Genomic DNA, 120,000 nt, shown 5'->3' with positions numbered 1-120,000 from the left:
TAACCGTGTGTGTGTGTGTGTGTGTGTGTGTGTGTGTGTGTGTGTGTGTGTAACCGTGTGTGTGTGTGTGTGTGTGTGTGTGTGTGTGTGTGTGTGTGTGTGTGTGTGTGTGTTTGTGTGTAATAATAATAATAATAATAATAATAATAATAATAATAATAATAATAATAATAATAATAATAATAATAATAATAATAATAATAATAATAATAATCGGTTTAAGAGATTGCAGCTGTTAAGCTGAAAATATACACGTTATAAATACAATATTGAAATATAGCAGAAAAAAAAAGGAAAAGTACAATATGAAAGGGGTATAGGGGGTCTGTGGTTTACATTGTGGGAAAGTTGTGATGAAATAGTTGAGGGCGGGAGAAGTGGAGGTGAGGCGAGGCGGAATGCAGTGCGTTTGTGCTGGAGGAGGCGGTGTGGTCTTCCGGGTGGCGGGTCAGGTGTAAAACCCCAGGTCAGAAAGGGTCAGGTCGCAGTGATGGCAAGAGTGCAAGTAGAGGCGGTGTCGACCTTCACTCAGCTTATGGGCTCAGCGTTGACCTGCCAAGAGGCTGACCGAGCGGCAAAAGGCGTGGGAACGTCTATCGCCTCTGCACCAGGTCTGCACTGCCTATGTTGAGCGGAGTGCTGATTGCTCTACTCATAACTCCACCTGAGTGACGGGCCTCAACACTGCACTGCACCTGAACCGATCACACTGGCCATTTCAACTCTTCAGTGTCTTCACGTCACCACAAACGCACTGCACTCACTGTCTTTCAACATGACAAAGCTTCATGTCACAAAAGTTTCTTACGGTGTTGGGGTTTTGTTGAAATGGGAGAGGGGGAAGTAGGGGAAAAGGGAGGACAACAGGCTGGCCCCGGGCTACTCGTTTCAGAGCGCCGTGACCCACGTGTGTGTGTGTGTGTGTGTGTGTGTGTGTGTGTGTGTGTGTGTGTGTGTGTGTGTGTGTGTGTGTGTGTGTGTGTGTGTGTAATTCACCTCTTGGTCTGCTGCGGTTCTCTCTCGAGACAGCCAGCCGTTCCCCTACGGAAGAGCAGAGAGCTCTTTGGGTAGGGGGTAGGGCTGAGACCACTCACACACAACACACCGCGAACACGAGGTCACAACTCCTTGCCTGACGTCGCGTACCTACTCACTGCTAGGTGAACAGGTGTGTGTGTGTGTGTGTGTGTGTGTGTGTGTGTGTGTGTGTGTGTGTGTGTGTGTGTGTGTGTGTGTGTGTGTGTGTGTGTGTGTGTGTGTGTGTGTGTGTGTGTGTGTGTGTGTGTGTGTGTCCATAATTTCCTTCCTTCCTTCCTTCTCACACTCCTTCCTTCCATATCCCCATTCCCTTCCCCCTTTATCTCATTATCCTCTCCTCCTTCCTCTTTATTCTTCATTCATACCTGGAGCATTTCTTCTTTTTTTTTTCTTTCTTTTCATACCTTTATCCTTACCCTGACTTCATGCTTGCTTAATCTTCTCTCTCTTTGTCCTTATCCTCCTTTCCTCCTCCTCCTACTTATCCATCTCTCTCATACTCTATCCTTTCTTTTCCTTCCACTCTAAAGTCATTCTTGTTTCTTACTACAGTCACACTTTAAGATATTTAATAAAGAGCGACACGTAACCTAATATGTGGCGTTAGCTTGGCGTTTATTACGAGCCTGACACACACACACACACACACACACACACACACACACACACACACACACACACACACACACACACACCACCAAACAAACTGTGAGATGTAAAACACACAAACAATAATCACAGGGAGACTCGGGTAAAAGTAAAAGATTACATATTCATATCTAGGAGACAAACCTGATGGAGGTTTAAACTGTAAATTACATCTTGTACACTTCCCCGTCCTCTTCCTCTTCCCCTTCTCTTCCAGCTTCCCTCCTTCTCCTCTTGCAACCTTCTATCAATTTTATTTCCCTTTTCCCCCTCCTCATCTTCTCCTCTGCCCCACAAAGTCGTCACCAAATTTAAAAACACCCAAGTTTTTAATAAGCTGAACTACCACCTAAAACAAATTCTCAACACTCCCCAAGATACCACTACTTCGTTACATTCTACCCCACCCCACCATACAACACACCACTGCGCCAAGGAAATGATGATGCATAGTCCAATTGTTTTACAGACAAATTGTAGCATTGGGTAAAAATATTCTGTGGACCAGCACTCAAAGGCGCACTACCCAAAATAAAGGAGTGTTGCATAAAATCAAAACGTTTTCCGAAGAACAACAACAAGTTTTTCGAAAATTATCTTCTAAATTTATTCAAACTTTCCGGTTTTTTAAAATTAAGGAAAACGTTTTGAGGAGCCGAAAAAAAAATTCGCACTTAGGAGTAACAGGAGGAGGGAACAAGTCAACGAACAATTTCATTTTCTCTTCGTCTCGTCTCAACAAAGCGAGTCATAAATTGTAAAACTTGTTAAGAAAAGAAAAAAGCTGAAAAAGTGCAAGAAATTAAGTTCCCACGAAGCCATATGTTATGAATATTACAACATGGTAATATTAAGTCAAGAGAAAACGAGAATGATTTAATCAAATAAAGATCTTGACGCGCAATGAGTCTGTATACGAGGAAAACTTGGCCCCGGGGTCAGCCTATCATCACGAGAGTATTGTCGTGTGTTAAAGAAAAGGAATAAAATGATGATTTGTATGTTTTTAAAGTACAGCGAAAACCCCCCCCCCGGCACGAACACACACACACGGTTTCCTAAAATTTCAACAACTGTGAAATCACCGAGATTTACGTAGATTTACATAGAAAATCAGACCACACAGACCCCATGGTCCAGACTAGGTGGTCTGTCCTTAAACCTGAGTAATTTAACATTAATCAGATGGCTCCAAAACGTTGCATTTCTACTCTAGTTGATATTAAGTTGAAGGAAGTGACGGTCGAGCTTTCTTTTGAAGGAGTCAATCGTGTTACACTGGACCACTGACGGTGGGAGCTTATTCCATTCTCGCACTACAACGTTGGTGAAGAAAAATTTGGTGCAGTCTGAATTTACTTGTCTACATCTGAGTTCTACGCCATTGTTCCTCGTGCGCAAAGTGTCATCGATCATAAACAATGTTGATCTGTCTACATTCGTGAAACCATTAAGTATTTTAAAACATTCGATCAGTTTTCCTCGGAGGCGACGTTTCTCAAGAGAGAACATGTTAAGGGTGAAAAGCCTTTCTTCGTAGGATTTCTTGCGCAAGGAAGGGATCATTTTCGTTGCCCGACGCTGAACGCCTTCTAATTTAGCAATATCCTTTGCATGGTGGGGAGACCAAAACTGTACCGCATATTCCAAGTGGGGTCTGACTAAACTATTGTAGAGCAGGAGTATTACATATTTATTCTTGAATAAAAAGTTTCTTTCAATGAAGCCCAACATTCTGTTCGCTTTATTTGCTGCATCGATGCATTGCTGTGAGAATTTGAGGTTTGACGCGATTTTGACCCCCAAGTCCTTGACGCATTGAACGCTTTTGAGTTTAACGCCGCGCATTTCGTAATCGAATTTCTTATTCCTCGTTCCAACTTGAAGGACCTGGCACTTGTCTACGTTAAAGGGCATCTCCCATCTATCACACCAAGCTGAAATTTTGTGCAAATCCTCTTGGAGGCTTTGCCTGTCTTCGTCAGTGACAACCGAGTTACCGATCTTTGTGTCGTCTGCAAATTTACTAATGCGATTATTGAGTCCAACATCAACGTCGTTGATGTAAATAATGAAGAGCACTGGGCCAAGAACCGACCCCTGAGGGACGCCACTAGTGACCGGCGCCCACTCTGAGTTAAATTCGTCAATCACTACTCTTTCTTGTCTGTTGCTCAACCAATTCGCGATCCATTGGTTTACTTGACCGTCAATACCTATTTGTTTTAATATGTAAAGTAATTTATGATGTGGGACTTTATCAAACGCTTTCTGGAAATCAAGAAAGACTACGTCCAGTGATTTGGTTACGTCATAAACAGTGAAGAGGTCGTTATAAAAGGTTAATAGGTTTGATAGGCAGGATCTTTTGTTTCGGAAGCCATGTTGTGAGTCCCCAATTAATGAGTGGCTTTCAAGGTAACTCACAATTTTGTCTCTAATTATGCCCTCAAGTAGCTTACCTACAACCGAAGTTAGACTAATGGGCCTGTAATTACCTGGTACTTTTTTGTCTCCTTTCTTAAAAATCGGTGTCACGTTAGCCTTTTTCCAATCCGAAGGGACGATGCCTTGTCGCAAGGACATATTGAATACGGTTGTGAGGGAGGAGAGTATTTCGCTCTTTGTTTCTTTCAGCAGAGTTGGATATACTCTGTCAGGTCCAGGACTTTTATTTGTTTTAAGTGATTTGAGGGCTATAAGGACTTCATCGGGTTTTATTTCAAAGTTAGACAATGCATGCTCAGTATTTACATTAGTACTGGTGTTGGTGGTAGTGGTTGGAGGACTGTTAGTATTAAACACCGAGAAAAAGTAATTGTTAAATAGGTTTGCAACGTGTTGACTGTCAATCACTAGTGCACCGTCGCTGTTTGTTTAGGGTCCAATTCCACTTCTGATCGCCTTTCTGTTTGTTATGTAACTGAAGAAGGATTTCGGATTATTTTTACAGTTGTCTGCAATATTTTCTTCATATCTACGCTTTGCCTGACGCACTAATCTGTTTACTCGTCGCCTGGCATCATTATAGAGTCTAATGTTTTCGGGCGTGCTTTGTTCTTTCTTTAACCTGTAAAACAATTTTCTCTCCTTGACTGAGTTTTTAATTTCGCTATTAAACCAAGGTGGGCTTTTATTAGTGTTAATTCGTTTTTCGAACAAGGGGACAAATGTGTCCTGCTGAGTGAGTAAGTGATTTTTAAAGCTTAGCCAGGCGTCCTCTACATTGCCGTCATCTGATAATTGCATATCTATCAGTTTTCGTCGGATTTCTACGAAGTTGGGTCTTTTGAAATTGGGCACCTTTACTTTATTTTCAGTCACCCATGTTTGAGCTCTAATGTCAACGCACACTAGTTTATGATCGCAGGAACCGAGGTGTTCTCCTACCGTGACATTACTGACTAGGTTATCTTGGGTCGTTATAACAAGGTCAAGTATGTTATTTTGTCGAGTTGGTTCAGAAACCATTTGGCTTAGATAATTTTCTTCTAAAAATTCGATCATTCTATGTAACTCACCTTCTGTACCCGACAGTGTCGCCCAGTCGATATGGGGGAGGTTAAAGTCGCCTAATATCAGTGAGTCGCTGTTATTAAGTGACTGCCTTAAGACGCTGTACATTTCAAGATCGGCATCGAGTGATTGCCCCGGAGGCCTGTAAGTGACAGATATATTTTAATTGACTTTTGCAGTGTTTACTCGCACGCACAAATGTTCAACGTTACTGTTTCTTGGTGTTTTGTCAGTGGGTTGCAAATAGCTTTTGACAAAAAGGGCGACACCACCACCTCTACGGTTTACACGATCCTTGTTAAAGAGTCTGTAGCCATCTATGTTGTATTCGGAACTTAAATCAGTATTTGTGGTGTCGATAAATGTTTCGGTTCTAGCAATTACGTCAAAGTTTTCTGTCAGAGCAAGACATTGCAGTTCATCAAACTTGTTTCTTAGGCTACGCGCATTGAAACTAAGGACTCTTAGGTTATCTTGAGGCTTGGTAATAGAGGTGGTGGTCCTGGCGGGTTCAATGTTGCGAGTTTGTTGCGGTGTATGGTGTCTATTTACACGGGCGGGATGGAAGGACGTGGGTGAGAGTCGTTTTTTGTTCGGGCGTTCCGTACGGCGTCTCTTCCGAGAGAGAGAGAGAGAGAGAGAGAGAGAGAGAAATAAGAACAATTATGCATTAAGGAAAACCCAATTATGTTGCCTACCTCACGCTGCACTCTCTCTCTCTCTCTCTCTTTCTCTCTCTCTCTCTCTCTCTCTCTCTCTCTCTCTCTCTCTCTCTCTCTCTCTCTCTCTCTCTCTCACGCTCTCTCTCTCTCTCTCTCTCTCTCTCTCTCTTCCTCCTTTTCCTCCTCCTACTCCTCCTCCTTCTGCCTTTCCCCTCCCTTGCTGACCAGAAATACCCTCAAGGGACCACTTATGTAAAGCCAAGTATGTCCGTTCACTCTCCGTTGGCCTGTTTATCCTCCAGGCAATAGTTCGCTTTCCATTAACGTTATTAAGGGAAACACAAAGGTCAAAGATTCACCCCGAACACCTGAAACTTAAATATTAAGAGACATTTCACATCGGTCAGGTTTCAATGTTATTTTTATGTTTCCCTCAGACAGGGTAGGCGGTGGCTGATGGTTAGCGTGCAGGCCCCGCATTCACCGTGCCATGGACGACGTCGGTTCGAATCCGCCCGCTACCACCTGGGATTTTTCAGTCACCGCCGAGTGAAGACCACCCATCAACCCGGACCTAAGAGGAAACTGTCCAAGTGAATCAAGAATGAGTTTCGGGGGGCAGCATGAGCCAAGCATAAATGGCACCACTTTAAAAATTGCCTGCGCCATGACGGGCTTGGGCCGACCAACAGGCCCCTGAAGAAAGCCTACTAGCGCTACAGGCGAAGACGTAAAAAAAAAAAAGTGATGACTATTACCTTTTGAAGCTTCTGTTCTGTTTGTTTCAGGCTGTATTTATTCAAGTTATTTGATCGAACCCTTTTTCTTGATAGCGAGAGAGAGAGTCTCTCTCTCTCTCTCTCTCTCTCTCTCTCTCTCTCTCTCTCTCTCTCTCTCTCTCTCTCTCTCTCTCTCTCTCTCTCTCTCTCTCTCTCTCTCTCTCTCTCTTACGGTTAATTATCTCTGGAGACAAGAAAAAATGTTAAAGAAATAGAAGAGGAAATGTAAAGTTATAGTGGACAGGAGAGGAAAGGAAAAAACAGAGAAAAGAAGATAAACGATGATAAGAGGAGAAAGGATAAAGAGAGGAGAAAAAAGGAGGGCGGACGGGAAAGAGAGGAGAGCAAAGGTACAGTAAAAAAAATATAAAACCTAAGATAGAAAAGATAAATTGGAAGATAGCGACATAAGAAGATTTGAGAGATAAGAGGATATGAGAGGTATTTTCCAAAAAAGGATGATAAGTGTTAAGGCAGATGAATTAAGAGATGAATGAAGAGGAGGAGGAGGAGGAGGAGGAGGGAGGAGGAGAAGGAGGAGGAGGAGGAGAAGGAGAAGGAGGAGGAGGAGGAGGAGGAGGAAACATGGAAACATCGAAATGCAGGCAACAGAAAGCCTATTGGCTCATTACGAGGTCGCTCGCTTGGGTGATTTAATCTGCTCGACCGCCACTTGGGGCTTGATGAGCAGATGAAAGCACCTCGACATTGAGGAGCAGATGAAAAGCACCTCGATATTGAGGAGCAAATGAAAGCAACTCGTTATTCAATTTACTCCCGACGCAGCGAAATGACGGTCGATTCTATATTTGAAGGAGTTGATGGTATTCGCATTTACTACTTCTGAGGGAAGATTGTTCCAGTGGCGGTGACTCGGTTTGAAAAGAAACTCCTTCCAATGTCTGTGTTACATCGACTCGACTGAATGGGTAAACCGTTATTTCTAGTTCTTGAGTTGGTTTGCAGTTCAAAGTATTCGGAGTAATCGACGTTATTGAACTTTTTCAGATACTTGAAGACTTGAATCATATCCCCTCGTAAGCGTCTTTCCTCCAATGTAAAGAGATTGAGTCGCTTGAGTCATTCCTCGTACGGTTGAGCCCTTAAGGTTGGAATCATCTTTGTGGCGCGTCGTTGAATCCTTTCCAATAAAGCAATATCCTTTCTGTAATTAGGAGACCAGAACAGTACTGCATACTCGAGGTGCGGTCTTACCATGGAATTATACAAGGATAGCATCACGTCTGGTGTTTTACACTCGAAGCTCCTCGCTATGATCCCGAGCATAGTGTTGGCTTTATTGTATGCTTTTTTACAGTGATTCGCGTGTTTCAGGTCACTGCTGATAGTGACTCCAAGATCCTTTTCCTCCTGCATCGCCTGCAGAGGTCTCCCATTCATGATGTATGTGTGGTTACTGTTTTGGGACCCAATGTGCATGACTTTGCATTTGTCAACAAGACATTTGCCAATTTTCCGACCATTCGATAATGTGATTGAGGTCTTTCTGAATGATTTCGCAGTCGGTCTTTGTGAGGGCCTTTCTACCCACCTTGGTGTCATCAGCAAATTTCGATATTGTGGATTTCAGTCCTGATTCTAGGTCATTGATATATATGATAAAGAGGATGGGTCCCAGCACTGACCCTTGAGGCACTCCACTAGTGACTGGAAGCCAATCGGAAGGCTGTCCGTTGAGTAGTACTCGTTGTTTTCTGTCGGTGAGCCAATCTCTTATCCACGCGATCAGATTGGCTCCAATGCCCGCCGAGTGCAGTATCTTAAGGAGTCGCTCGTGCGGTACCTTGTCGAAGGCTTTCTGAAAGTCCAGGTATATAACATCACTGGGGATGTGGGCATCCCAGTTCTTATATATACCTTGGAAGAAGTCTAATAAATTCGTTAGGCAGGAGCGCTTGTTTCTGAAGCCACGCTGGGTGTCGGAGATTATATTTTTGTCTTCTAGAAACTTAACAAGCTTATCTCTAATAATCTTTTCGAGTATTTTTCCTGCCACTGATGTCAAACTTATGGGCCTGTAGTTTAATGCAACGCTTTTGTCTCCCTTTTTGAAAATCGGTGTTACATTCGCCATCTTCCAGTCTTCCGGGACCTTGTTCAGTTGAACTGACAGGTTGAATATGTTAGTGAGTGGTTGAAGTGTTTGTTGTTTAAGCTCTTTTAATAACCGCGGGGACAAACTGTCGGGTCCCGTTGACTTGTTCGTGTCGAGTTTGTCCAAGTACTTGTTTACTTCTTGGTCGCATATTGAGTCAATTTCCAGGGGCGTGATCTCACTCGGCGAATCAGGGCCCTCGGGAATGGTTTCGATGTCCTCGACTGTGAATACGGATGCGAAGTTACTGTTGAGGATTCTGGCCATCTGTTTACTGTCCTGAGTTACAGATCCAGTCTCGTCTGTCAGGGGGCTAATATTAGATTTTACCTTCTTTTTCGATCTTATGTACGTGAAGAATTTCTTGGAGTTAGTTTTGATTTCGCGCGCTATTTGCTTTTCATAGTTGCATTTGCTACTCCGAATAAGGCTGCGACAAGCTCTGAGGCTGTTGTGGTAGTGTGTGCTGGCTTCGGCCGTAGCATTCTCTTTCATCAAATTATAATTCCTTTTTTTTAGGTTTACTGCCCTTTTTATTTCTCTGGTCATCCACGATGGATCTACGGCCCCATTTACTCGCCTGGATTTCGTAGGCACTGTAGCCTTCTCTACCAGCAACAGCTTATCTTTGAAGACGTTCCACGCGTTGTCGATTGTATTGTCGGTGATGTCAAGCTGGTCCCAGGTCGTAGGGGGAAGCAGCGCACGGGATAAATTGAAATTTCCTTTTTTGTAATCTGGTATCACTGACGGATTATCTACGAGTTTGTGACATATGTTGACATTAAAACGGATTAAGTGGTGATCGCACCCATTAAGTTTCTCACCAACTGTACAGTCGCGAATGAGGTCGGGGTCGCTTACTAATACCAGATCCAGCAGATTGTTTTCTCTTGTTGGTTGAGTTACAACTTGAGTGAGGAACGAATCCTCCACCATTTCTATAAGCCTGTTACCCTCTTGATCTCCAGTCATCAGTCCCCAGTCAATGTTCGGGCAATTAAAGTCCCCAATTATAATTGCTTCCTTGCTTTGTGTTAGAGAGTGAATCTCTTCGTAGAGGGCAGTGTCATCGGCTGCCTGTTGTTTTGGAGGCCTGTTTACTGTTGCAAGTGTTAGTTTCTTGTTATTTGTGGTTATTTCCACATAGACAGAATCGTATTTCTCTGCGTCCTGCTTGTCTATTTTTTTTATGGCAGGGAGTGTACTTTTAACGTAGCAAACTACTACTCCTCCTTTCTTGTGCTTTCGACTTTTGTGGAAGCTTTCGTACCCAGGGAATGACAGTTTGGATTCTAGATGTGTAGAGTTGGCCCTAGTCTCTGTGATGGCTACCACATCAGGTTTCTCTGTTGCAATATACGCCCTAATTTCGTCCTTTTTGGGTATTAAACTACGTGCATTTGTGTACATGATAGAAATGTGACCCCTGTTTTTGCCGTGACGAGTTGTACCAGTTCACTTGTCGGAGGCGTCGTTAGTTACACAGTTTCTTGTGAGTCGCACCGACGCTACGGGTTGATTGATCAAGGGCTGCCTTTGCCCCGTCCTCGCCCGCCGATTTTTGAAAGGCTTTTCGAAAAGCTTTTCACTGCCTCGTCCAGAAACTTCCCGAAACGTGCCGAACCAACCTCATTCAGGTGTAGTCCATCGTTCCAAAACAAGTCTGGGCGCTCAAGGAAGTGGTGCCAGGCATTTGTACGCCACGCCTTCGTCGTCACAAATTTCCTTCAGACTGGTATTGATGTTGCTCGCTTTGCTGTTGAAGCCGGCGTAAGCGCTGATTCTGGGTAGGATTCCAGAGACAATGACGTGAGGGGACTTGGTCTTGTAACGCCGAATGACTTGACGGTATTTTGATAGTAGGGCCTGAGTTTGAGTAGACTGAACGTCAATTGTCCCCGCGTGAATCAGATAAACTGTGTCTTCCTTCGCGAGTTCCGTGACAGCATCGACAGCTGAAGTAATGTCGTCCAATTTGGCTCCCGGAATACAATAACGCCTCCGCGTCTCTGTATTCCTGCCGCAGAATTCCGTTAATTGACCTCTAACCAACGAGTCCCCTACAAGTCTAACAGATGTTTTCAGCTTGTCTGCGCCCTGAAACTGTGTCTGATCCACGCAGACCACAGCAGGAAGAATGGTCTTGTGGCGCGGAAGGGGTTGACTGGGGGGGAGTAGAGGAGGAGGATGTTGAGGATGTGGAGGAGGGGGGAGAAGAAATGTATGAGGAGGGGGCAGAGGCGGAGGAGGAGGAAGGGGCTGAAGAAAAAAGTGAGGAAGAGGATGGGGAGGAGGAGGAGTAGGTCGTGGTGGTGATGGTGGGATGGGTGGGGGAGGGGACGGGGGTGATGGCGGTGCTGGTGGTGGCAGTGCCGGTGGAGGAGGACCCCGTGAAGTTTTGTCGGGAGCAGAATAAGGTGGAGGGTGAAGAAGGGCCAGTGATGATGGGGTGGAGGAGGGAAGGGAGGAGGCGGGGGAGGGATGAGAAATGGAGGGGGCTGAGGAGGACGTATGGGATTGGGTCAGAATTTCGGAGTACGAGGAAGAAGAAGAAGAAGAAGAAGAAGAAGGAGGAGTAGGAAGCGTGGGGATTGACGTCACAATTTCCCATAATAACGCATTGGAGCGTTGTAGATCCTCGTTGGTTGTGTTAAGTGCCTGAATACGTAAGTCTAAGACACAGTACCTACACATCGAGTCGCTAGTTTGGTAGTGAATCGCAGCATATTTCTTTGAACAATTACAGCAATTGAAATAGTTGGACGACATGATTACTTTTTTTATTTACAGTTGCAAGACGATATAACGGTAAACTTTACAGTTCAGATGAAATTTGTATCCGCGTGGGCTATGGTGAACACCTGGAGGGAGGTGGCTTTAAATCGGTCGAGTCACGCGGGAGAGTTCGAGGTGTGCCGTCTGTGAGGGCCCACACGTGTTTTCCCTCTGGGATTAAAATTCTCTGGGGGATTAAACTTTTCCTCCTTTTCGAAACACGTGTGCTAGTATACGGGTCAAGCTTAGTACTTCAACGTTAGTGACAGATTTTCTACGTTAATAAGATACAAGAAGCTCACTGTCTTTCACTGGGTGCTGTGTTAGGTCGTGTAGTTGTAATCCTACTGAGGAAAGACAGGAAACATACAAAGTCGATATGTAACTTATACGCTCGTGGTTGCAGCAAGGAAGTTCTCTCACTGTAAGGTAATCCTCGCAACACTTCAAACACTAGTTGGACGCGTCGCAGCACTGAGTTAGACGTTAATTAATTAGGTTGAGTGGTGCTAAATAGGACAAGTAAACAAGCACAGTTAGTCGTTCGATTTCTGAAAGGGCGTACGGGCCTATTTAAGTAACGGTTAATTAAAAACGTGTATGAACGGATTTCAAAAGTTCTGACGTTAAAATGTAACACACGGAGTCGATTCACACACAAAATAATAAGTGTCGGTTCACCAGACGAGGTGAAAAGCAAGGTTAAGGTTTGATGCCGGCCAGCAGCAAGGTCAACGTCCGTCCCTTTGAGAAGGTCAGGCGAGACTGGGAGGTCAGGCGAGACTGGAAAAGGAGAAGGAGGACTAAGAAGAGGAGGAGGGAGGAAGAGCAGAGGGAGGAGGAGGAGGAGGAGGAGGGAGGAAGAGCAGAGGAGGAGGAGGAGGAGGAGGAGGAGGAGGAGGAGGAGGAGGAGGAGGAGGAGACGGAGGACTAGGAAGAGGAGACGGGAGGAAGAGCAGAGGGAGGAGGAGGAGGAGGAGAGACAAATGCTAAATTCAGGTTTCATTAATCCAAGAATTACCGCGACGAGCAGGCTAAACTTTCCCACTCATCCATCTCCGTGATGGCTTGGCGCGTGACTCACTCCTCCTCCTCCTCATCATCATCATCATCATCATCACAATCATCATCATCATCATCCTTACCCTTATCCTCATCCTCCACCTCCTCATCCTCTTCCTCCTCCTCCTCCTTAAAGTATCGATCCTCATTTTTTCTTCACCGATATTTTTCACTCTCCTTTCCACCATTTGCAATGATCTTTACCTTTTCTTATTAAATATTGCTGTTCACATCTCGTCCTCTTCTCTTTTTCTACCAAGCGAAGCAATGCAATAAATATATCGACTGGAGTTATTTATCGAATAGTCTTTCGTCACTGGAAACCTTCTTGTGTACGTAGTTAATACAATAAGATTAACTTTTTAAGAATCGCATAAACTTGACTTTGTTGCATTAGGAATAAACTGACTTCCCTGCACGAACGTATTAAAGTGATCTAATCGAATCCGCAGGTCAGTGAAGTGGCCAATGAGTTTATTAACAGCAAAGCACTCAGTACCGTAATGAATCGACAAGCTTTATGTTGCCTGCTTCTCCATGTTTACATGTTTCCTCAGCTCCACCACCTCGTGTTTGGCGTACTTTCCTCGATTTCCCATTCCTCCACAGGCGTCGACTAAACATTTTCTCCTCCATCTCCTTTATTTTTACATCCAATTCACCATCATTAATCCCCCTCTTACTTGTCCTATTTTTCTTATTTCTTTCCGTTTCTCATTCTTTATTAATTATCCTCTTCTTTCTTCAGCTCCTCTTACCCTTTTTTATCTTTGCCATTCTTTCTCACTTCTCTTCCTTCACCTCGGCCTTCCGCTAGACACTACGCAAAATGGCAATTGATTCTCGTCTCCTCCGTTCGTTCACTTCAGGGATTGAGGAGAGCGGCTGCTCCAGACTCTCCCTAGTGCAGTTACCCCATCAAAAGACGCTGTAAACAAACGGGTTTTTTCAGCGTCGCCTCCTCACCGCCATCTATTCAGAAAGTCTTGAGAACTAGATCCCCTGAGTAGCGACCTGGGAAAACTCGGAGGAATATAACGATGATCACAACCTTTCTCGAAGCGTTTTAAGAATAGTTCTGAGAGAGAGAGAGAGAGAGAGAGAGAGAGAGAGAGAGAGAGAGAGAGAGAGAGAGAGAGAGAGAGAGAGAGAGAGAGAGAGAGAGAGAGAGAGAGAGAGAGAGAGAGAGAGAGAGAGAGAGAGAGAGAGAGAGAGCATGATTTTTTCCCACTTGAAAAGTTCTGAAAGCTAAGAGTCAACGAAGGAAGGAAATGATGTAGACAAAACTGGTTGATGGTTGCTGTTTCCAACGCTCACGATCAAAGAATAACGATTAACATGTCTACGGACGGATTTAAAAGTCCCTCCAGTTTAGAGATAACACAAAAAAACACAAAGGAAGAACAAACAACAGAAGACCTGCTTGTCCTTACGAGGCTGTTTGTGACAAGCTACACTAACTAATCAAAGGTGGAAGATGAAGGACAGCAAAGCTGGCAGGAAAGGAAAAAGAACCATGCAGCATGGAAAAACTGCATGGAAATTATGTAGTAAAGAGGAAAGAACTACCATTACTGCTACCACTAACCGGGCGATAAAAGCGGACAAGGACACCAGTATACGAAAGAACTTAACGTTATTACGACAATGAGTAATATCTTAGTTGTTGGTTGGATTCAAAATACTTGTCTAATCTATTATTGAAGGCCGTAACTGTTGTACTATCAACGACATCACAGGGTACAGAGTTCCAAACATTAACAACTCGATTGAAGAAGAAGTGTTTAGCTTCGTGCGATGAGAATCTTCTACCACTTATCTTCAAATTGTGATTTCTTCTTGTTCTATTTGATCGATCAATTGTAAAGTAATCTTCCGCATTAATATCACTGAATCCTTTAAACATTTTAAACACTTCTATTAGATCGCCTCGCATTCTTCGTTTTGATAGGCTGAATAAATTTACTTCTTTAAGCCTTTGTTCATATGATAAATTTCTCAACCTAGGAATCATCTTTGTTACTCTTCGTTGAACCCGTTTCAACTTTTCTATGTCTTTCCGGAATAGGGAGACCAAAACTGTACACAGTACTCTAGATAGGGTCGAACCAACGAATTATACAGTTTTAATATTACTTTTTCCGATTTATTATTAAAGACTCGTCCGATGAAGCCAACCAATTTGTTTGCAGTTTTAACAACCTCTGAACAATGCTGACCGGGCTTTAAGTCGCTTGATATTGTGATTTCAAGGTCCTTTACTTACTGCAGAAAGTTGTTTGCCATTCATTACGTACCGAACGCGATTGTTATTTTTTCCGATGTGCAACACTTTACATTTGTCAACGCTAAATTTCATTTGCCATTGATTGGCCCAACGTGCAAGTCGATCTAGATCTGATTGTAAAGCTTCTTCGTCGAGTGTCGCAGTTACTTTACTAGCAATTTTTGTGTCATCAGCACATTTTGATACTTTGCAATCGATATCATTAACATAAATTAAGAAGAGCATGGGGTCAAGCACTGATCCTTGAGGTACGCCGCTTCTGATATCGAGCCAGTTAGATGTAACACCGTTTAGAACTACTCTCCGTTTCCGCTCAGAGAGCCAGTCCACAAGCCAATTGTGAATGTTACCCGAGATACCGTGCGCCAATAGTTTGCTGAGCAATCGTTGGTGGGGGACCTTATCAAATGCCTTTTGAAAATCCAGATATATGATATCTACTGATCTCCTTTCATCGAACACCTCAAAAATATTATGACAAAAATCAAGCAAGTTAGTTAAACACGAACGTTTACTACGGAAGCCATGTTGCGAATTATTTATTATATTATTTTCTTCGAAGAATTTCACCATACTGTCGCGAATGATAGTCTCCATTAACTTACAAACAATCGATGTCAGGCTAATTGGTCGATAGTTTCCTAGATGAGACTTGTCCCCCTTTTTGAAAATTGGTGTGACATTTGCTAGTTTCCAATCCGACGGAACTTTTCCAGCTATTAAAAATTTATTGAATACGATGGAGAGCGGTTTACAAATTTGATGTTTGATTTCTTTTAAGACCCTAGGGGTAATTTTGTCTGGACCAGGAGCTTTGCTTACTTTAATCTTTTCAATTGTGCGTAAAATGTCACTTTCTACGATGAGCACGCCACTTAACATCTTTTCGATCCTTCTGACCTCCGGCAGTTGAGGTGATAAACAATCTTCGTCGGTAAATACGGATGCGAAAAAGTTATTTAGGATTGTAGCCATTTCATTTTCATCGTTTGTGTGGTTACCATTATCATTAGCAAGCGGTCCGATACCACAAGTGAGTGACTTTTTATTATTTACATAGCTAAAAAATTCTTTAGGATTAGATTTACTCGTTTCCGCTATATATTCTTCAAGATTTTTCTTTCTTCGTTTTATTAATTTCTTGGTTTTGCGGCGAGTTCTGTTCAACTCAAGTTTATCAGCCTCACTCTGAGTTGATATGTATCTACTGTATACGCGTTTTTTAAGAGATAGGCTATTTTGAATTTCGTTATTCCACCTTTTGGGTTTTGTCTTAAAAGCTGAACATCTGTTTCGATAGGATACGCATATGCTTATGGCATTGTTCAATATTGTGGTGAAGGCCCCCCAAGATTTATCAATATCTGTTTCCGCCAAGATTTCAGTCCAGTCAGAATTATTTAGAATTGATCGGAGTCTTACGAAATTCGCTCTCTGATAATCAGGCACCTTTTCTTTACTACTATGCATTTCAGCGGCAGACAAACGGTGTTTTTTGCAGATATCTCCTAAACTAATCGTTGGATGAGTATGATATTTCAGCACACTACCTTGAACATCCGTTCGTAATTTTTGGTTAACATACCATATTGCTATATGTGTTATGTGAGGAGTTTACTGAGTGATATTACGCCTAATCCAGTCATCATATCAAAGGTGTTACACAGAATCGGACGAGTGTGGGGTACTCGTCTAACCCCTCCACCACCACCACCACCACCCTGAAGAACCCCCAGACCACTCCTTCTCTACCCCAGTATCACATGACCCTCTTCCCCCCCCCCCCTACTCACACCATCAGCCTTCCACCTGTGATTTTTTTTCCCTATTGTAATTACATACGTATAGGTATAATAGTTACATACGTCAGTATGTATACATATCATACATTAATAATATTATCTAATACAATTGCTGGTATATGTGGACATGAAAACCAGACTGGGTCAAACGACCGTTAAAGCAATAGCTAATTCCGCTGTTAATGGCCGTATAGCTTGATAATAAGCAACGTATCTAACCCGTATCTCCTCCCTCTATCCGAGGTCTGAGGTGCAACCCTCGACAAACCGAGGCTATGACAGGGCCACAGGCTATATATCATTCAGTACCGAGGCGCACCCATTAGCAGTAATGTTGTCACGTTGCCCCCGTGGATGCAGGACAGCGTATGTTCTTCGTCTTGCCACGTTGTACAAAAGGGAAAGGACCCTTGGTAGAACTTATATAAGTTTGAATAGGTGAGTAGATGATTTTGGCTATGTTTGTTACTTACATTATTGTATTTATATACATGTTTTATATAATAGTAGGACAGACTGTATTATGTAAGAATATCGTATTATAGAATCGGGTGAGAAGAAATGCATACCATAACAACATGGATCTTTATGCTTACAGGCCTTACGAGCGAGTTGCTTACACTGTGGGCATGAGTGTGTCAAGAGTGAGGGGCATTGTCAACGACACCACCACATCCTCTCCCACACCGCCACTACCATCTACACCGGCTGTTTTTGACAACTTTACTGTCGGTGCAATACGCCGCCATATCCACAAGAAGTTTTCTGAAAAACAACATTTTACACTCCGCGTCATATCGGCGGATCTGAAAACAGCTGGTATCACCCCGGAGGATACCTCTGAGACAACGGTTTGGTGGATCATCCACACCATGGGATTCCAGTACAGGCTGTCACAGCGAAAAATGTATGTGAGGAGGGAATCGCTGGACGTGGTGTGTCGTCGGATTGGCGCTCTCCGCTCTCTACAGCGCCACCGAGAGGAAGGGAGGAAGGTGGTGTATGTGGATGAGACGTGGTTTACCACCAGAATGGGTCACAATAGGGAGTGGGTAGATACCACACAGGCTCCAAGCAACACTGCCTACAGTCGTCAGGTACCACCCGGTGAAGGGGAGAGATTTGTGGTGGTCGCAGCTGGCACTGACGAAGGCTTTGTTGAAGGCTCGTACCTGTGCTACCCAGCCAAGAGCAACCAGGGCGATTATCATGGAGAAATGAACGGCGAACTGTTCCTGCGATGGTTAACAACGCAGCTCCTTCCATCTCTGCCAGAGCCATCGGTACTGGTGCTTGATAATGCACCATATCACAGCCAGCTGACGGAGGAGAGTCGATGCCCTACCACAGCCACCAGGAAGGCAGACCTCACCAAGTGGCTGGAGCACCGCAACTTTTCCATTCCACCTGCTGCCACTCGCCCTGAGCTGTTGCTCCTCTGCCAGAAAAAACGTCCACAGACTCAGTATAAGGTCGACAACACCATCCGTATGTGAGGCCACGAGGTCATACGGTTACCACCTGGCCACCCCGAGCTCAACGCCATAGAGCAAGTATGGGGAGTCATGAAGCGTTATGTGCGCTCCAAACTCCAGCGGTTTACCAGGACGGATCTACTGGCTAGACTGGAAGAAGCCAGACAGTTGGTGAACAAGGACATGTGGGCGGGAGCTGTGCAGCACTCTAGAAAATTTGAAACATCATACTGGAAGACTGATAACATACACGAAGGAGTCGAACCCATTATTATTCACATCGGCAGTGATGATGAGGATGATGAGGTTTTTTTGCATAGTGATTGTGAATAAATCATGTTCTGTCATAGTTGTGCATATTTTTATCTCTCTCTCTCTCTCTCTCTCTCTCTCTCTCTCTCTCTCTCTCTCTCTCTCTCTCTCTCTCTCTCTCTCTGACTTTTACGCATTATACACATATGTATAGATTAAGAAAAATATATGCAGTTTATAATTTTTTGATAACATGAATATACAACAAACAAGTCAACAAAATAATATTATATATAAACTGGACCACTTTTTATGATCAATAGGCAGACAGTACGCAATAAGAGTATCAACTTTTCCTAACAGTAGAAGGTCCAAGTCACAGGTAATTCCAGCACATCATGTTCACGTGGTTGACCATAACGACTGCAAACATGGCTCTCCTATATACTACACGTAAACGTGCTGTTGTACAGTAATTATCAACGTGAACCACTTCTTGCCTTCATGAAATTGTACCATACTCTTAGGAAATAATCATATCTATACATACACACTTACAGAACATTATAATGTATAAATACAGTAGTGGGAGAAGTAGGGAGGGGCACAGGAGTGAGGGAGGCGAGAAGCAAGGAAGAGGAGAGGGGATAAAGAGGCGGGGGGGGGACTTCGAGACAGGAGACGTAGTAGTGGTTAGGAATGGTTTGGGTGGGTGTGTGGGGGGGGGCACACTTTCATTCGAATGCGTGAACATGACTCGTCGGCTTTGTGTTATTTTTCACGAGTAAACTCCTCACATAACATATATAGCAATGTGGTATGTTAACCAAAAATTACGAACGGATGTTCAAGGTAGTGTGTTGAAATATCATACTCATCCAACGATTCGTTTAGGAGATATCTGCAAAAAACACCGTTTGTCCACCGCTGAAATGCATAGTAGGAGTTACTTTACTTTCTTTCATATTGATGCTGAATGTGATTGTTCGGTGATCGCTAGAACTAAAAATTGGACCAACATTTAGTTCGTTAACTAGATCAGCTGTCGTTGAAAAGATAAGGTCAAGTATATTATTTTCCCGAGTTGGTTCTTGAACGTGTTGATGTAAATCACTTTCTAGTAAATTTGTGTACAGGTCGAGCCCTGTACGACAGTTCAACGGTTCATCCCATCTTTTCACTGACAAGTTAAAGTCCCCAACAATTACTGCCTCGCAACTGCTACTTGTTTCTAATAATAATTCACTTAATGCGTGGTCGATATCAAGAGTCTGCCCTGGCGGTCTGAAGATAAGCCCAATTACTATTTTACGAGATTCATTTTTAATTTCAATGAAGACCGTGTCTACATTGGATATAATATCTGTTTTCACGGATACTGGATGGAGAGAGTTGTAGATATAAAAGATAACGCCTCCACCTCGTCTGTTCTCTCTTTCATGACTAAAGATGGTATAACCCGGTAATCTATATTCCGCAATGAAATCTCTATTTGAAGTGTCTATCCCAGATTCTGTGACTCCGATTATGTGATAATGATTTGTAGCTGCGAGGACTTCTAAGTCTTCAAATTTGTTACGTAGGCTACGAGCGTTTATATAGCAAGCTTTAATGTGATTCGAGTCGGGGGTTTCGCGGGTTGAGTGCTGCTGGTGTTCTCGCCTCCGCGTTTTTTGGCTTTCGAAGAGCCACTTGGTCACAGAGCAGCCTCCCGAAACGGGCTGCTCCAACAGGGTTTAAGTGGATGCAAGGAACAAGTCTGAATCGTAGTAAAAACTGTTCCACAAGTTAGCGAGCTGGACGTTTTCTTGTGAGCAAAGGGACTGAAGTCTGTTGTTTGTGCTGAAGGCCTTACTGTAAAAGCTAGATTCGGCACCGACCCTCGGGAGGATTACTGAGATTATGATGTTACTGGCATCCGTTTTACGTTTATACTGCTTGATCATGCGGCGGTATTTCTCAAGCAGTTCCTCAGAACGGGTTGTCTTTACGTCATTTGTCCCCGCTGAATGACAAAGAGGGTGTTTCGGTCGGCATTTCTCGTGACATCATCGCACGCTGCGGTGATGTCGTCCAGTCTGGCACCTGGATAGCAGTAACGTTTTCTGCGGCCGTTAGATGAACGACCACAGAACTCAACCAGCTGGCCACGCACCATGGAGTCCCCAACTAGGCGAGTCTCAAACTCATCCTCCACGGTGTCTGCCAGCACCTGGAACCTATTGAAGGTAGTGGGGGTCAGTAAATCCTTGGTTGCCTGCTTCGGTTTGGCTCCATTCCTTACAGGTTGGAACCTCGACATCCTGTGAAGCAGGAAGAGAAGCGTTAAGTGGGGCAGGCTGGAAGTTGTCCTGTGAGGCAGGCTTGGAGTTAGCCTGTGAAGCAGGCTTGGGGTTAGCCTGTAAGGCAGGCTGAGGGTCAGCCTGTGAGGCAGGCTGGGGGTTAGCCTGTGAGGCGGGCTGGGGGTTAGCCTGTGAGGCAAGCTGGGGGTTAGCCTGTGAGGCAAGCTGGGGTTAGCCTGTGAGGCAGGCTGGGAGTCAACCTGTGAGGCAGGTAACACGTCCGCCCGTGAAGCAGGAGATTCGTCTGGTGAGGGCACAGTCTCGGTGGAGGGCCTCTCCATACTCGATGGTGGAGTCACTGCCACATTACTTAAAACAAATTCCTGAAGGACTTCGAATTTCTTTTCAAGATCATTATTTTTGACTTTCCATTCAGTCACAGCCTTCTGAAGTTGTAATCTTTGAACGCAGAGGTGGCAAGTTCTACTCAGCTGGAAGTACTGAGCTGCAAATCGTCCGGGACAGACGTCACACTTAAGGTTCGAAGGCATTGTTAGAAATTTAAGCGAGTTAACAGTTTGGGCAAATATTAAAAGCGCTTTCGAAATAACTTAAAGTGTGACCATAAATTGAATTAGATAAAAATTGTGCATGAAAATTAAATACTGCTGTGTTAGATGCCTCCAACACTGGGAGTTCGCTCCCACAGGGTCTTGAAAACGCCTCAAAGACCAATCGCTTGTCCTGAGCCTCGGTCACGAGAGAGACTTTCACAACCCGGCGCTTTTCAGCTATTGTCCTCGAAGTTTTGTCCCATACAACGGGGCCGGCGTAGTCACTCAGAGCAGAGCTGGCAAGGGAGGAAAGGAACCAGCAATTCGTTTCCACTTTCCGAAACGTCTAACCCAACTCTGCGACCCTTTCGAGGCCTGGCCAGTGGCACCTGTTACCAGGTGTTCTCCACCAACTCTAGAGAGTATCAGACGCCCTTCCTGAGAGACCAAAAAGCTGAAATATTCCTTGAGTATAAGAAAAACCCTCAGAAACTCCACCTAGAAGCCGGGAGGTACAACCTCAAATGGCCCACGGAAGACATCTTTTTCAGGAGAAAACAAGAACCAGCTGTTATGCAGAATAGGGATGGGAGTACCGTCGATAGAGGGGAGGGACGGGGAGCTCACACCGACAACTGGTTCCCAGGGAGGCTTTCTAGTGTAGAGGTCGCCACACTCCTCTACTCCGCAGGCCTAAATAATTAGGCACGGTCCAGCTGACTAGGACCCTGGAACTCCAGCCATTGTCTCATAAAGAGATCCTCTGCCTGCAGTCCAATCCACCATTGCTGCTGCCCAGAGGCTTCACGGTGACCCTGGCACGGGAGACAGATCAGGTATTACACCTTGTTCAAGGGTGACCTGAGACTATGCAGGGCAGGGATGTCTAGTTCTCTGAGGTGAAAACACTTCACCCGCATACCGGGGAACAAAGGTGAAGTAGAAGCAAAAGAATATAATTTATATTCTTTGCCGACGCTCACCACCAGCGCACAAACACAATATCCAACATTTCCCTGACACTGCTATTTATGAGTCAATTTGTCGCGGATCAGCCCCCAGCGACGACAACGCGACAGGAGGTGCTTGTGCCGCGGTGCTCAGCTCCGGTGTCTTGCCTTGGTGGCTTGACGCTGGTCCCTGGCGGGCATTGTGGACGGCGGCAACACATCGATGGTGGCTGCCTTGGCTATGAGAGCCGCTCCGAGGGTTCCGGTGACGAATAGTCATTGAAAAGAAACTCGAGGATTGATGACAGACAGACAGACCGACAGAACGACAGACAGACAGAGAGAGAGAGAGAGAGAGAGAGAGAGAGAGAGAGAGAGAGAGAGAGAGAGAGAGAGAGAGAGAGAGAGAGAGAGAGAGATTTACATAGAAATACAGACCACACAGACCCTATGGTCCAGACTAGGTGATCTCTCCTTAAACCTAAATGATTTTACATTAATTAGATGGCTCCAAAACTTTGCATATCTACTTTAGTTAATATTAAGTTGAAGGAAGTGTTGGTCGAGCTTATTTTTTAAAGGAGTCAATTGTGTTACACTGCACCACTGAAGGTGGGAGCTTATTCTATTATTCCATTCTCGCACTACAACATTGGTGAAGAAAAAATTGGTGCAGTCTGAATTTACTTGTTTACATTTACTTGTGCCATTATTCCTCGTTCGCAGTGTCATCGATCATAAACAATTATGATTTGTCCACATTCGTAAAGCCATTAGGTATTTTAAAACATTCGATCAGTTTTCCTCGACGGCGACGTTTCTCAAGAGAGAACATGTTAAGGGTTGAGAGCCTCTCGTCGTAGGGTTTGTTGCGCAAGGAATGGATACTATTTGTTGCCCGACGTTAAACACCTAATTTAGCAATGTCCTTTGCGGGGTGGGGAGACCAAAACTATACCGCATATTTCAAGTCGGGTCTGACTAAACTATTTTAAAGCGGAGTATTACTTCTTTATTTTTTAATAAAAAGTTTCTTTAAATGAAGCCCAACATTCTGTTCGCTTTTCGCTGCATCGATTCATTACTGTGAAAATTTGAGGTTTGACGCGATTTTGACACCAAGGTCCTTGATTCATTGAATGCATTTGAGTTTAACCCCACGTATTTCGTAATCGAGCCTCTTATTTCTTGTTCCAACTAGAAGGACCTGACACTTATCTACATTAAAGGGCATCTCCCATCTATCAGACCAAGCTGAAATTTTGTGCAATCTTCTTGGAGGCTTTGTCTTCGTCAGTGAGAGCCGAGTTACCAATCTTTGTGTCGTCTGCAAATTTACAAATGAGATTATTGATTCCAACGTCCACATCGTTGATGTAAATCATGAACAGCACTGGGCCAAGAACCAGGCCCTGAGGAACGCCACTACAAACTGGCGCCCATTCTGAGTTAAATCAGTCAATCACCACTCTATGTTGTCTTGCTCAACCAATTCGCGATTCAATGGTGAACTTGAGAGCAAAAGAGAGAGAGAGAGAGAGAGAGAGAGAGAGAGAGAGAGAGAGAGAGAGAGAGAGAGAGAAATGAGAGAGAGAGAGAGAGAGAGAGAGAGAGAGAGAGAGAGAGAGAGAGAGAGAGAGAGAGAGAGAGAGAGAGAGAGAGAGAGAGAGAGAGAGAGAGAGAGAGAGAGAGAGAGAGAGAGAGAGAGAGAGAGAGAGAGACCAATTATGATGCTGATTAAAATTAATTCATATAGAAACTCATGCAAATGGGTTGGTATATAAATAAAAAATATATCGCTGAACAGCTATATAACACGACAGGTAATGAATATACACATTTTGATGGATAAACATGAAGAAAAGCAATTCACACAGCTGACTAGCAAACCAACTAACAAGAGAGAGAGAGAGAGAGAGAGAGAGAGAGAGAGAGAGAGAGAGAGAGAGGTGATAAGGTTGGTCTGTATTTAACTATGTTTTCCTAGAAAGTAGTGTGTATTACACTTTTTCCGTGCAATATCCAAACAAGTTATCCCTTTCAAAAGGGGATAACTCTCTCTCTCTCTCTCTCTCTCTCTCTCTCTCTCTCTCTCTCTCTCTCTCTCTCTCACACACACACACACACACACACGTCCATACTGGGAAATCTTTTAGAAAACGAACAGAAACAAGCAATTTATCGAACATTCATCCTGCTCATTAAAAGTTAAAATAACAAAAAAAGAAAGTGATGACGTCTCTCTCTCTCTCTCTCTCTCTCTCTCTCTCTAGTCTTTTAAGAAAGCTGTCCTGCTGTCCTTGAATTGTTCCGCAATGCTGTGCCTGAACCATAATATTCCCCTGCATATGCACTTTATCTTATCAAAGGGAAAGCATGGAACGCAGGGGATCCTGATAATAAGAATTATCTTAAGACCTACATAAACGAATTCGCAATAGGAAATAGGTATTTTCTTCTTCACAAACTCGGTTTTCTTCACTACACCTATCACCAGAAAAACATGAACCACGTAAGAAAATCTTTGGTTGGGTGAAACCGTAAATTCTCCGATATACCTTTTAAACCGATTCATTATATGAGTAAATATATAAGACAAACTTTTATCATCATAACGGAAGAGTGGTTTCACCCAAGGTGATTAAATAACCCAACTTACCTCCACACACGGGCGGCTACGAGGAGGCGAGGAGGAGGAGGCCGGGGCAGGGGAATCCGCTTCAGGCTTGTCCAAGTAACACAATTATCACCATCCATACGTCGTTACGCAGCACACACAACACAAACAACACTCGCGACGCATTCTCAAACTCTCTCCCATCGTCTACGCACTCCCTTCGTGGCCGGAAGTTTACGGATGACACGATAAAAAGGAGATTTAAGCGAGCAGCAACCACAATACCCACCGCATGGGTCCGCCGAGAGAGAGAGAGAGAGTGAGAACGAGGGAGAGAGAGGAGGGAAGGAAGGAAAGGGCAGGAGCAGGTGCCGAAACACGGGTGCTGCGAGACAAGACTCGCCATAATGAACCTTCACTTATCTCTCCTTTTTACGCAACGGATAACGCTTCCCATGCATTGCATAGTGTTTGTAAGGAACATTATCACTTCTCACCACCCCTCTGTATGATGGTGTGTATGTGTGCGTGTATTAGAGCCTGTGTGTGAGTGAAGTTCAAAGTTCTTTGACTCGTGGCCCGAGCTATTCGCCTGCTGACATCTGGTGATAAGAAACTGTGAATGATATAAACGTACTTATACGATATTTAATATGGTTTATAGAAGAAAATCAGTACATGTTTTATTTTCGTTGATTATTTAAGCAAAATATGGTGCTAAGATCAAGAAATAAATATATAGCTATTACTCATCACAACCACGTGGAGTCAAATATTATAATAGTGAGCCATAAAATATTTCGACGCGTTTTCTCCTAAATCTTAAGGAGTTCCTAAACAAATATGATCCTTGAAGTTCTGATAATAATGCTCGGGTTATAAACATTCTTCAACAAATTTACATGTTCCTTTTATTATTTGAAAACACCAAGTTAACAAAATATACTTTAAAGGGACTCAAATATATGATCAAAAGTTTTATTCATAGTGATCTGGTTACTAGCTTTTAATATATATTTTTTTTCCTTTGAGGTCACTAAGTTACCAATAACAAACATTTTTACACATTAAAGCATTGCATCTATATGTACTCCTTTATTCAGTGTTTGATGACGGGAAATATCCTTCACGATGAAAAAAAGCTTCTGGAAAGAAATTAACACGAACTCTTGTGGCTGTCTCAAGGCAGAGTTTAGAGCAGTCGTTCCCAACCTTTTTTTCTGTCGTTTCCCCTTCATCACCTTCAACCACCCGGATTTCCCCTTTCATGTGGACGAGGAAAATAGTAGCCAAAACACGAAATTTACTTGCTTAATGACACAAATAATATAATAAATAAATAGTAGCCAAACATAATATTAACTTACTTAATAACACATATCAGTCAATCAATAGCTCTAATACTCCGTTTCCGCCGACTAATTCCTAGTAATTTATATATCCTTCAGGTTAGATTTCCCCCTTGGAATCACAGAATCTCCCCCCCAGGGGGAAATTTCCCCCAGGTTGGGAAATGTTGGTTTAGAGAATCAGTGACGGCCAACAATAAGCCCTACAAACAGCAAAAGGAAACAAACCAGCGCCAGTCTCTTGAGGCTTTCACATGGAACAGAGTTTAGAGAATCAGTGACGAACATTACTACTAATCCCTACAAGCCGCCCCACGGGGCAAACCGGCGCCATACCAGATAACCTCTCTTTCCAGGTGTTGAGTACGTAGCTGTCCCCTTGAATGGAACTGTCCTCGCGCGAACTGCGCATGCTCTGAAGCGAATGTTTACAAACAAAAACTTACTGATAAAAAAAGATGTTCGCAGGCGTCCCGCGATAACATGGCTGCAGATTTACTGGAAAGACTGGCCAAATTTAGGGATGAAATAGACCCTTTACAGCATATTTTGTTGAATAGACATTATCTACCAAACCTCACAAGCAACCAAAGGAGAATTCTGAGAATACAGAGGGTTTAAGTCAGTAAAATTCTTGCCTGCAGTAAACTTTCGGTTGTTGATTTGAGCCAGTTAGCCTGAATAACACCCCTGAAATGTGACTGTCACAAGCTTAATGAAGTGTTTTGTGTTCCAATTCCTGTATATTTTCGTACAGAAATGTAATGTGGGCAGCAGAGGGACCCTAACCACCCATATAAAAGAATGCTATCTGCCCCAAACAATTATCATATGCACATCAATATGATTTTGGTAGGAAATTAGCAAGAAGCTATTTTCCGTAGAGTTACCTTTGAATCACTGAATATAGGATATTTAATGGCCATTCACTTCACTTATTACAAAACAGGATGATGTATTGGATTCATTAATGTTTTCCCTTTGAACGAATAAAACAATATAGCTTCCCGTGCTTGAAAACACTAGAGAGACATTCACATACACGCGACCAGCTGCGTACGCGGATCCGTGTAAATAGCAGTCCGGCTTTTGTTTGTAAACAAAGCGGGGACAGCTCCTTACAAGGGATAGCTACGGACACAACACTGGGAAGTGTTTCACGGCTGTGTTAAAAAGTCTTCCCGCACTCATTCCTGGAATAAACATGTGCATTGATGTTTTTTCAACAACAATGAAATTTCATGTAAAGAATGGGAGGTAAGTAGGAACGAAAAAGTAAAACTCCTCAACAGCAATCTGATCCACCTTGGTACTTGCATTTTCGCTTCACTTCCTCTTCAGAGACACGCCAGCCCTCGTAGACAGACCGATTTGGTCGGCGTCAGCTGATATAGTTGGACAGTTGGCACCCTCTTCATGGCCCGTCGTTCGACAAAGGCCCATGGTCCCTCCGCGGAGGGACAACATCCCTAAACAACAACAGTCGAAAGGCGACAATCGGGAAAAGAGAGAGAGAGAGAGAGAGAGAGAGAGAGAGAGAGAGAGAGAGACAGACAGACAGACCATTGCAGAAGACGGAAATTACCTGGGTATACTTTAACGTGCCTAATCACCTCCTTCCTCTAAACCCGAAGAAAGGAGAACTAGAAAAAAAAGACAAGAGAGGAAAGATGGGCAGGAAAGCGACCAGAAAGCAAGAAAGCGGTTGGAATGAATGAAGGTAGAAAGAAAGATGAGGAGAAAGAAGAAGGTGAGAAAATGGGAAATAAATAGAGGGATAAGAGTAGTAGTTTGGAAAGGATTAAAAGTGGGAGAAATATAGAAAAAATGTAATGATATAAGAGATAAAATTCAAGGACGAAGAGTGCGGGAAGGAGACGAAGGATAGTGGGACAGAGGGGTGCGTAGAAGATAAGCGGGAGGTTAAAAAAAAAAAAAAGAGAGGAGAGGGCGGGTACAGTACATTAATTAAAGCCAGCTTAGCTCCAGAAAAAAAAAATATGTAAGTGCTTCTCTTCCGTATGATTGATAATAAATAAAAGTATTGCCTTTGCCTTTCTTGAAGGTGACTGCATAGCATTTAGTTACCAAAAATGGTTTACGAAGTCGATTTCTAGATTCTGGCATGTAGAGGTAGCTGCAGGCATCAGCTATGCAAGACGTATGTTTATTCTTTATATGGCGCGTATTTGAATGTCCCGCGAGGGATTTAAATGGATCAGCTGAATGGGAGTGTTGCCATATCATGTAGTGAAGATTTTGGTTTCATATTTTTTTTCATAATTTTTCTTACTTTATCCAACACCAAAGTCATTCTGGTTAATGTACGATATGTTGGGCTTGTGTGTGGCAGAGAGGATCATAGCCAGGAAGAGCGCGTCACGGCGTCAGTCCAGTCATTTTATTCCAAAAAAAGCGCACGCATCAAACTACCCCTTGGGTGGCTGCCAGTACGGTACGGTACTGAATTTTTAACCGTACTCCGGACCTGAAAAAAATACCGTACTGTAATTTCGTACCGTACCCCCAGCTATTTTTCTGTACCGTACAGTACGGTAAAAAAAAATACCGTACTGTAATTCCGAACCATATTCGTACCATCAGGAATATATATATATATATATATATATATATATATATATATATATATATATATATATATATATATATATATATATATATATATATAGCTATATTTAGGTGGCCTGATATATATATATATATATATATATATATATATATATATATATATATATATATATATATATATATATATATATATATATATATATATATATATATATATATATATATATATATATATATATATATATATATATATATATATATATATATATATATATATATATATATATATATATATATATATATATATATATATATATATATATATATATATATATATATATATATATATATATATATATATATATATATATATATATATATATATATATATATATATATATAAAAAAAACAATATTTAATATATATATATATTATGTTAAATATTATATATATATATAAATATATATATATATATATATATATATATATATATATATATATATATATCTATATATATATATAAAACAATATTTGTGAAAAAACAATTAAGGTACATCAATAAATTTGAAAAGGCACATTTACAAAGTGACTATACATGTATCAGGCCACCTAAATATAGCCTACTAGGCGCTAATGCGCAAGAAAGTATTGAAAAAAAATCTTAGGATGATCACTTGTTTAAGCCTGTGGTACGGTACGATTCAGAATTTTGATAAATTTTCCGTACCTATATCATACCGTAGCATACGTTAGGAAAAATATCCTACCGTAATTCCGTACCGTTTTTTTTTTATCAAAATTTCAACCGTACCGTATCGTATTCTGTACCGTACCGTACCGCAGTGCCAGCCTTGCTCTTGGGTCATGTGGAAGAGTTTGAACCTTCTAGGACGAAGTATGGAGCTCTATTTTAATTTGCATATAGTTTATTATAATGATATGGCAACATTACCCATTATTTCAACAGGCGTCACAGAAAAACGTTCTGGATACTTTAATTAAAAATGCTGTATCTTTTTTTTATTATTAATCACTTATTGATCTGTTCATTGTTTTGGAAACTACATTAAAAGTGCTATAAAACTTCATAAGTAAAACTTTTTGTGAAGTGGATAGTTATAGGATTAAAGCTTAGCCAAAGTTTGAGGGCCGTTTCTCAAAATTACTTTTTTTACTGGTTGTGATGTTTTTATGAGTCACTACATTTTTTTTAACCAATTTTGAATCTGTTAAGTCTATTTCGCAGAGTATGATATACAGAAGATTTCAATCTGGCAAATTAATTATAACTTAAAAATAAGGTTTACCTGAAACTAGATTCTTTTTTTTTTATTATTGTTTGTATCTTAAAAAGTTATCAATAATCTAAACTTCAGCCAGAAATTTTAATAAATATGGAAATCTTTCAAACGAGCTTTTGAAATATACAATACAAGTACAATTAGAGTAGTAGTTAGTTTTTTTTTTCAATTAAAAATTAATAAAAAAAAAATAGAATGGCTTGATTTTTTGTCTGAAGCATTTTTATGATAGTCTCAACATTGTGTTATAGCTTCATGAAAATTGAACCATTCATTCTATATGATGACCTTGATGCTATGCAGTCACCTAAAAACGATGGGAGATTAAAGAAGTTGTTTCCCTTAAAAACGATGAAGAATATACTAAATTGTGCCTTGAAAACGATGAAAATATATAAATTTTATTATTTGCATTAAATGAACAAGGAAAAAAATATACTCTTCCTTTACTTGTAAACGTTGGATAATAATATTAGTATTTATTTGTCGTGCTTAAAAAAAATAATGAGTAATATTATATATGTTCCCTTCCTTGCCTTAAGCACGATATTTTTTTCTACACCTTGCATTCAAAAGTACGAGATAATGTAATTCCTCGTCGTCCTTGCCTCAAAAACGACAGAATTACAGATAAGACCACTGGATTTGCTCTTCTTGTCAAAGAGAACTTCTTTGGCAAAAAATGGACCTCATAAAAAATCTGAACCACATAGCAACTCGCTCATGACTTTTAGGTGTTTGGTGGCTGTGATCTTCAACTAATGATTGATCCAGATACTACGATTTCTCAAACTTTTACTATATACTGGTGTCGTGCCCGGAAATTCGGGGCACTAGATGATGATAAAAGAAAATTCAAATAATGGGGAATCTGGGGATAAATCAAGGGGGACTCACCCTGGGGGTAGAGTTGCTGCCCCCACCCAGAGATCTACCGATGAACTATGACACCGGTAGCTCACTGGGAACCTTAAAGTATATGTATATAAAAAGACTAAGGACTTAATTATGGGTTAAAGTGACCCAGACCGAGACTCTGATCCCTTGGACAGGGGGTAACGTGGTGAGCGGGGAAACTCGGGGCGGTAAAAGGGTCTTTTAACTACACAACCGTCCGGACAAAACTCACGACGGGGAGAAGAGATAAGAAATTAAGGCTTATAAATATGGGTTGGTACATTTATTCATGTGATACTTAGTTTAGGAGGTATATATACATAGTCATAACTGATGACACGGTTCACAGCTAACAGCTAATTGAAGGCACGATTTTCCCGAAACTGACAGAAGTGGGCGAATGGGCACACGACCGGATCTCGTTTCTCCTTCCACAATGATAGTCAGAACATGGTTGAGATTCCTCTACGATAACCTTACCCTTTCGCGGGTGTACATCTATAGCAAACCAGGTACATATGAAATAGGATTATCTCAGGGAGGGGAAACCTTCCACACCGGGGAGGCCCGGACACGGCGAGTACAATTTCCGTCAAAACGACAAAGATACAACCCCCTATTTTACTAACACTTCTCACTCTAGAGGAAAAAAAACACAGGTCAATGGTAATACGTTTCAATACTCCCAAGGTACTTTCGGCAATAGGGGATGAAGAAGGAAACTTTAGGGTTCGAAATCCCGTTTCTACCCCGTCAGGCTCCAAGAACGCTTAAGGGGTTTTCCTTCTTTCTACCCTTATCACGGAAAGAAGAGGAGTACTGAGGTTAACACTTAAAAGAACACATTGGGAAAGAATCACAGGTTTCGTATAAGTGTATGTGTTGTGTGTGTGTGGGTGTGTGGGTGTGGGTGTGGCTGAGAGTAGCCGCCAGACCTGTGGGCACAAACAGTGGGTGAGCGGGAGAGTGATGTATTGAACTTAATAGGATCAGAAATGCATTTACACGATAATTAAGACACACATTGGCTAAAGGGGAGACGGTAATTAACACTGGGGAGCACGTAGGGGGAAAAATGGGGGGAGGAGGGAGAGTCACGTACGTACCTGTGGGCGCAAACAGTGGGTGAGCGGGCGAGTGATGCCCGGCCCCCGGGAGAAGTCACCCCGAGTTTTTATACTCGCCTGCGGCGAGGACGGCGTCCCGTAAGAGCGGGAAAAGGGGGTGCCAAGTAGCTGATTATGCTCTATTAAGGTTTTATTTAAAAGGAAGGGAAAATTGGGGTAGTTTACATATGGGTTATGGTTTCTTAACTTGCAAGGTGACGAAATTTACCTTTGAAGCAGCGAAAAAATCTATGTAAGTTGGATGACTTTATCAGATTGGACATTTACAAGCAAGGTGGCTGGCAACTGCTTCGAATGCGTGCGCTGGTAGGGGGGAGGGGAAGAAGGGGAGGGACGGTAGACGCTGAATTCTGGTGGGACAGTGGTGTGAAGTATTGCACCATCTTGTGTAATTGTAGTCTGAGGGGGGGGGGATTTGTTATGTTATACAATATAGAGACAAATTCAAGCCTTCGGATACTTAAAATTATTGATTGTGATTAATGATAGCTTCTTATAATTACTTACATACCTATGATAGCCTTATAATGACTTATAATCCCTTATATCTAATTATGACCACTTATAACTACTTATAATCACTTATAATGACTTAACCTATGTTTTTTTCTTATATTTTCTAAGTTTTTCCTCTTCCCTACACATCCCGGCATTACACGAGACCTTCCCCCGGTAAATAGATTTTTTCGCGGCACTCCGGCACCTTGCCTCCTCCATACAGGTTCCAACAAACAAACGAACGAAACCAAGGAACGGTGTGTGAGAGGGGAGAACCTACTACCTAGGGGGCTTCCCTTCCCCGACTGCGCTGACATATCCTTCTTAACCGCCCTCGTGGTACCTGTCGGTCCACTTGCACCTACGTACCCCTGGGGGTCGTTTCTCTGACTGAACTGGGCAAATTATGGGAATGGACATGAATATCCCAGCCAACCTCACAGCGGGGCCACAAGCTGGGGGAACAGCCCGTAGCATTCTCGCTGTCGAGTTACCCCCTGGAAATAGGCGCACAATCATCCTACCTGTCTTTCGATCACAAACATTCACCCAGACACGCAACCTTGCACTGCCCACCCATTCCTCAGCAACTGGGGAGCGCCCGACAGGTCCTGAAATACTGACTCTGACCCCGAATGGTGCTGGCTGTCAAGTGAGACTTTCTCACCGAACTCCCGAATTAAAATACCCTGTCCACTCCCACATTAATCCCTGACCGCTCTGATAAGACACCTGAAAGAAAACTATATGGGGGGGGAGGTAACCCGGACTCAATTCTCCCGACAATAGGTTCCTTGTCCGTTTCGTGCTCCTTGTGTCCTGCTTTCATTACATATCCAACAAGAGTTCACATTTCTCTTTTAGTCTGTATCTGCCTCCTCTTTGGTATTCTGCCTCTATTGTCAAGATCTTCGTCTGTATTTTTTTTTTTACAACAAAGGAGACAGCTCAAGGGCACAAAAAAAAAACAATAATAAAAAAAAGCCCGCTTCTAGCTGCTGCCAAAAAAGAATCAAAAGAGGTGGCCGAAAGAAAGGTCAATTTCGGGAGGAGAGGTGTCCTGATACCCTCCTTTTGAAAGAGTTCAAGTCGTAAGCAGGAAGAAATACAGATGAAGGAAGATTGTTCCAGAGTTTACCAGCGTGAGGGATGAAAGAGTGAAGATGCTGGTTAACTCTTGCATAAGGGGTTTGGACAGCATAGGGATGAGCATGAGTAGAAAGGCGTGTGCAGCGGGGCCGCGGGAAGGGGGGAGGCATGCAGTTAGCAAGTCCAGAAGAGCAGTCAGCGTGGACATATCGATAGAAAATAGAAAGAGAGGCAACATCGCGGCGGAATTTAAGAGGTAGAAGACTATCAGTAGGAGGAGGAGAGCTGATGAGACGAAGAGCCTTAGACTCCACTCTGTCCAGAAGAGCTGTGGGAGTGGAGCCCCCCCACACGTGAGATGCATACTCCATACGAGGGCGGACAAGGCCCCTGTATATGGATAGCAACTGCGCGGGGGAGAAGAACTGGCGGAGACGATACAGAACGCCCAAACTCGAGGAAGTTGATTTAGCGAGAGAGGAGATATGAAGTTTCCAGTTGAGATTCTGAGTTAAGGATAGACCGAGGATGTTTAGTGTTGAAGACGGTGACAGCTGAGTGTTGTCAAAGAATAGGGGATAGGTGTTTGGAAGATTGTGTCGAGTTGATAGGTGGAGAAATTGAGTTTTTGAGGCATTGAAGGACATAAGGTTCCTTCTGCCCCAATCGGAAATGATAGCAAGGTCTGAGGTTAAGCGTTCTGCAGCCTCCAGTCTGGAGTCGTGTACTTCCTGTTGAGAGGGTCTTCTATTGAAAGAAGTTGAATAATGCAGAGTGGAGTCGTCGGCGTATGAGTGGACAGTACAGTTTGTTATGGAAAGAAGATCATTGATGAATAACAGGAAGAGAGTGGATGATAGGACAGAGCCCTGTGGAACGCCACTGTTGATAGGTTTAAGGGAAGAGCAGTGACCGTCTACCACCGCAGAGATTGAACGGCCGGAAAGGAAACTGGAGATAAAGGAACAGAGAGATTTACATAGATTTACATAGAAAATCAGACCACACAGACCCCATGGTCCAGACTTGGTGGTCTGTCCTTAAACCTAAGTGATTTTACATTAATCAGAAGACTCCAAAACGTTGCATTTCTACTCTAGTTGATATTAAGTTGAAGGAAGTGACGGTCGAGCTTATTTTTGAAGGAGTCAATCGTGTTACACTGGACCACTGACGGTGGAAGCTTATTCCATTCTCGCACTACAACGTTGGTGAAGAAAAATTTGGTGCAGTCTGAATTTACTTGTCTACATCTGAGTTTTACGCCATTGTTCCTCGTGCGCAAAGTGTCATCGATCATAAACAATGTTGATCTGTCTACATTCGTGAAACCATTAAGTATTTTAAAACATTCGATCAGTTTTCCTCGGAGGCGACGTTTCTCAAGAGAGAACATGTTAAGGTGAAAGCCTTTCTTCGTAGGATTTGTTGCGCAAGGAAGGGATCATTTTCGCCCGACGCTGAACACCTTCTAATTTTGCAATATAATTTGCATGGTGTGGAGCCCAAAACTGTACCGAATATTCCAAGTGGTGTCTTACTAAAATGTTGAATATAGAGAGTATTAAATCTTTATTATTAAATAAAAATTTTCTTTTAATGAAGACCAACATTATGTTAGCTTTAAGTGAGGAATCGATTCATTGATTTTAGAATTTGAGTTTTGACGCGATTTTTACACACAAGTCCTTGACGCATTGAACGCTTTTGAGTTTAACGCCGCGCATTTCGTAATCAAACTTCTTATTCCTCGTTCCAACTTGAAGGACCTGGCACTTGTCTACGTTAAAGGGCATCTCCCATCTATCCGACCAAGCTGAAATTTTGTGCAAATCCTCTTGGAGGCTTTGCCTGTCTTCGTCAGTGAGAACCGAGTTACCAATCTTTGTGTCGTCTGCAAATTTACTAATGCGGTTATTGAGTCCAACATCCACGTCGTTGATGTAAATAATGAAGAGCACTGGGCCAAGAACCGAGCCCTGAGGGACGCCACTAGTGACCGGCGCCCACTCTGAGTTAAATCCATCAATCACTACTCTTTGTTGTCTGTTGCTCAACCAATTCGCGATCCATTGGTTTACCTGACCGTCAATACCTATTTGCTTTAATTTGTAAAGTAATTTATGATGCGGGACTTTATCAAACGCTTTCTGGAAATCAAGATAGACTACGTCCAGTGATTTGGTTACGTCATAAACAGTGAAGAGGTCGTTATGAAAGGTTAATAGATTTGATAGGCAGGATCTTTTGTTTCGGAAGCCATGTTGTGAGTCCCCAATTAATGAGTGGCTTTCAAGGTAACTCACAATTTTGTCTCTAATTATGCCCTCAAGTAGCTTACCTACAACCGAAGTTAGACTAATGGGCCTGTAATTACCTGGTACTTTATGGTCTCCTTTCTTAAAAATCGGTGTCACGTGAGCCTTTTTCCTCTCTTAAGGGACAATGACTTGTAGCATGGACTTATTGAATACGGTTGTGAGGGAGGAGAGTATTTCGCTCTTTGTTTCTTTCAGCAGAGTTGGATATACTTTATCAGGTCCAGGACTTTTATTTGTTTTAAGTGATTTGAGGGCTTTAAGGACTTCATCGGGTTTTATTTCAAAGTTAGACAATGCATGCTCGGGATTTACATTAGTACTGGTGTTGGTGGTGGTGGTGGGAGGACTGTTATTATTAAACACCGAGGAAAAGTAATTATTTAATAGGTTTGCAACGTGTTGGCTGTCAGTCACTAGTGCACCGTCGCTGTTTGTTAAAGGTCCAATTCCACTTCTGATCGACTTTCTGTTGTTTATGTAACTGAAGAAGGATTTCGGATTATTTTTACAGTTGGCTGCAATATTTTCTTCATATCTACGCTTTGCCTGATGCACTAATCTTTTTACTCGTCGCCTTGCATCATTGTAAAGTCTAATGTTTTCGGGCGTGCTTTGGTCTTTCTTTAACCTGTAAGACAATTTTCTCTCCTTGACTGAGTGTTTAATTTCGCTATTAAACCACGGTGGACTTTTATTAGTGTTAATTCGCTTCTCGCCCAAGGGTACAAATGTGTCCTGCTGAGTGAGTAAGTGATTTTTAAAGTTTAGCCAGGCGTCCTCCGCATTGCCGTCATCTGATAGTTGCATATCTATTAGTTTTCGTCGGATTTCTACGAAGTTGGCTCTTTTGAAATTGGGCACCTTAACTTTATTTTCAGTCACCGATGTTTGAGCTCTAATGTCAACGCGCACTAGTTTATGATCGCAGGAACCGAGGTGTTCTCCTACCGTGACATTACTGACTAGGTTATCTTGGGTCGCTATAACAAGGTCAAGTATGTTATTTTGTCGAGTTGGTTCAGAAACCATTTGGCTTAGATAATTTTCCTCTAGAAATTCGATCATTCTATGGGACTCACCTTCTGTACCCGACAGTGTCGCCCAGTCGATATGGGGGAGGTTAAAGTCTCCTAGTATCAGTGAGTCGCTGTTATTAAGTGACTGCCTTAAGACGCTGTACATTTCAAGATCGCCATCAAGTGATTGCCCCGGAGGCCTGTAAGTGACAGATATATTTAAATTGACTTTTGCAATGTTTACTCGCACAAATGTTCAACGTTACTGTTTCTTGGTGTTTTGTCAGTAGGTTGCAAGTAGCTTTTGACAAAAGGCGACACCACCCCTCTACGGTTTACACGATCATTGTTGAAGAATCTGTAGCCATCTATGTTGTATTCGGAACTTAAATCAATATTAGTGGTGTCGATAAATGTTTCGGTTATAGCAATTACGTCAAAGTTTTCTGTCAAAGCAAGACATCGCAGTTCATCAAACTTGTTTCTTAGGCTACGCGCATTGAAACTAAGGACTCTTAGGTTATCTTGAAGCTTGGTAATAGAGGTACTGGAGGGTTCAATGTTACGAGTCTGTTGCGGTGTGGTGTCTATTTACACGGGCGGGATGGAAGGACGTGGCTGAGAGTCGTTTTTGTTGTTCGGGCGTTACGTACGGCGTTGTTGAGGAGCCTTCCAAATCTGGCTGCCCCGATGGGGACAGGTGTATGCCGTCCCTTTGGAAAAGTCTACTCTGGCCGTAGAAATCGTTCCAGGCGTTAAAGAATTCGACGTCAAGCTCTCCGCAGAGAGTCTGCAGGCGGTTGTTGAGGCTGAAGGCCTTACTGTAGAAGTCGCCCTCATCCCATGTCCGTGGTAGAATTCCTGAAATCATAATATTAGGGATTTAGACTTATACTGCTGGATGAGCCTACGGTACTTGTCCAGCAGTTCCTCAGACCGGGTCGTGGTGACGTCGTTTGTACCTGTGTGGAGAACAAAGAGTGAGTCATTAGAGGCCACAGCGGAGACCTCGTCCAGGGCAGCTGTGATGTCGTCAACACCAGCTCCAGGATAACAATAGTTACGCCTACGACGGGGGACTCTGCCACAGAATTCAACCACCTGATGGCGAATCATAGAGTCACCGACCAAGAAGGTGCTCTGTTCCTCGTCCTCCTCCTCCAGTATGGCAAATCTGTTGTAGCAATGAGTAGGATAAATGGCTCTAGGGGCGGGTCTGGCTCCTCCTCTCACGGGGGTGAAGCATTCAGCGTCAGCTCTACCGGTTCCCTGTGACGTGCCTTCTTCGGAAGGTGGCTGGGCATCGAGTGCAGGTGAGGAGGGTGATGAGGCGTCCGTTGCAGCAGGGGCGACGATGTTGGCCTGGATAAACTCCTGCAAGGTATCAACAGTACTTGTTAGTTCGGTGATCTTCTTCTCGCCAGCCGTCAGCCTTTCGTCCTGTTGAAGGAGTCTCGTTTCCATCTGCTGTGTCAACAGGCAGATCTTGCAGACAGTCGATCGTCCTGAGAAGAAATGACCAGAGAAGTTTCCTGTGCAAGTCGAACATTTCTTTGGCGCCATCTTGGTATGAGGAGAAAGCAAGTGAGTAGTGTTTATCTATATATTTGCTTTGCTTTTTCTTTTCGTAGGGCAGAGGGACGCGTGCGTGAATAAGCGAGACTAAGTGAGAGAGAGAGAGAGAGAGAGAGAGAGAGAGAGAGAGAGAGAGAGAGAGAGAGAGTGTGAGAGAGAGAGAGAGAGAGAGAGATGGGAAGGCGTAGGAGGGAGATAGGGATGGAGGGAGGAAGAGGGCGAAGGAAAGGGGGGGAGAGAGAGAGGGTGGGAACGAGATAGGGAGTGAGGAAGGAGAGACAGAGAGGGGCAAGTGGGGGGTAGTAGTGAGAGAGAGAGAGAGAGGGGGGGGGGCAATGGAGAGGGGAGGCGAGAGAAAAGGAGGAGCGAAACGCGAGGGACGAGAAGGAGTGACGCAGGTGATGAAAAATTTAGAATCCGAAAGAGGGCAGTTTAGAAAGCAAAGACTGGTGCCAGACTCTATCGAAGGCTTTCGATATGTCTAGCGCAAAAGAGAAAGTTTCACCGAAACGGCTAAGAGAGGATGACCAAGAGTCAGTTAAGAGAGCAAGAAGATCGCCAGTAGAACGCCCCTTGCGGAATCCATACTGGCGATCAGATAGGTTAGAAGTGGAAAGGTGCTTTTGAATCTTTTGGTTAAGGATTGATTCAAATAGCTTTAGATAGACAGGAAAGTAAAGCTATAGGGCGGTAGTTTGAGGGATTGGAACGGTCACCCTTCTTAGGCACAGGCTGTACAAAGGCATATGTCTGTCTGTCTGCCTGTGGGGTTCTATTTGCCTGCCAATACATTTCTGCTGAGCTTTGTTTCTCCTTTTACTGTTTGGCTGCTTGTCTATCTGTCTGTTCGTCTGTCTGCTTCACTCTGTTTGCTATCCACAAATCGTGTCTGGTAAAATGTACTTGTCTGTCTGTCTAGCAAAAGGTCAGTGGTTATCTGTCTGTCAGTTTGATTGTGTTTCTGTTCGTTCTGCCTATCTCTCAACATTAGCATCTTGTCTGATTGCTAATTTTTCTGTCCATCTGTCTGTCTCCCTGTGTGTGTCCGCATATATATACCTGCCTTTTCTTCTTCTTTCAGTTGCTAGCTATCAGTATGTGTGTTTCTGTGTTTTTTGTCCGTTTATTTGTCAGTGTATCCGTCTATTCCTATTTGTTAGTCTGTCTACCTGTCTGCCTGATCCTTTGTTTCTTTACTATATATAGTCTACCTTGTCTGAGTGTTTGTCTGTCTGTCTGTCTATCTGTCTAGGTGTGCCTGCCTATATCAGTGTGTGTGTGTGTGTGTGTGTGTGTGTGTGTGTGTGTGTGTGTGTGTGTTCAACCTGTTCCTCTGCAGTAAATACTTTCATCAATCCTTCCCTCGTGTATCGTGAATTTGGTAACTTTTGGCAATGTAGTTTGTCATTCCTAAAAAGTTTCGTGTGTGACTTCTGTAGTGTGTGGGGGGGGGGCAGGGGGGGGGGGCAGGGGGGCATAATGAAATACTGTAATGGTTAGAGAGAATGGACAAGAGAAAGTTCAATAGGAGAAAAAAAACATAATAAATAGATAAAGAAATAAAGAAAATAAGAGATATAAAGCAAAAAATGGTGAATAAAAAAACTAAAAATCAGAGTAAGAAATAAAATGATCCAGAAGAATAAAATGTTCAGGAAGACGAAGAAGAGAAGGTTGAAAAAAGAAGGAGGAAGAGATGAAAATGAGGAGTAGAAAGAGAAGAGGAAGAAGAACAAGAACAAGAAGAAAAGAAAAAGAAGAAGAGTAAGAGTAAGAAGAAGAAGAAGAAGAAGAAGAAGAAGAAGAAGAAGAAGAAGAAGAAGAAGAAAAGAAGAAGACGAGGAAAAAGAAAAAAAGTAGAAGGCCATGAAAAAGAAAAAGAAAAAGAAGAAGAGGAGGAGGAGGAGAAGGAGGAGGAGAAGGAGGTTCTCGGTATATGTTACCTCCATCACCACTTACTCTTCCATAGTCCTCTATTCTCCTCCATCACCACTTTTATCATAGGTTCATCACCATCATTCACTAAACAAAAATTGCAACTTCAGTATTAATACGTTAGTCCGTCTCACAATGACGGCTGGTTCAGTATGTTTATCGCAACGTTTGATGTGTTTTTAATGAAGCTGGTAACAGTTAATAATCTCAACGGAAGGTTTCCTGAATGTCCCTCACCCCCGCAACTAGTTGTTTTCGCAAAAAAACGAACGTAAAATTAAAAAAAAAAAAAAATTAAAACGAGGGAAATAATACAGATACGTAGATAAAATAGACACAAGGCGCAGAACCGAGGAAAAATAAGCCCAACAAGCCCTCACATGCCCTGAGGGAGAGACTCGACCGATACAAAGAAAACGGTAGATTACGATGGGTATCAGTGCGACAGTAGTATCGAAGGTAATTATAACGTAACACACCATCTTCTCATGTCAGGGTTGTTTTTTCCTCCCCTCCCCTCCCAATATAGCAGTCTCCGCAGTAAAAGGTTCTGCATAAAGATGTGTAGTACGATAATAATTATCGGAAAAAAAAAGAGTACAACGGGATTAACACCACCACTATCATCACCATCGTCACCACACCACATAAATCGGCATGCTCCTCTGTCACACACCATATTACACCACACCACTTTTTCCTCCACCACCATTACCACTACAATCGCCACCACCACTTCTATCCTCTCACCACCACACCACATCACACCACACAATCATTCTCACCATAACGGCATAACCACTACCACATCACCACGAAACCACCTCCACTATCCTTACATTACAACCACCACAACGCTCACCACCACCGTCACCACACACACACGTCATTCATCCACGCCACCCCCATCACACAACTTCCCCCCTCCACCAACACCATATCCAAACACCCCATCACACATCAATATACACCTCCACAGAATCCTCACTGATAAAAGTACAATGAGAACAAAGCAAAATAATGTGCATATGTAATCCAACTTACCTCCACACACCCGCGGATACGAGGAGGAGGAACAAGGCGGGGCAGGGAAGGCCGCGGGGCTGCTGGCTGGTCCGAGCCACGGTCCCTGGTCCGAGCAACACATTTAGCACTCTTCATCCGTCTTGACGCATCACTCACTACACAACACTTGCGACACATTCAAACTCTCTCTCTCATTGTCAACGCACCCCCTTAGCGGCCGGAAGTTTACGGATGACGAGATAAGAAGTAGATGTAATCGAGCCGTAATCACAAAGGCAGCAGCATGTGGCCGCCGTGAGAGGGGGAGGGCCGGAGGGGAGGGAGGGAAGCCGAATGACGCGTTAGTCTGGTACCTCGAGACAAGACTCGGTACATTGAACCTCCACTTATCTCTCCTTTTCACGAGATGGATGATGTTTCCCATACATTGCATAATGTTTGTAAGGATCGTTATCATTTTTCAACCCCCCTCTGTATGCTGGCGTGTATGTGTGCGTGTATCAGTGTGTGTGTGTGCGAACTTCAAAGTTCCGTGGCGCGTGCCTCGCTCGAACTGTTCAGTGTTCACCTGCTGACATCTGGTGACAAGAAACTGTGAATGACATATACATACGTATTACGAAAATTAATGAGGTAAATTAAAAAACAAGTGTTAATAGCACAAAAACTGTGCTAGATCGGCGTCGCATGACCCTCCAACACCCTCCCCCAACAATTTATATTATGCAACTAGAGGTCTAAAATGGAATATGCCACAACGGGCTGGGGCCGACCATCAGGCCCTACTATGAAGGCCTACCGGCGCCACAGGCCAAGACGTAGAAAAAAAAGCTGACATTGTTTATAATGCCATGTTGTAGGGTTCATCAGGGCTAACAAATGTTATTATACAATGTCTACAATGCATGGTAAGCCAGGAAAACAACTTGAAGAGAACACCACCAACAACAACACCCCCCCAAGAAACACATCATATTGTCGTTAGCCATCGTGACCACGTGGAGCCAAAAATTAAAATAGTGACCCATTAAATCTTTCCATACATTTTCTTTGGAACCTTAGGAGTGTCGAAATTAATATGACCCTCGGCGTTTTTTTTTTTTTTTTTTTTTTTTTACGTCTACGCCTATAGCGCCAGTAGGCTTGCTTGTGGGGCCTGGATGGAAGTGGGCCCCAGCCCGTATTGGCGCAGGCAGGCAGGTGTTGTATAGTGGCGCCATCTTCTCTTGTCATAACACTCGGGTTGTAGTCATTCCTCACTAAATTTAAATGTTCTTTTTATCCACTGAGATCACCAAGTTATCAAAAAATAGTTTAAAGGGATTCAAACAACATGAACAACGAAGAATCATTAACGGTCATCTGGTTACATATATTTTTCAGTAGATTTATTATTTTTTTCCTCTGAGGTCACTTCCGTGTTCTTATTGTTTGAGTCGCAGATCATATTTGTTTAGACACCTAAAGTTTAGAAGAAAACGTCTGTAAAGATTTTATGAATCACATAGTCTATAGTCTATCGGGCGGGATTCATCAAACCATTTACCGGACCTCTGTCTGGTAAGTCTCGCGGTAACTTCGCCCACCCGGTAAATCGGCATTCATCAACCACTTACCGGAGCCGTGGTAAGGCCAAAAGTTACCGCGGCTCCGAGCACCCGTAACTGAGTTACCGCAGGCGTGGTAAGTGGATAGACACTGCCGCGGCTCATGTTCGGAGGCGATTTTGAGCCAATGTATTTTTTACCTCGTAACGTGCCCTACACCATCAGAAGCAGAAAAGCATGCAGATTTAGGATCTGGGCTTATAGAAGCGATGTGACGAAAACCAGCTGAGTACGAAGGAGTTGAAGAGAAATAAATGCAAGAAAATGTGTACTCCCTATTCATTTAACTCTGATTTTCGTATGTGTATTTACACATTAATGTTACAATTTTATGCTAGTGTGATGCAGAATTTTCTCAGGAAGATGATGGTGGTCTCCATTTTTCTCAAAAATGAATGTTGGGGTCAGGAAACGGGGTGGGAGTGAGGTGTGTGAAGTCGTCGGTTTGGGATGAATTGGGCAGACCCGTGCACGGCCTCAGGCCGGCTTCACTTGCAGGCCGCACTCTATAGTATGTAAGTCTGGGACTGAGTGATGAAGCAAATGATAGAATTATAGAAGCCATGAAGAGTTTTCTGGAAAAGATGTGGTGTGCAAGAAATAGGGAATTGGAAGATTTGTAATGGATACTGCTTGTTTTGTTTTATTTTTACAGGGTGTGCCGATACGAAGGCCTGACTCTCCAACGGGTCACCTGTACAGCAAGAGCAAGAGCAAGAGTGTGGAACTGTCCACCCACATGACTTTTCCCTGCTTGTTAAAACACTGCAGAGGGAATAATGTTACGTCTGTGACAGTCACCTCCCGTCTCAAGTCTCCAATATTCTTGCTGTGGAGTTTAATGTCGTAAAATTTTGCTCTGACCTCCTCCACACTATTCACGAAGCCACTCGATCACGCCATTCACCTCAGCAGCCACAACTTCCCACGCCCACACCCATTGCTTGGCTGCCCCAGTGAGGCATGATGACAATGGCCCCCTAGCCAGTTTTGGTTGCGAGGGGTGAGTATGGGCAAACATTAGAATAATACCCAATCTTGTGATAGCGAGGCACGCAGCTGGCGTTGGCGACGGAAAACTATGCAGGTAACATACAAAAATGTTCAGAATATAGCTAGGCTACATAAGCAAGTATATTTTTATTTCAAGAATAGATATACAAGTAACGTGCATTCATTCGTAAAAAACGCATCTAATTGAGGGATCACCACGCTAATTGTTTTAAGGCAGTATTTACGCCTGTACAATACACATGTCTTGATTTTGAAGTCTGTGTATTAGTAACAAACGACACATGAAAGCTGAAATACAGCATCAAAGGTCGCACGTGATTGGCTGTCCAGCCCAACCAATCGTTGCAAGGGTGCGAGTTACCGGAGCGTTACCATACGTACCGTTGATGAATCCCGTGTTTGAAAGATGCCGCAGCTCTGGTAGCGCTCCGGTAAATGGTAGCGCTCCGGTAAATGTGAGAGATACCGGAGGCGTGGTTGGTAAGATTGATGAATCCGGGCCTATCGACTCTAACTTGAGCCCTGTGGCTTGGCCCGGGGAACCCCCCATTGTTTACACATCAAACGATGACCTGCGCATGGCGATCTGTCTCACTGTTACGTTACGTACCCTATCTATTTATGGAATATATATATATATATATATATATATATATATATATATATATATATATATATATATATATATATATATATATATATATTCATAATACGACTGCATGATGTTATGAATGGCTTGAGATTTGAGGGAAAGACAACGACTCTGTAAACCTTCACATTTCAACGTGGCTCATGCGACATTGCCGCCTGATAGTAGGGTGGCTTAACAAAATTTCAGTGCACATCCGGATAAAAGCATGAAATTTGGTATGAAGCTTCCCCCTAACGTACTAAATGAATTCAGAAGGGTAGGTAAAGGTAAAGTTGGGGGCATACGCTGTAGCAGCGTAGCCATCATGAAATATGTCTGTGACACAAAACATAGCCGCCATCTTGAATTTACAGTTATAAGTGACAGTTATAGTGACAGGCCAAAGTTCAGTCTACATGACATTTTTCCTTAAGATGTATGTGTGACACATGAAATCACTGGTTTCGAGGGTTAAGAAATTATTTTTTTATCGTTAGAAAACAGCAGAGTTAATTATTTTCAAGATATATCGCCATTTTGAATAATTAATCAGCGAAAATCGGAATTTTCAATATATGTATAATGTGCATGTGTTTTATATGATCTAAATTATGAGCTTCTTTGCAAACTGTACCATGTGGTACGCGTCATAATGCTAAACTGGCTTGTTTTACATTCAATTATGGCCACAATAGTAGTTGCATTCTATTTTAATCACTTGGATCTTATCTATTCTTATGTATTAAGCATAATTATAATACATGTAAATACATTGCTAACTCACCTTTATGGCTCTTTTTTTCTGCTTGCAGGTAATATAGCAATAAGGCAATATGGATTTTGATTGGAAACTCTGCATTATTTGTCAGTTAAACAGTTCAGAAATATTGAAGTGTCCCATGAGGAGCAAGTTTGGCACAAGTACTGAAAAAAAAAAGAAGCGTACAGGTCACTTCTGAAAAATGTGGCAGCGTTCAAAGAAATTGATGCACATCCAGAGAAACTTGAATTTGATGATGGCGATGAAACATCAGACAGCTTAGCTGATCATCATGCATCTTGGCATGGATCATGTCACCTGAAGTTTAATAACTAAAAGCTAGAAAGTGCACAAAAATCCGTCACAAAGAGAAGTCAATGTGACCCCGATGAATCTCCTCAGAAAAAGCCCAGGGGAGAACGCAGATCATTGGACCAGCAAATTTGTGTATTTTGTGAAAAGTGAAAAGAAGAAGGTAAAGTACACAATTTCAGCACATTAATTTGATGCTGATGAGAATGTGCGCACCATTGCTACAGAATTAAAAGACACTAAGCTTCTTTCATCACTTGCAGGAGGGGACTTGATTGCAATAGAAACAAAATATCATTTGAAGTGCTTATTCGGACTGAGAAACAGATAACGTTCATTCAAAAAGAAATCTAAAAAGATTTTGCTGAATACAGAGAAGAAAATGATAGAATCAATTATCTTTGTAGAACTAACAAACTACGTGGAAAAATCAATTAATGTTGGAACTTTAATATGTTTACACTCAAAGAGTTATATGCCATGTATGTAGACCGTCTCCAGAATCTTGGTGTCAGAAAATATGTAAACAGGAGTAGGTTGAAACACATCATCCTCGAACATTTTCCTGAGGCACAGGAGCAGCAAGAGGGGAAAAATGTAGTTATTCTTTTCAAAGAGGGCATGAGTAACATGTTAAGAGAAACACTGAAACAGCGGGATTTCTCTGAAGACGCCAATATTCTGGCAAAGGCTGCAAAAATCATCAGGAAAGATATTTTCGACCAGGAGGGATTCAGTGCCCCAGTCGTCAGGGCACTACATATGTTTTTATTTCTTGTCTCAAAATAACCCGCGACATTTCGCTGGTGAGGTAGTACCCACAGAGTTATAGACTAGAGAGTTCAACTCCAATCTCTCGCCACGGTGAGAGGTGAAGCCACTGCTCCTGCCTGTAACTCTGTGGTCGGCCGCCATAGGGTGACGGATTGGCGACCTTTCCGTGATTCCACATGTTTACACTTAACCACAATTAGCTAGCCACCATTATAATATTTTGGAAAACTGAGCCGATCATCGTGTTGATGAGACATTGCTGCATATCATGATCACAAATTTATTGCACTAAGGTATACCTACAATAAAATAATGAGAAAAATTTATGGTTATGTATAAACATTTTTGTTCACCTTTTTTGCTTCAACTCCTTGTCATTCATGTACTTTTCATTGCATTAAGTTTTCGTTTACAGTTTCAAATTCAGCACGTTTTTCCGATTCAGATGGTATATGACATGTACCAATGTAACAATAATCAGGGGGTAAAAAAATGGACAAGAAAATAACAAGTCTATCTGACAGAGGATCGCCGAGGCGCTGGTAACTTAATAATAGCAGTAGCAGACATTAACTATGTGATGTTAAATTTCTCTCTGTCTCGCCATCCGTCACCCTAAGATGCCTCACCCAAAGCCCGAGATGCAAAAATAAAAATCATGTTTACTAAACACATACTAAAAGAGAATAGATATGAACTGATGAAACAGATCTTCCTGCAGGAATATGAGAAGGGAAAGACTACATGGATAAAGAACCTGAAAGTATATATGCAAAACATGAACTTGACACTTAGAGAAATAAAAGATGTAAAGAAGGAAAGTATTATAACAAAAATCAAAGAATGGGATACATCAAGGTGGAGAAGGGAAGCAGAACAGAAATCTACACTAAGTATATACAGAAAATACAAGAGTAATATAGAAGAAGAAAGCTGGATAGACAACACTGAAGAATCAAGATTAATGATGAGAGCAAGAACCAACACGCTAAGTTTAAACTGGAGAAATGACTACCAAGGAAAGAGTGAGCGATGTCCATATGATGACTGTGACAAGGTAACATTAGAACATTTTCTTTGAGAATGTACAGAATCAATATGAAGATATAAGAAGCAAATTTAACTTTCAGCTAACTTCACATAGCACAAAAAATAATAGCAGAAACACTACTTTTTGGTGAACAAAGAATCAATGATATACAAGAAAAGAATATATTAAAACTATCTGGAAAACAAGACACAGAAAAACACAGGAACTGCAGCACAACTAAAGAAACAGTTTAGTGGGAGCCGATGCCAAGGCTTATCCCACGCCTACTGCTGAACTTAACTGAAGATGGCCGCCAGTTGCTTCAACTTAATGGCATTGTTTATGTCGGCCCCGTTAAAACTAGAGATGATCCCAAGATGGCAGAGCGTTCAAGTTGTTCTCCTTCCCCTGGGGCGATTTCTTCCCCTCTCACCGCCGAGCAGAGGAGGAGAAAAGATAACTGGAGTCAGGAGGAAATGCTCTGCCTGGCCCAGTTATATCAAGAGCACAAATCAACAATAAAGGCAGACTTTAGTGTCGTCAATGCCCGGGGGAAGGCAGCTGCCTGGGAGGACATCACCCGACGCCTGACGGAGTCTTTTCCCCGCGGCAGGACCACCAAGGACTGCCAAAAGAAGTGGCAGTCTATTCAGGCAAATGCGAAGATCAATATCTCCGCCCAGAAGCAAGACCCCACTGCCACAGGTAAGAAATATTTTTTGTGTTTCACGATATGAAATCATTGCCTAGTCAAACTACACTGCGGCAGCTTCCACTTGAGAAAAAGCAGCGGCAGGCAAGAGGTGAGACGCATACAACTTTATCTAGCAGACAAACAAATATTAGTAAGGATCAACAATACTTGCCAGTAACATGATCATCTTAATATTAGCAGGTGTTTGACAATTTCCCCTCATCCATCCAATGACATTTTCCTGTCCCAAGTTTACCTTGCAGTGTCACTGAAACAATAGTTTTAGAATATATGATATTTCTTTCTACAAGACTTATGGACACTGCTGTAAACCAACATTGAAGGTCAGTATAGCACCCATATAACACATATGAACTGAACCTCCCCCTGTCAGAGTACTGCTAGCATAGACCTTTACAGTACTACATATTAGAAAACCAAATATGGAAATTGTACTGTTGTGATCACTTTGCTTCTTGATCCTTTACCATTTTCATTTACCATGATCAACGCTGGTGCGACAAGTCTTTGGTATTGTTATGATTTGAAAACTATCAGGTATTTAATGTGCATCTGTAAAGGTTTCAATGGCAGCATGAACATGCATCTTGATAGACTTCAATTCATAATGAATGGCAGAGTGCAAGTTGTTCTTCTAATATAGTGTACAAACTTTGGTAAAATTCTAGTGTTTGCTCATACTCCCCCCCTCCCCCCCATACAAGCCTGGGGACCTGGTGGGAATGCGGGGTTTTGGGTGGGGGACACGAAATCCGTCGCATTCGTGTATTTTTTTAGTGTGGGGGGGGGGGGATAAAAACTCCCAAGATCTAGGGAAATTCCCTAAATTTAGGGAATTTTTCCTCCCATCACCACTAAAATAAGCATTTGCGACGAATTTAGTGTTTCCCATACGAAAACCACGCACTCAGTGGATCCCCAAGCTTGTTTTGGGAGAGAAGCGTAGCGAACCCACCAAATGATGCTCACCTCACCATCTGGCGTGGCACTGGTGGCCATCTGTGCTCACATAAACACCTCCACCACACTCATGCCCTCTCTCTCTAGTAGGTTGTCACCTCATCACAAGGTTTCTGTCCTCCAAGTAGAGTCTGTGGCACCAAACACAGTGTATCTTCATTGTTTATCACTGACACAAGTAAAACCACCGGCTAGCCGGGATCCATCCAACACTGCGCCTTTAACACTACTGCGGCTTGTGCAGGCTCTCAAACCTCTTGCCCGAGCTGTTCGAACACGTGAATCCTTACTGACCGGATTTTGAACCTGCTTCACGGGCTCATATTCCCAGTATACAAGATGATTGTGGATATTGACTCCGCGCCTTCAGAATACGATAATACGCCTCCATATATCATAGTAAAAAAAAACAAAGTACTTAAAAGTAAGGAAGCCGAATTAATCCCCTTCCCCCAACGATCTTGGGGGACCTGTGTGAACTCGGGGTATTTGGGTGGGGGAGCATATTTAAACTACTCCAACCGAACTTTACGACCTGCTAACGAGGGGGCTTCGCCCCCCTCGACCCCCCCCTGTTAAAGGTGCGTGTTCTAAAAAAAAAATAACCACGCATGGTGGACCTGGTCTCATATGTGTGGGCTAATGGCTAACTAAGCGTACCATCACTAACCAAGCGTACCATCGGTAATAGTATTAGGTAAAGGTGCGTTTTCTAAAAAAAAATTAACCACGCGTGGTGGACCTGGTCTCACATGCGTGGGCTAATGGCTAACTAAGCGTACCATCGCTAACCAAGCATACCATCGGTAATAGTACAATAAATCCCTGATTATCCGAAATGGAAGGGGGGAAGCCTCTTTCGGATAAGCCGATTTTTCGGATAATCCGGATTTATGGCACCTTGGTTCTTATTTTCTCATTAGAACACATGTAGCTAGTATGGACGGACCATTAGCCAGGATGGATGAGGATGCTGTCGCTGCTGCTTTTTATCTAAAAAAAATTGTGTTGTGGATGGAAAACAATTTTTCGGCATGGTGATGTAGAAAGAAGTGAGGTCGAAGCACAGGTAGAATGCGATGCGACTGCCCAGTGTGAAGTGTGTGACGCGACTGCCGCCGACTGACGATTTAAACAATGAAACCATACAAACACACGCTACGCTAAACAAAGTAGTACGCTTAAAACATGTGATGTAAATGTTTTATTGTATGTTTGTCTGTGTGTCTCCTTGTCTGGACCAGTGTATGTTGATACTTGTGAGCGTTGCAGATCTGAATTGTGAATGTTGCAGAGTGCGATTGTGAATGGTTGTGCAAGCTTACAAGTGTGACCTTGATGCATCGTGCAGGTGGAGACACAGTATGATGACTCGTATTATCGCGCAACTCATATGTTGGAAGGGGAATGTGGCATGGAGTGGAGAGGGGAGTCGTGTTTGTGTCGTTGTCTTGAGAGTACGGTGTGAGAGTAGTCATGCAGTAGTTTGTTCGTTCGCCGCACCTACGTCCTTGCTGGGGCGAAGGTGCGGACGTGGTGTTGTTGAGAGTTTGTTTAATGTTTTTTGTCTAATACATTGATCTATTCGTTACAAGCTATTTCGGCAATACGTATTAGAAAGCATATTCATTTTAACTGTTCTTATCAATTTTAAATGTGTTAATATAGTACATATGTAGTTACTTTTATTTATTTTTGATGTTTTATAATGTTTTAGTATAGAAAAAGAAAAAAAAATTAATTGCATTATCCAGATCAATTTCGGATAATCCGTTTTTTCGGATAATCCGCTTTCGGATAATCGGGGTTTTACTGTATTAGGTAAAGGTGCGTGTTCTAAAAAAAAAAATAACCACGCGTGGTGGACCTGGTCTCACATGCATGGGCTATTGGCTAGCTAAGCGTACCATCGCTAACCTAGCGTACCATCGGAAATAGTATTAGGTAAAGGTGCGTGTTACCCCCCCCCCCCCCCAAAAAAAAATAATAACCACGCGTGGTATACCTGGTCTCACCTAGCGTATCATTGCTAACCGGATCGTTGGCAACGCTGCTCATATTGCAATGGCGTCGCCATGTAAATACATCTTCCGTATGTATAATATGCCCTTAAGTACAATATGGAGGCGTAATATCGTATTTTCGAGTTGCGGAGTGATTTTCAATAATTACCTTGCGTGGTTTCCGTACGTTGTAAAAAAAAAACCGGAATGTATGAAATTTCCCTACATCTAAGTAATTGTAAGGAATCTCCCTACATCTAGGGTATTTTTCAACCCCTCATAACTCAAAAACTATGCATTTGCGACGCATTTCATGTTTACCACCGCATTCCCCGAAGTCTCAATGGCCCCCTAGCCAATTTTGGTTGCGAGGGGTGAGTATGGGCAAACACTAGAATAATACCCTGTGGTGGTGTAATCAGCTGACCATACCTGCGGCCCTGTGGTGTAGTGGGAGGAAGGAAGAAAAGGGAAGACCGGGGACTCAAGCTGTACTGGGACTGACAGGAGACAAAGACACAGGCAGCATAATAGTGAGTGAAAACTATCAGGTATTTAATGTGCATCTGTAAAGGTTTCAATGGCAGCATGAACATGCATCTTGATAGACTTCAATTCTTAATGAATGGCATAGTGCAAGTTGTTCTTCTAATATAGTGTACAAACTTTTTGAGCCATTTTATAATAATTCACATGCTTGTACTTTCATTGTTGACATTATTACAATGACATATTACATCTTAATTCTAGGTGGTGGTCTGGCTCCTCCTCCTCTCTCACAGCTGGACAACCTCGTCGCTGACATCCTGGGGAGCAATACTGTGGTGATAGGTGGCTGCCACGATCGGCCAAATGATGAGCCACCTACTTTTCCCCTAGCGACCGTCGGCTACGAGGATGAAAGGTATGGGCTACTTCACCACTTAAGATTGTAATGTTGATGCTATTTCATCAGAGGTGGGCACGGTACTGAAAAACCAGTAGTGCAGTACTTTTTCCGGAGTAGTGCAGTTGCGGTAGTGCGGTCCCATTTTTTTCTTTCCCAGTGCAGTACGCAGTGTGCGGTACTGCAGTAGTGGTAGTCAAAATAAAAAATACTTCACTTTGCTAAACCCCTTTTTGCATGTTTTTCCATTATCTTACAATTGCTTTGGATTTTTTAAGCTTATAAAAAAAAAATATCGGCAGGCACCAGGGACGGGTCCGGGGTTGAAATGGCCAGCACCGCGCTGGTTAAAGAAGACTCGCAGTGCAGTAGTTTAGTCTGTCTATTTAGTATTTAATTTTGAACAATAACTGAAAAGTCAGAAAGATTGATTCACTGTAAAGTAAAAAAAATTAAAAAAAGCATTTCTGTGAGCATACCGCACTGCAAATGTCGTCTTCAATAATTTCCAAAGTACTGCAAAAAAGTAGCAGGATTTTTTAGTGTGGTATTTTCAGAAATTTTGCGGTAGTGCGGTACTTTTTTTGTGTTGTGATACTACTGCACTAAGTACCGCACTTGCCCACCTCTGCTATTTCTTGGGTTACCATCAACTGGGGTGACTTCGGACAGTTTTCAAGGTTTTTTTGCTTATGAATTTTTTGTTTCTAGGCCTGGGATCTATGCTGAGTGTGCATTTACTCTGTACTGTATTGTTAAGAGCTGCAATTACATGGTGCAACATTTTCACAAAACTTAATAGTTTTTGTGCTAAGTGAAAAAATATGGGCGTCCGAAGGCACCCCATATCTGGGGGGACTTCGGACACCATTGGGGGACTTTGGACAGTGGCTATATTTCATTGGGTTTACGTACCTGAGCCTGTTCGCACATTCCGGATGTGACTTCGGACACTGTTGAACCGGGGAAAAAATTGGCAAAAATCTTGGAAAAGAAGCTCCCACATTTCAGGTCAGTAGTAGCAGGGAAGTAAAAAAATGGTCAGTAATTTTGAAAAAAAAAATGTTATTACAAAAAAACTATTAAGATGTAGAGCACAGTTTTAGTTTTAGTTTTTTTTTTTAAGTTTAATGATCACAATCACCACAATAGTTTTTTATAATGGTAGGGCAACATTCAAGTGTGTTAGGGTTCTTTGAAGTGCACACTATTTTACATTTCATTTATTAGATTTTATCATGATGCATTTCACTAGAAATTTATTCTTGTATATGTTATTTTGTAGCTAAGTACTTCTATTTCATATTTTCATGATATGTAGGATATTCAACATCACTGAACTGGCACCACCACCACCGTTACAGACACAAAAGTTAACTTGAGTTCATCTCTGGATGGGCTCCGTGCGGACCCTGGGCTCCATTGATGACGTCACTGACGGTCGACGGATCCATGAAGACGGAATAGTGGGAACCCCGCCTTAGTCATCCCACAATATGTAGTTATATTTAGGTGTCCAAAGTTACCCCATTTTGAGCCATTTTTCGACATGCCTCCATTCAAGTGACATTTACAGGTGTGAAGGATATGTTAAGCACCCCTGAATAGAATAGATAAGCATGTTTCTGATTGTTTTCTCTAGTTTTGATGTTGTGTGTAATACAGATCGTTCCTGCCAGAAGAAGTTTTCCAAGGGGGTAAATTTTACAAAATCTCAAAAACACATAGGCCGGTATTATAAGACACTTTGGCTTCTTACATCAGCTATTTCTAAAGGTCAAAGAGGGAGGCAGTCGGGTTCTAATGAGTGTTTCTTTATGTTCACGGTAGAGAGGAAGGGTCAAACTACCACCAGGGTCATACAACTACTCCTGTAAATGCCCACAACTCCTATGAAGGCCTTGTCAAATATGTGTTCTTGGGCAGCGAAATGTCTTATAATACGCCCAATAGAGTATTGTCCTTGTTTTCAAAACAGAAACGTGTCTCATGAAAACAACATTCTTATTAAAAAACTATAAGGCAAAAGACAAATTCTAACTCTAAAATCATCAAGCTTGTTGCAACTGGCTGCGAGTTATCAACATGTCACCTTTTTATCCACTTTTTGTCCGAAGTCACCCCAGTTGACGGTACCTGTTTAGTTTATTAACGCACTGAGAAATAAATTAATGCTCGCTTTCACAGAACTCGGCAAACTTTTTGGTACAGTTCTGTGTCTGCGGGAATTCACTGATAAAGTTTGGTAGGTGAGGGGTTCAGTTCCTTAGTGGGCCGGCAGAATTTGTCCGCTCTATTGTAAGCACTTTCATTCTTGTCCTTTCGTGAATCACCTTTCATCTGGAGTCATGAAGAGACATTTTTAGTTACAATAATAAACACCAAAAGAGAACTTTAAGCTCGTATACCGAACAAAGTTTGTTATACGTATATGAAAAGTTTGGACCTCTCGGACTTAATGGATCTTCGGATACATCACCTCCTTCTCCCCAATCAGTTTGTTATAGCGAGGGTTTATCAAATTGCAAAGTTGCATGATTACTTTGCAGAAAAAATGCATATTTGTCTAACCTGACTGTAATAGATTTGCACACTTCCATGATTGTCTGGGACCCAAAAGGTATATGTTAGGTGCCATGAAAATAACTTCACAAATGCATTTTTTTTCTTTTGCCATGCTTGAGTGCACATGCTCTTAGTGTATGGCACACAGCAAAGTTGTCATAATAAAAGGTTTCAATAGGAATTCCTCTACAGTACCCTCTCGAGTTTCGCGCTATCCGAGTTTTGCGGTTAGTACTAAATTCTTACCATCCCGATTCGCGCATTATCACCCCGAGTTTCGCACTGCTTTGACACGTACGGGTCATGTCTACTTATCATCGGCATCGTGCACGTTACCTTTAAAGGTAGTATCACACTGGATGTTTTCCTCCAAACATTGTGGCTATGGCAAGAGAGAGAGAACGGGTCGTTTTGAAGCCGCAGTTGAAGGAGGCTGCCTTACAATTGGCTGACAGTTCTGAAAACACGCTTGTGATTTGCTTGGAGTCCGATGGCGTCATCGCCGACGCTCACCTATCAGCGGCTTCACTGCCTTAAGGCGGTGTCACAATGGCCGTTTTCGTCCGACTGTTGGAGCTACGGGCAACACCCGTACGCCCAACCGAGAGCGAGTTCACGGTTGTCCATAAGCTGGTGTCACACAGGACTTTTTTCTTCCCACCGCGTTGGCAGCAACTAGGGCATCCGGCAACTCCAACTTTTCCTGGTGTGCGTCACACATGGCCAAGGTCGGTTTCCCGTATCCACATCCACGCGTGAACAAGCACTTGCCTTGTATCAAAATGGCGTCGTCTGCTAAAGCAAGGGCTGTCGCGGCTTGTGCTGCCATTACCCAAGTTATGGACTTGTGGCTGCAGTTAAATGGAAGGAATAAACAGTTGTGGGTGTGGCATGCTTGTGGTTCCTCCATGCCAGTTCTCCTTGTTACCACTGCGCGTGCTCGGCCAACCCACCCATCTAGACTCAACCACATAAACATATGGATCGAATAACAACACACACACACACACACACACACACACACACACACACACACACATTAGGAACCATTGCAGATGTTTCTGACAAACAGAAACGACTTCACCATTTCTTGAGTGTGTTAGAACGTATTTGGTGAGTGGCTCACATGAACCAAACCTAGCTCTTGGCAAGAAGAGAGCATTCGTCTTTAACACTGCTCTCTTCTTGCCATTATTGGGTATATTTTGGTTTGTATGAACCACTCACCAAAAAGTTCTAACACTCTAGAAATAACAAAGCCATTTTTGGTTGTGAGAAACATCTGCCATGGTTCATGATGAGTCTGGTGTGTGCGTGCATGTGTGTGTCTTTGTTGTTACTCGATCCACGTGTTTGTGGTCGGAGTCTAGATGGGTGGGCCGGCCGCTCACGCGCATTGGTGACAATGAGAACTGACATGGATGAACCACAGGCACGCCACACCCACAAAAGCTTCTTCCTTCCATTAAACTGCAGCAACAAGTCCATAACTTGCAGCACAAGCAGACGGCGCTATGTAGATACGGCAAGTGCTTTGTTACGTTGATGGTTACGGGCAACCGACCTTGGCCGTGACGTACACCAGAAAAGTTGAATTTGCCGGTTGCTAACTGCCGCCAGCGGTGGGAAGAAAAGGCCCAGTGTGACTCCAGCTTACGGACAACCGACAACTTCGCTCGGATGGCGCAAGGCGTGCCAGTAGCCACAACAGTAAGAGGAAAAGCGGCTAGTGTGACCGCCCCAAGCAGCGAGCGCTGACGAAGCGCCCGGCGACGTCACCGACTCCAGCGAATCTGGCGTGTTTTCAAGCTTAATAATCGTAAAACTTCATCATTGGCTTTAAACGACCCGTTCTCTCTTTGTGTTTTCTTCCTTTTTCCAAGGTACGTATTTTGAGATAACAAGGGAGTAAAGGAGGAAAAAAAGTGAGCTCCGGGGGGCAGCATGAGCCAATTATAATGGCACCACTATAAACAGTTGCCTGCACCATGACGGGCTCGGGCCGACCATCAGGCCCAGATGGATAGTCTACCGGCGCCATAACCCACATGTTAAAAAAAACAAAAACAAAAACTCCATGGGTCAGAACAGATAAGCGCTTTTTCAGTGTTTTCAATACCTCGAGTTTTGCGATCCTCAAGTTTAGCGCTATACCTTCAGAACGAAGTGAGCGCGAAACTCGAGAAGGTACTGTAGTTAAATTTGCTGCTGTGTGTATTTTAGTAATGTTCATGCATACATCAATTTTTCTCTATTCTTCGGGTGAAACCTGCTTTATATCTTAGCATCTATTTGGACTTTGAATTTTTTTATTTTATTTATTTTTCAAACTCTATCTAGAAATCAATTTACAATTATTTTCTCCCTCATTTGGAGTTTCCCAAGTCAATTTGCAGTGTGCTTACCACAAACTAGTTGCTTTTTTTGTTGCATAAAAGTATGAATAAAAATATAGTAAATCAATAGTTCATCATCATCATCATTGTCGTTTAATGTCCATATTTTCCCATTCAAGGTGGGGTTGGACGGGCGATGACTCTCCTCCACATCTGTCGATCTTGTGCCATTACATTCCTCTATTCCCAATATATTCATATCCTCCATCACACATCTGCTCCACTTTTTCTTAGGCCTTCCCACTGGCTGTCGTCCCTCAACTCTCAACTCCTCCACCTCATTTAACATGCCCCCCTCTGCCCTTTTCACATGTCCAAACCATCTCAATCTTCTCTGCCTCAATTTAACAGAAAGGTCCTCAACCCCACACATCTCCGCCACGTCACTGCTTGACCTTCCATCCTGCCACCTCACTCCTGCCATGTATCTCGGCATCCTGCGATCACAACTGCACAGAACATCCATCAGTCTGTTCGTCAGTGCCCATGTTTCTGCTCCATACAAAAGAACACTTCTCACACAGGCCTCGTAAACCCATCCTCTGCTCCTCAATCTTATGTTGCGGTTCACTAATAGACTGGCTATTTCTCGCCATCTATCCCATGCAGCTGCTACCCTCGCTCTCACTGCTCTCTCCACTCCTGCTTCACAGTCCAACACATCTCTCAGGTAGCAGACCTGCTGTACTTCCTTCAACACACCTCCGTCCACCACCAGCCCGGCATCCTCATCATCATCACTACCATCACCATCATCCCCCTCCCTCACACATCTTGGACATACAAAGTTTTGTACCCTTCGCAGATTTCTCAGACCTGATTATCGTTGATGACACCATTTCTTACACTCAGTACACAACACAGAATTTGCTCCCACTCCTCTTCCACAGCATCCACATGGCCATTTTCCTGACTGAATCCTTTCTCTTGCCTTACTTCCAATCACCATCAATTTTGTCTTTTCCATGTTTAGTTTTAATCTCCTGTGCTCCATTTCTTCCTTCCATCTGTTAAACATGTCAGTCACTTCTTCCTTTGATTCTGCTGTCAACAGTTACCATATCTTTTTCATTTAAATTTAATTTCTTAATTCAGTGCATGGAGTGCCAACCTTAATTAACAATGGTATACATCAATATTTATTATGGTTCTAAATTTATTTAATCATATCAATACTTTTTCAACATGCATTACTTTTAACTTAACCAACAGGCTATTTAAGAAGGAGGAGGAGCCAATAACGGTACAGCCTGACCCCAGACAGTCTTCCCCTACACCAGCCACCACCCTCTATGCTTCATCTACCAATCCTCAGCCGGCAGTCTCACAGCCAGCTCATAGCTTCCTTCTTGTGGATAAAGAAGAAGCTCTTCATATTGAAAAGAAGAGGAGGCTAGAGCTGGAAATTTTAGAACAAGAAGTTGCTCTAAGAGCAGCAAAGGTGCAAACAGAACAGGCTAAGACTGCTATTTATAAGGCCATAGCTAAAAAACTAGCTTAGATTTGGTATGAAATGTGGTAAGCTCAGGCTCAACAATGGTATACACAGTTATAGGCAAGAATTGGTCTACCATAATGAACGAGTGGAACAGGCTTAGCAGTCATTTCATGGGTCTCAATACAATAGACACAGAGCAAAGTATAAGATAAATTCATGGATGGTAATGTTTGGTGGGGTTAGGTACACAGGATCTGCCTTGTACAGGCCTGATGCCCCCTTGCAGACTCCTTACGCTCTTATGTTCTTAACCCCTTCATTACCGATGGCCTACCATAGTACTTCAAAATAAAATTTTGGCTAAGGAACCAATGAAGTACAGTACTGTCTCCAGGATTGCGAGTTTCAAGTTTCCAATTCACCAAGTTTGCGATAGGGACCCCAAAAATTTGATTTTTATTGAAAACTGAAATTGTGATATGACCCGAAAGGAAAAGGAAAAGGCTGCTAAAACCAGGTTTTTTCACACCTTGTTGTGGTCCTTGATTCCCATTCTCACTCTTACCTGCCCCCTGGGCCTTTCCATTAACCGTGAGAAGCTTGGTGAGTGGGATCCAGGCAGCCAGGCGGATGTGTGCAAACAACCCCGACCACGAGCTGGGCCCGAGCAACTGACGGGCTGGTGCTGATGGCGATGGTGATGATGAGTGTCGGCGGTGTGGCCCCCGCATCGGCGCCACCCAAACGGCATTTTCACTGGGGCCCGCGTGTGTGTGGCTGTGCCCGTTGTGGGCCCAGGCTCCTCAATTTGCCAATTCTCACTTTCCACATGTTTGGTGGGACCCCTTTCCTTTCTTCCATCTCTTCTTTTTTAAAAAGAAGAAATGAAAGAAAAGATTAAAGGGGTCCCATGCAACATGTGGAAAACAAGAATCAGCAAATTGAGAAGCCCAAACCCACAACAAACACAGCCACACACACACGGGCCCTGACAAAAACACCGTTCAGGTGGCACCGATGCAAAGGCCACACTGCCAACACTCATCACCACCATCACCATCATCAGCCGCCCATCAGCTGCTCGGGCCCGCGTGGCCAGGGCTGTCCGCACACATGCGCTTGGCCACCCAGATGGGTGGCCAAGCGCAAGATGTTGATGGTTTTCAATTTTCCCCATAAGAATAACTGTTCAAAGTTTGCGATTTTAACATTTGTGACCCGCAACGTCGACCTATTTATCGCAAACTTGGAGACAGTACTTACATGCGTACATCATCGCTCATTGATGACACACAGGACTTCATTTTTTTTGGTTTGTATGGTTTTTATGACTTAGTGACAAATTGACTTGTTGGCACCTTGTGTTTCAAGGACGTTGGCGACGTCTGCCTTGGGGGCTACGATGTGAACCCTGGGGGTGGTGGCAGGCAGTGTGTGATTGACACGTGTTGTGTCACGGCGTCTTTTTCTCCGTCCAATAGTGATCCTGAGCGCGATATGACTCTTGAAGGTGACAAACAAGGGTCGGATGATAATGAAACTCAATCAGAAGGATTCATAAGTGACTTGGATGAAGACTATTTGCCAGAGAATGACAGTAAGGTGCGTAGTGACGAGGAAAATGAGAGTGATGTGAATGGTGACGATGAAGAAACACCATACTCCACACACTCCTTTACACTCATGGGTGATCCCTTTGCTGATCATTGTCCTGGCACTGTTCCTGCCCTAATTGAGGATTTTTCTGGTGTTCATCCTGATGTACCTAGGAATGACATGGGTGCTTTGGACTTATATAGTATACAGCTCATGAAAAAAATACATAAATGACTAAATATGGGTGTAAGGATAAATATAAACTACCCCCACGAAATTAGGAGAAGCGCGCGAAAAACTCGGTGCGGGAGAAGGGGGGTGAGAAGCGCGGAGATCACGGAGTCGGTAACGAAGGGGTTAACCCCTTCAATCCGGCGACGCCGACGACAGCGTCCGAAGGGCGTCCGATGTCATTACCATTAGTCCTCTTTTAAACCTCTTAATCTTCTTCCATTTCCTCTTAATTTTCTTCTAAACCTCTTTATGAGGAAGTGGAAGAGGACTAAGATTAATTTAGAGGAGGATTGAAAGGTTTAGAAGAGGATTAATCCCCTTCCATTTCCTCTTGACCCTTTCCATTCTGTGACGCTGACGTCTGCGTCACGGATGGAAAGGGTTAAGAACGTGCAAGAGGCCAGCAGGCATATGCAAGGTAGCTCCTGTGAACCTAACCCCACCCAGCATCACTATCCATGAATTTATCTAATATTATATTTTCAATCTGTCTATTATATTGGTACCCACGAAATGACTGCGAAGCTTATTCCACTTGTCCACCTCTCTGTTTGTAAACCAATTCTTGCCCATGTCCTTATTGAATCTGAACTTTTCCAGGGTAAATCAATTGCTATGTGTCCTACCAGGTTCACTTACCTGCAGAAATTCACTTGTACACTTCAATCAAATTTCACTGTGTTGTGACCAAAAGTAGGAGACAGGAAGTGCAGATGGGTAATTAAGCGAGGACCTGTCATCAGTTGACAGGTCTTCTACTTTCACTTGTGACACTACCTCTAATGAAAAACTAATGATATTACTCGCATCTGTAACTAATGATTTTACAGCTTCATGTTTCTAATGATTTCATGCACTTTCTGTCTTTCTCACTTTTCAGTCTCTCCCAACATTTATTTTTACTCTCCCTCTCCAGACATCTATTAATCAGCTTATCTGGCTCAATGGTCCTCTGTCTTTGTTTCCTTCAGTACTGCTCCTTAATGGTTCTCTATGTCACTCCCTTTCTAATTATGCATCACTAGTCAGTCCTCGCATAATTATCCCACTGCACTTCCTGTCTCCTAATTCTGGTCACAACACCTGCATCCGTCGCCTTTTTAGAGAATGGAAATATAATTGTTTAAGTCTTTCTTCAAATGGCAAGTTCATTAATCCTTGAATTATCTTTGTCATCCTTCTCTGTACTGATTCTAGTCCATGAATTTCCATTTTGTAGTAAGGTGACCAAAACTGAACAGCATAGTCAAGGTGGGGTCTGAAATAAATAAACAATTAACCCCTTCCCGGCGGAGGATCTATATATAGACGTTTCGAAATTGGGACTTTAAGTCGGCGCGTCTATATATAGACGTTTGCTTTCATTTGCCCACTCTAGATTGTAGCATGGTCTATATATAGACGATTCCTTACTACTAACAAAATTAACAAAATAAATCATTATTTGGCATCTCAAACCCCCTGACACTTACCGACATTGCCTCTCAAGGACAGTCACCGCTTGTGCTTTGTCGGTGGCGGATGTGCTATGCACATCAGCTAACACTGGGAATTTATGCATTTTTTTCCCTATTTTATTTTATTATTAGTCTATCATGTCAAGGAGAAAGAGACCTCTTAAGATGGAAGAAATGACTTCTTTGGTAGCTGAGGATATAGATGCTGATTTTTTGGATGTTTTTGATGATTCTGACTCATCTACTGTCAGTGATTACACTGATACAGAATCTAAACCTTCATATAAATATATCAATACACATATAACCAATCACACTTAAATAACATCTATATATAGATTCAAATGTTTGTTCAGTTTTGCGGCAGAGTCTATATATAGACGTCAATCTGGAATGCCCACTTGCGGGGAATCTTTACATACACGTATGGATGAAAGTTGACAGCGTCTATACAGAGTACATACATCTGCCCTGCCGCCAGGAAGGGGTTAATAAATAAACAAATAAAGTTTGAGGATGACTTCAGCGCTTCTATTAATTACGGTTCTCAAAATGAAACCCTTTATACTATTTGCACAATTTCTAGCCTGAATGCATTGTGCCCTTGGACGGACACTGGAACTAAATAAGACTCCTAGATCCCTCCACACCCAAATATGTTAAGATAAGTGATCTTTAAGCAATAATTACGTAACGGGTTATTCCTCCCTACACTTAGAATGCTGACCTTTGTCATCCCCTTAAATTATACACGACAGCAGCCGTTGCAAATAGCACCTCACCCCATAGTTAAATGTTGGAGTAAATTAATATTGATGATATATGTACAATATGATTATTTTTCTTACTCAAAAAAGCTAATGATGTTCAACATCTATCAATAAATATATATTTGTTTTCTGTAGTTATAATGAAGCTTTTGGTAGCCTGCTCAACCAATCATCTGCATGCATTGATTTGAATCCCGGCATTGGCACTTAGTAGGCAGCTGACCCAGCTGTGTATACTTCTCTTCAGGATGTTTATTACACAGGTACATGCTGGGGAAAAATGGGGAAGGTAAACAGTGTTAAGGTAAATGTTACACTGGCCCTGTATTGGGTTAATGGGTTCTCTCATCACTGGTTTGAAGGGCCAACAGGACAGAGACAGCACCAGTACTATGGGCTGTTATAGTGGTTGTTCCAAAATTTACTTAATAACAAACACTGAAGAAAATTAACTAAAATAATACTGCCAAGATAAGGAAGGAATTGTGATTGTAACTGACTTAGTGCAAGTTGTAGTATCACCCCAAACGTCAAGAAACATTCATCCATCCCATCCCCCAGAGTTTAAAGTGGTTAATATTGTCCAATAAATTGCATCAGAAAAATGAAACAGTGCAGCAGTGATGACTTGGGCCTGTCACAACAGACCATCAGCAAGGATCATCAAGGAGACAGTGTACACACTTTCAGCTGTCAGTATACTCAGAAGATTCATCAAGTTCCCCACCACTTCACAAGAAACTGAGTTGAAGTAGCGGGAATGCAGGCAGATTGCAGGACTCAGTAGTGTCTGCCATAATTGAGAAAACACATAAGCAGGGGAGATTTGTAGGAATTTGTTTATAATACCAATGATATAATTTCTAACACTAGGGTTAAAGTAAATGATACATGATCATAGTTCTCTCTCTCTCTTTCTCTCTCTCTCTCTCAAGTAAGTCTGAAGAAATAGCCAGCAGTAAAATTTATGTTATGAGGAGGTGGGTTTTACAACTTATATGTGTGGAAGCTTGCCATGTCTCCTCGTGGAGATGGTTAGGGTTGTTTTGACGATGTTTAATGATGAGGTGTAGCATTTTTTATGGCATGATACAATGCACTGGTGTAGAGGCGGTGGCTGATTGGTCAGCGTGATGGTGTGGCATTCAAGAAGACGCAGGTTCGCATCCCGATCGCCACGACAAATAAGCTGGCAATTTTTAAGTCATCACGGAGTGGCTGAAACTGCCCACATAAAAGACATTAGTTTATCCATTTATCTTTTTATCTCGTCTGGGTGTAGAGATGCGGTGTGGAGACGTGGTAAGGGGACTTTGTTATTATTCATTTATCTATACAAAATGTATTCCCGTTTACTCTTCTCATTTCCAATCCATTCTTCGCTTCCAGTATCTCAGTTTCTCTTCCTCCTTATGTCTCTTATTCGCCGTGTAGAGATGTGGGATGATATGTTGTAATGAAGAACTTTAGAAAAAGGAAAGTTGGAGAATATATGAAAGTACAGAAGCAATGAGGGTCAGGAGGGAGGTATGAGAGGAAGGAGGAAATTGGAAGATGTATGAGAGACGAATAAAGAGGAAGAATGAGAGGAGGATAGGGAAAGAGGGAGAAGAGTATGGAAGAACAGAAGCAACGAGGGCAAGGAGAGAGGGAATTAGGGAAGATTTTTTGGAGAGAGAGAGAGATATTTAAGAACATAAGAACATAGGAGTCTGCAAGAGGCCGGTAGGCCTGTACTAGGCAGCTCCTCTGAACCTAAGCTCCCGTGTATCTAATCCCACCTAATATTGCTGTCCATGAATTTATCTAATCTATTTTTGAATGTGACAATTGTATTGGCACTCACCACATGACTGCTAAGCCTATTCCACTCATCCACCACCCTGGTTGTAAACCAATTTTTGCCTATGTCCCTGTTGAATCTGAATTTATCCAGTTTAAACCCATTACTTCGTGTCCTACCCGGTTCTCTTACCAACAAAACCTTATGAATGTCTCCCTTATTAAAGCCCTTCATCCATTTATAAACCTCGATCATGTCTCCATGCACCCTTCGCCTTTTTAGAGAATGCAAGTTTAACTGTTTGAGTCTTTCTTTGTATGGCAAGTTTCTCAACCCCTGAATCATCTTAGTCATCCTCCTCTGCACCGATTCTAACATTTTGATATCCATTCTATAGTAAGGTGACCAGAACTGAACCACATAGTCAAGATGAGGTCTAACTAATGCTAAATATAGTTTGAGGAAGACTTCGGGGCTTCTGTTGCTTACGCTCCTTGAAATAAATCCCAGTACCCTATTTGCTCGATTTCTAGCTTGAATGCATTGTGCCCTTGGACGGAGATCAGAGCTCACTAAGACCCCTAAATCCCTCTCGCACCCAGACCTGCTTATGAGTGTCATTTAAGCAATAGTTATGTGAGGGGTTGTTCCTACCTACACTCAGAATACTGCACTTCCCTACATTGAACTCCATCTGCCATTTATCCACCCAGTCATGCAATCTGCTTAGTTCACCCTGGAGAATATTAGCGTCCTGATCTGACTCAATTACTCTACCGATCTTGGTATCATCTGCAAACTTACTAACATCACTACTAATTCCTGTATCTAAGTCATTGATTTAAATAATAAACAAAAGTGGACCTAATACCAAACCTTGTGGGACCCCGCTCGTAACACATCCCCAGTCAAATCTTTTACCATTGATTTGCACTCTTTGCTTTCTATTGCTAAGCCACGCCTTGACCCAGTTCAAAACTTTACCCTCTACTCTGTGAGCCTGTAATTTAAGCAACAGTCATTGGTGAGGAACTTTGTCAAACGCTTTACTAAAATCAAGATAGATTACATCATAATTTTCATCTGTCAACCGCCTCAAATACTTTATTGTAGAAGGACAAGAGATTGGTGGGGCATGACCTACCTTTTGTGAACCCATGCTGCGAGTCGTGAATTAAGCTATGTTTCTCTAAATGCTCCTGAATGTTCCTGGCTATTATGGACTCCAGCATCTTGCCTATAACCGATGTTAAGCTAATTGGGCGATAGTTTGAAGCAACTGACCTGTCCCCCTTTTTGAAAATCGGTGTCACATTAGCTACTTTCCATAGGCTCGGCACATAGCCAGTATTTACCGACATCTTAAAGATGTCGGTTAGTGGGTCACTGAGTACATCACCTAATTCCTTTAATACCCTCGGAAATATCCCGTCAGGACCTGGCGACTTGTTCTTCTTAAGCTTATCTATTTCATCCTGAACTACTTGCCTGGTAATGATTATATCCCTCAATTTATCGCCATCCCCGCCCTCGTACACCTGAACCCTTTCCGGTATAGTCGTTTGATCCTCCTGTGTGAATACTGAAAGGAAGTAGTCGCTCAACAATGTGCTCATATTTTCGTAATTTTCTACTAGCTCCCCTGTGTTTGTTTTCAGCGGTCCAATTATCTCCCATGTTTTTTGTTCTATACATCTGAAAGAAGCCCTTAAGATTACTTTTTGCCTCATTTGCTAATTTGATCTCATAGTTCCTTTTTGCTATCCTGGTGTTTTTCTTAACTAATCTAGATAGTTCGACGTACTGGCCCCTGAAATGTGTTTCACCATTCTTTATTTTCTGATAAATTCCCTTCTTTAACCCTATCTCATGTTTTAGTCCACGAGTCATCCACTTAGGGTCATTGTTTTCTTTTCTAAGTGCTCACTGTGGTATATGCTGTCCTTGCCCCTCTACTATTACTCTAATTAAATTATTGTAAGACATTTCTACCTGGTTCTCCTGGCTCTCCAATCTGCAGTTCTGGCCCTCATGAATCCCTAAATTATCCCAGTTTATCCCTTCAAGATGTCTTCGAAGCCCCTCGTAATTTGCTCTTCTAAAATCAGGCACTAACACCGGGTTTGGTTCGCGGGTTACCGCCCAGTCTAAGATAAAATGAACCGTTCTGTGGTCACTATTTCCTAACTCTCCGCCCACCTCCAACTCACGAAGCAAGTTCCCATTATTGGTTAGGACTAGGTCTAATATGTTATCTCCTCTGGTAGGCCCAGTAACTACCTGCTTAAGGAAATTATCTTGTACGTACCAAGGAAAAATAATTGTTTAGCAAGTTCGCAACGAGTTCACTGTCAGTCACTAATTCACCGTCACTGTTAGTTAAGTGTCCAATACCACTTCTGATTGCCTTCCTGTGGTTAATATAACTGAAAAAGGATTTCCAATTATTTTTACATTTTTTTCGTATCTACGCTTTGCCTGACATACTAGTCTTTTTACTTGCTGCCTGGCTTCATGATATAGTCTTAAGTTTTTTGGTCGTGCTTTCCTCTTTCTTTAGCCTGTAAGACAAGTTTCTCTCCTTAACCGAATGTTTAATTTTGCTATCAAACAAAGGTGGACTTTTACTAGTGTTACTTCGCTCCACTCAAAATGGGATAGATGTGTTCTGCTGAGTGAATAAATGATTTTTAAAGTTTAGACAGGCTTCCTCTACATTGCAATCATCTGATAGTTGTATTTCTGTTAGTTTTTTATCAGATTTCTACGAAACTTGCTCTTTTGAAATTGGGCACCATTACTTTATTTTCAATCACTGTTGTTTGAACTGTAATGTTGAAGGGCACTGATTTATGATCGCAAGAACTGAGATGTTCTACCATTACATTACTGACTAGATTATCTTCGGTCGCTATGACAAGGTCAGGTATTTTATTTTGTCGAGTTGGCTCAGTAACCATTTGACTTAGGTAATTATCTTCTAAAAATTCGATCGTTCTATGTGACTCTCCTTCTGTACCCAACAGTGACGCCCAGTCAATATGAAGGAGATTAAAGTTTCCTAATATCAGTGAATCGCTGTCAATAAGTGACTACCTTAAGACACTGTACATTTCTGATGTTATTTCAACATTATCTTCGAGTGATTGCCCCGGAGGCCTGTAGGTAACGGATATATTTAGATTAACCCGTACAGTACTAGTGACGCGCATACGCATCAGCGCCTATGGTTGCAGGAAATACTAGCGACGCGTATACACGTCGGGGTTGCTAAACTCTGTTACAGTCGATGTAGTGGATTTATTTTTGCTACAGAGACTGCTGCAGTCAATGGCAACACTGCGCGAGTGCGTTTGTAGCATTGGCAGCACTACCCAAGCTGGGAAGGAATCACAAGCCACCTGTAACATCAAGATCAAGATCAAGACCAAGTCTAAACAATGTCGTGGCCGCCAATTCCTTTTGCCATATGGCGATAGACAGTGAGTTTGATGTTTCCTCATCTGAAGAAGACGTGGGAGCACTCTCAGACTCTGGTTCGGACAAGGATTATGTGCCAGATGAGGATGATATAGGCTATATTGAGCCGCCTTTGTAACATGAGATTCTACTGTCCTGAAAATTCTGAAAATCCCACTTATACCTCATGAAATGATGCTCTCTGGAGTATTCTACACCTGTGTGCAACAAAAAGGGGCTACCTGGCCTCTATCACTTGTCAAATCCTCCATAAACCATCGATCACGTACAGGGGCTGTTTCCAGCCATACCGCCGTCTCCTGCGAAAAGTAGGTCTATGACATATGCTTTTTTTCTTATTTTTTCCACTTTTCCCATCACATGGAACATTTTTAACCCCCCCCCCCAAAAAAAAAAAAATCAAATAATTGGCTGGCACTGGGCAAGCCAGAAATATTTAAATCGGCCGGTGCTATACGGGTTAATATTTTCAATATTTACTTGCATGCACAAGTGTTCAACGTTACTGTCTCTTGGTGTTCTGTCAGTGGGTTGCAAATATCTTTTGACAAAAAGGGCGACAGCCCTTTGTTGTATTCTGTACTTAAGTCAGTATTTGTCGTATCAATAAATGTTTTGGTTACGGGAATTACATAAAAAATTTATGTTGAAACAAGACATTACAATTCATGAAACTTGTTTCTTAGGCTACGTACATTGAAACTTGGGACTTTTAGATTATCTTGAGGTTTAGTTATGGAGGTGGTGATACATGTGGTTCCACGGTTTGCCGTTGGTTTTGTTGCATGCCACCTATATTTACATGGGTGGCGTGGAGAGATGTGGCTGAGAGCAGTGTTTTGTCTGGGTGACACATACTGTGTCTTCCGAATCTGGCTGCTCTGACGGGGGACAGGTGGAGAGTTCACCCTGGCCATAGTAATTGTCCCAGGCGTTAGAGAACTCGACGTCAAGCTCCTTGCAAAGAGTCTGTAATCGGTTGTCAAGGCTGAAGGCCTTGCTGAAAGAGTCACTCGTCGCCGACACCTGAAGAAGGATTCCTGAAATTGCTATATTAGGGGATTTAGACTTTTACTGCTGGATAAGCCTACAGTACTTATCTAGGAGTTCTTCTGACCGGGTCTTGCAGACGTCGTTGGTACCTCCGTGGAGAACAAAAAGAAAAGAGTCATCAGAAGCCTCAGCGGAGACCTCGTCCAGGGCAGCTGTGATGTCGTCAACTCCAGCTCCAGGATAACAATAATTACACCTACGAAGAGAGAGAGAGAGAGAGAGAGAGAGAGAGAGAGAGAGAGAGAGAGAGAGATTATATTGCTGTACTGTTTTTTCCCATTGTAATGCATAAATATTATAAGTTTGCTTTACAATAGGCACATAGAGATAATTATATATAAAAGGGCATATCCCAGCATTAAAATCTTGACTCAAAGGGCCAGACACAAGGACAACTATAATTAATCAATACAATAAAACTTCCATAAGTCAGAATAATAGGAGTTTCATCATAGTGCTCTCTCAAGTGTGGTGACGTCACGTGCAGTTGGTAGAATTTCTTGGGCGTGTTTCATCACCGCGCCACAAGCACTTCCAATGTCAAGTAGGATTGGGGGCGGTCTTGGGAGAAACCAGCATTGCCAATCTTCCGCGTCGCTTTGACGTCTAATATGTCTTCAGTTAACCTAAATTACACTTCTTATGTATAATTATGGAATTATAAATATAAACAATTGATATTTAGTTGAAATACAGAGATAGTATCTTCATTGTAAGGAATATGTGCACGTATTTTTGTTCCGTCTGCATCTTCAACGGCACCACGGTGTAAACAAACATTTAGTGAGCCCCATAAAACACCGAAGAAGAAGAAGAAGCAGCGAGTAGACCCTGGCCACCTTGCCACCATGTCCCGCAGCTTATACTGTGCATCAAATAACACTTGCACATTGATGCTGTGGTAGTTCTTGCGGTTGACGTACACTTTTTCGTGCTCATGTGGGGCCACTATTCTTACGTGGGTGCCATCAACAGCACCCACCACACCGGGAAAACCAGCAATTTCGGCAAACTCCGCCTTCATTCTCTGCTGCTCCCCCCGGTTTAAAAGGAAGCCCATGAACCGCCTCATATTCTCTTGTGTCGAGAGCATCCATGGTCTGGGTGATGATTCTGCTGACTGTGGCCCGGGAAACTCCAAAGTCATCTGCGCTGCACTGCTGCATTTTCCCGATGGCGAGGTATCGCAGAGTCAACGCCACTTTCAGCTCCGCTGTGACCTCACGGCTCCTCTCAGTCCTGTTGCCAATCACGTGTTGCACCAAGTCAGTGATGAACAACAGGCCAGCACGATCCACCCCGTACCTCTTCTTGAAGTTGGTGTCATCGTACTCGTTAAAGATGTCCCTTCTCGGGCGAAAATTCCTTGGTCGGTGCTGGCGGGGTTGTTCACGGGCTGCCATGTTTACAGTCTGACACTTGGAACCTTCCTTGGGAGTGCTTGGGCCTCCGAAGGCGGCGAGCGAGATAGGCAGAGTTCCAAGGCTTGGGAGCTTTCGTGAAACATGCCCAAGGTTTCTCGCACGCTTGGGACTCCTTGAGCACACTTCCAAGGACTTGGGAACTTTGATGAATCCCACCCCTGGTGGGGGGGGGGTGAAGATCGGTGACTGGGAGGGGTAAAGGTATGAAAAGTGTCCTGACAAAGTATGAAAAGCTTCTAAGTCAAAATAAGACCAAGGCGATTTTTCTAAATTGCCGCCGTAAATACATGGCGCTGGTACACAGCGTGCGCCTACTCGCCGCCGTATATACACAGCGCTGGCACCCTGGGTGTTAAGAAATGTGATCCCCCGCAGCTTCTGGGTTATATCCCTTCTCTAGGGTCATTTAAATTTATGGTTTAAAAAAAAAAAAAAAAAAAAAAAAAAAAGATGCAAATTGTTGGAACAACATATAACTCAATTTTGTATATTTTCAATTTTTATTTTGATATTCGACGGCTTACTCTCCCCTCAGCTAAGTCAAACTCAGCACGTACTGATCTCATGGAGGCGCCAGCATCAATTTGTTCAAATAATTTTACCTTCTCGTCATTCCTTTCCTCCCTCTGGAGCAGGGCTACTCAACTTGTGGCTTGCAGTCCGAATCCAGACCTTCTGAGCATTGTAACTTGACCCCAGGCTCCAGGAGTAGAAAAATCTAATTAAATAACATGAAGATCCTGGCAATTGATTCTTGCAAGTGTATTTCCACACTTGCAAGAATTCATCGCCAGGACTTTCATACTACCTACTTAGTTTTACTTTTGTACTCCTGGAGCCTGGAGTCCAGCTATAATATTCATTTGAACCTCTGCATACATTTGAACTTGTCTAGCTGGACCTTTGCTCATAATTATTGAGTAGCCCTGCTCTAGAGGCTCCCCTTGCACCATGAACAGATGACACGATGCCAGTTAGTTCCCATTAACTTTGGCCTTTTAAGTCCAGAGAATTGCTGAATCTATAAATAGTAAAGGTAAGTGCATTTTCACTGCAGGCTTGAACTTCTGATCCTAGGATTTGCTGTCCAGCAGTGTACCTACTTTCAGCTAGCTTATGATAATAATGGAACTTTTGAGCTGTGATATGTATGGGTTGTATGCGTAGATAACATATTTGAAATGCTTTTTCTCTATTTATACCTATTTACCAGGTAGTCTGCCCCCAAGGGATGCTTTATCCTCTTTTCTAGCCAGTATTTTGGGGATAGGAGGTATTCTTAAATGCTTTGTGTTTGTCAAATTAAATCCTTTTTTATTAATACTTTGTGGCTGTGGGAAGATATCTTTAAATGCTTTGTTTTTATCAATGCTTTGTGGCTGGTTATCAAACATAATTCTTTTCATATGGTTATTCAGGTCCACTGCCTGTTACTGGTGATGAGCATAGGTATGTTTGCACCTTTGTTTACTACTTCACCAAATTTGTGGATTTTTTTGCAGCTAAGGATAAGAATGTATGTGGTGTTGTTAGATGCATAAGGTAATTTATTCACTGGTAAATATTGTCATGAAAATCAATGACATACAGCAGCGACGGGCCAAATTTGTGGCTTTACTGTGTAGCAGTGCCCATGATATAAACCACCCAAATTAGATGAGCCATACACTGATCACAAATGCTTTGATATATATTTTGAAATGGCTTGTGTGAGTGATGATTTTTTCTCATTTTTCTCGCTTAGAGGGACCATTAAAAACATGATCCCTGCTGCTACCGGGCTAAAACAAGAATTGCCAAGTTATGTAACAAGAAGCTGAGCAACTGGAATGAAGTTGCTTATAGTCTCCCTACTCTAAAGCAGAAAAGTACAGGTTTCACACCGTTTCATCTCATGTTTAGTCGAGAACACCACCCACTTAACCAAGTAACCATACATTATTGGGGGAGAGGAGTTTGGTGGGTACTTTAAGATTATTTGTTATTTGTTTTCTTTTTCTTATTATTATTTATTTATTCTTTTTTTTTTTTGTGTGTGTGTGTGTGTGTGTAATCCCCACACTTCAAATAGACAGGGTTTATGGTACTACTAATGATGTACAGTGTTCTTTTTCCACCATATATTATAACTCATTAATATTTAATTGTTGTGATTGTTCAGGATCTGTTAGAAAATGAGTCAAGCAAACTTTGCATATCACATGAAGATTCTTCCACAAACCATGCTAGTATTGTACGTATTAGTACACGGATTGCATGTGATCTTATTGAACCAAAGTAAAACAGTTGTGTGAATGTCCCAGTGTAGAGACAGAGATTTGGTTTGCATTGCAAATTAGAACCTGTTCATTATGCAGGACTTGAATGAACTTGCTGCTCTTTCTTGTGTGGAGGAAATTAAAATCTTCAAAGAAAATCAGAAAGGAACACGTGAAAAACTTCACTGCCAGGTGAGCATGATGGGTGCTTATTCGTTTTGGGATTAAGCTTGCCTATTCTTATTTTTAGGATTCTAAGAAATAATTCCACATATTTATTATTCATTAACTAGTAGATACAAATTTAGTCATTTGGATAGTGTGTTCCAACTCATGAGCTTGTCCTACAAAAAATCCTTAATAGTAAGCCCTTATATGGTTTTGATCACGAGCAAGCTTCATCACAAGCCTGAGTAAAATTTACAGATTTCTGATATTTGTGGATTAGTTGTATGTATTTTCCAACCTTTAGATTTCATTGACTATCAGTTTGGTAGCTTTCCTCTTCTGTATACAAGGCCCGTGTGGAGAATTGGGTTAACCCCTTAATGACGATGATGCTGCTGGCGTCATATAATTCTTTCAGACGTGGGCAGTGAGCACGACGCCAGTGCCGGAGAGAGAGAAGTTATCTGGAATTTGAAGGGTGTGCATAATTATGTCTCTGTCAATGCTAACTGACTAACTGGCACCTCTTTTGTCCCTTACCATGGTAATACCACCACTCCATGCTAAAAATAGCCTACAGTTCTGATTATGTTCCCTCGGCCGATCTGTTTCGGCGGTCTTCCTTTAGTTTCTGCTCATTGTGTGCGTGCTGAGCATAGTCTTGACACCTCCACTTCTATACGTGATGTTCTAGAATCTAGATGAACCAATATCTTGTTCACAGGAGTGTTCAGAGGAGTGGGAAGCAGAAGTTGGATTTTTTAGGAATCATGGAATTCCAGCCAAACGGTCTGTCCAAATAATAATCTTATTTCACAGTTGAGTTATACGAATGTTTTTCTACAACTTTTATTCAATGAGATTCATTCAGAATGAAAAAAACTACAAAAATTGTTTTTTGAGTTTCACTGCAACTTTGGCTCTCTGTAGGCAGTAAATTTCCTGGTCAAAGATTATAAACTATATTTTTCAGACTCCATCGTGATAAAATGAGCAACTTTTCCTCAATAAATTTTCCTGTTCGTCGAACCAGTAAAAAGTTGGAATATTTTGGGAATCGTGGAATTCCAACCAAACAGTCAGTCCATATCAAAATCTGATTTCACAGTTGAGTTATACGGATGATTTTCTACAACTTTTATTCAATGAGATTCATTCCAGAATGAAAAAACTTCAAAAATTTACAAAAATTATTTTTCGAGTTTCATTATTACTTTGGCTTTCTGTAGGCAGTAAATATCCAGGTCAAAGATTATAAACTATAATTTTCAGACTCCATCGTGATAAAATGAGCAACTTTTCTTCAATAAATTTTCCTGTATGTTGCACCAGTAAAAAGTTGGAATTTTGGGGGAATCATGGAATTCCAGCCAAACGGTCAGTCCAAATCATAATCTGATTTCACAGTTGTTATATGGATGATTTTCTACAACTTTAATTCAATGAGATTCATTACAAAATGGAAAAAAAAAAAAAAATTACCAAAATTATTTTTTGAGTTTCCCCACAACTTTGGCTCTGTAGGCAGTAAATTTCTGGGTCAAAGATTATAAACTATACTTTTCAGACTTCATCATGATAAAATGAGCAACTTTTCTTCAATAAATTTTCCTGTATGTTGCACCAGTAAAAAGTTGGAATTTTTGGGGAATCATGGAATTCCAGCCAAACGGTCAGTCCAAATCATAATCTGATTTCACAGTTGTTATATGGATGATTTTCTACAACTTTAATTCAATGAGATTCATTACAAAATGGAAAAAAAAAAAAAAAAAAAAAAATTACCAAAATTATTTTTTGTGTTTCCCCACAACTTTGGCTCTGTAGGCAGTAAATTTCTGGGTCAAAGATTATAAACTATACTTTTCAGACTTCATCATGATAAAATGAGCAACTTTTCTTCAATAAATTTTCCTGTACGTCGCACCAGTAAAAAGTTGGAATTTTGGGGGAATCTTGTAATTCCAGCCAAATGTGACAACCTAGAAAGAAACGGATTTCTCAGGAGGGTGCGCCCAAAAAATTTCTATAAAACATCTTTTATGACTTTTTCGCAATTTCAAAATGTATTTTACGCTGACTTTTGCGTTATGGGGGGATCTCCCGAAAAAACTTTTGCGGTTTAATGGGTTAAGTGACAAAACATGCCATTTTGATTTAAAACCATATAGCACTATTTTCTCCCTTTTTCTATTGTCTGAGTAAATTGCTTACCCCAAAGCGCCACAGGATATAGGGTAAAAAGTTACGAACCAAAGTGGAGGAAGCATTCGCTGGGCTGCCAGGTCAGGCTGAGTGAGATAGTGTGGAGTATTGTGGTAAGCCCACCAGGCCAGCTGTGTGTGGTGGGAGTTTTTTGTGATGTACTCGATTCCAGAACTGAAAAATGCTGCTTTGTTCTTGAAAACAACACTAGAACTTTTTTTTCGTACATTGTTACGAGAATTATCATTATTATCGTAATCATACTGACAACCATAACACTTCAAACATTCCATGACCCCTAATTATTTATTTTAGCTGATAATTGTTGGTTTTGAGTGCTGTAAATCACTTCATTAAGAAATAAAAGTGTTTTTTGGAAAGAAATGAACAGTGTATCATATTGACTTTCAATGTTTTGTTTTGTTTTTTGTTTTTGTTTTTCTGTTTTATGTTTTCATCCTTGTTTTATGTTTTCAGTCTTGAAACCAGCTTTATTTTGCTTTTTTAATGAAGCTATAATAACACCGAAATTATCTCGGTTTACAGCTGCGCAAACTTTAATGCGTTTTCTGTCATTTTTAAAAAATGTTGCTCACACCAATTCTCCGCGCAGGGCCTCATTTATCAAATAAGCAAGAGATTATAGTTTATGTAACTCTTTGTCATCACTTAACCCCCAATAGGGTGGGGATATTGAGCAAAAGCACTCCTCTATAGTCAGGCATGTTTTAGCATTTTTCCTGTTAATTGCTCATCTTCCATTATTTTCGGACACCTCTGTGGAGCAGTAGTTGGCATACCTAGCCAGGAATCCATGGACCTAAGTCTGAATCCCGGCCCAGGCAGTCGGCATGCAACCCACTCAGCTGTTCATGCCCCCTTTCTAGCTGGTTAATAAATGGGTACCTGGGGAAACCTTGGGAATGTAAACTGTGGTGACCCAGTTGTCACACTGGCCCTGTGTCCCAGGGTAATGAGTTCTTACCCACCATAGGTTCACAGGGCAATGTGATGGATATGAGCACCGAGGCCACACACAGCTATAGTGTATAGCCCATTACTACTCTACCCCTACCTTCCATTATTAATTTCCTAGATCTGCATAGACCTGTACGTAGCTTTAATATTTATAGCATTACACTTAACTATCCCTCCTTTTCAATCTGTCTCAAAGTCTTTAGGTCAAGTTGTATTGCTGTGGTAAAGTGATGATGTGGAGTAAGTTTCTGCACATAGGGGGACTGTGTTCAGAGTGGGATGGCATGGGTTGGCAAACTGCTGACTCTTCTTACACATTCCTTATTCTCCTAATCCTCTTACAAAGATTCAGCTACAAGAGAAACAAAAATCAAACATGTAGCCATGTCTGCTGCCAAGGGAAGACTGAAGACTTAGGGGATGAGTTATGAATTAGCCTGGGAGGTACCTGACACATAAATCCCTTCAGCAAGTTCATTTTAAGCTTGCGAAAGGCAGATCGAAAAAATCCACCACCCGTCCTTTGCCTGACAGCTGGAAAACTAGTCATCGGTCCTTTTGGATGTTGGTGTATATTGCACTGAAATATGAAATAGCCTTGTTCACAAATAGATGTTACGATAAAAAATTCTCGAGTTACTAGGTGCATATGCACTAGAGCACTATGTTTTTTTATTTTTTTTATTTTACTTTTTTCCTACAGCAAGGGAGACAGCTCAAGGTAGGCTGAGGCAGTGGCCAAGTGGTCAGTGTGCGGCGTGAGTCCGAGGACCTAGCGTGGACTAGGTTTGAGTTTCCACCGATATATGCTGATTTTTCAAGTCATCTCCGAGTGGCAAAAGACAACCCACATGCTGTCCAGATCTTCAGTCAGCCTTAACTTCAGCAACTTTGGTCAAGAGGAGCACAGTGGAGCAGCGTGGGCCAAGCAAGAGTGATTCACCACGGCAGCCACTATAAATAAAATTAGCCTGCGCCCTAACAGTCCATAAGGTCCCTTAAGAAAGCCTACCAGCACCACAGGCAGCACAGAAAACAACAACTAAAACAAAGAAGCAACAAAAAGCCTGCCAAGCACTGCTCTAACAAAAGAAAATAAGAATAAGAGGCCAAAAGAGAGGTCAATTTCGTGTGAAGAGTGTCTTGACACTCTCTTGAAAGAGGTCAAGTCATAGGCAGGATGAAATGCAAACAAAGGAAGGCTGTTCCAGAGTTTACAAGCAGAAGGGATAATAGAATGAAGATGCTGGTTAACATTTTCATAAGAGATTTGGACAGTTTAGCGGTGAGCCAGAGTAGAAAGTCAGGTAAAGCCGGACTGCGGGAGGCGGGGAGGCATTCAGTTAGCAAGTTCAGAAGTGCAGTCAGCATGAAAATATCGGTAGAAGATAGAAAAAGATGCAACGCTGTGGCAGAATTTAAGAGGTAGGAGACTGTCAGTAAGAGGAGGAGAGTTGATCAGATGAAGAGCCGAAAGCTCCGTTCACTAAGTGCCGACTCTGAGCTACGGCAACCCAGTGACTCAGGGTGCACGAGGTCTTGGGTGTGAAATGTTGATGTGAAAGGGTCACACATGGTCGGAAAGAGGTCTAGAAATGATCGCCAGATGCTGAGTCAGGACCGTGTGGAGGGGGCCTAAAAGTTGCTGGGTTGTCGTGGCCCAGAGTTGGCACAGTGTGAACAGGGCTTTAGACTCTACTCTGTCTTGTAGCGCTGTGTGTGTGGATCCCCCCACACATGAGACGCATACTCCATAAGAGGGTGGACAAGGTCTTTGTATATGGACATCATAGGTGTGGGAGAAAAAAAATGGCGGAGACGATACAGAACACCTAACCTTGTGAAAGCTGATTTAGTAAGAGGAAATGTGATGTTTCCAGTTAAGATTTTGAGTTAAGGATAGACCAAGTATGTTTAGTGTAGACTGTAGAAGGTGACAGCTGAGTGTTGTCAAAGAATAGGGGATAGGTGTTTGGAAGATTGTGTCGAGTTGATAGGTGAAGAAATTGAGTTTTTGAGGCGTTGAAGGACACCAGGTTCTTTCTACCCCAATCAGAAATGATAGCAAGGTCTAAAGTTAAGTTTTCTGCAGCCTCCAGTCTGGAGTCTTGTAATTCCTGTTGGAAGGGTCTTCTGTTGAAAGTAGTTGAATAATTAAGAGTAGAGTCATCAACATACAAGTGGATAGGACAGTTTGTTGTGGAAAGACCATTGATGAATAACAGAAAGAGAGTGGGAGATAGGACTGAGACCTGTGGGACACCACTGTTGATAGTTTTAGGGGAAGAACAGTGACCGCCTACCACAGCAGAGATAGAATCATCGGACAGGAAACCAGAGATAAAATTGCAGAGAGAGGGATAGAATCCGTAGGAGGGTAGTTTGGAGAGCAAAGATTTATGCCATACTGTCATGCCCCGGGAGCTTATTTTTCTATTTCCTCTATTTTCCAACACGTCCTCTGCGTGTATCAAAACACATGAGAAATTAATCAAGACAAGGTGAGGGTATTCACCGGCTGCCTGGGATTGAACCCGCGACCAGCGTGACGGGAGAGCCACTCCTTATCGAGTCGGCCAAAGAGGTACCCCACTGGCTAAGTGGGTTATGGGAGGCTCGTTCATCAGGCATAGTCGTTGCACTGCACGACTTTTCCCTCTATGTAGATTAATTTCTGTGTGTTGAAACCTTTAGACTGTGACCCATTTTGGTGCACTATTTCACAATGTCCCTATAGAGACCAACACTTCCCATTTTCTATTACCCTCGGAACATGGGCCATCCTACCCGTTACCCCTTTGGGGAAACTCAACAGAACTGCAGGAGAGGATCCCCACCGCTATGCCACCACTGTCATGCCCCGGGAGTTCATTTTCTCTTTTTCTTCTATTTCCCAACACGTCCTCTGCATGTATCGAAACACACGAGAAATTAATCAAGACAAGGTGAGGGCATGCGCCGGCTGCCTGGGATTGAACCTGCGACCAGCGTGACGGGAGAGCCACTCCTTACCGAGTCGGCCAAAGAGGTACCCCACTGGCTAAGTGGGTTATGGGAGGCTCGTTCATCAGGCATAGTCGCTGCACTACAATACTCTATCAAAGGCTTTTGATATGTCAATGACAACAGCAAAAGTTTCACCAAAACGGCTAAGAGAGGATGACCAGGAGTCAGTTAAGAAAGCAAGAAAACCACCAGTAGAACGCCCCTTGCAGAACCCGTACTGGCTATCAGATAGGTCAGAAGTGGATAGATGGTTATGAATCTTCTGGTTAAGGATTGATTCAAAAGCTTTAGAAATACAGGAAAATAAAGCTATTGGACGGTAGTTTGAGGGATTGGAACAGTCACCCTTCTTAGGCTCAGGCAGTATGTAGGTGTACTTCCAGCAGGAAGGAAAGGTAGATGTTGAGAAGCAGAGACAAAAGAGTTTGACCAGGCAGGGTGTCAGCACGGAAGCATAGTTTTTAAGGACAACAGGAGGCACTTCATCAGGCCCATAAGCCTTCTGAGGATTGAGGCCAGAGAGAGCATAGAAAACATCATTCTTAAGAATCTTAATAACAGGCATGGTGGAGTCAGAGGGGGGATGAGTAGGAGAAATATGCCCAGAATTATCCAGGGTGGAGTTTTTACTGAAAGTCTGATTGAAAATTTGCACTACTCACAGCTTGGCAAATGAGAAAGTGAAATGTTGTCAGCAGTCTGTCATGCTCTGATCTAAGCCTGTGAGGTACTGTTCAAAGGAGGTGACTTGAATTTTCAAGCTCAGGGTACCTGGAAGCAATGGAGCAGTTAATAGAGGAAGTACAGAAGTATCAGTGCTTGTATGATATGTCTACAGAAGGCTACAGGGATGGGAACAGAAAGGACAGCTGTTGGGTGGAATAACTGCAACGTAGCTTAGCTGACATTGCTTCCAGTGTGAACAATCACACAGCAAAAATCATGGGTGTGTCTCACCAATGCATACCATAGCATCACTCCCAGTGTGAACTGGCCATTAGAGGTGCTTCTGCCATGGCCACCCCTAAGAGGCGTGGTTCTTGGATACCCTCTCTTCAGAGTTAGCATTCCTCTTATAAATTCTTATATTCAGTGTCACTTATGAAAGAAGAAAGAGGGTGGCTTCAGGCAAAAACTTATCTTCTACAAACTTTTACTTGTCAATTACCTATTTTGCGGCATATAACGCACACCTTTTTCAGTTAAAAAATGCCAGAAAGTTAGCCCTACGTGGCATATGCCGAAGGTACAAATTAAATTTTTTTTTGTCTGCCTTTTTCTGACGTAATTTTGAAGTTTGCGTTGGGTTTTATGGGTCAACGTGACGCCTAGGCTGCCACACAACTTCTCCGTGCCACTCTCAGTGTTTCCATAACTGTAACAATGGCAGAAAAGTATTTTGTATCTTCCGCATCTGATTCAGCACCCGAGTGTCCACAGCCAGTGACCTTGACTCATCATAAGCCTCCTCTTGCTCCCAAAAGAGCTCTCAGTGTGAGTGCAATTGGGAGAGAGCTGAAATTGACTTTTTCAAACTTCCAAAGTGGTTTTATTGGTGAAGACAGTGACATCAACAGCCTTGAACTCCAACCCCTCGTCTTTATTGTCGTCATTATTGTGCAACCTCAGTTTGGTGGCCATCCTGTAGATCAATCTCAATACAGTGATGATGGAAGTGATAATCAGGCCCCAGAGGTTGCATCCCGCCACCCTTCAGGGTTATCAAGTTAAGAACGTGAGGGTAATGAAGGGGGTTTGTAACGGGGTCGAGTGCGTGGAGGGGGAGGGCGGCTGCCAATCAGAATCTATGTAGCACTGAGAACACAAGCTTGCTCTGACCTAAAAGTTACTGCACTTCATCACATCACCACAGAAACACCACATGATCTAGAGACCTTGGGTTTGAGGCAGACGAAGAGGATAGATGGATAAAGCAAATGTTCATAAATTTAAAGCTACTGGCTTAGGAGGAGCTGTGAAATTGATAATGGAAGGTGATCAATTTTCGGGAGAACATCAGAACATTGCCGTATGGGGAGAACTGTTTTCACGGTACATCGCCGCCCTTTAGGGGTTAACAGGAATTTCGGGAAATTGTACATCATCAGTCTTGCTGAACTGTATATATTTCTGAGCATTTTAAGCATGGAAATTTTTTCCAAAATTGTTGCCTTAAAGTTTAGGGTGCGCGGTACATGCCGGAGCGCGTTATATGCCGCAAAATACGGTAGTGCATATGTTATCATTTATTCTTTGAAATGGATTTTTGGATGCCCCATGAATCAATCTGGAAACTCCTTTGGGGTAATGAGCTCTACTAAAAGCACTTGCCCCAAGGGGAACTTCCCCTGAAATGAAAGGTTACTAAAGATAGATAGGATAACTGAACCAATTCTGTCTTGTATGGGGGCCCAGGTTCATAGCCATGGTAGCCCCCCCCCTTTAAATTCAGCCCTGGGAGTGGTAATAAATGATGTACTTTGTTGCAGGTGTGTGTGGGTGTAGTGCGGCGACTAGGCCTGATGAGTGAGCCTCCCATGACCCACTTAGCGAGTGGGGTACCTCTTTGGCTGACTGAAAGGTAGGGGCTCTCCCGTCACACTGGTCGTGGGTTCAATCCTGGGCAGCCGGAAAAACCCTCTAGTTGTGTTGATTAATTTCTCGTGTGTTTCGATACATGCAGAGGACATGTGGGACCGGGAGTAGTAGAAAAGAGAAAAATCTCGGCATTTCACTGGTGGTATAGCGGTGGGCATCCTCTCCTGCGATTCTGTTGAGTCTCCCCGAATGGGTAACAGGTAAGAGTGATGGCCCATGCTCTCCGAGGTTAATAGAAAATGGGAATATTGGAGGTATGTCTCTACGGGGTCGTTGTGGAGTAGTGAACCGAAAGGTGTCACTGTCTAAAGGTCTCAACACACAAAAATTAATCTACATAGGGGGGAAAGCCGTGTAGTGCAGCGATTAGGCCTGATGAGCGAGCCTCCCATGACCCACTTAGCGAGTGGGGTACCTCTTTGGCCGACTGGTATAGTAGTGGCTCTCTCATCACGCTGGTCGCAGGTTCAATCCCGAGCAGTTGGAAAAATCCTCTAGTTGTCTTGATTAATTTCTCGTGTGTTTCGATACACGCAGAGGACATGTGGGACCAGGAGTAGTAGAAAAGAGAGAAAAATCTCTGCATTTCATGAGGATTGCCTTCATCCCCTAAAGATGTAACAACATGCCTGGAATGTAGCAACACTTCTCTCTGCCAGCCAACGAGACTTGTGATGACCTCTCTCCAGACTGAACCCTCTACTTGCCATCAGTGGTTGTGTGTGTAGTGGTGGTGCAGTTATGGCAACTTTTATTATTCTTAATCATTTACTCTTACCTATAGATGGCGCCACTATAAAAATTGTCTGCGCCATGACGGGCTTGGGCCGACCACCAGGCCCTGAAGAAAATTTAAGCCTACCGGCGCTGTAGGCTTAAAGAAAAAAATAAAGAAAAAATTATGATGGGTACAGCAATGCTCCTGTTTGAAAAGCCAATTAACCCTTATCCTGCATTGTGCAGGAACAACTAGTTTCCTAGGCATCTTTCTTTCGTTACAGTGATGTAATGAAATAAAGTATTTTTCGCGCTCTGCACGGTAGACCTAGGCGACCCGTGTTCCATTGCCTATGCACAGTCTTGTCTTTGGCTCCGCATACTCCATATGCAGTACAGACATTCCCCAACTTACAATGATGGGGGAGAAGGCGCTCTTTCCGGGACATGACCTTTAATTATGGCTTCCTACAGGAGGCTGGCGTCCTCAACCTCCTGTAGGTTTTATTGACCTTTTATTGCTTTTTTTGTCATGTTTTTAATTTTTAACCGGTTTTATATAGTTTTATAATGTATTTAATTCTGTAGTAGATTCGGCGCCATATGACCCCGCAGTTGCGGCGCCGAGACAGAACGCCCCAATAATCAATCACGCCAACTTACCAACAAGTTACGTTCCGGAAGGCCGTTCATATATTGCATTGTTTGTAAGTCGTTATTTTGCCATTTTTCTATTGTTACGATCATTATTATTATTATTATTATTATTATTATCATTATTATTATTATTATTATTATTATCTTTAATATTATTTTTGTTATTATCATGATGGAGGGGTTAATTTTCTCACAAAAAACACAAAACCCCAAGAAATGTAACGAACATCTAGAGCACAAGCAAATGTGTGTTACCAAACTGCCGCTCTCGGGCGGCGTGTGGTGCTGTGGCAAAACGTTGTACTATGCAGAAGGCGCACAACTCAAAATTTGGACTTGCGGAAGTATCGCGAACATGATTTTAACTTACACCGCAGTCTGTTTGTATGTCCGAATGTTTGCAAGTCATATGTTTGTAAGTAGGGTAGTGTCTGTATGCTGATTGTCGTAGATTATTTTATGCTGATAATTACGATTACCGTACTACTACTGATTATGCAGACAGTAATAATATGTTGCTAAAGAAAAAAAAGAAAAGCCTTATCTCACTTGTATTTTTGTTGGCAGAGCTATATATATATAGCTCTATGATGCAAACATCCAAACGATGCGGACTCAATATTTCCGTTTAGACACCACATGTAAGGTGGAATATACTCCCATTTGGTGTATTATAGACCTAGACAACCACAGATTACCCAAGAGCTCAAAATCAAGCCGAAATCTCCATGATGTACCCAGTGACATACCCAGAAAATTGAAAAGGGGGGGTCCAATATATATATATATATATATATATATATATATATATATATATATATATATATATATATATATATATATATATATATATATATATATAATTTTTCTGCGTCCAGTATTATTGCAAGCGCAGGGATCCCATACAGCTTGAGGATTCAGGTTAGATCGCTAGGGTAAATTTATTATTTTTTATACATACATGCATTGATACAATACTTATACATACATTGTACATTTTAGAAGTTTGGTGGTAGCATATAAGTACAATATAAAGCTGGGAGATTTAAATAATCTTAAAAGTACTAATTTTATGTTACTTGAGCGAACATTACTTTTAAAATCTTGTTCATTTCTATAATTTGGACGGCAAAATTTACCCTCGAAACAACACTGCTTACTTTAGAACTTTATGTTCTGATAAAAAAGTAATATGCTAGCAAGGAAAAAAAATGTTATATTCATAACATGTATAATCTTCATTTATACAGGCTGCTGCTGTAATACATATTTTTACAAGATACATGGAAACTGGGTCAGGTATTTTATGAATATAAAATAAAAATTAACTAGATGAATTAGATTAGTTACTGTTAACAACAATACATTGAAACTGGTTTACCTTAAATTTATGCGTCTGTTATTACGTGCAAATTCATCAAGGACTTCATGATCAAGATTTATGTCACAATAGACAAAGTAAGGTCAGTCCATTTAAACGACTTTCACTCATTGCTTTCCTAAGGTATGTTTTAAGCAATTTAAGGGCACTAAAGGATTGCTCATTGGTGGAAGTGTTAACAGGTAGGGTTGAAAAAATTGCAATAAGGTGGAAAATTTTGAATATGTGCCCAATTTTTTGGCACATGCCAATGTCTCAACAACTTGCTTTGACCTCTCATGAGATTCACGACGCTTCCAATAGCTCTGCCCCCGTAAATATTCATCTTCAACAAGATCTGCATCTCCATCAAGAAATTTCCCATAAAATTCAACTGCCTCCTTCAGTTCACTAAAATCAGTATCAAATGAAAGAGAGGGAACAAGATTTCCCAATAACAAGCTCCTAATGTGTTTAGATGCAAACCTTTCCGAGTTGTGCTATAGCAGTGTCCGAAAATGGGAGAAAAATAGCTCTACAATAGTACTCCTATGGAGTTGCTGTTGGAGTGTTAGCCTTAATTATGTTTCTGATGACCACTGATTGTTCAAGGCTTCTGGATGATATCTCCATACCTTTCCTCAGCTTGGGCAAAAAGTTGGTTGAACTTATTTCCATCACGATAGGACTGAAATGCATCTATGCAGCTCTGTGTAGCTACACTTCCAAGAGCACCCATCAGTTCTTGTTGTGACCCCTGCAGCTTTTCTGGCAAGGGCTTAGTGACACTTAGAAATGAGGTGAGCACTTCCAAACTCATGAGAAAACCTGGGTCACTTATTGCTTTAGATTAGGCTTGGCTGCTGATTCTTCACCTAACGTGTTTTGCAGTAATTATTCTTAATCATTATTTAATTATTTACCTACTTGATTAACTGAATTATCCGGGGCATCAGCCGAGTCAGTGGTGACTTTCTTACACCAGACAGAGTACGTACGTGAAGCGTTTTCTGGCATGTTGTGACCAAGGAGGAAATATGTAAAGAATGGAAAGGCACAAATCCCAAGCCTGCGTGAATTCAAGAAATGACACACACTATAGTAAAAGAATACTTCATAAACAGAAAGTGAGGTCTATCAATCATAATTTCCAAAAATTTGGAATTTTTGGTCAGAAAATATTATACGGATAACATGAATAGGTTACGGTCACGTGAGCCTATGTCGTCAATGAATGTTTCTCAAAATAGATAACCTGCTCTTATTCAACTCAGCAGCTCCATAGTTCAAGTGCTGAACATACAATAGTCACTCAGCCACTCTACACTGTCCACTATCAAGCACAAAAAGGTCATTAAAGGTGGTAATATAGCGGCAAAGGTCGACCTTACAGGTCCCATAAGCGTCTTGCGTCTCCTGCCACTCTCCATGTCATAATACAGAAGCACATTACATACTCACCACTGTCACCAGACAAATTCACTTGGTGCCTTTACAGTATAATTATATAATCTTCAGAGCTGGGCGCGTTACTGGATATCGGGTAGTCCGGTACCGCTCCTCCGCACCTCGAAACACATATAGTCCGTACCTGTACTTCCGCGCCTAAAATTTTTTCACTCGTTCCGGTACCGCACCTCCGGTACCGTACCCAAAACTATTAATAGCATCTTCCATTTAGCATAATCCGTTTCTGGGTCGTGATCTGGCGTGTTCCATTTAGCGGAACCGATCAGCTGACGCCGCAGCCTGCACCCATTTTAGAGGATCTGGGTGACCCGGAGGGACCCTACTGCCGAGCAGGGTTAGCCAGATCACTTTCGACCCAAGACCCAGGCCAGGACCAAGACTATCGCCGCCGCCGCCATTTGCATGCCTTATTTCGCATATTTGGGTATTTTTTGCTACAACCACTGCATCCAGGTGGTGCCTGGTGATCCGAAATTGTAGGTACTCTATGCCAGTTACATATTTACCCATAGATATGTGCCGAAATTTTCATTTCGGGCCCAGCAAGAGGCCTGTAGTGGCTTTAAACGAAAACAGTTGGATGAATAGATGTGTGGAGAGCCATATATGTATGGCGGGGCAAGGGTTTTGTGGCCGGGCGAGGGAGGGGAGCGAAACGCGACGGCTGTGTTTTATATAGAATAGCACCCACCCGGGTGTCAAATTGGCGCTGTGTCCAGGGGTAATGGGCTCCCTCCCACCACAGGCTCAAGGGCCAATGCGACGGAGATGAGCACCGAGGCCACGCGCTGCTATAGCATATGCCCCCAACTTTACTTTTACCTTACAGTGACTGACGGGTTTATTGCCGATACATGTTGACTTATTATTTATCATTACCTACCCAGTTAATTTTCATCATCATTGGTAACCCCCATTTATGCATAATGTAAAGATGAATCGTTTGTTTCAGTGACTTTGTGTTATTTGGGTCACTGATATCACAAAAAATACCAGTTAGGTTAGATTATCAATGAGTGAAGCAGTAACAATTCAATATTATATTTAAATGGTAATCAATCGGGCAAAACTTATAACCACTCCAAACCAATATTCGTATTAATTTAGCACGTGAAAGAATTATTATTATAATGCATTTTCGTATACGTTTTACCTTGGGGAGGGGCCAGGGGGGCAAGCCTCTTTAATTATAGAGTTAGGTGGCTCGGATTTTCTAAGTCCATTGTTATTGTTTCACAACCGCCTCTATACACAGACTGAGCCTCATACCTGCCTTGCAGTGCGCGCAGGTCGTAAAGTTCGGTTGGAGTAGTTTAAATATATTTGACATGTGGCGTGGCCCATCAAAACTTACGCGCCGCGGGACGGATTGGGAGGGCGGCGGTGGGGGGAGGGGGGAGGGGGGCAGTATGCCCACCATCTGATGAGATGCCTGACACTTTTCAACAGATTGAATGCTAGGTCATATTGGAATAGACTACAAGAGTATGCGTTAGGGACTTTCCTTACTTTCGAGACTTGGGAATTTTTCCTGATTTAGGGATTTTTCCAGGGAAATTTTGGAAGGCCATTTTTCAGTGATATGGTTCTCTAATACCCCAGTTCCCCACAGGTCCCCAGGTTTGTCTTGGGGGGTAGGGGGGGCTGGGGTGGTGGAGGGGGTGGAGTGGTAATTCTTGAGATTTACCGTGGTTCTCCCGTCACGCTGGTCGCGGGTTCAAGATAAGTACAAGATAGCTAATAATGCAGCTATAGGTCCAAATAGGTTAAGTTTCCTAAATGACAAGTTTTGTTTAAAATTATATCCCATCATATTTTTGTTGCCGAGGTATAATTTGAAGGCATGAATAGTATTTCAATTGTCGTAGAAAGTATCCAATTTGGATTATCAATATACAGTCATCTATCAAAGGTGGCATATGCTGGGGTGTGTGTCGCCTCACCCACCCTACAACGCCAAGTCCGAGGGTCCCTCTGGACAAGTCTCCATGCAGGGCCCCCTTTCATTCTGAGTACCTCCTGGCAGGATTTATCAACTTGCTCAAGTCACAAACTCTGTAGGTGTCATTATTAGTTTCTTCTGATCTTAGAGTGAGTCAAAACTGTAAAGTTAACATGTACCCAGTTATGATAATCATTATTAATAGTTTCGTGTATTTTTTAATTTCGTGTCAACGTGTTCCATCAATGTCCCCAATCACACCTGGGAACCCAGCAATGTCTTGAAATTCAGTTTCTTTCTTGATTAATCTGTGTAATAAGAAGAAAAAACCAATTTTTGTACCTGTTGATAATTGTGCTCAACGTTTTTATTAGTTAAATAAATGCATTTGTACAGTTGTTTTGCTTTATTTTCTTATGCCGGAGGATAGAATTGATCTTGATTTTCATGATCCTATTTGTGCTGAGTGAATGAGAGAGTTATAGTTCAGCAGTGTTATCATTAGGTAAGGTTGGAGGCATTTGATAAGCTGTGTGTTGTCTTGATCTTGACAAGTAATGCACAGGGCACCAGTACAGGTGCATAACACGGATATTTGTGTTGGCTGGTGGGGGAACTGGGGTGCCGAGTGTGTAGGGAAGGGAAATGAATAGGTGTACTACTAGTTAGTCTTGGTGTGTTGTGACAAGTGAGTGTGTATTTGTTTTCTGAATGAGTCTATTGTACCACAGTCTAAAGTCTGTAGGGGGAGGCTGTTCCAGTCACGTGTGGTGCGTGGAAAGTATGAGTCCGTACATGTGTCAGTGTTTGTGTGATATGTTTGGTATTTTTGGCTGAGTGTGTTACGAGTACGCTGACTGTTTGCGTCCTGTAAGTATGTGTGTGGGTCAATGTCAATGTAAGTGTATGTGATCTTGTACAGAATTTTAAGTGGGTGCTTGTCTGCACATGTGTAGAGGTTACATATTAATCTGTTGTTTGATCTGTGTTATGAGGCCTGGTGTTCAAGTTCATTGTTTATAATGAACCGAGCCACCTTGGTGTTGATTAGTGCTAACTTATAAATGTGTGTGTGTGTAAGGATCCCACACCGTGGAACAACATGCTAGTGTTGGTCTCACAAGTGTGTTGTTCATCAGCGCTTTTTTGTCTCTGGCCCTTAAGCCTGTGTCAAGTGAGAACCTATTACCCTGGGACACAGGCAAGTATCTAATGTCTAAGTTAAAAGTGTTTGCTTTCCCAGAAAACCCATTTATCCATCAGCCTGATAGGGTATCAGGACACCTCTCCCGAAATTGATCTTTCTTTCGGCCACCTCTTAATTATTTTTTGGGAGCAGCGAGTAGTGGGCTTTTTTTATTATTGTTTTCTTTTTTGGTGCCCTTGAGCTGCCTTCTTTGTTGTAAAAAAGGGAAGATGAACAGGTGGTGTGCCATCTGCTTAGGCTGGGCCTATGAATTTTAGAGTAAAAGAGTCGACATTAAGATGGTACAGCAAGACACAGAAGCTAGAGGGAGTAGACTGGCATGTAGGAGACTGGGGGAGCAAGCTGATGTTTAAAGCAAGAACGAGAACCCCGCAGCTAAATGGCAGGAATAGGGAAGGGTGAAACCAGAACTGTAGCTGTAGGACAGGGGAGAAAGAATCGGTGGAACACCTAATAGTAGAATGTAGCAACTATGAGAGGCAGAGAGGGGAGTTATTAGTAGCACCAGGGAGGAGTGGGCTGGAGGAGGACAACGGGGCCATCGCACGGTACGTGTTGGATGGAGATGCAGTGCTGGGAAAAAAGGGCACAAATGGTTAAGTGCACGGATAAGCAATGTCAGTAAGTTATTCCAGCAACAAACTGAAAAGTAAAGTGTGATAGTATATTGCAGTGAAGAAAAATTAAGCTACACAGCACAATTGAAAGGAAAAGTGTGTGAATAAACAGGAGAGACGCCCGAGAGGAGGAGGACAGGTCAAAAGAAGAAGAGGAATATTTGTTTACATAGCCGCCTAAATGCGTTCCATTTACGGCGCGAAAACCCGGACATTGGTCTGGGTTTATCCCCGAACCTGGTTCCGGGTTTTGTGTCAAATGGAAGATGCTGTAAAGCGCGCCTGAAAAATCTAGTCCGTACCTTAAAAAAAAGAAATACAAGGCAATACTGCAGCAGCATTATTATTATCATTATTATTATTATTACCATTATTTTTGTTATCATTATTGTCATTTTAACGCATAGAATCTCCACCACCTGAAGTAAAGTAACTACTTTTACACTCATCATAATTATCATACCTCAGTACACATGCAACACCGGGCCGTAAATCTGAATGAGTGACGTCACTCAAGTGGCGGGAAAACATGCCCTGCAGCACAGACCGCGTAAACGACCGGAAGTATTACTGCAGAGCGCGGACTGTTTGTCGTTTTCATTTTTTTTATCCTTGAAAACCTCAGGTGCGGAGGTACGGACTTAAAATACTGCCGTTCCGCACCTGTTACTTCCGCACTTTTGAAAAACTTTCCGCACTTCGGACCTCCGCACCTCGTTTAAAGGTCCGCAGGTCCGGAGGAGCGGAGGTGCGGACAGAGGTACGGAAGTGCCCAGCTCTGATAATCTTCCAATCACTTTGACAGCACCTTACACATAAAATCAAGTAAATCTGAGAGGCAAGAAGGAGAGAAGGCACACTTACGACTCTCGTGCTCTCTCTCTCTGCCTGAGCCATCCCAATCTTGTGTCCCTCTTCTTCCTGTCTCCCCGCTCCCACTACAAACACCCCTCCGCCGTTTTCACTTGACAGCTTGACATCGCACTCTACACACAATTTTATGAACCCATCATTTAACACCTTACTTTTATTCACTCAGAGCACACCTTATATCCTACCATTAACGCAAAACAAAACCAAAGGGGAAATAACTTGGTCACTCGGTGCCACTGAGCTCTCAACTACACACACACACACACACACACACACACACACACACACACACACACACATATTCGTAGTCGTAATACTAATATACATATTCCTATTATTTTTCTGTAACATTTATTTATTCATTATTATTTTTCTTTGCAAAAAGGGGGGGGGCATGGCCCCATGGCCCCCCCCCCCCTCGGTACGCCACTGGAGTCTGGATGTACCAGTACGTCGCCCAGACACCAACCCCACCACTCTCATGATGTTCCAGTGCGTCATCTGTCCTTTAGGGTTTAATTAACCCATAAGCTTCGGGCTAGAGGACTATTGTCGTCCTCGCAGCGTGCAGGCGGTGTTGATAGATTTTGAAAAATAGGTATCTTTCATCAATGCCCCGTGTGGCAATTTCAAAAGAAAACATAATAATTTATACAGTTTTTTCATCGCCAATCCTTCCTCTCCACGATGAAATAAATTTGAAGTGTTTAGGTTACAGCGCGGCAGAGATATGATGTTGGGAAGAGGTGCTATTTTTGGCCAAGTCGAGCGCGTCGGATGGTGGGAACTCTCGCCACCTGACGCTTTCCGCCCAAGCGGAAATTCCCGTCACCCAACCCACACGGGTTAAGGAAACAAAGTCATCGTGTCTCAAAGTTTGTTATGTTGAAAGACATTACAGCATAAGGAACTGTGTCAAATAAAAAGAAAGGATAATTTTTACATTAGGAAACATTGCATCATATACAGTACCCTCCCGAGTTTCTTGCTTGCTTTGTTCAAAGGTATAGCCAGATATAGCTAGTGGTCACAAGAAGAAGACCATGTCAGCTGATCGGTCCAGTAGCTATTCGCGCGTTCATTCCAGTGCCACAATGAGTTCTACGAAGCTAGATATAAGCTTGGAGTAGCCAGGTTGAGCAGGTCTTGGACTGCCTCTTCGTGTCTGGGTTCTCATTGCTAAGTTTTCGTAGTATTTAACTGTAGTAACCTATAACACTCCCTTTGTCTCTGAGCCGAGCCAACAAATGCTTTCTTTTCATATTTTTTCTTTTTCTTCAGCAAACACCACAAAGCAATTGCTGCAATGTCTGGATCCATTGTTTGTTTTACTTTTCAGCTGACATATCCCAGAATGCAACAGTCCTCCGTGTGATCGAACTTGAGGATGAATTCAAGGCAGAAAATTGTCGGGAGATGATTTTGATGGAAAATTTCCGAGAAACTAGCTTGTGTGACCGTGCCTTTAAGCTGCTGGTGTCACACTGGCCTTTATTTCCTACACAGTCAGCAGAATCATCACCCAGACCGTGGATGCTCTCGTGACACAAGAGAATATGAGGCGGTTCATGGGGTTTCTTTTAAACCGGGGGGAGCAGCAGAGAATGAAGGCGGAGTTTGCCGAAATTGCTGGTTTTCCCGGTGTGGTGGGTGCTGTTGATGGCACCCACGTAAGAATAGTGGCCCCACATGAGCACGAAGAAGTGTACGTCAACCGCAAGAACTACCACAGCATCAATGTGCTAGTGTTATTTGATGCACAGTACAAGCTGCGGGCCATGGTGGCGAGGTGGCCAGGGTCTACTCACGACTCACTAAATGTTTGTTTACACCGTGGAAAAAAAATATGTGCACATATTCCTTACAATGAAGATACTATCGCTGTATTTCAACTAAATATCAATTGTTTATATTTATAATTCCATAATTATATATAAGAAGTGTAATTTAAGTTAATTGAAGACATATTAGACGTCAAAGTGACGCGGAAGATTGGCAACGCTGGTTACTCCCAAGACCGCCCCCAATCCTACTTGGAAGTGCTTGTGGCGCGGTGATGAAACACGCCCAAGAAATTCTCCCAACTGTGCGTGACGTCACCACGCTTGGGAGAGCACTATGATGAAACCCACCCCAGTCTCCTGTATTCACAACGTAAACAAAGCATTCGCCCTGTGTCAACATGGCGCCGTCTGCTAAAATGTGGCTTGTGCTGCCGTTACTCAAGTTATGGGCTTGTTGCTGCAGTTAAATGAAAGGAAGGATCCGAGTGGTTGTGGGCACGATCATGGCTTCAAAGACGGGAGGACAGGAGTGTTTACCCAAACCTCGTCAGAGAACTGTGCTGTGAAGACAGAGTCCTTCTACAATTTTCATAGAATGGAGAAGAGTTTTTTGAACTGTGGTCCCACAACACAGGGTATTCTCATATCTTGTTAAAGAGTAAGCAAAACTGCTCTGCCAGTCCACTTTACAAGTTTCTTGGCAGGCCATCTTCCACTGCTCCTCACTCCATGGCAACTCCTGTCATCTGTGTTTACATACAGTCGCGCAGTTGCTTGTATCCCCAACCATTATCCATCCATACTGAGAACTGACAACTCACTCCCAGTTGTGTGTAAGGGCAATCACGGTTGCCAGTAGCCACAACAGTTAGAGGAAAACGGCCAGTGCGACACCGCCTTTAGGAAACACGCATGATGCCAACGGTAGGTAGACGTGGCCCGTACATGCCAAAGCAGCGTGAAACTCAAGGCGATAATGCGCGAAAGTCAGAATGGTAAGAATATAGGACTAAGCACGAAACTCAAGGATTATGAAACTTGGATAGTGTGAAATGTGGGAGGGTACTATAATTGAAATTGTGTTCCTTGTATTAGTTGTATGAAGAAATATTTTCTTTGAATAATAGCAAAAATGGTAATAAATATAAACCAGGCATGTTCATATTCCTGTACTTATGGGAAGTTTATATTTCATAGGTTAGACATTTGTTGAAGAGAGGTTTGTTTTGTAATAAATAGGTTCACTATAATTCTCTTTTTCTCCACATTGTACACGAGACCTTTTTGTTGTGTGCTAATGGTTTGTGTGTTTCCAGGTGTGCAGCTGTTGATGGTGGATGGACCTGGTGATGGAGATTGATGAATTTCTACTCTGCATCCTTTCTATACTCTCAAGCAGACCAGTGTGGGGAAGACACAGGTATTTTCTGATTTTCTGTCAAGTCCCCAGTGTCACGAAGGATATTGTCTTAAGGCGTTTCACAAGTGGTGAACCAGAGAGATGCAAGTGCCACCCCAGCCCTCTGCAAATTTCCCTCCAGGTAGGTGACTCAGGCCTTCCCCTCCAGTAGCATTCTCAACTTTTCCTGGACTCAGTTCCCCTCTACCCCCTACTAGGGGGTAGGCGGTGGCTGAGTGGTTAGCGTGCAGGCAACGCATTCACCACGCCATGGACAACGTCGGTTTGAATCCCCATGCAACCACCTGGGATTTTTCAGTCACAGCCGAGTGGCCTTAGACTACCCACATGCTGTCCGGAAGACCACCCATCAACCCAGACCCTAGATGAAACCGTCCAGTGAATCAAGAATGAGTTCCAGAGGGCAGCATGAGCCAAGCATAACTGGCATCACTATAAAAAATTGCCTGCACCATGACGGGCTTGGGCTGACCACCAGGCCCCTGAAAAAAGTCTACCGGCACTACAGGCAGAGATTAAAAAAAAAAAAAAAAAAAAAAAAACCCCCAGCACCCAGCATATAAACCCCTTGCTGCATACAGCCCAGCAGTCCTTTGGTCAAGCTTTATTTTCTCAACACACATTATAACTTCTTTACAACTGCAACATTTGCTATAACACTGTAAAACTGGTATAACATTTTTTATTGATTTTAATAACTAACTAACTAATGGGGAACATAAGCCCAGGGATGCGTCACTTCACTCACTCACCGTCCATACCCCCGGCAGTCCTCCTCAGCAAGCTAACACGCAGCTACCCTGTCCATCCCTCTTCCCTCCTGGCAGGATCGGCTGAACAGAAACAACCCTGTGAGCAGGATCGACATCCAGGAGGCGCGCCATGTGCCCGAATAGCCGGAGTTGGCATTCACGGACTAAGTTGGTAACAGGCCTCGATTCAGTTTCAAGTAGTCGCTGGTTAGACATGAAGTCATTCCAACAATACCCCATGATCCTGCGAAGGCACTTGGTACCAAAGGCATCAACACGCCTCTCCAAGTCACTATTCAGTGTCCATGTCTCACAGCCATATAGTAAGACAGGGAGCACAAGTAACTTAAAGATTCAAATCTTTCTGCCTACATAGATGGCTACGAGTTATGTTGGTCCCTATGCCTCTGGCACCAGAAACATGAACAGCTCTCTCCTTCTGAACTTTGCAGTCCAGAGGGCTGAGGTTTGCTGGTTCCTGGTTCTTGAGATGTGACCCTCGCTGGCAGTGGGGTAAAGGAGATTGATCACATTCTTGTGGGGCGCCTTCAAAGCATCAAAACTATTCCAAGGGTGTCAGTCCTATCAAAATGTCAAAAAGTCTATCTTTTCAAAGCATCCAAAAATCTGGATCTTATCAAGTTATAAAAAAGCTGAAACTGCCTGGATGTTATCAAATCATCAAAAACACTTGATGGCTTCAAAGCATCAAAATTGGATGAAATCCAATCAATGCATCCAAAACTTCATATATTTGCAAAATGTCAAAAACATCTTCAAATCTTAGCAAAACATCTAAACACATTATGTACAGGTACAGCAGATGAACCATGTGGCGGCACAATAAGAACACAAGATACATATCAATATCAGTCTTTATTTCAAGTGACTTACTTGAACAATAAATAACCTAAGAACCATAAAATTGAAAGAAAAGTGTCATTCCTCCCTCTGAAAACAGGAGGTTGTAATTAATCGGCAGCATTCAAAACTAGAAATGAAGCTGCAGTATTTCATATCTTACTGAATTAATAGTTCGAATCACTCCTTCACCTGGCACCTGCAGATAGGACATGGATATCTCATGGCTTCCATGATGCTGTTGCAGCCTACACAGACCTGTGCATGATTGCAAGGCCTGAATCAGATCGTTCTCTCTCAGGGTGCCAGACACACAGAGCAGGAACAATGATTCTGTTGCTGAGAAGGTTGATTTTCTGTCACCAGCAGCATCATCTGAATCGTACCCATCCCGGGTGTGGGCCGTCTCTAGGAACAAAAGGTGCGTGTCCATCGTGTGGCCCACAGCGGAGATAAACTGCATGTGAATATACTGCCCGTTTCCATGGTGGATGTTACCGCGGATAATGGAGTAGTTGGCCGGCATCTTATTATTGTTAGATGGCACTTTACGTTGCTATTAATTCCTCGGACTGAAGTGTTCCTGGTGCTACAAGGTACAGACCCCGTTTTGATTTGCCAAGACTATGACAGAGGCTTTCATCGATATTGCCTCGTGACCCCGAACAGAGTTGTTAGTTCGAGAATTTGGTTCCCAAGCAAGTCTCGAGCTTAACCCTCTCGTGCACCGTAAGTTTCCAATAAGTTTCTGTTCTGCTCATCATACATTTCTCAGGCCCGACCGGCCTTTTTTTGCCACCGCGATACTCTACATTCCCAGACGTATTTTACCCTCACAGATATATTGTACCCCAATAAATTTGGTATCAATGGCTTCATAAAGACTTGTACTAGAACATGCGCAAATAAAAATAGAGTAAAATATATATATAAACAATACCAACTTGTTTAAAGTCTCCCTATAGAGTATTGTAGACATTAAATCCGAAGTACCAACTCTTCCCCACTCGCTAGCTTGAAATTTTGTGGACCAACTTTTTTAGCCGAATATATGTTTCGAGACGGAATTTAGTAAGGATTCTTGTGGTATCCTCAAATTTCTCATACACCTATTAGTTCCCGAGTCACACCGAGAAAACTGTATTTTTTTCCTCCCGTCAGAGTAGGCTAACAAATAAAAATTGCTTAAAGCTCCTCATCTACGCTCCTTAGAAAGGTTGCCATATGTTACCATTAAGAAACTTATCCCAACAAATGACGCTCCCAAATTTGACGCACTTTCACTGAAAACTTAATTTTTAATCAATTTTTTTATCTTTTATGATGCGTTTCGCGTCATCGTGCGCCAGGACCTTTTACCCTTTGATGACGCGAAACGCGTCATCGTGCGCGAGAGGGTTAATGTGTCACACCGTTTCACTCGTTGATGTAGTAGCATTTGCATTAATGGTAGTTGTGATGGTGTACCATCGTCAAAGTCGTAAAACCTCATAGTATCATCATGGACTACACTTTTGATGCTTTGATAACTTCTGAATTTTTTTATGCTTTGATGACTTTTTGCAATTTAATGCTTTGATAACATCTGGATTTATTGATGTATTGATGACTTCTCACTTTTGATGCACTGAAATGATATGGAACTGTTGACACCCTGATGGGATAAGGGCAAAAAGCTGTTTTTGATAAAATGAAAACATGTGGAAAATTTGATGAATTGATAGTTTTTTGCTGATTTGATGAAATGATAGGACCAGTTTTTGACACTTTGATGCTCCCCCATCCTTGTTAATGCTCGTTGGAGGATCCTCCAGAACTGCAGAGTTTTCTGGAATGCTGAATTCTTTGCTACCGACCACAGACTTGTTGCAAAACCGAGGATACGCAGCTAGTCCAAAAAATTCTGAAGATGCAATCCCCCAGGGTTCCATCTTGAGAAACTAAGGGACCAGGTGTGATCTCAGGAGTAGTCTCAATTTGGTTTGAAGTGCTTGGTACTTTGGAGGATCCTGGAGAGTTGTGGGATACCTTTAACCCTTTCATTGCTAAATGCTTGCAGCGGGCGTAAGGTGTATTTGCTGGTGGCGCTAAACGCTCGCTGTGAGCTCCAGCCGCACTCAAATCTCCCGCGTATGAGAGTTTTCCAACACTAACTCTCACAACACAGGATTGCCAATTGAGTGGGTTCTTCATTAAATTTGGTGGAAAATCATATCAGCCCAGCGCGGCTAATCTACGGACGAGTAACTGGTGGATGTTCTTGCCCAATATAGCGGCATTTTTGCATAGCTTCACCTATCACCTGACTGATTCTTTGACCAAATAGTTGTAAATATTGCAGTTGGCAATACTCCCTTGCCAGAGTCTGAAAAAGAGATGTCCGCAGTTACCTCAATATGGCTGATCATCCCGCATGCACCGACATAAATATTAACATTCAACACTCCCTGAACGTGCATTTATGTTCGCAAGAGAGGCATACATAACCAACTCCTATAGATCTGGACCTCCTCTTTCCAGTGGTGTTTTTGGTTTTTAGCTGTGATGAATAGTTTCCGAGATACAGAGGTTAAAAGAACCCCCCCATTGGGCTCCCTGACTGCACCTGAGGGGATAGTCGCATCCAGACTGTGCACAAGGAAAGGGTTAAACGTGAAGCTCTCAAAGCTGCCAAGTAGTGTATTAGAGAGCGCCCCAGGTCTAGGAGTAGTGTTGCCTCGAGGGAGATCCTGGAAAATATAGAGTAGACTTAGTGCTGCCAGGCTGGTTGGGAACCCAGAGTGATACAGGACTGTCATGAAGGGCTAGAACCCTTTTGAGGAGGGATAAGGAGAAGTATGTCGGAGATCTCGCTGAGGATGTCGAGGGTTGTTTAAATGCTAACAAACTTAGACCTGCCTTTCGAGCTCTGAAGAAGCTCCGCTCCAAATTCACATCTCAGATAAATGCTATCCAAATGGCTGATGGACAGATAGTATCAAATGTGGATGGGTACCAGTCCTGTTGGGCCAGGTACTTTGGGCAGTTGTACACGGCATAGCAGTTCCCTCTGGCTGGGTTACAGATGGCAGCTGCTGATCCACCAACAGACAAAACCACCCTCTCTTATGGAAGTGAGAGAGGCTGTGAGGAAGTTGAAGGGTGGATAGGCAGCTGGGATCTGTAATATCAGTGCAGAGATGTTGAAAGCTGGGGGTGAAGTCATGATATGTGAGTTGTATGCGGTGAGTTGTATGCGGTGCTGTCTGACGTGTGGCAGTCCAGTGCCATTCCTCTTGACTGGAAAAGGGGGTTGGTTGTGCCTACCTGGAAAGGAAAAGAGGGGAAGGTGCTCTCTCATCTGCTGCTGATGTAAATTCGATCTCATCTCCTAAAGTTTTCAGAGACCTGAGCAATCTGGGTTCACACCCGGCAAGTCAACAATTGACTGGATCCTGGAACTTTGCATCCTCGTGCAAAGCCGACGTGAGTTTTGACGGGTTGCTCGCAGCCTATGTCGATCTCAAGAAGGCTTTCGACTCAGTGCATCGTGAGGCACTCTGGAATATTCCATGGATCCGTGGGATTCCTGCAAGGATTACTGACCTGATGACTGGCCTTTACTTTGGGACTTAGTGCTGTGAAGTGTAGGGGAGGTGTTAATCCAGGAGTGAGGTAGGGGTGCATCCTTGCTCCTTCACTTTTCAACACTTGAGCGACTGGGTATTGAGCAAAGTTGCTGATCAAAGTGGTTGTGGAGCATCTGTTGGTCACTGATCTTGTTTTTGCTGACAATGCCGTACTTGCAGATATGCTGGAGGTCCTGGTGATGGCTTTTGAAGTGCTGCATGAGGAGAAGCCTCTGGAACTGAAGGTTTCCTGGGCCACAACCAAGGTCCAGTCGTTTGGAGGCTTGCTGGATGACACGGCTCAGTCTGTCCATGCATGTGGTGAAGATGTTGAAGTCACCAAAAGCTTCACTTACCTTGGTAGTGTAGTGCATAACAATGGTGGGTCTCACTAGGAAGTCACTCGATGGATTGGGCTGGCCCTTGGTGTTACGGAATCGCTCAGTAGGAGTATATGGTGTCGTTAATATCTATGCAGATGGACAAAGATCGTGTCTTTTAAATTGCTTATGCTCCCTGTCTTTCTGTATGGACACTGAATAGTGACTTGGAGAGGCGTGTTGATGCCTTTGGTACCAAGTGCCTTTGCAGGATCATGCGGCATCGCTGGGATGACTTTGTGTCAGACCAGCGACTACTTTGTGAAACTGAATCAAGGCCTGTTACCAGCTTAGTCTGTGAAAGTCAAGTCTGGCTACATGGGCACATGGCGCACCTCCTGGACGTCAATCCTGCTCACAGGGTTGTCTCTGTACAAAACAACCCTGAGTGGAGGAGACCAAGGGGATGCCCACATTACTCATGGCGGGGGGGGCAAGTCAGCCAATCTGGCCGGGAGGGACTTGGGATAGACATGTCAGTTGCATGGGAGCTTGCTCTGAAAGACTGCCGAGAGCATGGACAGCGAGTGAGTGAAGCGATGCGCCACCGGGCGTATGCTCCCCCACGAGTTAGTTAAGGATCAAAGTTATTGCACCACCTGAAATTTATCTTATAGATAGGCTTGCACTTCTCTTATGCCAGACATCCATTCGTATGTGATCCGCGTCAGTGCCATAGTCATTAGTTTGCATCAAGTATTTTGCAAGCTTAACTTATTGGCATGAGGCAGGATGATGATGTAGGGAAGTGTTGCAGCTACTGCCTTATCTGTTTAGGATCAGCTGCTGCTGCTTTTATGCCTTTTCCCTTTAGATTTTTCACCACTGATCACTGACAACAGGACCCCTGGCCTTACCCTGTTCTGCCTAGATGTAATAATCACATGTTTGTTTGTGGCTGTAGTCAGCAGAACACAAGAGCATCAGTGCAGTAACTGGGCTCTGCTGAGAGTTTGTCCTTGGAGCAAGGCAAGTGAATAGTATCCTCCTGACAACATCCTCCACCTACAGGACTCGGACAGCAAGAATCAGATCTGTGGAAGGTGTAGTGGCAGGAATACATGATGCAAGTCTTGCTCATAGGATGAACATAGTCCTTCTTCTGGTAGCATTGGTAGAGCCCAGTTACTGCAATGTTGCTCATGTGACCTGCTGACCACAGCCAGCAACAAACAGATATGACTATGCCCAGGCAGAACAGGGCAAAAACAGGGGTCTATTTGTCAATGATAACTGTTAAACATTAGATAAAAGTAACCTATGGGAAAAGGCAGAAAAGTAGCCGGCCCACTGCAATCCTCTTTACGTTGTCATGGGCAGCACCATATAAGTCTCCCTAAAAGCATGATTGCATATTGTAACAGAAGTAGCTGGTGTGATGATGAATAACACTCATAGGTCGTCAACTAATGTATATTTTTTATTATGGCATGGCAATCTGTTGCCATCGTAACAAATATGTAGATGAATGATGAGGCACTTTAACTTAAAGTGGGGAGTCTCTCTGCTCTTATGCATCTTTAAAAGACTAGCCATCAGCTTGTCCTGCCACAGTGTGCCCTTCCCCCAACTCTCCTGCTTCCTTCCATGCTGGCAAAAGCTGGAGACTTCCAGTTTGGGAAAGGGGCCCCCACATGCACTGATAACCTCTAGTAATTCTGTTGTCTTCGTTTACTTCATTGTGTGTGTCCTGCTCAATGTGCCCCTCCCTCAACTCGTCTGCTTTCCTCTACATTGGCAGCAGCTTGAGACTGGCAGTGTGAGAGAGGCACATGCACTGATGTCCTGTCCCCCGTGTAATTATGATGTCTTGAGGGTAGTTTTCTGGGATTCTTCTTTCGTTGCAGATGAAGCTTGTTGTCATCCGTCTTCTTTGTGCCTGCAAGAGAAGCTTCGTCAGTTGAAGGCTCCTTTGTGTGTGTGTGGTGTGCAAGCCAAAACAAGCCAAAGATTGTTTTGCCATAGTATATATTGTGACAACCTCTTGACAAATTTTTGGTCCATGTCCTCATAACATCTGTAAACTGCCCCAATAAATTATGATTTATGCCAGAAAAAATTTACTACTGCCCTCCCAGCAAAACAACTAATTTTAATTTATTTTTCTCTTTTTACAGAAAATACCTAAAGTATAACTTTAATTATTATTTTAGCATTCCTTGTTTAATAGCAAATCAGTTTCTGAATTTCCCAGAGAATAGAGCATATTTTTTTCCTTCTCCAGAGAAGTCCATTGAGTGGTATAGCAGTAGTAGTGGTAGTTACAACTCTCGTTAAGTTGTACTGAAGAGCAAGGATGAATGTTGTGTCGGGTTCGCACAAAGTCATTCGAGTGTGGCCTAATGGCTGCCTGATGATGTCAATAATGCCCTTATAGTGTGGATGCATCAAATAAAGTAGATCATGGTAGTTTAGATGAAGAAATAGCAGAGCACATCTGGCAACAAGAATATTGATCCATTTAATCTTCACTCATTCAGACCTTATGGCACCTCTTTGTAAGACAAGTCACATGGGGACAGAGAAGAATATGGAGGAGCATGTATAGTGAATTTACAAGGGAGGAGAGTGACCTGCTGCAGTCCTGGGGCTACCAAGTTAAGTTTGCTGAATATATTTTTGGCAACTACTGTATGCAGAGGCAATTTTTTTTTTCACAATAAGGAAGGCAGCTCATGAAAAAAAGAACCCCCTTTAGTGCTGCTCCCACAAAAAAAGATAGTAGGAATAGCCAGAAACAAGGGTCAGATTCAGTTGAATCATGATTAATCAATCAATGGGGTTATATTCTGAGGGGCCCACCCTGTGCTGCTAAACCCCAGGGGAGGGGGGTCTCCAGGCAAGATTTTATTTATTATTTTTTCACATTTGGCCTATGGCGCTGGTAGGCTTTCTTGTTGGAGCCTGGTAGTTGGCACCAGCCTGTTGTGGTGCAGGCAAGTGTTTGTGGTAGCACCATCTTGCTTGGCTCATGCTGCCCCTTGAGCACATCTTTAATCCTCTTTTCGAGAGAATCAAGAGTCCGGGTTGACAGATGAGTAGTCTTAGGCCACTACAAACATGAACAAACTGTACGGTTTCATCTGGCAAGCCTCCAGACACCTGCACCTTGGTCTTAATCCTACAGCATTGCTATAAGTCCAGTAGTGCAGCTCCAGTCTCTGGTACCAAGAACCCGCAATTCTTAACCTCCCTGATCTTGCAAAGTTCACGAGGAGAGAGCTGACAGTGTTCCTGCCACCAGAACCATGAGACAAACACACAAGTCACTGCCAACCCTGTCAGTGGCAAGCAATGAGTTTGTCCAAAGGGGGGGCAGGGCAGGTCTAATAGAGCAGTTTCATGTAAAACATCTTCTCTTCACTTTCACATATCTCAGTATGAGCATACACTGCAACAAGAGACATAAGTATGTGCTTCAGCCTCACTCGCACTATACGGCATCAACCAGAATAACTTCAACCACAAGTGGCTGCAGTCAGCTGGAGATGGCTATAGCTACCAAAAGATCAGTCTCCACCTCCTCTAAATAATCGAGCCACTTACAACCACCCACTATCCCAATCAACAAGCAACCATGACAGCAGGGTGGGTCTGGACCCCGCCTATCATAGGGAAGTGTTCATCCTAGCATAGAGGGTATCCCACAAAGCTTTCTTGCCGTACAACGCACTGGGTGGCTGACATTCTGCGTCCAAATGCGCAGATGTCAAGCCACCTGGCTTTATTGCACCGAATGCTGGGTAATGGCTAATCCGTGACCGTCACATAAACCCATCACCCGCAGGGGCAGGCAGGGCTGGTGGCACCGTACGGTTACCAGGTGCCGCACCAAGCAGGATCTATTATATGTTTTCAGTTATGATCTGCCAAGCTGGCAACAGCATGGTACTAATTAGTGTTTCTGTCCATACGTTTAGATGAAGTGCCCCATGGCTGTGTCGCAGTCAGGCTGCACCATGGAGTGATAAAAGACTTGAGTCTATGTTGGTGATTAGCACACCCCAGTTGCGTGGAAAGGGTTTGCCAAATGCATTTCAATGAATAGCATTCGCAGTATCTCTCCCTGGATTATCGCAGTCCTGCTGCACCATGGAGGGGCTGGTACTAAGAACTGGACAATTTTTTGCGACAGCCTCAGGCCACATCCCCAAACCCTTAGGCCCAAGTTGGACCGAGGATACCTGTCAAGCTTTAAGCCCTTTCCATTCAGTGGATGTGCTGGCAGCCAGTTATATCTCCTAACTTCACTGGGTCACATTATCCTCTCACCATTCCAGTTTGGGCCCAGGAAGTTATCAGGACTTGCTTGGGTTTGCACTGTACACCTCGGGGCAGCCCTGCATCACCTTGCCATTTGCCATACTGCCTTGAATCTCATCGTTTTGATATGTTCTGTAGCAGAGGTCGGTACGTTTATGTGACATGTACGTTCTGAGAGAAGTGACTGGCTTTATTGCAGACCTTCGCACCAAGACAACATTTTACAGGAGTGCCTAGCTCCTTTCCCAGGCAACAGCTTACATTCCCAATGGCTGACCATTTGCACTGACAGAGCTTGGTCCTAATCCAGAGTCTTCCGGGTAGTTGTCATGCCTTTCTAGCAGGAGATTGCACTTACCTGAACAAGCAAGTATTATGCCGAGGCACGCAACAGGTCAAGACAGGCTGGCTTTCTAGCAGATCTCTGCACCAAGACTAAAGCTTTTGCAGGACCATTTTACACAGCAAGGGGAGTAGACCCCTTCTGAGCTGTTTGAGGTGCTCACCCACGGCTTTATCACTGCACAACTATGGCATCAGCTATAACTTTGTTGGTTGCGAGAACTGTGGGCTGTACCACCTGGGGCATCCAGGCAACCTGCCAGAGCGACAACTGTGATCTGGACAAGCCGTACTCATGGGCACCATTGCTCATGCCAGACCAATAATAGTAGGTGTACCCCCCACTATAATCTTGTCACTGCCAGGCCTTCTCATCGCAGAGAGTCCTACTATAGCCACCCTCAGTTTTTATATCATTTGATGGGTAGGGTAGTTGGCGATCTGATGAGAGGCTCAGGAAGTTTCAGGAGCCAACACGTAGAGCCCTCTCTTCCTCCTTTGAGATGCAGGGATCTCATAGGCTTTGCAATTGCACCTGTCGCTGATAGCAGACTCGCCCAATGCGGATGCATTGAGGAAGCCTGTGGCACAGTTAGGCTCCTTGGCAAATTTTTTTCGGGGGGTACTGCCTGTAGTACTGTTAGGCTCTTGAGGGGTCTCTTCGACAACCCCCAGCCCATTAATGACACAGGTGAATTTTACTTATAGTGGCTGCCATGATATGGGATTTGTTTGATTGGGGTCAAGGCTTGCACTGCAACCCTGACCTTTACCTTTTGATTTGTTTTTGGTGAAGTGAGGGTTTTCTTGTGGGTGAAGGAATGCAAACCCTTCCCCCAAACCATCCTAAATCAAGGTTTTGTCGGAATCCTAACCCTTGGGCAGGGACACAAGACCCCTGAGAGGATAAATCCTCCAGTGTCTTGATACTCCCCTATTAAAAACCTTCAAGCCATAGGAAGGAGGAAATACAGAAAACGGAAGCTGTTCCAGAGTATATCAGTGGAAACTAAGAATATTGGTGCTGGCAAACCCTTGCATAAGGGATTTGGACAGCATAGGGATGAGTCAGTAGAGAGTCGTGTGCAGTGGGGTTGAATGAGATGTGGAGGGACACAGTTGGCAAGTTCAGAACATTTAACATGAATATAGTAACAGAAAGAGAAGCAACACTGTGGCTGAATTCAAGAGTTAAGATGACTGTCAGGAAGGGGAGGGGAGCTGAGGAGACGAAAAATGTTTGATTACTGTCCTAAGAGCTGTGTGTGTGGAACCCTCCACACATTAAGATGCATACACCATACTGGGGCAGACAAGGCTCTTGTATATGGTCAGCATTTTTGAGGGGGAAAAGAACTAGTGGAGGCTAAACCTTGAAGGTGACTTAGCAAGAGATGAGATATGAAGCTTCCTGTAGAGATTTTAAGATAGGGATAGGTCAAGAATGTTGTGTAGGAGGCAGAGCTGGGATTCTGTAGAAAAAATCTACCACCGGTATCGGTAGTCGGTAGCGAGCCGCGTCCAATCGGTATCGGTAGATCGGTAGATTTTTCAGAAATCTACCGATCGGTATAGATTCGGTATCGGTAGATTAAAAAACTCTATAATTATATAATAAAAAAATGCTTTTAAAGGCCCATAACACACTTTTTAAGTTATTTCTCTCTTATTTCGGTTAACTTAAGAATAGAAGTAAATTAGAGTCTTTTAATACCTTTTTTAAGTGCCGCGTCCCTCTTACAGGGTTCACACACTCCTACACACGGGCCCCGCCGCGCCACATACAAAACACTCACTCAACACACAGCATATCCTAACCTCTGGTTCGTAACAATATGATTAAATAGTTCACTGACTTGATCAAAACTTTTTTAATGTAAAATAAAGTTTAAAAAAGGAAAATCACTTGAAAAGTTAAAAGCACAAAACGATTAAGTGCTGCTGCCGCGGCGGGTGGACTTAAAAACACTGCCACTTAAAACACTAGGCGATGAGGCTGAGCACGTTGTCGAGAGCGTAGGAGCTAGAGCGTAGGTGTAGGCTACTCGCGTCGGCAGGCCAAACAAGAGTGGGGCTCCCGCCAAAACTTTTGGCGGGAGCGAGAATCTGCTAGGTCGTGGCTGCCTCTGATTGGCTGAGAACGCCCAGAACGGCCGGTGATTGGCTAAGCGTGATGACGTCAAAGTAATACCTGGAATTTCCTGCTAACTGCTTCCCATAGATGCGCTCGAACGTGTTGAAACTTGTCCGTTTCATTTTGCCGGGGTCGTCTTCTCTTAAGTCTTAACAAAAAAGTCCCGCGCTCGCTTTTTCAATCTACCGATACCGATTGACTGCCAATCATGCGATCGGTAGCGGTATTCGGTAGTTTCTTCAAAATACCGAATGATCGGTATCGGTAGCAGTAATCTACCGCCGGTAGTACCGATCCCAAATGTCAATCGGTAGTCCCAGCTCTGGTAGGAGGAGACATCTGAGTGAAAATTGAATGGGACAGGCAAGTGCAGGGCAGACCAGCAAGGATGATTGGGGTGAGGTATATCAGAGATGGGTGAAAATTTTGGGAAAAAGCATAATCAGACTCAGTAAAAGTGATGGAAAATTAATGGAAAGAAAAGCTCAACCTCATTTGAGCCCCTTAGCAGCAAGTGCTTTTTTTTTGTGGAAAAATTACTTTAGGCCTCCTCGAGACAGCAGTAGTCATAGTTTGGTTTGCCACAGTTTCACACTTGATTCTAAATGACTCGAATCCAGAGGATAAAAGCAGCAAGACCTTCAGCACTGAAGAAATGATAATTGCCATGTAGATGAAGGAGAATAAAGATACATGAGGAAGAAGCAAATCCACACCACAAAAACAGTAAAAATATAAACAAAGCCAGGCCATTTTACCTACACAAATAAATGGAGTCCATTTCAGATAACCCCAAGAAAAATGGATTACACTATTGAGGCACGTGACATAGTGTAGAAGTAAGAAAATGTGATGTTGGAGGCTTGTGCTAAGGTGCACCTGGTCTCTGCTCATCTTAGTCTCATTGGCCATTGAGCTTGTGGTGGGTAAGATCCCATCACCCAGCAACACAAGGCAAGTGTGACATCTGGGTTACCACACCTTACTTTTCTCTGGGTACCCAATTATCAATCAGCCCAAGAGGGAGAATTAACAGCTGGGTAAGCTGGGCAGAGACTGACACGGGCTGGGTTCGAACCCAGACCTGCAGACTCATAGTCTTTTTATAGGGATGCTGACCACTACTCCAGAGGTGCTATCAAATGAGAAACAAACTAAGTGGTGAACATTCCCCCTTAAGTATTGAGAGCTAACCAAATAACTGCTGCTTATTAGCATAGCTGGGCGTTATCGTGATAAGCTATCGCGATACTTTATCGCTGATAACAAAATCGGGTTATCGGCCACCCGCTACTTATGTGAATATATATCGGTATCTTCGTTACTTTTGTAACCAGACTAGCGATAATCGCTACTTTTTCCCGCCTTTCAGAAAAAAAAACGTTGTCTCCTCCCTGCTGTGCATGCGTGGCCCGGGCGCCTGGTGTTGTATGAAAAAAACTTAGGGGTATGAAATATCTTCAGCGAAGAGATTTCATCCTTAGATTATCAACATTAAAACACTAGGTTCCATATTCGTTTGTGAGCGTGTTATTTTGTGTCCCATCATCAAAAGCTGGCGCTTTTGTTTGCAAACACTGGTCTCGTGAACTACGCATGTTCAGACTAGTAAGCGTAGCCTTCTACAGTCTCAACAAAGCTTTTTTACACATTAAAAGTTGCTGGAAGGCTGAATCAGACATACAGTACCACCATCCTTGCTGTTTACTTGAACGACACTCTGTACATATAAATACAACTTGTACAGAGTGTCATTCTAGAAACAGCGGGGATGGTGGTAGTGGTACTGTATGTCTAATTCATCTTTTCAGCAACTCTTAATTAGGGTTAAAAAGCTTTGTGAGACTGTACAGTTCTACGCTTCCTGGTCTGAGCATGCGGAGTTCATGAGACCAGTGTTTGTAAACAAAAGCGCCAGCTTTTGATGGTGGGGACGCCAAATAACACAACACCGGTTCAAGCGTTTCTAGCTAGTATTACCGTCCTTATGTACATGTCAACATGTGGTTTTCAGGTTTTGTAAGTTTTCTAAAATACAGATAATGAAAATTTGAATTCATCTATGTTTTTTTATTTAAAATATCAATATAGTATCGTTGTTGCCTATCGGACGATAGCTAGTATCGGATTTGTGGATTTATATCGGGTATCGGTTATCGCCTATATTTGTGTCTCCAGTTAACGAATATCGGTTATCACCGTTAAGGTTTTCCATTATCAGTTATCAGTTATCGGGAATAAGGTTTTCTGTTATTGTGCCCAGCTATGCTTATTAGACCTGATACATTTGCAAAATGGAACAAATGAATTCTGTAGCAGAGGAAACTACTGAAACAAGTGATGCTGGGGACTGTGGTTTGGTGGCAGTGGTGCTTGGGTGCCCTTACTGTGGCTCGTGCCTCAATTGTTACTTGGTAAACAATGAATGAAATGACAAAGTTACTTCTTATGAGAAGAAAGAAAAGAAGCTGACGAGTGAAAAATGGCTGTTACAAGGCTGTCTGTCCATCCAGAGCCAGGACCAGGTGGAGGGTCCATGAAGCTGCAGAGTGGACCAGACCAGGACACTGGAGAGTGAAGAAGACAGTTCTGCCTGTCCCCTTCACTGCCATCACACCTGTGGGGGAGAGAGATGGGTAATGGTGGTGGTGAAGACCTTGGCAGTTTTGTTTTTACAGTAAAGCAGCAATTCAGGGTAAAAAAAAGGCTAATCATGCTCTTTACATTTCTGTCTGGAATTGTGCCAAGTCTATTCTTTGACTTCCCCAAAACTTTCTTTAATAGGAAATGCCAGAACCTTGCTTTCTCCAATTCTTCCAGGGACCTCTGGCATCTAGCTGAAACTATCCAACAATTTAATTTCAGCTTTCCCATCTCGCCTTAGTCCTGGTGGCTGCCAGCTATCACATCTGTCTCTTTAAAGCTAAACTCTTCACTAACTATAAAATTTCCACTGAATGATATGGAGCATATTCCTCCTACTCATACCCCCTCTGATTCTACTATGCTTGTTATTAAAATTCTTGAGAACGAGGCTTTCTATGTCCTCTGTTCTGCATGCTCAGAAGGCTTTCTGGCCCCGATGGACTGCCTCTTATTATCCTAAAAACTGCTTTCGTGTTGACACCCTGCCTGGTCAAACTGACTGTCAATATCTATCTGCCTGACGGGAGGGCCTCTCAACTCACTCTGTGAGTATCTCTGATCAGCAATATGAATTCTGGCCCTCTTTGGCCGACTGGTTAAGGAGAGGCTTTCCCATCACACCGGTCGCAGGTTCGATCCCCAGCACCAGCAAAACCTTTCCTGGTCTAGATTAATTTCTCATGTGTTTCCTGACACACTGGTCGAGGTGGTGTGGGGATATAGTTAAGTGCATTTCGGGCAATACAGGGATTGGACTTGTAGTACGGCCCCTAAACCGACCTTTGTAAGGACCCGAAACTTCTTGGGTTTGACTTGTAATATGGCCCCTTGTCTGCACGAAGTGCGTCAGCAACTGATCCCAGCTCCTGCACCTTCTCAGCGCTTGATTCAACCTCATCTTTAACCACAGATATTTCTTGAGATTATTCTTGCTTGAATTCATCCAATTTCTCCACAATTTTGGTAGCCAGAGATGCTTTATGGAGGCATGGGGTGCAAATCCAATTAATTTTAGGTATATTATCCTGCTTAATTTAAGACAATTGAGCACACTTCACATGACACAATTTAGGACACAATCGACATCCAATCCACTTCTCACCAGTGAAATCCTCACAAACGTAACAAATCCCTCACGCCCTTGGCCCTGACAGCCACGTCGATACAGCACTTCCCGCGTGGAGCAAGACGCAACATGCATCCGATCACGACCTCGAAGCACTCATTCTGACAGGGGATGCTTGCAGCCTATGTCGATCTCAAGAAGGCGTTTGACTCAGCGCATCCATCGTGAGGCACTTTGGGATCTTCTGAGACTCTGTTGGATTCCTGCGAGGTCTATTGGTTTGCTAACTGGCCTAGTATCCTAGGACAGAGTGCTGTGAAGTGTGTGGTGTGTGTGTATGTGGGGGCGGGGGGGTGTCCACTTTCTTTCCCGTGAATGCAAGAGTGTGGCAGGGCTGTCTCCTTGCCTCATCACTTCTCAACACTTGCTTGGACTGGGTACTAGGCAAAGTTGTGGACCAGAGTCATTGTGGAGCATCCATTGACTATACCAGAGTCTCAGACCTTGTTCTTGCCGAAGATGCAGTAATCCTGGTGGAGTTGGTGGAGGTTTTGGTGATGGCTCTCGTGGCACTGCACGAGGAGGCGAGCCTTTAATTGGGGCTTCAGTTTTGGTGATGGCTCTAGAGGCACTGCACGAGGAGGCGAAGCCTTTAATTGGGACTTCAGGTCTCCTGAGCCAAGACCAAGGTACGGGTGTAGAGTGGCCTAAAAAATAAATAAGAATAAAAAAAAATGAATGAAATGAATAAGTAATAGATAAATAAATAAACAAATAAATTACCTTAGACATACAATAATGCCGTACAATTAGAATATCTGGGAGTACCGAGGCCAAGGTCGGCAGCCACAGTCTGACACTCGGACAGTAGACAGAAACTGTACAGGTCCAACCAACATTGTGACTGTGTGAGTTACATCTCTCACAGCGACGGCGCGGCGCATGGTGCAGTGTGGATGGGCAATTAATTTACGATTTGAGGATTCTTAAAATAACGAAAAGAAAGACGTCGTTTAACTCTGACTGGACCAAAGAGTTTGGATTCATTGCAAATATATATATATATATATATATATATATATATATATATATATATATATATATATATATATATATATATATATATATATATATATATATATATATATATATATATATATTGTTGTGCTGGAAGCTTCCCCGGCGACCATAGGCCTCTAGAGGCTCCCGGAGAAACGAGCAAGGGGCGGGGAGCAAGGCAGGCCGTCCGCGCCCATGGGCGCGGCCAGGCGCCAGGCGGGAAGTGTTGCCAACTCGCATATATTTTTGCTACATGTTCTTGTGTGATCTAAAATATACTGTAACATTCTAGACTGTACTGTTCTGGATATATTTGGAGAAGAGGGCGAGAGAGTCCCAGTCCCAGTCATAGTAAGCTAGTGGTCAGTGAAGAGTCAGAGTGAAGTGTACTACTAAGGAAGAATATTAAACTACAGAAGCTGTGCAAAGTGTTTACATATCTCCCTCCCACGGAGTCTTGTGACGGCGACACGGAACCCAAGTAACACGTCCGGCATAACACTGGTGTCAGGAGTGTAGCCATTTGTTTTTTCGCCATGGAGACTCGTTCCCAAGCTGCCCAGAGGGACGACATGTTGACTGAACTTTTGGAAGCCGTGAGACTACAGGGGGAGAAACAAGAAAGAGCACAGCAACAACAAGAAAGAGCACAGCAACAACAAGAAGGAACACTCCAAGAACTCAAAGAACAACAAGAAAGAGCACAGCAACAACAAGAAGGAACACTCCAAGACCTCAAAGAACAGCTAGAAGATCGCTTCACAGGATTACAGCTACAGCTAAAAGCAGTACAAGATGGAAGTGAATCAGTGCGAAGAGAAATGACTGATGTGACCACGAACTTGGGACAACGCCTGATAGAAGTGGAGAAAGAACACACAAATCTTCAACAAGAGATGGAGGTGGTACGAAAGACGACACACAAAGAAATATTAGAAGTGCAGGGAAAGGTGAACCGTACTGAACAGGCAGTTTGTGATGTAAGTGACAGAGTGAAGGCCCTTGAAGACTGCTTGGCTGGAAACGGACAGCCAGTGCCTGCAGGGGCTAGTTGTACCCAAGATGCTTCTCCTACGCAAGTCCGGGGTAGTTTGAGCCCTGTTTCGCCTGAGTTTATCCCCGCAAGAAGTTCCGCCAGGCCCATGAGTCTGCTGGGTTCGCCTGTTAGAAAGAAGTCTCAGGAGTTTGATGGCAAGGTCTCCTGGGAGGCTTACCGCGCTCAGTTTGAGCTGTTGGCAGCTCGGAACGGATGGGATGACCAAGAGTACGCGGTACAGCTGGCCACTAGCCTGAAAGGGGCGGCGCTGGAGGTCCTTGCTCAGCTCGACAATGCGACAAAGGGCAGCTACAGCGGGCTGGCACAGGCGCTGGAACAACGATATGGGACCAAGCACCAGAACGATCTCTTCAGGGTTAGGTTCAGAACCCGCAACAGGAGGCGCGGCGAGTCTCTTCAGGAACTCGCTCAGGACCTTGAGAGCATGGCGCACAAGGCATACCCAGGTGCCACCCCTGACCTGCTGACGGTTTTGCTGCGTGATCAATTCATCGATGCCCTGGACAGCCTTCAGCTGAAGATACAAGTGAACCAAGCTAAGCCAACATCAATGCAGGAAGCTCTGGCACATGCCATGGAGTTTGAGTCCTTTGTTAGGTCTAGCTTGTCAAGCTTCAGGGACGACTCGACTTCTGGCTTTAGGGCACGAAAGGGCGCTGTCAGCGACACAGACAGGTTCCAAGGAACGTGCTGGTACTGCGAGAAGGTTGGGCACAAGGAGAACGAATGCTATAAGAGGAAGAAGGAATATGAAGGTGGCGCTACGAAGAAGCCCAGGGAAGGACCCAAGTGCTGGACCTGTGGAGAAAAGGAGCATTGGAAGAACGATTTTCGAAAAAAAGTGCCCCCGGCGAGGGACCACCACTCGGGCGAGGGAAAAAGGAGGACTGGTTCACGGGGGCAACGACCAGTCAGTCCTGTACATGCCCCGAAGATATCAATGTAAAGAAAAAACACCATGACGAGCTGCTAAGTGGAGGGCAAGGTTGACGGAGTGTTGTGTCCTGTGGTCGTCGACACAGGCTCGGAACGCACACTGGTGCTGCCTGACGTTGTGGGTTATCGTCGGCTTCCTAAGACGTCGCATCGACTGTGCGGAGTCACTGGACACTATGCAGAGCTCAGAGGTCCAGTGGACGTGAAGTTTGAGCTCGGAGGAAAGGAAGAGTCCCTCTCTGTGTACGTGGCCGACATGGACGACCCCTGCATCCTAGGTATGGATTATCTTGTCTCCCACAGGTGCGAGCTGGACTTTCGCGCTAAGCAGCTGACAGTAGGAGGAAGGAGGGTGCCACTGACGACTGTGAACAAGGAAGACCTGCCAGTGACAGTCAAGCGCACCACCATTATCCCTGCGAGGTCGGAGATGCTGTTACCCTGCAGTGTTGCCACGCTACCACGACTAATTTTCCCTACAGCCAAGGTTATTTTCCCCTATATTCCCCTACGCTCACAAATCGTAATAATATAGTGAAATAAAGACTACACATGGAAAAAAAAAATGTTTACTTACATGCTTAGCAGGTTGATGATGATTATGAAGATTCTTGTGCTTCAACGAACATAGCATTTTCATCTTTATCTGAGTATTTTGAGAAGTATCTTGTTCTTGCACTTGAATACAGCTTACACAGAGAAGGGGTCAGGGCAAAATTTGATGGAAATCTCTCGCATGTTTTAATTATTGATTCCAGTGTCTTAGTCGATAACTTATTTCTAAGTTTTGATTTGTTGTTGTTAAGTTTCGAGAATGTTCTTTCAACTTCTGCTGTACTTTGGGGTAATGCTGTTACTCTCAGCATGAAGGTTGATAGTTGTTCATGAAATACTTTTCTGATTTCTTTCCAAAACTCCTCAATGCTCTTACTTTCCCATCCGCCTTTCTTAACCTCTTCATCAACTAAGATTGCCCTCCATTGTCGATCAATGATTTGTACATTAGCATCAGGAAGAAGACGTGGTAGCCTCCGAAACAAGACTGCTGCTGAGTTCACTTCAGCTTTATCCTTCAAAATGTATTCATGGTTAACGTCTTTGAGTGCCGCAAAAACTGGATCCACTAGATCAATCCTTTTAAGAATTTGACAGCATGCAGTTTTGTACCAATTTCTACACCGTGAAAGAAAGCTCTCTCTTTCGTGTGGCTTCAATTTTGGCAGGGTTTCGCTTGCAAGTATCCCAGGATAGACTTTATCCAACTGCAACCAATTTGATTCATCCTTAAAACTCGAAATCTTGAAACTAATGCTCTCCCTTTTCATGTAACTTGAGCCAAACATTTTAAGGACTCTTTCAGTTTCTGGCAGTAGCATGTGCAGTTTGAAGCTATTAGACTGAAAAAGCTTATTTAAGCCAACCAGATCCCCGAGAACAAAGCTGGTAAATTCAAGAGTGGCTTGGATATATGGAGATTTTATAGCCTGAAGTATTCTGTCAGCTTGCATATTTTTCACTCCAATAGCCTCTCCTGTAAAATACAAGTCAAGTGCTGACCACTGTTCAAGTACCCGGTTAACACACTGAGAGATTGACAACCACCTTGTTTGACATGGCTTCAATAGCTTATGAGGTTCACACTCCACGAAGTGTTGGAATTCTTCATAACTCTCTTTCCGGTTTGGTGATAATTTGAAATAATTATAAATGTCTTGGATTAGCTGCTCTGCAGTTTTTGAGAGCTCTTCACATGCATGTCCTGCAACTAAGTGGAATGTGTGGCAAAAACATTTCATGACAAATAAATCTGGCATAACTTCCTTTAACTTCGTTAATAACGAGTTATTCTCTCCCTGCATTAAATTTTCACCATCAGAGGCATACCCCACTATCTTGCTCCATTCAATGCCATCTTCTTCAAATGTATTTTTCAGCAGTTCAAATAGCCCTTCTGCAGTACCATCTCTAACAGGGATGAGACGGTAAAAAAATCTGAAGTTAACACAAAACGTTTTTTTCATTGTTATGTCTGTTGCCTTATCACAAAGCACTGAAATTCCACCAGACTTACTAACCTCTTCCATTAGTTTTTCATGTGCATAGGGTGACAGACATTCAGTCAAAAGGTATGTCCCCTTGGTTCTGTTACAAGTCATGCCACTGATCGTCTTCGAATCATCTGCTACAAAGTGAAACGTACTCATCATATCATCAAGACAGTTAAAGGAAAGATTCTTTCTAGCAATCATTGCAACAACATTCAACTCTGCTTTAATTCTGTTCTCATCCTTTACTTCTACATAAGAGGGCATCAAATGATTTGATTGCACTTGTTTTGCTAGTCTTATGTGGGAAGATGTTTTAGTATGTCCGATGAGCTCAGATTTTCCAGCCACTAATTCTTTGTCACACACTTTACAATGAGCTTTTTCCCCTTTTCCAACCGTTAGCCAACCCATGGCCCAACTTTCTTTTTCCCATTCCTTCCGGTACTTTTGGGAACGATAACTCTTTTCAGCTTTCGGCATGATTAGCGAATATTCCACGTAATGAAAGGATCTGCAGTTGTAAAGGTCAGTTTACGAAGCGGAAGTACACCAACTACTGCCGTGCTAACTTCAAAACTGAGAGTGAGAGACTGAGAGTAGCACATCGGGACTTCTTCATACCAATTACCAAGTATCATTAGATTATTTTCTGTCTTTTCATTAAGCTGGCTTAATATTTCCCAAGCCTATATTTAGACAATACCAATGCAATGCCTATTCCTTCTGACAAATAAAAGGAAAGATAAATACACTATTATTAGTGTTATTACTGAGAAAACAAAAATGAAAAAAAAACTCCCGACGTGTCTACCAAGGAGAGACACGTATCAGACTCGTCATTTTCTCTCTCTCTCTCTCTCTCTCTCTCTCTCTCTCTCTCTCTCTCTCTCTCTCTCTCTCTCTCTCTCTCTCTCTCTCTCTCTCTCTCTCATTTTGATTTCGTGTATGAAATTGATTGACAACTGAAATTTTTTAATTTTCCCCTACATTCCCCTACGATGAGGCGATTTTCCCCGTAGGTATCCCCTACTCCCTACAAAGACCGAAAATCCCCTACTGTAGGAGATTTCCCCTACGCGTGGCAACACTGTTACCCTGACAGGGACGGATTGCACCTTTCTCCCATCGGGGCAGCCAGACTCGGAAGGCTCCTCAACGAAGCAGTGGGTGTCATCCGAACAAAAAACGAGTCACGGCCACGTCCCTCCACCCCACCCGTGTAAATAGACGCCGTGCATCGCGACAAACCCGTAACCGTGATCCCGCAAGTACCACCACCTCTATTACTAAGCCTCTAGATAACTTAAAAATCCTTAGTTTCAATGCGCGTAGCCTAAGAAACAAATTTGATGAACTGAGATGTCTTGCTTTAACAGAAAATTTTGACATAATTGCTATAACCGAAACATTTATCGACACCACAAATATTGATTTAAGTTCCGAATACAACATAGATGGCTACAGACTCTTCAACAAAGATCGTGTAAACCGTAGAGGCGGTGGCGTCGCCCTTAATGTCAAAAGCTATTTGCAACCCACTGACAAAACACCGGGAAACAGTAACGTTGAACATTTGTGCGTGCGAGTAAACATTGCAAAAGTCAACTTAAATATATCTGTCACCTACAGACCTCCCGGGCAATCACTCGATGACGACCTTGAAATGTACAGCGTCTTAAGGCAGTCACTTAATAACAGCGACTCACTGATATTAGGAGACTTTAACCTCCCCATATCGACGGGGCGACACTGTCAGGTACAGAAGGCGAGTCACATAGAATGATCAATTTCTGAAGAAAATTATCTAAGCCAAATGTTTTCTGAGCCAACTCGACAAATATACTCGACCTTGTTATAACGACCCAAGATAACCTAATCAGTAGTGTCACGGTAGGAGAACACCTCAGTTCTTGCGATCATAAATTAGTGCGCGTCGACATTAAAGCTCAATCATCAGTGACTGAAAATAAAGTAAAGGTGCCCAATTTCAAAGAGCTAACTTCGTAGAAATCCGACAACACTAACAGAAATACAACTATCAGATGACGGCAACGTAGAGGAAGCCTGGCTAAGCCTTAAAAATCACTTACTCACTCAGCAGAACACATTCGTCCCCTTGTGCGAGAAGCGAATTAACACTAATAAAAGCCCACCGTGGTTTAATAGCGAAATTAAACAATCAGTCAATGAGAAAATTGTTTTACAGGTTAAAGAAAAGAACAGAGCACGCCCGAAAACATTAGACTTTATAATGATGCCAGGCGACGAGTAAAAGACTAGTAGGTCAGGCAAAGCGTAGATACGAAGAAAATATTGCAGCCACATGTAAAAATAATCCGAAATCTTTCTTCAGTTACATAAACAACAGAAAGGCGATCAAAAGTGGTATTGGACCTTTAACAAACAGCGACGGTGCACTGGTGACTGACAGCCAACACATTGCAAACCTCTTAAACAATTACTTTTCCTCGGTGTTTAATACAAACAGTCTTCCTCTCGCTACCACCAACACCAGTACTATTGTAAATCTCGAGCATGAATTGCCTAATTTTGAAATAACAACCGATGAAGTCCTTAAAGCTCTCCATTCACTTAAAACAAATAAAAGTCCAGGACCTGACAAAGTATATCCAACTCTGCTGAAAGAAACAAAGAGCGAAATACTCTCCTCCCTATTCTCCGTATTCAATATGTCCTTGCGACAAGGCATCGTCCCTTCAGATTGGAAAAAGGCTAACGTGACACCGATTTTCAAGAAAGGAGACAAAAAAGTACCAGGTAATTACAGGCCCATTAGTCTAACTTCGGTTGTAGGTAAGCTACTTGAGGGCATAATTAGAGACAAAATTGTGAATTACCTTGAAAGCCACTCATTGATTGGGGACTCACAACATGGCTTCCGAAACAAAAGATCCTGCCTATCAAACCTATTAACCTTTTATAACGACCTCTTCACTGTTTATGACGTAACCAAATCACTGGACGTAGTCTATCTTGATTTCCAGAAAGCGTTTGATAAAGTCCCGCATCATAAATTACTTTACAAATTAAAGCAAATAGGTATTGACGGTCAAGTAAACCAATGGATCGCGAATTGGTTGAGCAACAGACAACAAAGAGTAGTGATTGACGGATTTAACTCAGAGTGGGCGCCTGTCACTAGTGGCGTCCCTCAGGGCTCGGTCCTTGGCCCAGTGCTCTTCATTATTTACATCAACGACGTGGATGTTGGACTCAATAACCGCATTAGTAAATTTGCAGACGACACAAGATTGGCAACTCGGTTCTCACTGACGAAGACAGGCAAAGCCTCCAAGAGGATTTGCACAAAATTTCAACTTGGTCGGATAGATGGGAGATGCCCTTTAACGTAGACAAGTGCCAGGTCCTTCAAGTTGGAACGAGGAATAAAGTTCGAATACGAAATGCGCGGCGTTAAACTCAAAAGCGTTCAATGCGTCAAAGACTTGGGGTCAAAATCGCGTCAAACCTCAAATTCTCACAGCAATGCATCGATGCAGCAAATAAAGCGAACAGAATGTTGGGCTTCATTAAAAGAAACTTTGTATTCAAGAATAAAGATGTAATACTCCCGCTCTACAACAGTTTAGTCAGACCCCACTTGGAATATGCGGTACAGTTTGGTCTCCCCACCATGCAAAGGATATAGCTAAATTAGAAGGTGTTCAGCGTCGGGCAGCGAAAATGATCCTTCCTTGCGCAACAAATCCTACGAAGAAAGGCTTTCTACCCATAACATGTTCTCTCTTGAAACGTCGCCTCCGAGGAAAACTGATCGAATGTTTTAAAATACTTAATGGTTTCACGAATGTAGACAGATCAACATTGTTTATGATCGATGACACTTTGCGCACGAGGAACAATGGCGTAAAACTCAGATGTGAACAAGTAAATTCAGACTGCACCAATTTTTCTTCACCAAGGTTGTAGTGCGAGAATGGAATAAGCTTCCACCGTCAGTGGTCCAGTGTAACACGATTGACTCCTTCAAAAATAAGCTCGACCGTCACTTCCTTCAACTTAATATCAACTAGAGTAGAAATGCAACGTTTTGGAGTCTTCTGATTAATGTAAAATCACTTAGGTTTAAGGACAGACCACCAAGTCTGGACCATGGGGTCTGTGTGGTCTGATTTTCTGTAAAATCTATATAGATTACAGGTACCCGGCTTCAGCCTGTGTAGTGATGAAAGTGGAAGTCGATGTCCGGTAGAAAACGGGGTGATTGTAGGCAGTACTTTGGTAGACCCTGCTGCAGCGGAAGTGCCTGTCGTCGTGGCCAATGTCTCCTTCAGCCCAAAGAAAATAGAACAAGGGACCATGGTGGGGTTGTGCCAAGAGATCGACCAGGAACCGAGAACCTGTGTCTGCAGGAGAACCCTGACGAAGCCCAAGGAGGAGCTGCCTGACTACCTGCGCGACCTGTTTGACAGGAGCTCCAAGTGTCTAGAGGAGCCCCAAGTGGAACAGCTCAGGGAGCTTCTCGTAAGGAATGCAGATGTGTTTTCCACAGGAGACCTGGACTTGGGGTGTACGGACCTGGTAGAGCACCACATCGACACAGGTAGCCACCGCCCAGTGAAGCAAGCCCCTCGAAGGATGGCACCAGCCCGTCGCAAGGAGATGGATGAGGTAATGGATGATCTCCATCAACAGGGGTTAATCGAGCGGTCCAGCAGCCCGTGGGCGTCTGCTGTAGTGCTCGTCAGAAAAAAGGACGGTTCCCTCAGGTGCTGCGTGGACTACCGAGCCCTCAAAGATCTCACAATCAAGGATACACACCCACTCCCACGGATCGACGACACGCTCGACGCCTTGGTGGGCTCAAGTGGTTTCAACACTGGATATGAAGTCTGGGTATCATCAAGTCAAAATGGCGGAGCAGGACAAAGAGAAAACAGCCTTCTCCTACGGTCAAGGCCTGTGGCAGTTTAAGGTCATGCCCTTTGGCCTGTGTAACGCGCCGGCCACGTTCGAGCTGCTGATAGAGGGTGCTGGAGGGACTTCACTGGAAGACGGCACTCATCTACCTCGACGACGTGATTGTCTTTGGCCAGACCTTCGAGCAGGAGATGGAAAGGCTATCAGAGGTTTAGAGCTGCACACCTTAAGCTCAGCCCGAAGAAATGCTGTCTGTT

At 43.0% G+C, this 120,000-nt stretch overlaps 1 protein-coding gene and 1 long non-coding RNA gene across 4 annotated transcripts; both read left to right on the top strand.

The window, feature by feature from the left end:
• Positions 1–47,964: 47,964 nt before the first annotated feature.
• On the top strand, positions 47,965–62,370 carry LOC126997932 (uncharacterized). Of its 3 annotated transcripts, none has more exons than XR_007752509.1 (3): positions 47,965–48,374; positions 52,098–52,251; positions 53,598–54,418. XR_007752509.1 is itself a non-coding variant. In XM_050859181.1 (3 exons), exons 1-3 carry the CDS (start codon positions 48,047–48,049, stop codon positions 57,586–57,588), a joined length of 525 nt encoding a protein of 174 aa, XP_050715138.1. In that variant the 5' UTR covers positions 47,965–48,046; the 3' UTR covers positions 57,589–58,136. The 3 variants fall into 3 exon arrangements, 1 of the variants encoding a protein (XP_050715138.1); XM_050859181.1 differs by lacking the exon at positions 53,598–54,418 and adding an exon at positions 57,546–58,136; XR_007752508.1 differs by lacking the exon at positions 53,598–54,418 and adding an exon at positions 58,407–62,370 and having other exon boundaries at positions 47,967–48,374.
• A 10-nt stretch (positions 62,371–62,380) lies between these two features.
• LOC126997933 (uncharacterized) lies at positions 62,381–105,348 on the top strand. The gene is made up of 4 exons (XR_007752510.1): positions 62,381–68,260; positions 81,534–81,625; positions 93,586–93,689; positions 101,138–105,348. It is a non-coding gene; the product is annotated as an uncharacterized LOC126997933 (long non-coding RNA).
• The last annotated feature ends 14,652 nt before the right edge of the window (positions 105,349–120,000 follow it).

The sequence above is a fragment of the Eriocheir sinensis genome, chromosome 13, assembly GCF_024679095.1.
Source record: "Eriocheir sinensis breed Jianghai 21 chromosome 13, ASM2467909v1, whole genome shotgun sequence".
Taxonomy (NCBI): domain Eukaryota; kingdom Metazoa; phylum Arthropoda; class Malacostraca; order Decapoda; family Varunidae; genus Eriocheir; species Eriocheir sinensis.
The sequence above is the reverse complement of the archived record's forward strand: the minus strand, read 5'-3'. Positions and strand labels throughout refer to the sequence as shown.

What these genes read in the sequence shown, in the direction of transcription:
- LOC126997932 (XM_050859181.1), top strand. Translation starts at nt 48,047, where the DNA reads ATGGCAGAGCGTTCAAGTTGTTCTCCTTCCCCTGGGGCGATTTCTTCC. An exon ending in GCAAGACCCCACTGCCACAG is followed by an intron (nt 48,375 to 52,097) that starts GTAAGAAATATT and finishes TCTTAATTCTAG; the next exon opens with GTGGTGGTCTGGCTCCTCCT. An exon ending in GTCGGCTACGAGGATGAAAG is followed by an intron (nt 52,252 to 57,545) that starts GTATGGGCTACT and finishes TCAATTTAACAG; the next exon opens with AAAGGTCCTCAACCCCACAC.